General features: G+C 42.2%; 3 protein-coding genes across 3 annotated transcripts; 1 reads left to right on the top strand and 2 right to left on the bottom strand.

Moving 5' to 3' along the window:
• Nucleotides 1-310: 310 nt before the first annotated feature.
• On the bottom strand, nucleotides 311-63107 carry RPAP2 (RNA polymerase II associated protein 2). The gene is made up of 13 exons (XM_080924824.1): nucleotides 62976-63107; nucleotides 62278-62323; nucleotides 59417-59531; nucleotides 55971-56069; nucleotides 55724-55789; nucleotides 52492-52580; nucleotides 42249-42284; nucleotides 36167-37097; nucleotides 33660-33754; nucleotides 32651-32731; nucleotides 27008-27076; nucleotides 3055-3204; nucleotides 311-560 (listed from the first exon to the last, which is right to left on the bottom strand). The coding sequence occupies exons 1-12, from the start codon at nucleotides 63046-63048 to the stop codon at nucleotides 3063-3065; spliced, it is 1842 nt and encodes a 613-aa protein (XP_080780950.1). The 5' UTR covers nucleotides 63049-63107; the 3' UTR covers nucleotides 311-560; nucleotides 3055-3062.
• A 156-nt stretch (nucleotides 63108-63263) lies between these two features.
• On the top strand, nucleotides 63264-99454 carry GLMN (glomulin, FKBP associated protein; the record flags this gene model as incomplete). Its single annotated transcript, XM_080925513.1, has 19 exons — nucleotides 63264-63333; nucleotides 64036-64107; nucleotides 65157-65282; nucleotides 74741-74857; nucleotides 75666-75774; nucleotides 76850-77087; nucleotides 78555-78657; nucleotides 80455-80642; nucleotides 86329-86382; nucleotides 86833-86863; nucleotides 87136-87225; nucleotides 88014-88055; nucleotides 88153-88226; nucleotides 90185-90269; nucleotides 90718-90824; nucleotides 91350-91413; nucleotides 97701-97824; nucleotides 98980-99062; nucleotides 99293-99454. The coding sequence occupies exons 2-19, from the start codon at nucleotides 64069-64071 to the stop codon at nucleotides 99452-99454; spliced, it is 1836 nt and encodes a 611-aa protein (XP_080781639.1). The 5' UTR covers nucleotides 63264-63333; nucleotides 64036-64068.
• A 1110-nt stretch (nucleotides 99455-100564) lies between these two features.
• On the bottom strand, nucleotides 100565-109360 carry LOC308427366 (protein SPO16 homolog; the record flags this gene model as incomplete). The annotated part of the gene is made up of 5 exons (XM_080925514.1): nucleotides 100565-100738; nucleotides 102713-102791; nucleotides 103145-103313; nucleotides 105087-105180; nucleotides 109292-109360. 5 exons carry the CDS (start codon nucleotides 109358-109360, stop codon nucleotides 100565-100567), a joined length of 585 nt encoding a protein of 194 aa, XP_080781640.1.
• Nucleotides 109361-133952: the final 24592 nt, after the last annotated feature.

Genomic DNA, 133952 nt, shown 5'->3' on the forward strand with positions numbered 1-133952 from the left:
CAGTTAGGCAAGATGTGGGATACTGTGGAAACCAAGAGATTCCCTGCTGTGTAGATGGGGATTCTTGGAGGTAGTCAGACTAGGCTGGGCACTGACTGTGAGACCCTGGCTAGTTTTGGCAGCTCCGGAAAAAGGTGTGAATAGTGAGCTCAGGGGCAGTCACCAGGCTGACCATGGAGGAGATCAGGGATGTCTTGGTATCAGGTGGGGTAGTAGATGCATCACAGGAGGGTTCTGGTGAGAGCTTAGAGCGGGGCAGTTAGCACTGTCAGCTTTGAAAAAGCGACTTCACACATTTATTGACCCACTTTGCTGTTATTTTGTATGATAGCGTTTACAATAGGCACAACTATCATTCTCTTAATCAACCAAAAAGAATTTCAATTTAAGACTTCATTTCCCTCCCAAATCCTGTGTTTTGAGGTTCTGGATGTTAAGAGCTTCTTCTTGCTGGGGTAATGGCTTTTCTGTGTCTGAGGAAGTCATCAGTCACCATGAGCCCTCACTGGCTAAAACTCCAGGTAGTCATTCATCTTTTGTTCTGTCTTCCAAAGTTATATCTAGGAAACAAAAGAGTTTGGATAAAACAACTAAAATATTTTAACATCTACCACAGCCATTATACGTGTTCCATCTCTCCCCCATCAGTATCATGGTCCATGGTTGTTTGCTTGGAAGAGACCCAATTCATATTCCTTCCCAGAGTGAGTCTTAGGTGATCTTCTAGTGCTAAGATCAGTTGTCTCTCTCCTTAGGCCTTCCCGTTAAAATTTTTACACTCAGTATCCTATGGTTAACAGAAATCAACCATGTAAACAGAAAAAGAATGTATATAAGACAAGTAGTATTTTTTGTTCATTTATAATTTGACAAATGAGAAATGTACATACAGTCTATGTGAAACATATATACTTGAAAGTCCATAAGCCATTTGAATACCACCTGTTTACATACATTTAATTAAATGACTTTTAATTAGGCATTTTCAAGTATGTCTGACGAGCCTTCCCACCAATCGACACGGCTGTAATGAACTGACAACTGGATTTATTTCTTCATTTTATTTCTTCACTTTACATTCTGCTCACCACCATTCCTCCCAGTCACCCCCTCCAACCATGGCACATCCTCTCCCACTAAGGCCAGAGCTAGAAGAGCATATTTGCCACAGACTTGTCACAGCTTTTGGGACAGTCCCCGCTCCAGTTGTTCAGGATCCACATCTGTGCAGGGGATGTCTAGGTATCTTGGCAGGAAAGCAAGAACAGGGTCTATAAGTGAAGCCCTGGGCTCTACACCATGGGGAAAAGAGGGAGTGATTTTAGGCAACTCATTATCTAATTTGTTAGACAGTTATTCCCTCCATCTCCTCCAGAGCCCACAGTGTTAGGGATTTGGTGGTTGCCCATGGGATGGGTCTCAAGTTGGGCCAGTTATTGGTTGTCCATTCCCTTAGTCTCTGCTCCATCCCTAATCCCTGCTTTTCTTGTAGACAAGATAAATTTTGGGTCAGCCCTGAAAGCATATACATGCAAGCAACCCAGAATGGATTCAGCAGGTTGTATGTATATGATTAAACAACAATAAAAGAGGTCATGAATTTGAGAGGAGAAAATCATGTAATTACTTTTGAGATGGCTACTCAGGCAAATTATTATCAAGCATGGTAACTTGAGTTCAATTCCTGAAAATCACATGGTAGAAGGAGAAAATCTACTCCAAAAAGTTGTCCTCTGACCTCCACACAGTAATATAATATAATCAAATATAAAAACATAAGAATGCCAAAGGAAGACAAACAATTTCATTACCTGGACCCTTGGGGGCTCTCACAGACTAAACTACCAACCAAAGAGCATGCACAGGCTGGACCTAGGCCTCCATAGGGCATGTGTGTAGCAAGAGAATATCCCTAATTCAGTTTCCTGCCTGTGGATCCTCTTCCCCTAACTAGGCTGCCTTTTCTGGCCTCAGTGCAAGAGGATGCACCTAGCCTTGCAGAGAAAGGTATACCCAGGGCGGGCCTCCACTCTCTCAGAGGACACGGGTAGGGAGGAGGGACTATTTGAGGTGGGTGATTAGGAGGTGGCTCAGTGATTGGGATGTAAAGTGAATGAATGAATAAATAAAACCAAGAACAACACCTTAGTTCATCCATGGTATTTTTGTAATCTGGTCAGTTAATAAACATTAATTATTTTTTTCAATTTGCCAAACTGACTGAGGGGAAAAACTGATTAGTGCAAGCATGCTTTGGGGACTGGAAGCAGAGGTAAGGAAAACTTTCTCCTACATATGCGTATTTCTGTGTTGTTTGGTTTTTACAATAAAGTTTTGAGTTAATTAAATTAGGCGGGCTGGAGAGATGGCTCAGTGCTTAAGAGCACTGACTGACATTCCAGAGGTCCTGAGTTCAAATCCCAACACCCACATGATGGCTCACAACCATCTGTAATGAGATCTGATGCCTTCTTCTGGTGTGTCTGAAGACAGCTACAGTGTACTTTTATATAATAAATAAATCTTTTAAAAATGAGGATAAATTTATCTCTCTGAACACAAGAAAGGGCATGTGAAATGAGAAAAGATGTTCAGGGAGTTCTGATAGTCAGCTTGAAAGAGCCCAAAGACTGGAGTGTCTCTGGAAGAGGGATAAAATCCTACAAGACCAGTATGCAGATTTGTCACTTGTCTGTACTGAGGTTAACTGAGATGTTGCTAGGGAGAGGTTAATGTCGCTCTTGGTGGCCACTGCAGTGAGCTGCTATTTCCTGGGGAAACACTTCCCAGGTCGGACAAGGGGATGTCCTGGAATGCAAGAACCAGAACCAGACTGCAGAGTGTACAAGGTGCAAAGTCAGTGGACAGGAAGCAGCAGAGGCGGCTGAAGACTAGGGTAGCTGAGTTGCTAGCAAGCTAAAGTCAGCTTGAGGTTTGTTCTTGGTTTTCAAAATTTTAAACCTGTGGCTGGGGACACAGTTCAGAGGGAGAATACTTGAGCAAGAATCAGAAGCTCACACAGGTAACAAAACAGAAAGATACATCCCAACTTACCATTCTTGTTAGCAGGTATTTCTAAATATAACGGTTAGATTTTCGAGATCTTCACATTTTAAATGCAGTTCTGTCAGCAGGGTGGCTATAAACTGTGTAAATACCACATTTTTTGGAGAATGCTTCTGAATGCCAAGAATCGGTGTCAATCTGAAACCAATAATAGTAATGTGTTTGAAGAAACAAGATGGACCATGGGACACACATCTTCAACTTGCTGTGGTGAATCTCCTGAGGAGGAAGGTATATCTTTGAAATAACAAAATTCCCATGAGAAATGCTTTACTAAGACGTCTCGGACAGAGGACCAATAAACACTGACGAGGAAAGATGTCTGCATGCCTTTTTCTAAAAACTCTTAGAAAAAGTAAAATGAACAAACCCTTCATTGTACAATGGAAATGTGTGTGTGGGGCTTTGGAAATACAATCTATATAGAATGTTTGGGTTATATCTCCTGAGGGGAGTAAAAGACAAAAAGCAAGCTTTAATTTAAAAAATATTAAATAAATTATATATCATAAAGCATTCAACACAAATTGCATGTTTTCCTCAAAACACTTCCATTAAATTTCTCTAAAGACTGACTAAATATAATCAGTAAACAAGATTCTTATTTTATTAGAAAACTTATGTAGACTGAACTCAAACTCAGTAGGAGGAAAAGCAGGCAACAGAGAGACAGTCTCCACTTCACTGTTAGGTGTCTCACAAGAAGACAGAGCTTTGAAAGATTCCTGTCAAGCTGTGTATCCATCCATGCCTGTGATCCCAGCACTTAGGACACAGAAATGCAGGGAGACCTACAAGGCTGATGCTAATCTTTGCATAATGAGTTCTGGGCACTAGGACTACAGCTACAAGGCAAGGGCACATCTTGAAGGACCACAAACCACCAAGCAAACAACATTTCAGAAGAAGGAAACACTGAAGGAATCCAGGACTAACCAGACTAACTTACAAGAGGCGATTGAGTCCTGCATCCATGAGGAAAAGCAGAAATATAGCTTCAAACAGACGCACACAAAAGACATCTACTAGGTGAAGGGTGCAAGGAGAAAGAAGTATGAACACTGTATAGGAAAAAAAAAAAACAAAACAAAGGATATACAAAACAAGTAAAGGATAACAAAAGCCAAATTGATTAAATTACTATTAAAAGATAATAGACTGAGTATTATAGTAATGCATATCTGTAATCCTTAGCACTCAGGAGGCTGAGACAGGAGGACTGCTGAATGACCAAAGTTAGTTTGGGATACATAGTGAAATCTTAAACAAAATAAGATACACCTTGTCTAAATGGACTAAAAAACCAAGACCTATGGGGTACGGCAATATATACTTGTAAATTAGCACTCAAAAGCCTGAAAAAGTGGATTTTGAGTGTAAGACCCTGTCTCAAAACCAAAACAGACAAACAAGGACCAATAGCATGCTGCCTAGGAGAAACTCCCTTCACCAGTAAGGATACACTGAATGGGACAGAAAATGGAAATGAAGCAAGCAGGAGCAGCCACTTTAGCTCACAAAACAGACTTTCAACACACATTAATGAGGAGTAGGAGATCAAAGAAGTTTTGAATTATTGAACTTCACACACTATCAGAAGGGACTGGTTCTAGGACAACAGTCAGGCATTTTAATACCCTATTTTTATTAATGGATTCAACACCATCCCTCCAAAAATATCAAGAGCCATCAGAGTTAATACGTATTATACATTAAACAAACTTAACAGAACAATAGCTTAAGCATACAAATTCTATTCATTGGCACATGAACTTTCTGCAGAATTGATCCCATGTTAGGCCATAAATCATAATGAGGCCTTAAAAAAAAGGCTTTTCTGATCACAATGGAATAAAACTATAACTCAACACTTCATAAATTACAAATACATGAAACTGAATGGCACACTTCTGAATGAATACATGAAGACTAAATGGTATACTTATCAATGAGCAAATCAAATGGGAATACATTGTTCTGTTTTTTTTCCTTCTTCTTTTGAGACAAGGTTTCTACAAAGTCCTATCCATCCTGGAACTTACTCTGTAGACCAAGCTGGCCTCAAATCCATAGAGAACCACCTGTTTCTGTCTCTCAAGTGCTGGGATTAAAGGTATATGCCACCACATATGAAAATGGAAACTACATGCTCAAATCTGTAGGATTCAGCAAAGGTAATACCAAGAAGGGTGTTTATATAGCAACTAGTAGCCACATGACACTGGTATCTTCAACACCAGAAAACCCCAGTATTTGAAAAAGAAAAAGACATATCAGAGCAGATAAAAATGGGGAGGGGAGCTGAAAAAATATAGCAGATCATGACACATAATTGGTTCTTTGAAAAGATATAAACTTTTACTTAGACTTGGCAAAGAAAAATATAAGCTCCAAATAAAATAAAAAAAAATACAAAGTAACAAGTGGCTGGATATAAAATTAACTCAAAAGATACCCTTCACAATAGTCAAAAAAAAAAAAAAAAAAAAAGAAATACCTTGGTGTGACTCTAAGCAAGTGAAGGACCATATGACAAGAACTTCAAACCTCTAAAGAAGGAAATCGAGGAAGATCTCAGAAAATGGAAAGATCTCCCATGCTCATGGATTGGAAGGATCAACATTTTAAAAATGGCCATCTTACCAAAAGCAATCTACAGATTCAATGCAATCCCTATCAAAATTCCAACCCAATTCTTCATTGAGTTGGAAAGAGCAATGTGCAATTTCATATGGAATAACAAAAGACCTAGAATAGCAAAATCCATCCTCAACAACAAGAAAACATCTGCGGGAATCACTATCCCTGACCTCAAGCTATATTACAAGGCAATTGTGCTGAAAACTGCATGGTACTGGTACAGAAATAGGCACGTGGATCAATGGAATAGAATAGAAGATCCAGAAATGAGCCCTCACATATATGGTGACCTGATTTTTGACAAAGGAGCTGTAAACATTCAATGGAAAAAGGACAGCCTCTTCACCAAATGGTGTTGGTCCAACTGGCACTCAGTATGCAGAAGAATGAAAATAGACCCTTTATTTCCTTGTACAAAGCTCAAGTGTAAGTGGATCAAAGATCTCCACATTAAACTAGGTACACTGAAACTATTAGATGAGAAAGTAAGGAAAACCTTAGAACACATAGGCACAGGAGAAAATTTCCTGAACAGAACACCAGTAGCTCGTGCTCTAAGGCCAAAGATTGACAAATGGAACTTAATGAGATTGCAAAGTTTCTGTAAGGCGAAGGACACTGTCAAGAAAACAAAACGGCAGCTAACAGAGTAGGAGAAGATCTTTACCAACCCCACATCAGATAGAGGCCTAATATCCAAGAACTCAAGAAGCTAGACACCAGAGAATCAAAACTGGGGTACAGAGCTAAACAAAAAGTTCTCAATTGAGGAATATCGAATGGCTGAGATGCATCTAAGGAAGTGCTGGACATCATTAGCCATCAGGGAAATGCAAATCAAAACAACCCTTAGATTCCACCTTGCACCAGTCAGATTGGCCAAGATCAAAAATTCTGATGACAGCAGATGCTAGTGAGGATGTGGAGAAAGAGGAACACTTCTCCATTGTTGGTGGGGTTGTAAACTGGTACAACCACTCTGGAAATCAGTCTGGCGATTCCTCAGAAAATTGGACATAGTACTACCTGAAGACCCAGTTATTCCACTTCTGGGCATATACCCCAGAGACACTCCAACATACAACAAAGATACATGCACCACAATGTTCATAGCAGCTCTATTTATAATAGCCAGAAGCTGGAAAGAACCCAAATGTCCTTCAGTAGATGAATGGATACAAAAATTCTGGTACATTTTACACAATGGATTACTACTCAGCTATCAGAAACAGTGACTTTATGAAATTCTTAAGAAAATGGATGCATCTAGAGAATATCATCCTGAGTGAGATAACCCAGTCACAAAAGAATAGACATAATATGCAGTCACTGATAATTGGATACTAATCCCAGAAAAAAAAAAAAGCTCTGAACACCCCAGAAACGACTCACAGACTGTGAAGTTCAAGGAAAAAAAAAACAAAAACATTATGCTTAATCTTCACACACCAAGAAAACTTTGACTAATTCCAGGTTACATCTTGTTTTACATGTACTTTATGCTCATTGTAACTAGTAAGATCTTAATACACACTATCAAACCTTAAAAAAAAAAGCCAAGCACTGACAAAAATGTATTCATATACTTTTATGTAAAGATGCTTGAAATTTGTACATTTAACTTTGTTTTTTGTTTTTTAAAAAAGTTGTTCAATGGAAAAAAATACAAAGTGACGTATTACCACTACTGCCACAGAAATACAAAATTTCCTTAGAGACACTATGAAAAATGATCTGTTAAACTGGATAGAAATGATCTATGACATAATGATCTATGATCTATCAACACTCAAACTGTGAGGACAAATAAACCAATAGCAAGTCCCATAATAGATGTGAATTACTAATAAGCTTCCTAACAGAAAAGCCTAGACATAGATGGCTTCAGCTTCACAGTCAAATTTTATGTATCTTAAGAAATGAGAACACACAACTGCACGAAATTGAAAGTGAAGGGATCCAAGTTTATTCTGAGACCATCATCTTTAAAGCAAATGCACAGGGTAGGGGGTAGAGTATCATAAACATGTAAGACTTCTTAAAGAGTTTTAACAAGAATATCAAAATCACTCATCACGATTTAGTTTCATCTTATGGATACAAAGATGCTCTAAAATTAGTAAATAATACATCATATCAGCAGAATGAAGGATAAAAACTATCACTTTCAATATAAGCAGAAATAGCATTGGATGAAATGACATTCCTTCATAATAAAAATACTAAATAGCTATAAAAGAGCTACTTTAACATGCTAAAAGCTAAAATCTTTCCTCTAAGAACAAAGGGACAAGGGTGCCTCTTCTTACTGATTTTATATTCAATGTACTTCCCCAAGTTTAGTGAGAGCAACTAGACAAGAAAAATAAAAGGCATACGAATGGAAGAAATCAAATTACACCTGTGTGTAGACAATATGACACAGAAAGCACAGACTACTAAAACTGATCAAGCTGAAGTAGGAGCACACAGGCATATGCAAGTCAGCAGTTACGGAGGGTGTGGTGGTACAGACCTTCAGGAAACTATGAAGTTGTAAGTGGTTGCTAGGCCGAAGGAAGTGTTGATGGAGGAACATAGTTTGTTAGTGACAGGAGTGTCCTGTGGAGATCCCTGTGACAAGCCGTGGTGCAGACGGACAGCATCCCTCAGGCGCCTGACCCCAGGATTCCAGCCTATTCTTCAGCTTTAAGTGTACTGCATAATTATACTCCTGGAAACCTAGCCAAAGACAATTCCTTTAATCTTAGTTATCTCCTTATATTTTCCTCAGAAAACATTTCTTCCCCACCCTAGTGTCTAAGAGAAATGTAACTGACTACAGCACTATAATGTGGACCTTTGTCATTAGCTTGCTGAAATCATTTCTGGAACAAAGATGAGGGGTAAATGGTACACACACCCTCAGCAGTTTGTGTGGTCAGTGGGTCACTTTAGTCAGGTCTCATCCAGGTCTTTTCTCTTTCCGTGACACCACATTCCACAGCTCTCCTGGGAGTTTTCTCTCCAAGGCTGCCTCAGCAGTACACAAATGCATCATGTTCAAACTAAACCTGATTTCTCCCACCACGACATTCTGGTACCAGAAAACTCAGTCCTCTTTGAAGGGATGGAGGCTGCAGGGCACTGACCCCAGGGCTCTGCACACACCAACTACAGGTGTCTTTGCTGTTACACTTGCAGTGCTGGGACTGAACCCGAGGCCTCACGTGTGCGACAGGTACTCTACACTCCATCCCTCAGCCATCCTAGCTCTCACCTGAATGTTTTAGGTCCAAGTAGTCCATCCTGCCATCACACCCGTCCCTCACGACCAGGTCACAATACTTCCTTCCTCACTTCTCACTTCTGTGGTCCTCCTTCATGGTGTTTATCACACGAATGTGTCTATCAGAATTATCTTCTCCATCTTCCTACCACATGCTTGCTGTTCCCCACGTCAGCATTCTCAACATACTACGATAGATCCATGGGCAAACTGGGACCCATGATCTGAATTTAACTTCCAACTTATTTCTGTAATGAAGTTTTACTGACCTATAGATCCATATAGCCAATGGCTACTTTTTGCTACTACAACAGGCCGAATGGCTGTGACTTTAGAGCAGACACAAATATTTACAGTCTAGCCTTGTACAAATGTTGCTCCTTTTTAATTTTTTGGTCTCATGTAGCCCAGGCTGGTCTGCAACTCACTATGTATATAAGGCTGTCCTTGAACTCCTGAGCTTTCTGCCTTCACTTCTGGCATGCTGGGATACTAGCATGAACCATCAGAGCCAGCTACTGTGTTAAAGACAAATGGCTTTTTTAAATTAATATACTGCTTACAGTTGTTGAACCAGCAACAAGAGAGAAATCCAAACAGGCCTTTAGGCTCAGGGTTTTCGATGTCTGGAAAGATGTCTTACCAATCAAAACATTTCCCATAAAACCTTCCATCTGGGAGAGAATTCCCCGCTCACTTCTTAGTTGCACTGACCAATCCTGCCTCTGCACCAGCTTTAGTTCGTCTCACCTCTGAGGTTTCTTCTCTGTGCACTGGGCTTGTTCCTGTGACTCCTTCCCATTGCAGCCAACCATCACCGCCATCTGCCTCTTTACCCTGCCTTACTCTGCACTGGCTTCACTGTCTCTTCACTCACTTGTTTACTTGTCCACTTCCCACCCAAACACTACTGGGCTCCTCTATCTTGACTGCAGCTGTGATGTCTGTCACACTGGAGCTAACCAGTAACTACATGAAGGCAGCTTAAGGAGTCACTTTGTTGAATAGTCCAGAGCACCCATGAGGAGTTTGAAAGGAGCTTTAAATTCACCACGTGGACTGAGCACTACGCAGGAGCCTCCACCTCAGCATGCATCCCTCACTGCCTGGCTTGTCAGGGAAGTGGACAGAAGTGGATCCACTCCCATCCCCACAAGCCAACTGAACAGCAAGGAGAGGAGACATACTCAATGTGGTCACTTTGGGAAGAGGAATACGGAAATCTAGTTACACCTCTGGCTCCCTAAGTCCTGACATGAGGTTTAAGTCTGAACGGAAGGCAAGAAATAAGCATAACTAGGCAATCCTGGTCTAGGTGTAATCTGCCATTGCTGACCCATGTCCTGACTCCTGTATTTCCTGCAAGGTGGTCTAGGAAAAGTCAGAATGGTGTGAAGTCTCTTCCCAGGATATAAGCCCCTCCTTTACCTGGTGCTATGCTTACGCCTTTTCCTTTTGCCTGCATGCAGTTCCTGGGGAAGTCCCAGTTTCTTGGGGGAGTGTTGTTTCAGGAGTATAGCAAGCAAAGGGAGGGGACAAGTGTCTCTAGAACACTTTCGTTCCTGCCATGACTGACACATGGGAAGTGCTGACTCTGCCAAGAGGAAACAGTGTCCCTGGGAAAACTGTCCGTAGTTTTTAACTTACTTCCTGTTCTAAAACCAGCCAACAGAGCAACCAACTGGCTCCAAAAATAATAATAACCACGAAACAACTGTTACTCAGGCTAGACCCACACTCCCAGGCTCAAGTGATTCTCTTGTGTCTGTGTCTGGGATTACAGACTGTACTATGCTCAGCTCTCAGACTGTGACTCCTGGGATGGACACATGGCACATCCCTGTGTGGCGTACTGTACAGGTGAACAATCTACACTTTATAAAAGGAGTTTTTTCCTTTTCTTCTTTCTTTCATCCTTCTTTTCCTCTCCCTTACCCTACCTCTTTCTTTTTTGATTTTCAAGTCACGGTTTCTCTGTGTCATTCAGTCTGTCCCACAACTTACTCTGTAGACCAAGCTGGCCTTGAACTCACAGAGCTCGGCCTGCCTTTGCAATGATTAAAGTTGTCTGCTACCATGGCCTGGCTTTACCTTTCTTTCACCATCATCCTTCTGATGCCACGGAACTGCTCCTCATTTCAACCCCTGCTTTGAGTTTGCTCCCATCAGGCTCCTCGCCACAGTGAAACCGAGTGAGTGCAGATATTGTTAAACTTACCACTACAAAAGTGTAACAACCCAAAGATGGAGCTCGGAAATGAAAGGCAGGGAAGCACTTCTACGTTATCTTTGAAGTACACCTGCAGAATCTTACCCCAATTTGTTAAACTGACTTTCTATACTTTTTCTCTCCTTTTTGAGATAGGCTATGGTACCCAGGCTGATCCTGAATTCCAGGACTTAAGTGATCTTTCTGCCTCAGCCTCCCAAGATTACAGGTATGTGATCTACCTCCAGTTTAACTTGTCCAGTTTAATCTTTTTCATTAAGTAACCCATCATGTATCGAAAGGGACTGAAGTATCTATTTCAACCTTCACACTTCTAATAGTGGATACCAAAGAAAACAATGGACTGAAAAGCTTCTGCTTAATTAAGAGATAGCAACACATTAGAGTTGATTTTTGACAGTGTGTTTTCTGTAGGAAGTACCTTTCAAGTCATTGGTAGAGAATGTGACTAGCAGTGAATGCTTTAAAAGTTAGTCTGTAAAAATCTGCCCACATGTGAATGAGGGCACAGGGGACAGTTGCAGATGACACCGCAACAACCAGGTGATGTAAACTCGTAACAAAATCAGAAACAGGAGAAGAGACTTCTCATGGAAACTTGAGGGGAAACACAGGGACTTCTACAGCTGCTTTACTTTGTGGCAAACAGCATAACAAAGTAGAGCCAAGTGTCAGACAGCATCCCGCTGACACGCCCTTTAGCCCCCTGCTCCACATATGTTACACATCAAAAGGAGAGAGCACGTCAGGTTGGGACAGGCACTGCACTTGTTCTAACACCTGCTCAACAGGAACTAGGAAGAGCTTCAAAGTCTGGGCACAACAACTGAGGGACCTTTAATAAAACATTAGAGCCAAGGACTCAGAGCTGTTGAAATGGTTCATTGAGACGCAGAAGACCCAGAGGTCTTGGGTATCCTGTCACCAGACAAAGCCACATAAAGAGTTCAAGTTTTGGTTTATCAAACAAGTGGAATTAACTAACAGATTCAGTGCTGTGCTTTTCATCCGTAGGGCGATGAAGATCAGTAAGAGATTGGGTTTTCAGTGGCTGCTCCTTTCCTACCCTGCTGCATCGGTCAAGGCACCATGGTAAAGCATCTGGGCCTCCACTTGGGAACTCCTAGAGCCTCGTGTATCAGTGTCTGAATGATCTCTTTTGCATCAGAGATACCCCAGGACTCTGCCCTCAGCTGATCTGAAGCAGGAGCACTGTCTGAGTTTTCTGAGAGCAGGTGAGCTGTTCTAAATGGTCCTGGACAACCATCTCCCTCATGGACAAATAATCTAAGTGAAGAAAGAGCCATGGCAAGGTCTGCCAGAGTAAATGTCACCAGAAAGCACAGTATGGTTATGGGTGGAGGAAGGGACAGGAAGCAAAAAGCCACACTTCTTTAACCTATCAGATTTGAGAAATTACTGGGTTCTTACAGAGTTCTGCTGCAGGGAGGGAACCTACTCTGTTGCTCACCATGCAAAGGCCGTGAAGATACACTGACTGTTAAAAGATAACATTGGCCTCACAAGGAAAACAAAACAAAACAACAACAGCCCCCCTGCCAGCAACATAAGGACATGAAGCCTGGGGTGAGGCTCACACCTGCAATCCCAGCACTTCTGAGGGGGGGTATAAAGACATGTTTTCAGCTAGCTGGGTTGAGGATGAGATTCTACTTTAAAGTCTTAAATAACAAACGTAATGCCTGACCATCTATGATGATAGACTCAAATGAAAGCAAAGGCTCCTGGGACAGACAAGACAGTTTTGTTTCAGGGCTTTGCCTCAGCCTCTTGAGTGCTGGTTCTAGGCATCAGGCTTGATCGAAGTGCTCCTTTAACAATGATGCAGGTGGAAATATAACACAAGTTTAACTGTGGTATTTTTAACGAATCTATACCACCTAGTTTTCTCAAATATGATTCAGCGCCAGTCTATCTTGTTCTAAAAACCGAGCTAGGATTTGCCCTTCTCAGAAGAACTCAATGGCAGAGGATTAAACTAGAACAGCTGTGTTCGTCACCCTTCACTCACACTCAGAGAAACGAAACACTGGGGCCTGTGACCCTAGCTCAGAATCTCAAGACAGCATCTGTCTTCAGAAAGCTGAGGGCTCACAGAAACCCCAGATGGCTTCCTCAGAAGTGAAAAAGAAATTGGGTATATATTTTCAAAAGGAATCCGGCCTGTATATTTGGGGCTCTTCAGAATACAAATAATTGGAATTTCAAATTTCAGGTTTTATATTTAACATGAACTTACTTTTCCCCCTTCTTTTTCCTTCTTGAGACAGTGTCGGCCTCTCTGTAGGCCAGGCTAGTCTGGAACTCAGAGATCCGCCTGCCTCTGCCCTGCACTTAGACTTTCTTTATTGTATTGTTTCTTGAACAGAAGGCAGAAAGTCTAATGCTAGCAGGGAGCCCACAAACATGTCTAGCCTGTGGATCAGACTTCCTCACCACAATAAAACGACAATCAGCTGGGCTAAAAGTCCAGAGAGTCACATTGGACAGAGCCTTGTCCTTTTTGTAAGGTGACACAGGTGAGGCCATGTGCTGTGGTCACTACTGAAATGCTACTTTTCTGTCTTGTTGACCTTGACAAGGAAACAGACACAGAGAGGTTAGAGCTAAGTTTCACATTCAGACACTTCACAAAGATGGTAGAAATGCAGTTTCTCTTGCAGACCCCAGCCCTCGATCCTAGCTGGTCCCCTGTGTGAGAATCACAAACACAAGTCAGTGATTTACAACTTTCTAAAGATTTTTTTTTTTTTTTGTAAATGAGACTAACTTGTTGGTCTTTCTGTGAAGTTGCAGCAGGTGTCAACTCCAAAATGAGGCCCAAGTGACTCTCTTAAGGTCATGTAAGTCAGTAACAGAAGAGCAAATGACCCCAGAAGCATCCCACAGTCTGCACTTCTAACCGCGAGACCACAGTAGCTCACACATCTGATTCATTTTAAGAACTGAGCAGGTCTCATGATTCACAAAGGCCATTTGCGTTATGCTCTTCAAATAAAGCACGGGGTCTGCCATTACAAAGTAAACATGCTAATGAAAGTGGGCTGTTCTACTGCTAACACACCCTTCTACCGTGTGCCACAGCCTAGGCCTGTCACACGCAGCTCAGTCAACCTTACTGAGAGACCAAATCTCTGATAACCTGACCTGAGGTTGAACTCAAAATAACTAACAGGCCAGTACCTAGCACCAGTTCCCAGGTTGGGGTACCCCAACAAGATCTGCCTCTAGCACCAGTTCCAGATTACCCCCCAATAATACCCGCCTCTAGCACCAGTTTTTCCCCAACAAATCTGCACAGCCAGGTTATGAGCCTGCCCCTGACACTTCACTTCCTAACTACCACCAATCAGGAAGAAAACTGAAGTTTATGGTTTGACTCCCAGCACCAGCCAGTTATGTTAAAGGCCATAATGGCCCCCCAGGCTGGATACCTACTTCCTGTCTCTATAAATGCTTTCCTTAAACTAAACTTAGGGATGTCCCCTCCTGTTCTCCTGTGTCAGAGACAGTGGTGTGACCCAAGCTCGAGCTTGAATAGGGACCCTAATGTGATTGTATCGGAATTGGCTCCTTGGTGGACTTTTGGGGTTCACGAACACTCCCTTGCAGAACATTTCTACTCAGCACCCCAATAAACCAAAAAATAAATCAGTTAAGACAATGACTCTTGATTCTTTGTGTTCAATTATCCCCTTAGAAAATGAAAAACAAAATTTCTGTTCATGCAAAGATCGGCAAATCAAAATGTGTGTAGCAATCATAAGTAAATATATTTTTTAAGGTTCCTGATGTGATTCTAATGGGCAGCAAGGATAAAGAAACAATAATTCAATAATAATAATAAAAAAAAATAATAAAAAAAATAATAATTTTTTAACTGGATCTGTGGTGCCTGGGTGGCTTTGAACTGAGGTCTCAGGCTCATGTAGTTCTCTGATCTTAACCTAAGTAGCCCGGAACTCTAGGCAAATACACTCATCCTGCATTTTGAGTTGGATTAGTGGTTAAGTGTAACCATGTTGAAGAGGTGGTTAAGTGCTACCGCATTCGTGCTGTTCACTAGCTGCTGAGAGAAACTGAAATGTAAAGGGAATCTTTTTACAGCTCGTGCTCACTGGCGACTAAACACGGGAGGTGAGGGTTATGACCCGGAACAAGAGCTTTCAGTACATGTCAGACATGTACAGTAAAGCGTCAGCCACAGCTACCAGATGCTTGATAAAGAGAAACACTAGACAGACAATGAGGCCGCAACAGAGGTTATCTGGCTGGGACGTCACTAGATACTTAAAAAAAATTAATCTGTTCTTAGAAAATTTTGTGCGTGTACAGTGTTTGCTGACCACTCTTACCCACCTCCATCCTTCCCATAAGCCCTCTCATGCTTGTGACTATTCATTTTGTGTTGTGGTTCTCTGAGTTTGATTAACCTGGGCCATCTGTGTGACAGGGGGTGTGGAGCCTCCTGGGCTCAGTACAAGGTACACAACTTAAAGACAGATCTCCCCGTCTCCAGGAGCTTGTGAGCACTCAGTGCACAAGTAGATGAGCCCTGTGAACTGCTTCTACTTCCACGTCTGGTTCTTGTGTGAGCCCATACTGCTGGTAACTACAGTGGTTGTAACCAAAAAGGCTGTACCCAGAGAACGGCATTCTGCAGGCTTTACCCTACCTTACAGCTCTCCATCATTCAGTACCTCCTCTGCCCTATTCCCCAGCGGGAGTGGGAAGGGCACAAGTGTCTTGTTCTCGGCATGGCGGGGTGGTTGTTTTCTGTTTTAAGTGGTTGTTTCTATGTTAAGAGCATGTATGGCTTGTTCTTCCAGTAGCCCTGAGTTCTGTTCCCAGCACCCACATTGGGCACCTTACATCTGCCTGTAATTTCAGCTCCAGGGGCTTTAATGCTCTCTTCTGGCCTCAGTGGACACTCAAACACATGTGTCCATGCACACAGACATACATACACATGTGGATAAACAAAAGAAAAAATAATAAAGAATAAAAAGCACTCTCTAACCCAATCAGGGTTAAACTTCAGTGAGGAGATAAAATCGCTGGGGATTGATGAGACACATGACAAGCAGCTCTGTTCAGGAAGGCAGGCTGGGCTGATGCACTTTAGACACAGTGGGACTCTCACTAAACAGATTATAGCAGTGCACACCCTTAGTCCCAACCCTAGGGAGGCAGAGGTAGAGAGTGGATCTGAGTTTGAGCCCAGCTTGGTCTGTTCAGCAAGTTTAGCTACATAGTGAGATGCTGACTTAAAACAAAACAAAGTGAAACTGAAAGTAAAAATAGTCAGATATGGGAAGTAAAGGGGAAGTCTAGCCAAGGCTCTTCAGAGGAACAGAACTTAAAGATGAATCCATCTATTTGTCTGTCTGTCCCTCCGTCTGTCCATCCATCCATAAATAAATAAACAAAGGGAATTTATTAGGATGGCTTATAGTCTTTGGTACAACAACAGCTCCCTCTCCATGGAAGGTCCAGGAATCTACTAATTACTCGGTTCACAAGGCTGAATTTCTCACCCAGTCTCTAGTAGACTCGAATCTAGAATATGTGGTGGAATGAACTTCCCAGTGAGTAAGGCAGGCAGAGCTTCCTTCTCCCAAGTCCTTCACAGAGGCTGCCACCTGAACGTGTAGCCCAGAATAAAAGGGACTCTTTCCATCACAAAAGACCCAGATTTACGGGATGGAATTTATTACTTCAAATAATTTAATTAAGAAAAGTCCTGTGTCTGCCTTCTAAGTGCTGTGATTGTAGGCACGTGCCACCATCACTGAGCTGGACTATTGTTGGAATGTTCCCACTATTAGCATCTGCTACTGAATTTAAAAAATTTATCCAAGTCCAGGTGTGGGGTGCACACTGTAATTGGGAGAGCAAGTCAGTAGATTCCAAGATGGAGGACAGTTTGGGCCGTATAAGAACAAATAGTCCTCTAGAAGTATGTTCACTTATTTTGTAATCATAGACCTTAAAAAATAGGGCTGGAGAGACGGCTTGGTGTTATAAAAGTGCTTGCTGCTAAACCTGTGAACCCGAGTTCAGTCCCTGGAACCTCACAGTGGATGGAGAGACCTGACTCCTTCACAAGTATGCCTCAGCAAAGACAGGCCCCACTGCTCAGTTATTTATGGCACAGGTAATAAAAGTTTAAAAACCTTAGATGGATGAGGATGTATGTATTTTTAGTTTCTAAATTATAATTTATTGATGCATTTGTTGTTAGGGGTAGGGCATATCTGTGCCAGGCTATGCTGTGCAAGTCCTACAACTGTTCATACAGTGATTCATTCAAGGAATAGTTCATGAATTACAGTCAGGGGGCTGGGGATGGCATCAGGATATGAGACAGTAGCAACCTATAGAGCAGCTCCACTGGGCAGAGGTTCTATTTTTGTAAGAATCCTGTTTCAAACCACTCCACAGACTGTAGACATGTTTTTCCTGATTTAGTACTATTTACATATTGTTCAAACATAATATGTGGATAGTTTCTTATTTTTACACTTTTTGCCAGGATGAACTACATGTTTATGTCTTACAGATGGACTAGGAGGCCATGGGAAACAGAAGGGCATGGGAGGTAAAGATCAGAAATAACTGTTTCAGTTTGTGCCTTAGTTTTCCCAGGGCAAATCACTGACCTGGGGCAGGAGGAGAATGAGGCAGAACCACTAAAGAAGTAAGAAATACAGTTTATCTTATGTTTAATTCAGTGTGTGTGTGTGTGTGTGTGTGTGTGTGTGTGTGTGTGTGTGTGTGTGTATGAAACCCAAACCCAGTTTTGTACACCCAAGACCCATGACCCACATTCAACTCTACAAGCCCTACTTCTTCATTTTTGAATTAAGATCCTGAGTAAACCTTTGCCAAGTAACACTGCCTTCAAGTCAAAGAGAGAAGTGTGGGCAGAGAGAGGGAAAGCACTAGGCTAAGGGATGAAGGGAAGAGAGAAATATGCCTCTGGTGACATTCCAGTCTCTTGGACATGGCAGCCATCTTTTCAGAGTATGGCATTACTCTAGAGGATGCCTCCAGCGACCCACAGAGCTCTCACCATCTCCTTCCGCACCCCTCACTCTCCTGCCTCAGCTGGACGTCAGGGCTGGCACCTGCAGCTGCTGAGACTCTCACTGGGAACAAGCGCTGCCTCAACCAAACCTGAGTTAGTCTAAATCCTCACACTTCCAATGAGGGGAGTAACACTCAAGGAGGTGGAATAGTTTGTGCACCTGAGTTTAGGGCGTCAAGACTCTTGTACAGTGTTGTCCCTAGGGCAATGGAATTACATTTAATGAAATCTGGCTTGTTAAAAGGTAATCGCACAAATGAAAGTTCTGTCTCAGGTAAGCTGAGTGTAGTGGTGCGCTCTTGCAATCCTAGACTTGGAAGACTTGAGGCGGCAGGACTGCTGTGAGCTGTGAGCAGCATGGCAGCTTGGGCCACAGAGTGAGAGGACCCAAAAACACAAAACAGAAGTTTATCTTAGGTAAAAGACAAAGTCACCAAAATATGAAACTAATAGGTGGTGTTTGAAGAGATCAGAGAGGTCAGGTAAGTAAGCATGCTGGGGCCATACCGTCACGGGCCTTCACTTCAGAACTCTATCAGGAAAACGGAGATAAAAACTTTGATTACAGAAGACCATAGCAGCCAAATAAAATAAAATGTTTTTCTTCTAACAGATGGCTCATGCCCTGATGATGTTTGCATTTAAAGGTTTAGGATTACCTATTAATAAGGAAGCCGGGATGCTTCCCACTGATACTTCTAATGCAAAAGAAACAAGTCCTTTGTAAATCACTGTGGAGTGATATATTACATGTGTGTTGGTTTAAGGGGCTGGGGTGGAGTAACTGTAAAACTTTATATCTAAATCCTGTTTGTAGCAGGCTATATAGCAGCTGTAGATGAGCTGCTCCTGGGCAATGCTCTCAGAGCGGAAGCTCCAGCTTTCTCCTTCCCAGCATGTGACTAAAGTGCGATCAAGCCCCACACAATAACCTCTATACTGTTAATGCTGATCCCCAAGGCTGGGGTAACACTAGCAGTAAACTCAAAGAGCTTATTCAGATACACAGATGGCATCAGCAAAACTAGGGACTGGCTACTAAAATTGAGGCTGTGATTGGAAGGGCCAAGTGTTATTATCAACTCCCATTATCCTCGAAGCTGCTGGAGTCTGGGGATCTGGAGACTCCCCTCTTGAAGAATCTCTCTCTGTTTCTGTGTCTGTCTGTCTGTCTCTGTCTCTCTCTCTCTCTCTCTGTGTGTGTGTTTTGTCAGGGAGGAAATACAAGGCCTCACAGGTTATTTTTAACACGGATTAAGGTAGCAGGTTTGGGGACCCTTTGCAATTTACAGATAAATAAAAGCCTAAACTATAAATTTTCTGGAGACGTAGGAAATTCTAAGGAAAAAAATCTTTGTAGAAAGTAGGCTTTGATTAGAAAGTTTAAGTACAATTCCTTTAGAAATTATCTGGTCTTGAGTTAAGAAATGGCTGAGCAGCCTAAAAGTGGTGTCTCTGAAAGTCTGATGACCTGAGCCAGATCCTGGAGCCACGGGAAAAGCTGTGCCAGATTGTACATCTCTGACATCAGTACTGTACTCAAGATGGCTAGCAGAGACAGGACAATGTCATGTACCTCCAACATCCAACGGCACAGGGCTGACTTCTCATTCCACAAGAGAAACTGGATACACAAAGGAAGAACTGGGTCAAAGCAAGACTAAAGTCCAACAGGACAGACATGAAGTCCTGTAGCTCCGCGTCCAGTCCACCCTGATGCTGGGTGTCACCCACAGCAGTGGTCCAAAATTTCCCTGGCCAGATGCTGTCTTATGGGACAGAAATATCAGAAGTCACTGAGGACGGACCTTTCCCTCACAATGTTTTAAGTCCCACCTCCTGTGTCTCAGGAACACACTAATTTTGTGGAAAGGGAACAGTAGGTGAGCGCAGGAAGGGAATGTATCACAGTTTCTTAAAATTGAAGACACCAACAGGTTCTGAAAGAGGCAGGGTGAAGGGAGACACCAGAGAAAGGCTGTTTTCTCCTGGTAAAATAAAACTAATTTATAAATTTGTTATTTTTTACCTTCTTTTAAATCTGGTCTGATACCAGTTTTTGCTCAAAATAATAGCATCTGAGTTGTATCTCTGGCCCTAGGCACTCCCAAGAGCTTAAGATTATTACTTAAGGGAGATTTCTGGTAAAGAACAAAGACACAAGTTAATTTAAGCAAATTTGCCAATTACTTACACTGGAAAAGGTCTCTTAGAAAGCTGCCTCTCCAGAGCTGGCAGGAAATAGTAAGAAGTGTACTCAAACACACATACAATGGGTCCAGTGTACAATCGTATACAATCTGGTACACTGCAGCTTTCTGGTCACTGTCCACTCTGACCCTTGACTGTATCTCAGATCATTGTCTAATAAATGTTGCCATCTGATGGTGATCCTGGGGTCTCCACTGTTCCTGGGGTCTCAGCCCCACAGTTTCAAGTACTGCCCACCTAGGGCTACTTGTAGAGAATCTGGGAAGGCTATACTGCTTGGTATTCTTTGCCTTCCTTTGAAAACTTAATGGGATTGTCCAAAACCTCAAAATGATGCCTGTGACAGCAGCAGGAAGGTCTCTCATGAGCTCAGGCAGTAGACAAGTCCCTTGGAATCAAGGATGCTCTGTAGTCTCAGTGGCTGCATGGGTCAATTTGGAAAAACACTTTCCTTAGGCTGCACAATTATGGCACTGGGTGGCTTTCTTCCTAAAAGAAATTTATACTCTGGAGCCTGCCAATGGGTAGGGTTTGGTTAGGGTTAGGATATCTAAGGGCATCTTTTCTCTGTCCTGAGAGTGCCTGACCACTTTTTCATGGTGTAAATCTCATGAAAACCTTCCACCTCACTCCTTTACTGGCTAGACTGCACTTTTTAAAAATCCTTGTTTCCAAGCTCCTTGCTCCTGATCCTTACTGTTAAGCTTGGCTAGAAACAACCACCAGTAACTATGGGACATTATCAAACTGTCTTAAAAATTTCCCCACTACATTAGTCCATCATTTTTTCAAGTCAATGTAGGACACAGACACAATGACAAATGTAGACAAATTCTTTGCCAGGACACAATAAACATGGCCTTTAGTTCGGTTTCCTTCTGGAACCTCTTGAGTCTGGCCTCTACTGTGCACACTCTGGTTGGTGATCTGGTTTCTGAATGACATCATAATGGTTTATTAAGCTTTGCTTGCATCATTGTAGCAGCTCCTGTAACCTGCTTCTCCAGTCTTTTCCAAACTGTGTCTGCAAACCAGTTAAATACTATAAGTACCCCATCACCTGGCTTAGCACAGCAACAACCCCATTTCTTGGTATCAATATTTTATGTTATTTACTTATGCCCAGTGGTTACAATAACCTCCCCAATGCTGTTTTCAGGGGACAGGCATGTCATAGACCAGACACTGCACATATGAGCACATCGATGACAACTGCATGTGAGGATGAGAGAAGTTTAGTCTCTGGAGTGCCTACACGCTACCAGGACCATGTGAAAAGGCACAGCTGCTGCCCAAAAAAGCTTGGCAGTTTCTCAAAAGGTTAATCATAACCCAGCAATTCAACATCAGTGTATACAACTAAACTGAAAACGTCACACAAAAGCATGTCTCAGAGCAGAAATAACTGAAATAACTCTCACCTGACAACTATATGTATATTCACATCATGGAATATTATATGGTCATTAAAAATTACTGTTATATTATGCTGTGACATGGACAAAATCTCTAAAAACATGTTAAATGAAAGAAGCCAAAGATAAACAGATATGTCTTACATGATTTCACTGATTTAAACATTTAGAACAGGTAAACAGATAAATGGTTATCCCACAGGGTTGTAAGTGGTTGTCAAGAGGAGAAATCAAGGCTGATTTCTCATGAGAAATCACATGAGGTTTCTTTTTAGGATGACAAAATTGTTCTGTTAATAGACAGTATGGACCACTATATAATATAGCAAATATACTAAAATCCAGAACTGTCTATACATTAAAATGGGAATTTTATCTAAAAAATCAGTTATAAATATTCCATAATTATAAAATACAAAATATACTTCCAAAAGTCTTCTAATATAGGCTCAAAAACCAAACTTGATTTGGAATGGTAAGAGAGATGTGGGATTCAGGAACACTTCTAGGAGCTGTCTGTTCTTTAAGGTGTGCTCACAGATCTGCATGAGGAAATGAGGTGATAGGTAGGCTTTACAGCACAGTTGGGAGAGGTAAAAGCTTTAGTCCCTGCTTTCCCTTCGTGCCCAGGAGCCCCAGGGAAGGGACTCTCCAGAGTACCTGTCTTTGATGACTCCTTAAAGTGACTGTCTGCATCCTGATGGCTTTTGCTGAGACGCCGCCGTGGTCAAGTAGAGCTTGTTTAAAATACCATTTCCCAGGACTTACATGCTAATCCCTGAACAATGGGAATACTCAAAGCTTTTAGAGGGAATAAACTATTGAATGGTCCCTGACTACAAACAGGCCACAGTTCACTGGCAACAGCCAGTTCAGATAAGGAAAATGAAAGCCGACACTTTGGAGACGGTCTTGAAAGCTTTCCATTAGAGAGCACCAAGGGCAGGCGTCCCAGTAGGAGCAGCCTGTGTCTGTCACGACTAGCAGAGGCCACCCTCTCTTTCATGTTCTCTGAGTGACACACTGAATAGGCATCTCCTCCACTGGACAGCCAACATTCCAGGAACATGGCACGTTTTTAGCTGAGGAAACTGGATCCTGTTTTTTGGCACATGGGCTGCACACATGAGGCTCAGCCTATTAGACTGCTGTGTGTGCCTTTTCCTTGGCTGCCAGTTTTGGTCAGGACCTTTCCCTAGATTTCTCACCAGCGTGGCACACACCTATTTTGTGTTATAAACTAGAATGACAGTCATAGATAAAGTCTAGTCTATAGCTACAGATTAGAATGACTTTATGACAATGGTCCAATCCAAGAAAACAAAAGGCAAAGGAAGCGGGAAGGAGTGGGGGTCAGCTGAGAGACACCTTCTTAGATTCTGCACTGCAAGCATGCAGACGAGGTCTGTCATGCCTCTGTCCTTGGTAAGGTGGGAATTACCAAGAGGAAAAGCAGTGTAAGGGAGCTACGTGCCAGAAGATGCCTTTTGATGCACACAGTGTTTCATTTTCCAATTTGATGTATAAGCAAAACTATATATATATATATATATATATATATATATATATATATATATATATATATATATATATATATATTTATAGGTTTTACCTAATATAACATATAGGTTCTAAAATGCAGAAAACCTAATTTATACACATTTTTGTTAAGAGTAATATATCAAAAACTGTAATAAGAGCCCAGTATTTTATTCGGACATATTTATTTGGGAAAATCCAATTCAAGCTGTATTATTCCAATGTCTAGCTCTATCCAGAGAATAAAGTATGGCCAATTTCAACTAGAAAAAAATATTACTCAGGGCAAGAGAGCACAGAAGAGCAGAGTTCTGAAACCAGCTGGAGAGTGAGTGTTCTTCTGACACGCACACTCATCCACAGCAACAGAAAATGCCAGGCCTTAAGTTTTCACACCAGTATTGAAGAGTGTAAGACACTTCTATAGAGAATTATCTTTCCTCGTGACTCCCTTGTATTCAATGAACATTAGCAATAAAACTTTAGTAATCAAAGAACTGTAGTAAACTGCTATACCATCCATTACTCAAAATCATAAATATCTTACTATATAAGGTAACTGGAGTAACATCTCTAAAAATATTTCTGTATTTATTGTGTGTGTGAGCACTGGTGTACACATGCCACAGCATGTGTGTGGAGAGCGGAGGACAACTCTCAGGTATCTGTCCTGACAACGTCAGGCCTGAGTGCTAAACCATCTGCAGTCTATATGTCCTTTCTCAGTAACAACAGTTGTTTTACAGAATTATGTTTGGTTTTGAATATGCATTTTCGAAACATCTACAGGTTCTTAGTAACCCTCCTTGAAAATTTGCGAACAGATCTTTGTGAAGGTCTCTGAAGAGTGCCCAGGAGAGACTCAGTGGCAGTAACCTAAGTGTGAAAGGAAAGGTCGTTTACATGAATCTGTGCCTGGTTCCCCTTGGCTCTAGCTGAGCACATCTGTGGGAATCTGTGTTCTCTACACTTTCTATGGGAGGCTCTCTAACACTGACCCTTATATCAAGGGCAGTGGAATCCTCATCTTGCTCAAACTGTATATAAGAAGGTGGGATGGTATATGAAATATAATTACACCGTGTAGAAATGAGTGGGATTCACTTTAAATATTTAAAATTCTAAATGTAAAATGTTAAGTTCTATTCCTAACATGCTTAGTAATAGCTATTTTAGAAGGACGGGGTTGTGGATGAAAGGGACCAACAATTAAGTGACAAGTTCCTTACGGTAACATGAAAGGTCAAAGGGGGCTTTCTGAAAAAAAGAAATAAATGAAACAATTCATATGGAGATAAAGGTCGTAGGAGCTAGTGATAAAGGGTAGAGAGGGACACCTGAAACTTGAAGCCACGCAGTGTGCAGACAGGCTGACGAGGAACTGGTAAGGAGACCCGTGGCAAAGACACAGATTCCAAGAACAAAAGCCTAACGAGTACTTTGGAACATGGGATCTAAGTGACCAAAGATTTTCAGAGTCCAGGACTTACTCCAGGACTGAGCTGTCCACGAATCGAAAGGCTCAGTGGCAGGGAAAGTTGCATCTACCTGTAGGGTCAGGGCCTAAGAGTGACAGAGGACACAAAGTGTGTTCATGGCTGCGATTTAAGATTGTACGTGGGAAACTAATACAGATAAAAAACTTACAACTAAACCCTGCGACTTACTTTTCCAAAGAGTTGTTACACCTAAACCAGAAGTCAGTACCTTTTGTTACATGCTATCTATATTAAAATCAAACAAGCAGGTTTTTCTTAAAAACTTTTGTTATAAAATATTTTTGTGTGTACATTTATAGTATATATACTTGCCTGGATATATGTGTATATGTACACCGGTCAGAGGTTGGCTTTGGGTGCCTTCCTCAAATGCTCTCCACTTTATTTTTTGAGATAAGTTCTCTCACTGAACCTGGGGCTCACCCACTCAGGTCAGCTGGCTCGCCAATGAGCTTTTGGGGTTCCCTGTGTCCTGCTCACATGCTGGAGTGAAATGCACACACACACCTGGCTTTTATGTGGGTCAGGGTCACAGCCTTAGGTCCTTATGCTTGTTTAGCACACACTCTGCTGACTGATGCATATTCCAGCCCAGAGTCTTATTTTCACAGGAAATAATTAAATACATTTCGTTATTATGTTTCTCAACACCCCCTCCCCCCAAAAACAGGGTTTCTCTGTGTGGCCCTGGCTTTCTTGGGATTCATTCTGTGGACCAGCTGGCCTTGAACTGCCGCCCGAGCACCGGGATTAAAGGTGTGCGACACCACAGCTCGGCTCAGCCCTCTAATTGCTAGACATTCTGGAGTCCTGGCAGTTTAGTATAAAGGGCCTACTATGTCTTCAGTTGCAGAAGCAAGATTCTGAGATCATTGCTCATGCCTCTAACATGCCAACATAAACACTGCTCCCCTCTTACTGTAATGAATTACAAAAGTACACTTAGATAGTTGTCTATGAGCATTTACTACCAGGCATATGATACTGTGGGTAAGCACAGTTACTGATTTTCTCTGTCAATGACCAAAATATTTACACATTTCATAAAATAGAAAACCTTTTAAAAATTAATAATATATTTTTCATGAACTGCCAATTCAACTGGAACACTGAATAGTAGAAATAACAAAAGATTTGTTCTTAGGGTTGATTAAAAATTTATATCAGAGCATTCAAGTAAAGTTATTTTCTGTGTTCTGATTTAATGAATCATGTGAGTTGTATCTGTTCGGGCGACACAGATTCCGGCTCATTGAAGCCTAAGGTAATCCTTCTCACACAGCTTTCCTTGGGACGGGGAAGGCACATGTCAGTCTAAAGTAATATCAAAGGAAGAGAGAACAGTGCTGGAGATGTCAGGAGCGTGACTGACCCGTGAGCATCTGTAAGTTTCCAGGCGCCTGTGGGCTTCTAACCAACACCCACCAGCAACAACTGAGCCTCAAAAGATTTTCCCAATTCAAGCTGAAAAATACTACACCTGATAAATGGCTTTAACCCTTTTGAAAACAGCCATAGAAACCACCAGTGGTTTCTTAAGAGTGCGTGAGTTTTAAATGTTTTATGTATACTCGTATAGAATCTTAGCTCCTTTAAACCCGTTAATTTTATAATGTACATTTAGAAAATAAGATTTATCCACTATTACTAAACACAAACTATGTCCAAAGATGAAATATATACGGATATAAGACAATAAAGCTCATTCAGTCTTAATAGAACAAATATTAACAAGAAAATGTGAAAGACTATTGCATAAATCTTGCATAGGAGAGTGTTCTTCAACAAGAGAGAAAGAATGTTTGTGAGAACTAGATTCTCTTAAGACGGTAGAGACATAAGGTACAATCGCAGCTACTGAAAATATGGCGTACCCCTGTACATGGATGCTACCTTATGGCATAAAACTATGAAAATAAGGCACAAAATATGAAAAACAGCATTCTCCAAGGCCGTGTGCAAAACCAGTGACTAAAGTTTCCCTAAGCAAACTGCTCATTTAGAAACAGAATCTGAAAGAGTACTTACACCAACAGCAAGACCACAGCGATTAACGTCCACTCCACAGGTTTGTGTATAATGTTTCTATTTGATAGTCTGAAAGACACCAAGATTTACCTTTCAGTTTTAGTTTGTGATAAGAATTATATTTTAATGGTCAAAGAAGCAGCGTTCTTCACCTGCTTATTCCAAGTGTCCAGAGCAACTAAGCATTTAAATCAGTGTTTTTGAATTTATTACTCATAGTTGTCTTTACTTAATATCGGAATAAAATTTTAGCAAATGTAACATCTACTAATTTATCAATCTGGATTTTCTCTGTAGTTTAGGAAGAATGTTTTTTTCCAAATCATAGAAGTCTAGCTACAAAATGGCAGCACAGTATAACAGCTAACGTGGACACAAGCACAGCTCTGTCACTATTGTTACAGACTCATATGCACTAATATTAAAACCTCACATCAGAAGTGGCAGCACACAACTTTAATCCCAACCCTGGAGAGGCAGAGGCAGGGGAATATCTGTGAGTCTGAGCCTATAGAGAGATTCTAAAAGTCCAGTGAGGCTACATATAAAGCCCTGTGTCAGAGACAAAAGGAACCAATCTTTGAAGAGCTGGTATAGAAGGGTCTGTAGCCCCACTGTTCCTCACAGGTTCTGTAAAGATCAAGTGTACAGAAGGTACACATTACCAGATCAGCTTTCCTCCACAACCAAACAGTTGTGACACAGCTGAGCAGAGTGGTCCCTCCATGGGCGTGTCCACCTGGTTCCCCCCTCTCTCAAGTATCACTTGCTGACCTCTTAACCCTGAGCAACCTGGGCTTCTGCCCCATCTCCCCTCTGCAAAGAGTCTTACAGCACCAAGACCACGTAGGGCTGACACTCTCAAACCTTCCAGCTCTGGAGTCTACACCTCTTTCCTGAATTCCAGTTTCTGTACCAGATGTACTGAACACATTCAGCATGAGCACACACTTCTGTCTGGCAGGGGCAGGCTGCTCTGTGCCTCACACAGTTCCATGGCTGACTGTGGATCTCTCCTCCTGGCTTTCATGACTTCCCTCGGTTTATAAACACCCTAAACATCAAATGACTATGTCAGGCTCACTCCCGTCCTCAGGTTTTGTTTTTAACTTTATTGTATAGGTATGTCTGTATCCATTTATACCCAGTGCACACAGAGGCCAGAAGAAGGTGTCATATCTAGTGAGCCACCATGTGAGTATTAAGAATTAAATTCAGGGGTGGTTGAGCACATCTTTAATCCCAACTCTTGGGTGATGGTGGCAGGTGGATTGCCGTGAGTTTGAGGCTAACCTGGTCTACAGAGTGAGTTCCAGGACAGCGAGGGCTACACACAGAGAAACCCTGTCTTGAAACAATGACAACACAACATCATTAAAGACTGCTGCAATCGGATAAGTCATTCCAATAAATTCCAAATATAAAATGTTCATATCTACATAAGACATGTAAATCACTCACTCACACACACACACACACACACACACACACACACACACACACACACACACACACTTGAACTAAGGCCCCCTGGAGGACCTCTTTACCATTGAGCCGTATGTCCAGCCCTATATTCAAATATCTTAAGTTTTTTGTTTTTAGCATGTGCTTATCATGTGTTGAGTCTATGTGCTATGGCTCATGTATGGAGTTCAGCGTACAATTCTTGGAACTAGTTCTTTCTTCCATCTGTATGTGAGCTTAGAGATCAGACTCCTATCAACAGCAAGCGTCTTTTTAACTGCTGAGCCATCTTGTCCCTATGTTCAGGCTGTTCTGTCAGATGGTCTCAGACAGTACCAGCTTGCTCCTGTTCTCCCATTAGCCCTTTCTTTAAATGTACCTCTTCCTGCTGTCCTTCCCTACCAGATTACCTAACATCACAGCTTCTCATTCTGCTTCTTGGCTTCTGGGAAGACATGGAGACTGTACTGGACAAGAGAAAAGTCACACAACAGTAACACTAAAACATGCACAGATCTTTGGTCGGATGAGGCAAGGGCTGTTCTATTTACTGTCTTTTAGCAAACAAAATGGAATCCAGTACATAACCACCAAGACCTTGAATAGTAGGATAAGGGTGAACCTAACAATGATAAAGCAGTACAATACAGCCTCTTGGGTGTGTGTGTGTGTGTGTGTGTGTGTGTGTGTGTGTGTGTAAGAGATTCTCATTATGTAGCCTTGGGCTGGCCCCCCTACTCCTCCGAGTACTGGGACAAAAAGTGCATGCCATCATGCTAGAATTCTATTTTAGGTTTTTGTTGTTGTTTGTAAAGCTCTCAGGTAACATATATTTAATATCTCAAGAGTTCATTTTGTCCTCTAGGGAAAACAATGTAGCACATGTGTAATTTCTACCACTGTTGCAGGAACTGGGGAACACAGGAAGGGCTGTGTTAGTCAGTTAGCCTTCTAGGGTCCTGACAGTACAACCCCGGCAGCTTACAGAAAAGTCTATCGGGGCTTACAGCTTCAGAGGGAGAGGCCATGACCACCATGCTGGGGGCGTGGCAGCAGCAGGCAGGTATGGCCCTAGAGCAGTAGCTTAGAGCTTACATCTGATCTCCAGCAGGAGACAGACGGCTTACTGCTAATGACCTGGGCTTTTGCAACCTCAAAGCTCCCACTCCAGTGACACATGTTCTCCATTAAGGCCACACCTTCTAATTCTTCCTAAAAAGTTCTAACATTTGGAGAGCAAGTATTCAACATAAGCACGCATGGGGCTTCTCATTCAAACCACAGAGACTGTACTTTTACCTCATAGTATTTCTGTTAATTGGTTAGATAGCAGAGTTCCAACTGTTTTCATATTGATGATCCATAGAATTTCTACTATATATGCTAAATGAATATATTGTATAACTGATAATTAAAAAACAAAAGGGACTAGAGGGATGGCTCAGGGATAAAAAACACTGGCTGCTCTTCCAGAGGACCTGGGTTCAATTCCCAATTCCCATGTAATGTGGCTCATGACCATCTGTAACTCCAGTTTCAGGGGATCCAATCCCATCTTCTGACTTCAATGGGTATTAGAAACAAGATTTAAATTTTTATACATGTTTAGAACAATAGACTTCATTCATCATACATGCAATTTAAAGAGGATTTTACTTCACATCTGCTCAGATAAGAGTCTGAACCTGCTGGCAGGGCCTGCCCTGTGCTAGCCAGGTGAGCAGAACACAGCCCAGCTCTCGGTGGGTGGACAGGAGCAGGCATTCTCTACTCAGGCATGAACAGTTCTTCAGAGAGCCCTAAATAGCCTCCCAGCTCTGCAGGCTGCAATCACCTAGAGGGCTTTTAAGCTATCCTGCTGTCTGAGCACAACCCTAACTGACCAAAAGAAACCTGGTCTCCAGGGGCCACGGCACACATTTGTAGTTGTTAAATGGCTCGAGAATGGCTGTTCTACAAGCTCTTAGTATTGATGACCATTTCAAAAAGAAAAATACTGTTATTTATATCAACGTTCCCCATTGATTGGAAGGCGTTCTCCACGGCAGCCATCACTAGCTACAGGGCATCTTTTCAGAGAAAACAGGTTACAGATCACATTGTTCTGTCAGAAGCAGAGGACTTCTTATCCCCGGGAGCACCTGACATCTCTCTGACAGTAGTTAGAGGGATTAATCTTTATTAGAGCTAAAGACCCCAACACACAGGTTTTAGAACAAAATTAGAGCATAATTCTATAATAGCCCCTACCAAGATAATGCTTACCTGCTTGTTTCTCACAGATGTCCTTATTAAATTTCAAGCTTATAGCAGAAGAGATGACAAAATATAAGATCTGTATACTCTATTATTCAGACAACAATCATCTTCTGACCAACCATGTTTTATCCTCAATAATCCCATACTTAACTACCATCCCTACTAACTTGGATAATTTTGAAACCAATAGCATCATTTAATCTTAATTATTGTGACTAATGAAAAAAGTAATTGGAAGGAGTCAGGTTACAAAATAGGGATGACAGAAAAAGTGATAAAATAAGTTTATACATTAAAGGAAACATTTGAGGGGCTAGAAAGATGGCTCAGTGGTTAAGAGCACTGACTGCTCTTCCAGAGGTCCTGAGTTCAAATCCCAGCAACCACATGGTAGCTCACAGCCATGTGGGATCCAATGCAATGGGATCCGATGCCCTCTTCTGGTGTGTCTGAAGACAGTTACAGTGTGCTCATATACTAATATATAAATTAAATAAATAAATTTAGTGTGCCAGCATTTGAAAATGAGTCTCTGCCTATCTGCAGTCTGTTGGGACTGAGGAACCATTGAAGCGCCTCTTGTTCTTGCTAGCTTCTATGTCAGAGGAAGCTTGATCAATAACATAAGTTGCAGAGTAGCTTCCTTACACAAGCTTTTACAAGAATCCCATTAGGACTGTACTTTTAGGGGTCATTTCTATAGTTTATTATAAGAATCCCACTAGGTTCTTTGGGTTTTCAAATTTGGCCTGGTGAAATTACTGGTTTTCAACTAAATAGACTTGGAAGTACTCAAGTATAGTCCAGAATGCTCCCAGATGTCCCTTTGATATGCATATGAGAAAACCAGACAGATGCTGCTTAGACTAGCCACCAGCAACACAGCCAGTTTAGGGAATGGAAGCTGTAATGCAATGCTAATGACTTAGAGGGGTTCTGGAGTCTGTTCTAACTTGGGCCTTATGCATGCTAACCACATGTTCTACCACAGAACCACACTCCAGACCACATGGCAGACTTACTACTCTTCCTAATTCAGCTCATGAGCACTCTCTCTCCCCTCCCCCCATCCCTCTCTCTTCCTCCTTCCCTCTCTCCGAGACAGGGTTTTTCTGTGTATCCCCAGCTATCCTGGAAGTCAGACCAGGCTGGCCTCAAACTCACAGATGTCCACCTGCCTCTGCTTTCCAAGTGCTGAGATAAACATACACACCAACACCGCCTGGCTTCTATTTCAGTTCTCTGTGATAGTACTCCTGAAGTAGCATCCTCCTAACCTGACGGCAACTTCCTATCACAAGCTTCAGAACCACCACCATGGTCTTCCCCTGAAGTCTACTATACCAATCATGATTTTCCATCTTTACTGAGGGATAATGGGTAAAATTATATGTGACCTCCATATATATATCTCACACAAAGTCAATAAATATTTGCCATTGTAGCTGGTAAGATGCTTAAAGAAGAGACTATCTGAATGTGTGTTCAGATCCTAAACACAGGAGGTAGATAAATACTGTCTAGTGAAATACTTGCGTGTGGTAAACTCATGTTAAAGGAAGAGGTAAATAAAGAAGGAAGGCAAGACAAGTGAAGTGAGGGAACGCCGGCCTGAGAGCACACTTAAGCTCACAGTGGAGCTCCATCTGGTCAATCAAGTCCCATGCAGTGTCTCCACCCTACGCTTCCCTCCTAAATGAAGTTACTTTACAAGCAAGCTATCCAAAGTAAAATGTGTCAGAACTCCAGCCAGTAAAGAGATGTGTTCAGCAGAAACAAGAAGAGGGCACAGCACTGAGTCTAAGATGAGTCCACAAGGGTAAGTCACGTCCTCTCTTCATGTTCCCACCACCTGTTCCTGCGCAAGAGAATCAACCCCGTCAGTAACAGAGAAGGACACATTACAACAGTAACACTCACCTGAAAGTCTGAACAAGGTTTTTAAGTTCAGTGTAAATATCTCCCATTGTAATCTGAAGAGGACCCAAAAGTCCAGGCAATCTGAGGAGAAAAGAACAAAAAAGTCACATGGGTTTCCATGGCCAACAATGGCACTGAGGAAGTCTCAAAGGCTAAGCTGCCTAGTGACTAGTGAGAAGTCAAAGCGCCATTTGCAGGAAGCCCCGGCTGCTTTAGCCTGAGCTACAGAGTGTACGTAAGTAAGGCAAACCCACTCTGGCTGCTGTCCATTTCTTTCTGTCAGTCTGTCGGCACCTTTCATTCCATAGCTTCACTATGAAAGCACTGTCCTTTATTAGTCTTACCAACATGATTTTAACTCTTCAAACAGTGATTAGCACACTTCACCTTTCCTTGCTAAAAAAAGGAACTACAGGTTGGAAAGGTCAAGGTAGATCTTATACCTCTGGAAAAAAAGATATGCAAACTTTTTTGTTTTGTTTTAAACAGAAACAAGCAGTTTTTAACTGTTAGTTGTGACTGGGCTGATTTTAAGAACAATCCTTCCCATTACAGGACACTTGAAGCTGAAGCTCAAGTTGAACAGAATGAAACTCCTGTTCGTGAGTATGAAACGGCCTATGATCACGCAGACGTGCTAAGCAAGCCAACCAACTGTGGCAATGCCCAGTGGCGTGACCGTCCACAGGGGCGGGGCTCCTTGACTTGTTTTAATAGCATTTTCTTTGCTGGCTTAGGAAGGTGTGCGGTAGTTTGTTTTTCTATTCTACAGTCTCACTTTTCCCCTTTATGAGATTCCTATCTCATCTACAAAAATAATTACTAAAAAATATCTAGAAAAATAAATCTTAAAATGGAAAATTTTCAAGTGAGGAAATTCATGTAAGCTTTTCAAATCATTAAAAAAATGTTCAAAAATCAAGGATAGTATTTTATAACTTGCAAATTCATGAAAATGCTGAGTTAATTTAAACCTCTTAAAATGCCAGAATGACACATCCATACTTACATTTTGCTCAATTTTTCAAGAACAATCCGTCTTCTAATCTGGTTCTGGGAACTTGAATCAATCAGTGGAAAGCTGGGATCACGCTGAGACACACTCTTAAAGCAAACAGAGAAATAAACTTATAAGCAGAGCAATAACATTAAATAGGAATGTTTTTCTAGTATAGAAAGAGACTTGAGAAGTAAAGCATTCAACCCTGAACATCAGCTTCAGTCATTATCAAGCTGCTGTGCCTGCTGGCCCATCCACCCTCTTTGGAGGGCAGTGGTCTCCTCTACAAACTACTAAACTCACTATAAATGCACACTGAAGGCTTAACATCAGCAATTAGTACTTGTGGGAAAGTGTTTTCAGAAAAGGGTAAGGTCATTCCAATAAACTAGAAGTGAGAGAGTTGAAAAGAAAACCAACAACCAAACAAAACCCATCTCACTTGTTGGAAAGCGGCACAAAGCTAGCAAGGTGGTAAGGAATCTGGGCTGAGACCCTGGAGAGGGCGACTCAGGAGCGTGCTGGGCTAAACCTGCAAGGGGCAAGTTAGATACTAAGAACCTCAGCAGAGATTTTCTAAGGGAATCAATCGTAGGTCAGGGTATGCCAAAGCAGGTGCATTATGGGTAATACTCCCAAGTTGGAAGACAGACTTGGAAAGAGCTATCTCAGGTTAGGGTCTCCAATGTGCAACAGACTGGCTTCAAACTCACGATCCTGCCTTAGCCTTCCAAACACTGGGATTATACGCACACAGCACCAAGTGCAGCTTACATGTTAACATACAATGTTGGATATCTAATAAGACAATACCAAAATTATACTACTGTTAAGTGTTATACTGTATAATGCCATATAAAGGCATTTAACATCTTCAAAGAAAAATGACAGTTGTAACTTTTAGCACACAATTGGAGCTATATGAAAGAGCTACCAGATGTGGGACTGAGCAACAGAGCATTTCAGAGACCTCACTGGGCAGTGGTGCAGCAAGGGCCACACTCTCCCTGCTGACACTGTGACCAGTGTCCATCATGAAGCACAACACCTATGTCCAGCAGTCACGGCAGCTGGGTTTCTGACCATGGTGAGACAGCAGTGAACATTTCCTCAAGGAAGGCCTATACCAGATGCTAACCACCACTTCCCTCTTGCTGCCTGTGGCTTCAGTGCTGGAGTATGTGAGAGATGGAAGGCTGGCTGATGTTGGGAGCAGCCTTAGTGCTGGGGGACTCTGCAGTGACGGCTGTGGCTGTGTGTCATCCTAGCACACTCAGTTTACAAGGCGGACCTAGGTAGAAGCTTTCCTTGGATTGCTTGGTGCTTATTCAAGGTAAAAAGACATTTCCTCTCCATTGGGAAAGTCACACAAAAGGCAGGTGTAGGGCTCATGGGACATAGGCTGGGGACTCGGGATTAATGCACTTATACAGTGTGTAGCACAAACTACAGGAATACATGGATGTCTGGAGCCAAACCGAACAAAACCACTTGGTATCATGAAACCAACTGGACAACAAAGAATACAGCTGTTCAAAAGCTGGCAAAGGAGTGCCCACTACCATGTATGATGCTAAACCACAAAGAGGTAATGGTCAGGGACAGACACCGATGCCCACGTTTCCTTAGAAGGAAGCTCCTCCTGGTTTGGGGAGTGATGTCATGGGTGCTCAGTGTGAGTATTCAACAATCCATACACGGTATTAAATGTGGATGAAAAAGCTGTAAAATGTTCTACAACAAAGTCATAGGCTTCAGACACCATTTTTTTTTATGGCTTTGTGCAAAGAACAGTGAGTGATGGTGGTCTGCATGGCTTGCTGGAAGAGACTAGTGTTTCTTCTAGCTTACTGTAGGTTTGGATGCCATCTAATATTAATACCAAGATTTCAAACATGGTCTGAAGCTAGGTAAAAATTCCATAAAGACGCAAGAAATTTCTGTATTTTCTTTTTCCTAGCTCCACTTTCCCTCTCCAAATATCTAAGTGCATTTTAAATCTTAGGGCAACATCGTGTCTCGCAACATTTCATCTTGTAAGTTTGTGAGGTGTTTCTACACGTGCATGCATGCATTTGCGGGCATGTGGAGGCTAGGTATCAATGCTGCATGTCTTCCTTACCCCTGTTCTCCACCTTAGTTTTTAGATAGTCTCTTACTGAATTTGGAGATGTCCCCTTAGATGGCTCATCAGGGAGCTCCTGGAATCCATCCTCTCTAGTCGCCCTGCCTGGCAGTGCCTAACAGATACACACAGTGGGTAAGCCATGCCTAGAATTTATGAGTGCTAGGAATCTGAACCCAGCTCCTTAGACTTAGGTAGCACATGCCTAATTCAATAATCCAGCCCCCAGCCGTATCTGTAACATTTCAAATGCACACCTTACTAAATGTCACCTGGAGAAACATCTAAGCAATCAATCTACTCCACTGCAGAGCACGGGGCATGCTCCCAGGTTTGCTCTGCAGAGTTCTCGAAACACGAGCAGCCTAAAACACTCATCGTGAAGACATACCTCTTTTGAGTCCTGAGTCTTAGTGTCTTCATTTGAAATGCAGCGCCCTTGGTAGAACTCCCTGACCCTCAGGTTCAGCATCTCTGTTTCCTTTTTCAAGCTCTCGTAACTCGGCAGTGGCTTACTGGCTGTGTCTGAGCCTCTAAAGGGCAGTGTCTCATCCAGGGTGCTCTGAGCTTGACTCAGGGAAGGACCACAACTACCGGGTTCACAATTTATGTCATCTTCATCGAGTTCTTCATCAGGCTCCGAGGCTGAAGAGGGTTTCAGGCACACAGGATCATGGTCCTGGCCATATAAAAACTTCAGTGTCTCTTCTGTCTTCCATTCAGTCAGAGTGTCCTTCAGAACTTGGAGTAAGTTTGTCTTTGTCACCTCAGGACGCACCTGCACCAAACCAGAGGCTGACCCAGAAGCCGTCTTAGATTTGGCAAATTTGCTCCTGAAATGCTCAGCACTCTTCTTGCTTATGCCTACAAGAGTAACTTGTGATGCACTGTGTTTATTTTCAGAAACCGTTAAAGTGTTTAATCTGTCACACAAAGGGCCAGGTGAAGAAATCTGAGTATTTTCTCTCTTTAAAGGAAGTTCACACGTGGCCACTTTCTCCTGACTGTCTAATCTGCACTGGGCCAACTGCTCAGTGACCTCTGATACAGTCTGTTCCCCTTGATTGGAGTTCACGTTCTGAGCAGCCTTCTTTTTCACTGTACTGCTTTGTCTGTGTGGCTGTGGTTCTGTACTGACTGCCTTTGGTCTGTTTCCTGGTAGAAGAGAAGAAACAAAGCCTTGTTCCTCCTCATCACTGGTGCGCTCGCTCCAAGTGCTGGAAGAAGCCGGGTCACACTGTGTGTCAAAGGCACCAGAACCATCAACATCTGCTGCGGTAACAGCATCTCTGAAGAACTGTACTACTTCTCCAGAACAGCCACTATACAAGGAGAGACCATCAAAACCATGTCAATGAAAGATGAAGCATTCCATGGGTATACTCTAGAATTCCCAAGAATTTCTGTCCCTTAAACATAGCACTTAATACTCACACTTAAATGTCAGTTTCATTTCTCCACATCTAACACACATTTGACAGAGTTCTTTGTCAGCTTTCCTTTGTTTGTTCCTAACATCTTACAATTCTTAAAGCAGTAAACATCATAACCCTTTAAAGACTGCATCCTACTCAACAATTTTGATTTTGCTTGAAAAGAAGGTTAATGTTTTCTTGTTCTGGCTGACCATTATACAGAAAATTTCATGTATTAAAAAATACAAAAGTCCTAACAGAAAATGAAGCTGGCATATCAACACAGTCCAATGAAAGATATTTACATCTGAGAGCTCACAAATGCAAACAATAAGATAATATCTGTCCTCTGATTGCACCTTTTGATTTTCAGATTCAGTTTAAACCAGATTAAGAATTATAAGGAGCAAAGGCAAAGCAGGAGCTCCTCCAGTTCACGCTGAGACAAATAAGCAGGCATAAGCAGCTGTTCTCAGACACACTTGTCAGAGCTTTGATGCCTGGTCAGAAGCACATGGTGGGAAGCAGTGAAGGCCAACCTAGACAGCAAAGAGCTGAAAGCAAGTCCTAGTGGGAATACAGAAATTGATCAAAACGTACAAAAATTCCAGGATCACATAGTTTTCAACTAGAATCTAACTTACATCACCAGGCAAGTGACTTTTGGTTAAGAAGAAAGGAAATTTAACTTTAAGAAATTAGGAGAGGACCTAGGTTGGTCACAACTACTCAACTCCAGTTCCAAGGATCCAATGGTATCTCCTGACCTCCCTGCGCCTGCCAGGCATATAGTGCATCAACATGCATGCAAGCAACAACACATATGAGAGGTGAAATAAATAAAGTTTCCTTCCAGTCTCAAGTCCTGGAGTTAACCCTGTGACACAGATCTCCCAGTAGTGCTGTCACTCCTAAGTTCACAGGTAAGACCAACACTTTTGTTCCAATAACTGGCCAAAGAAGGACCTGACAGAAAATCATGGGGCATAGGAACCCTGGAACACCCAGGGACAGAATTCTTTGGGTTTCCTTCAGTGCCCCAGAGCTGACCCTGTGACACGGCTCTCCAGACCAAAATCCTGCCAAGAGAGAGCTGGTCTGCTTGTAGTGCTGACACACCTAAAATAACAATCTCACAACCTCAAAGGAGGGACAGGCTCCACTCAGAGACAGCAAGAACAACCAACACCAGAGCAAACCAGATGATGAGAGGCAAGTGCAAGAACTAAGTAACAGAAACCTAAACCCAGTTCTCCCACTATGGCAAGTCCTAGATATCCCATCACACCAGAAAAGTAAGATTTGGACTTAAAATTACATCTCATGATGATGATAGAAAACTTTGAAAAGGACATAAACAACTCCCTTAAAGAAATACAAGAGAACATAGGTAAACAGGTAGAAGTCCTTAAAGAGAAAGCACAAAAATCCCTTAATGAATTACAAAAAAACACAACCAAACAGGTGAAAGAATTTATCAAAATCATCCAGGATCTAAAAATGGAAATAGAAACAATAAAGAAATCACAATGGGAGCCAACCCTGGAGATAGACAACCTAGGAAAGCGAACAGGAGTCAAAGATGCAAGCATCACCAACAGAATAGAAGAGATAGGAGAATTTCAGGGGCAGAAGATAATGTAGAAAACATTGACACAATAGTCAAAGAAAGTGCAAACTACAAAAAGCTCCTAACCTGAAACATCCAGGAAATCCAGGACACAATGAGAAGACCAAACCTAAGGATAATAGGTATAGAAGCAAGCAAAGATTTCCAACTTAAAGGGCCAGTAAATATTTAAAAAAAAAAAATTCTAGAAGAAAACCTCCCTAACTTAAAGAAAAGACCATGAACATACAGAAACTCTACAGAACTCCAAATAGACTGGACCAGAAAAGAACCCCCTTCCATCACATAATAATCAAAATACCAAATGCATAAAACAAAGAAAGAATATTAAAACCAGTAAGGAAAAAATGTCAAGCAACATATAAAGGTAGACCCATCAGAATTACACCAGACTTCTCAAAAGAGACTCTAAAAGCCAGAAGATTCTGGGCAGATGTTATACAGATCCTAAGAGAATACAAATGCCAGCCCTGGCAACTATACCAGCAAAACTCTCAATTATCATAGATGGAGAAATCAAGATATTCCATGACAAAAACAGATTTATACAATATCTTTCCATAAATCCAGCCCTACAAAGGATAGTAGATGAAAAACTCCAACACAAGGAGGGAAACTACACCCTAGGGAAAAAAAAAGTGATCTTCTTTCAACAAACCCAAAAGAAGAGAGTCACACAAACATAATCCTACCTCTAACAACAAAAATAACAGGAAACAACAATCAATGGTCCCTAATAGCTCTGAACATCAATAGGCTCATCTCCCAGTAAAAAGACATAGACTAACAGACTGGATATGTAAATAGGACCCAGCATTTTGCTGTATACAGGAAACCCATCTCAGTGACAAAGATAGATACTATCTTAGAGTAAAAGGCTGGAAAAAAAATTCCAAGCAAATGGTATCAAAAAACAAGCTAGAGTAACATTTTAATATCGAGTAAAATTGACTTTCAACCAAAGTTATCAAAAAAGATAAGGAAGGACACTTCATACTCGTCAAAGAAAAAAAATGTACCAAGATGAACTCTCAGTTCTGAACATCTATGCTCTAAATGCAAGGTCACCAACATTCATTAAAAAAAAAACAAAACAAAAAACAAAAAACAAACAAACAAAAAAACCAAAATGAAACAAACAAAAAAAAAAACTTGACTGAAGCTCAAAGCAAAATTTGCACCTCACACAATAGTGGGAGACTACTTCAACAACCCACTCTCATCAATGGACAGATCATAGAAACAGAAAGTAAACAGAGACACCATGAAACCAAATATCTATAGAACATTTCATCCTAAAATGAAAGAATATACCTTCTTCTCAGCACCACATGCATGGTATCTTCACCAAAACTGACCATATAATCAGATCATAAAACAGACCTCAATAGATACAAGAAGATTAAAATAATACCATGCATCCTATCAGATCAAATTGCAACTCAATTCTTCATAGAGTTAGAAAGAACAATTTGCAAGTTCATTTGAAACAACCAATACCCAGGATAGGAAAACTATTCTCAGCAATAAAAGAACTTTGGGGAAATCACCATCTCTGACTTCAAACTGTATTACAGAGCAATAGTGATAAAAACTGCATGATACTGGATATAGAAAATGTAGTACATTTACACAATGGTGTACTACTTGGCTATTAAAAAACAATGACTTCATGAAATTATTAGAAAATAAATGGAACTAGAATCCCGAGTGAGGTAACTGAGTCACAAAACAACACACACGGTATATACTCACTGATAAGTGGATATTAGCCCAAAAGCTTGGAATACCAAAGATACAATCCACAGACCATATGAAGCTCAAGAAGAAGGAAGACCAAAGGGTGGCTGCTCCAGTCCTTTTTAGAAGGGGAAACAAAATACTCACAGGAGATAGAGGGTGAGAGGAACTTGGGAGGAAAAGAGGAGTGGGAAGAGGATAAAGGGGGCAGGATCAGGTATGGGAGGAGACGGGAATGATATATAGAGGGTCAGGAATTTGAACAGAGGTGTGTAGCAATGGGGAATGGGAATCTGGGGGTAGCCACCAGCAAGTCCCAAATGCCAGGAAAGCAAGAGGCTCCCAGGACCCAACTGGGATAGATTAGCTGAAATGCCCAAGAAAGGGGAGGGAGAACCTGTAGAAACCATATCTAGAGGTTAGGCAAGACTCCTAGTTAGGGGATGGGGCCACCAACTCATCTCCAAATTTTTAATCCAGAATTGCTCCTGTCTAAAGGAAATACAAAGACAAAATATGGAGCAGATAATAAAGGAAAGGCTATCTAGAGACTGCCCCATCTAGAGATCCATCCCATATACAGCCACCAAACACAGACACTATTGTGGATGCCAAGAAGTGCATGCTCGGGAGTCTGATAAGGATGAGGCTCTGCCAGAGTCTGACAAATAAAAAGGCACATGCTTGCAGCCAACCATTGGACTGAGCTTGGGGACACCAATGGGGAAGTTAGAGAAAGGACTGAAGGAGCTGGAAGAGTTTTGCAACAGCACTGGAAGAACAACAATATAAACCAACCAGAGCCCCTAGAGTTCCCAGGGAATAAACCACCAACCAAAGAGTACTCATGGCTCCAGCTGCATATGTAGCAGAGGATGGCCTTCTTGGTCATCACTGGGAGGAGAGGCCCTTGGTCCTGTGAAGGCTCCATGCCCCAGGGAAGAGCGGGGAGGTGAGAATGGGTGGGTGTCGATCACCCTCAAAGAAGCAAGGGGAAAACAAAAAAGGGGACAACATTTGAAATGTAAATAAATAAAATATCCAATAAAAATAGTTGAAAAAACTTTCATAGTTTTTATATCCCATTCTGTCTCTTGAGGTTTTAAGGCAATTACATTTTATACTAGGCTAAAGCCATAAAGGTGTCCATCAATAAACAAGGATCTCTTATTTGTGCTCAATACCCTGTGATTAAGGCAGTGATTAGCAACCAGAAATTTAATCTGAGAGTGAAAGGACCTGTCCTGAGCGAAGGCTGTGGCTGAGCAAACAACCCCATGAAGAGCTGTGAGGTGGGATTATCAAAACCCAAAGCCCAAACCCAAAATTCTACAGCCTACCCTTCATATCGATACTTACATATTCTTTTAAATGATCAACACTGATATCTTAAAATCTAATAAAACAAGACCATAAAACACTTTCTCCAAATATAATGGGCATGACCTCACCAACAAAGGAGTGATGTGTAAGATACAGGCTGTGTTTGTGTCTATTTCAACAGGTTCAATTAGACTTCCTCAGTGGGACAGCTGTACTATAAATCAGACAGAGCAAACAAACCATCTTTCCCTCACAAAGGAAAATGTTGAACGTGTCACACGTTTCTTTGTAGCACACCAGCACAGGAAGTCCAGGCGTTCATGCCACCTGGCCCACTCAGGTCAGTGAAACTGACTGGAACAAACCTTTCTCCTTTCTTCAGCAGCTGAAAATCAGGAGGCCTGGAACAAAAACACAGAGAGAAAAAACTGTAGGGAACTGACCCAGCAAATACGGGCAAGAGTTTACTACAGCTGTACTGTATAAATATAATTAAAGGAGTAATTCAGAGGACAATCTTTTCCTTCCTTAATTAAAAAAAAAAAAAAGGACAAAGTACTATAAAATACATGCACAAAAATCTGGATTTGGTGATTTTCCAGATAGAGACTACACTGTAATTCCCATCTGGTCAACCTAACTTCTGAGACAGCCATGATGTTATACTGTGTGTGTGTGTGTGTGTGTGTGTGTGTGTGTGTGTGTGTGTGTGTGTGTTTTGAAGGCCTTGAACTCATAAAGGCCCAATGCTGGGATTAAAGGTGCCACCATACCTGACTTTTTAAAAAGGTGTTTTGGTTACATGAATATCCGTGTACTAAGTATGTCTAGTGCCTGGAGAAGTCAGAAGAGGAGGTCAGACAGTTACAGACAGTTGGGGGTTATATATAGTCGTTAGGAAGTAAATCAGGATCCTCTCTGCAAGGGCAACAATGTGCTCTTCACTACTGAGCCACCTCTTCAGCCCCTGTACAGATTGATTAAATTAAGCTTAACTCTATGAACATTTTGGGTATACATTGTCAGATAACACTTTTGACTATCATGTATACTGAAAAGGCAAATGCAGGGCTGGAGATGTAACTCCATTGGCACCGCTTGCCTAGCATACTCCAGGGCCAGCACCACATACAATTCCAAAACTCAGAAGATGGAGGCAGAAGGATCAGAAGTAGTAATGTATCAGTTTCCTCTGAGAGAGAAACATTCCATCCTCTAGATGATCATCTCACACTAGATGGTCAACAGTTCAAAACAGGAAGTCACTGAAACTGACCAGATTCACTAGGTTTCTCCCCTCAAAGGTACATAGTGAAGCCTGCTTAGAGTCATTACCAGACAGGCCAAGCTGAAATGAATGCTATGGAAGACCAGAACAGCTGCCTGAATGAAGCAGAAACCAGCCCAGCTGCCTGGGAGAGTTTTAGAATGAATGAGTCACCTGGAAAGACACTCCAACCTGTTGAGCCTCCTACAGGATGTACAGTGTGCTCAGAGTTCCCAGTTTCTGTGAGCTGTCACCCATGCTGAGTGGGGTCAGCTTTGGTAATGCAGCTGACTTTGATCATTTCTGCTCCTGTTAGTAACCCCTCACCCATATCCCTATAATAATCCCAATAAAACACATTGTGTCAACCTGTGACTTTGGTCTGTTCTGGGCTCCCTAACTGGGATGGGTAGGAAGTGTGTTGTCTCCCCAGAATGTCTTGTCACAGAGCAACAGAAGTTCAAGGTCAGCTGGGGCTGCTTCAAGGAAAAGAAAAGGGGAGGGGGGCAAACACAGAGGGACAAACATCAAAGTACCTCTAAAGTGACTAAAAAGAGACCTTTTACAAGAAACTTTTGTGTCGGGGCTGGAGAGGTGGCTCAGTGGCTCAGAGCACTGACTGCTCTCCTAATGGTTTAATTTCCAGCAACCACATGTCATCTTACAACTGTCTATAATGCCAAAATCTCACACAAACACACATGCAGGCCAAGCACTAATGTACCAATGGGCATAAAATTAAAAAAGGAAAAAGAAAAGAAGAGCAGGAAAAAAAGGTAATTTTTGTGGTGATTTTGAACCCAGGACTTCATGCACACTCTGCAAATGTTCTACTACTGAGTTCCTTCCCTAATTTAGGAAGAACAAGTGTCTTTAAACACCAAATAAACAGATGAAGCAAAAAGAAATATAAAGGCCCAGGGGCAAAATACAGAGACATTAAAGCCACCAAATATAAATCTTATTTAAAGGCCTAAACAAGGTGAACTAGGGGGCTGTAAAACTGCAAAACAATTTAAGGCCAAAACCAAAACTCCCAACCTAGCCCTTTTAATTAAAGTCAAGCTAATGTACAGATGAAGCTAGAACTTGTTTAAATTTTGACATCTCAAGACTGCCAATCTAAAATGTCAGGCCCAAGTGTCTCCCTTTACAGTGATCATGGCCCCGGCCAGCTAACTCTCACCCAGCAAAGCCTGCACACTTGGTACAGTGCAGACATAGGGGTCTCTGTGGGGACAGCTCTCAGCACTGCTGTTGTTGGTGACAGGAATCACGGTGTGGACGGTTTCCACATTCCTTTCACTCTTCTGCCCATACCTTTATTCAGTCCACATATCCTGACTAGTTTTATGCCAGTCTGGCACAAGCTAGCATCTTCTGAAAGGAGGGAATCTCAATTGAGAAACTGTCTCCATAAGATGAGGCTGTAAGCAAGCCTGTGTGCATTTTCTTAATTAGTGGTTGATAGGAGAGGCCCAGTCCGTTGTGGGTGGGATCATCCCCAGGCAGGCGATCCAGGGTTCTATATGAACAGGCTACCAAGCCATGAGTGGCAGGCCAGTAAACAGCACCCTCTAGGACCTCTGCCTCCACTCACTTAAGGACCTCATCCACAGTCAAGAGAAGAGGGAGAATGAGCGCATGACCTCTGCTTGCTCACACCTCCTCAGTGCTCAGTGAGTCCTCTCTACTCTTACACAGCCCAGGGTCCCAACCAGAGAGTGACGCTGCCCACAATGGGCTAAGTACCCATGTGGCACTCCATGCTAAAGTTGTCCTACTGGGGGCTGCAGACATGACTCAGTGGGTAATAGAGCTTATACCAGCATGAAGAACAATGTATGAGCCCCAGAATCCATGTAAAAACAGGGTATAGCTATATACGTGGATATAATCCCCACTGTGAGGCAGAGACAGGAGGGATGCTGTGCTGCAACTTGCTGTCTGTCAGCCTGGCTCCATGTTCAAACCCTGTTCTAAGGGAATAGGTGGAGAATAATAGAGCAGAATACTAACACACATATGCATATATCACATACATGCATACATCACATACAAATCACACACATGCATGTATCATACACACACAACACAAGCATATATTGCAGACATGCAGACTGTACACATATACATGTATCACACACACAGATATATCACATACAAGCATGTAACACCACATGTGCATACATCACACACATACATATCACATACATATTTCATAGTAAATCTTGTATTAAACAAATTTTGTATTAAAAAATCAGACTGATCATATAAGTCAAAAGAAAGTGTTAAATGCATGAGAGATATTTAAAGAGGATATCAACAGATGATGCTGAGCCAATCCAGAAAAAACGAGAATGATTTCAGCTGGTCAGTTTATAGCTACAGACAGTTCGCATACATGCATACATACGTACAGTTTATATCTAAAGATGTTTGAAGTAATCCTTTGACACCCCCTCTATATGCCTTTCTTTTTAAAGAGGGAGATCATGCTTAAATCTCCTAACAGGCAAACACATCCCTGTCTGTCAATGCCAACATTCCATCGGCCCCTTTGTTGTTAGCTTTCTTTAAAGCAAGTCTGCCTGAGCGGGAGAGACGGTGTGGATGTTAAGAACACTGGCTGCCCTTGCAGAGAGAGGACCTGGGCCCTGGACGGCTCCCAGGCATCTGTAACTCTAGTCTCCGGGCATCTCTGAGCACTTCCTGACCTGAAGGGTACTATGTGCACACAATACACTCGCACGTGAGCACACAGAACACCCATGCACATAGAATCTGGGGTCCTTGTTTTCAGGTCCACAGCTGTCACCCACCCAGTCATCAACCCGTCTCCTGGAACCTACTCCCACCGCCTGTTTAAAACAGCTCTTGTTGAGCTCACCAATAACTATTGTGGTGGTAACTTCAAGTTTTTCTTACTGTTGTTTGCCCCCATTTTAAAGTAGAGGGAAAAGAATTTAATCGAAAAGTACGAGGAATGGATTAAATCATAAAGGCAGGCCTAGGAGAAAGAGCAGAGCTATTTGCAATGAAGAGAAAAATGAGTTTCCAGAAAGGATCAATACTGACAGATGCCAATGTCCTTATGTTCAACCCCAACCTCTGTAACCAGGACAATGGTTCATCACTGCACCTCAGTTCCACTGTCCCTACTCTACCTAAAGTGGTCTTGAACACTTCCTCAATAGTGTTCACCAATCCAAGTACAGAAAAAATGAATGAATGAATGAGTGAATCAATGGGAGGACCTTGGGAGGAATCACCATGGAGGGCAAGGCTGTTAAGTGCTGACTGGAGCCTGAGAGAGAGCATGTATGATAAGGGTCTGTCAACCCAGGAGAACAGAGCCGAGGAGACAGGAGGTCACAGGACAGGCCAGCAGCTATAGATAAAGCTGTGGTCAGAGAAGATGGACTAGTTTAAGACCCTGACAGCAGAGTTCCAACTGAGAACGAGGCTCAAACGTGGCTGAGTCAAGGGACAGCCAAATGGAGTGACCTTCCATCATTAGCACAGTTTAAGCTAGCCAACTTTCACTGAGTGGATTTTTTTTGAAAGGGGATCACGTTATGTTGATCAGGCTGGTCTTTAACTTCAGGTCTCAACTGGTCTTCTTGCCTCAGCCTTTAGCATTGGGGACACTGTTGTGTCTGACTGTTTCTGATGGCAGGAGGGACTTTAGCTTACGGCAAGTAGCAACTGCTTGCTAGACAGGCGCTAGTTTCGTGCATGTCATACGTACTGTGACAAATGCGCACCTTAGGGGACAAAGGGTTTGCTCTGGCTTTGGTTCCGGCATCGCTATAGATCAGCCCTGCCATGGCATGGCATCTGGTGAGGAAGTTTTACTGGGAGACTGACCTGAGACTGCATAGCTAACAATAAGTCAAGATTAGATTTACGCTCATTTCAAATTCTGGGCTTTTCCCACCTGATGCTGCCTCTGGTGTGAGAAAAACAAATACAACAACAACAACCACAACCCCCTCAAAAACAAAACAAAAAAATCAGAAACAAAACCCTGAGGACATCAATTGTGGTATGTTCTGCTTGCAGGCTCTGAGCAGGCTCTGCAAATCTTACTATCCTTTGCAACCTGGGTGCTAGCTGATACTCTGAGTGACCTACCCTTTGCTGGTCCCTTCCATGTGAATGAGCAATGGTCACTACACTACACCAGACACGGCTATGTGCGGTCTTACAGTGAACCAGACATTGTCATTCAATTCCTTCTTGGAGAGAATTAAAACTATTTTTGTGTGTTAAAATGGCTACTTCTCTTTATGCTAAGTATCTTCTTCAAGATTCATGTTGCTCTCGTGTAGTTCTGGAGGCACAATTATAAAACACAAACCAGCAACTTAAAGAATGCCTTCAAATGGTTGTTCGTGAAGACCTTCTCTTACTCTCACTAAAGTGTAAGTTAGATGGTTAATGTAATTATTTTTATATTTTGGAATTAAAGACACAATTTAGCTTTGAACTCACAATGTAATGAAATAATCTCGGTCCCAAACCTCATGTAGATATGCTTGTGTATTTGTGTATCACCTGAATCAACACAACTGTGCTCCCTGCGTTAAGACTCAAGTGTATTTGGACACACTGAAATTCTTTTCCTCTGTTCAGAGAGGAGGAGGCTATAAAGACTGTTCTGCAGACGCTTTGGCTTCCGCCCTGAGAGTGTGCATGTCTAGTGCTTACAACTGATACAGAAACATCTCCAACTCCAGGCCACATAACGATTTTAGCTCTGTCAGCATTGATTTTGAAAAACAAATTTTTCTTTTCAACATTTGTCCTTCCTTTTTAGATTTAGCACATAATTCTAGAAACTCTTGTCTCCCAAGATCTCTCAGACTCTAATTTACAAAACCATACAGGATTTATAAATGCAACCACAGAGTATCTACAAAGCAAGGTATTTTGGCATCAGAACTGTATGTGGTCTGTTTGTGGCCACCAGCCCTGCGAGCAATTTCTAAGTCACAATGTGAGAAATATCATACATTATGAACCACACAGCTTTAACTCAGGGTTTTGTCTCTGGCAGAGTATCAGCTGTTTTTTGTAACCACTGCTCCCCAGTATTTAAGGATGTGTTTTAATTTTAAATATTTTTTCACTATAATTATTGACTCTTCCTAACCCTAATATATCAGTAAGAGAAATGACAAACTTAATTAAGGCACAGAGTTATAAATCTGATACAAGGCTAGGGAATTTTAAAATCTAATAAATGTATCTGTGTATTTGCAATCATCTGTTTGAGATCAAGTTGGGTCACATTTGATATTCTGTTTCTTATTTGTATATAAGGCCATGATGTGTCAGGGTTAAAACACATATAAATACCTGGCTTTTCTTCTTCTTTAAAGCTTTGACCCAGTCCTCCATCATCTTTATAAACAAAGTCACTCCAGTTAGCCTAAATTCTTAAATCAGAGCTGATAAGAGGGCAGCTCACGTCTACCCAGTCTCACACTGATCGTGAACAGAATGTGACTAAAACAAATGCAAACCTCCACTTTTACAAGGAAGGAACCATGGCCTGGGGCTGAGAAACGGTTTTCTAATACTAAAACATTGCTGAAACCCTGAGCTGGTGTGAACAAAACTGCTCTTCAAACAGCGTGTGACAAGACCCATGATCAGTATGACATAAAAATGGCAGAAAATAGACATTTAACGACCACCTTTAAAGTTATATGCATATGACAGACTATAAGATGTATTAATTTAAAAGTTTATAATTCGTTTTAATACGGTGAATTTTTTTACTTGAAATGGATTTAAAATTTTTATTTTAAATTGACTATGAGATCACTGTTATGCATTTGTGATTTAAAATAAAAATCTCTACATTAAACAAGGACTGCTCTTTATCCTAAAATGCAGCAGCATATAAAAACCCCGCTCAGTGACACCAGTGCCCTCTGGTGGATTTACTGGGTAACAGCACAGTCACACTAGAGATTAAGCCAGCACTGTCTCATCCAGAGAAGGTGTGATAAAGTCCTAAAGCTGGCAAGAGTAGAGGCTCTGGTTAGTCAGTATCAATGGGACATGTACGGGTAGACTGACCCTTCACTAATTTCCACTAATCATGCTGACTACAATGGCAAGAGTCCTGACCTCTTTCAGAAGCCATCATTAGCTTAAAAAATACACTCAGTTTGGAAAGGTTGCTTAACAAAGGGACTAGGCTGACTCTGGATTCTTTAAGCTTTTGTGATTCTCTTTCATGCAGAGCAAGCCAGATCTCAGGTTCAGCTCACAAGAGTTGTGTGTCCTGAGTGCATCTGCTGGGCCCTTGATTAGCATGTAAAGGCCCCAAGTTCAACCCTCAGCACAAGACAAACCTGAGAGTGCCTTCCTACACCACTCAGCCTGGCTTTTCTTGCCTATGATCTTGTTTTCCCTTGACATACAGTAGTGCCCTCTAATGCATGAGACACACCCAAGACTCCAAGGTTGACACCTAAACTCATGAATGGTACCAAACCTTACTACCCCACGTTTTTCCCTGGGTATCGAGTGACTGACAGTGAACATGTGCACAGTGGGATTACTTTGGAAAAAGGAATGATTCATACCCTGGATTAGCAAGGAAGAGCAACACGGTGCGAGATTTTTGTTGTGCTATTCAGAATGGTTTACAACTCAAAACTTACAAATCATTTCCGGAATCTTCTATCTGATAGCTTCAGATTATAGTCAATGTTGGTAACTGAATGTCTAGAAAGTGAGCTCTAAACCCAACCGACTCCCATCTGCTTTTCCTTTGCATACAGTTTGTTATTAAGTAATGTCACAAAATGTAATTTACACACTCAGGTTATTAAACATTGCTTCACTCATGTGTTTATTCTGTTATCTCAATTACAATTAAATTCATAGGTTGAGATTTACATGTGCACATGTGTATGCATGTGTCTTGCCAGGCACTTATATGGTGACATGAATATACATGTATATGCATGTGTCTTGGCAGATACACAGTGACATGAATACACATGTGGATATATATATCTTGCCAGGTACATGTATTGTGACATGAATACGTATGTGCATGCATGTGTCTTGCCAGGTACTAAGTGAATATTGCATACTCTGTAAATTAATGGCATTTGTCAAGATTAGAGAAATAAAGGGCTATTTTCATCTTTTCTCCTCCACTAAAAACGTAAGAAAGGTTAATAACCACAAACATAAAGTGACATAGATCAAGGCTTCAAGTTTTTAGGAAAAGTAGATATTCTGAATGCAGAGGAGTGAGACTTTAGGAAAAGGTCAGTTAAGTAGCTATGTCTGAGGAAAAGAGCGGGCAGGATAGCTTGTTTGGTAAAGCCTTCTCCTCTCTCTTTTGTTAACCGTGTCTCCTGTCCACCGGGCTGGCCTGGAGATTACTATACAGATAAGGATTGCCTTGAGCTCTGCCTCCTGGAATCCTGCTTCTGCACATGAGTTTGGGGATTGCAGCCATGTACAATCATGTGTGGTTATGTAAATGGTTTTGAAGTAGACAGAAGAATGCTAGAGGGTTGAATGAATAAGTGGAGAAGATGTGTTTGTAAATAAAAACAATTAGTGAAGTGGAACGTGTGGCTTCTGGGATGATCTCAGGGATGGAAGTTCTGGTGAAACAGGAACACTCAAGGCAGAGTGACAAGATCAGCGTGTGAGCTCCCATCAACCCGCCCACAAATCTTAAACCCAGAATGTCCAGCCTAGAGATGCAAAAGGATAAAGATGGAACAGAGACTGAGGGAAGGGCCAACCAATGACAGTCCTGACTTGAGCCCCATCCTGTGGAAGAGCTAACACTGTTAATGATACTGCTATGCTTCCAGACACGAGCCCAGCTTAACTGTCTCCAGAGAGGCTTCATCCAGCAGCAGAGACAGAGCAGAGACCACAGATCAGGAGGAGCTCAGGGAGTCTTGTGGAAGGGTAGGGAATACGACTGAGCGAGCCAGAGGGGTCAAGGACACAGGACCTACCTAGTAAACCAACCTGGGCCTATAGGGGCTCAGAGAGACTGAACCACCAACCAAAGAGTATGGTGGAGCTGGGCCTAGGCCCCTACACATTTGAAGCAGATGTGCAGTGTGGTCTTCATGTGGGTCCCCTAACAAGTGCAGTGGGGCTGTCTCGGACTGTTGCCTGCCACTGGATCCCCTCCCCTACCTGGACTGCCCTGTTGGGCCTCAGCGGTGCCTCACCCTGCTTCAATTTGACATCTTAGGGCAGACGGGTACCCAAGGGGGGCTTCCCCTTTTCTGAGAGGAAGGAGAAGGGATAAAAGGAGCAGGGATTTTTGATGATGGGAGTTGGAGGAGAGCTGGGGGGGGGGGGGCTGTGATCACAATGTAAAATGTATAAACAAATTAATGAAAAAAAGTGTGAGCCCCCATTTACCTTGGACAATGCTGTTTAATCTTTTTAAAAAGAGAGATCTTACAGACAGTAGTGAAATGATCCACTTAGTCTTTCTTATGTTCACTTTAAGGCTCAGGACTGGTGGGAAGGTTTTGCATAGGCAGGATAACAAATATACCATCAAAAGCACTGTCATCAGTTAATGAGCTGGTAGAATTTAGAGCGGTGACCTCCTTAAAGTACAGCCTGCATGCTTGCCTGTTTGTTTTGAGCCAACTGCATCTCTTCACACTAAGATCAATGACTTAGTCCCCATCTTCATCATCTGACCACAAGTAACGGGGCTTGTGCCGTCTCTTCACATCCTTCAGGAAGACACCAACCTCATTAAGGCTTTGGTGTTTCTATACCATTTACTTTAATAATGGCAACTGTTGCTTTTGTTACTACACTTTCTCACTCACGATTATTAACATATTTCTTCAAATTCTGCATCAGTACAATACTGCAAGTGTTTTCCCGAGGCAAAAGCCCTATGATGACCACAAACATTTTAGCAAAAAGGTACTTTTGTAACCTCAGGATACTGCAGTTATTGTAATAAAATGTGTTATCATAGCAGCAAAGGGAGTTCGGCCAGATTCCCCAAAGCTAGTATTCTGAAGAAAGTTAATATTTTCACTCAGCACTGTACCATTAGCAGGATTCACAGACAATCTTGGCAAAGCAAGAGCCAGAATGATTTTGTGATTAAAAATATATTAGAGAAAAAAATACCTGCAGGTAAGACTTTCCATTTAAAAATCCTTAACAACTATGCTTATAATCTATTTCCCCGGAGCTAAGGTGCATAAGATTTTAACAGTCTACAGAAAACCACTCTGTCCAGCCTATGTCAAAAGCAGAAAGGTTACTTACCACAGGAATAAACAAGATAAAGACTTAATTACCTCTCTTCCTCTCGAACCCATACTGGAGTTTTGGGAATCTGTGTTTCAAAAAACTTAGATGCTCTGTAGCAAAAATTGCTGCAGAAAGACTGAGAAACAAAATCTGAGATTAGTCCATTGTCTTTGCATTTGAAACGTAACCTACACACACAGAACATGAATGTGCACATCAAAGTATAAGAGAAACCCTGAATAAGGGGCTGCTCCCACACAGGCTCAGAGTAAAGGACTGCGCCTTTGATGGCGCCCATGTGCCCGACAACTACATACCTTCCATGTTCCCCAGAGGTAAACACTCAGAGGTTCCTCCTCACCAGTCCTTTTGGTCATTACCTACCTGGTTATATACATATACATATACATACATACATACATACATACATACATATATATATATATATATATATATATATATATATATATACACACATATATATATATATATATAATCTCAATAACCTAACCATTTATCCTCTATAACAACTACCTGCATATCCGCATGCAGAGCACCTATGTGCTTATCCCTATAGCCTATCTGCCAATCCCTGTAAAACATGCAGTGCTGCCATTTGTGAGCTTTATCTAAGTAGGGTATGGTTATTTGTTCATGTGTCATTTCTTTTTGTTCAAAAGCCACATTTTAAAGATTCGCCCAGGTTCTCGTGTATTTCCTTTCATTGTGCAGCATTCTGGAGCTGGGACACAAGAGGGAGACCACCTGCATGGCACTTGTAAGGCCATGAGCTCCACCCCACTGTACAGAAAGCAAACGTGTCCCACCTTATTAGTATATGGTATTCTTTATTTATGTATAATTGAACAGTTTGACGTTTTTGCTACCACCTAAATGTTATAAGATTTTTTTTTTTTCTTTTTGAGATGGGATCTCACTTTGTATTCTGGGATGGCCCAAAACTCACTTTGTAACTCAGGTTGGCTTTGAATTTGTGGCATTCCTACTGCCTCAGCCAAACAAGTGCTGGAATTTCAGTGTGAGCCACAACAACAACCTTAATAAAAAAGGTTTTTAAAGACTAAATTTAATACTTTCACTTTTTAATTGTTTAAGTTAATTTGTATATGTATGTATATGCACACACACCACTGCATGCATATGGAAGTCAGTAAAACTTGGGGAAGTCAGTTTTCTCTTTTCCAGTGGTCGTGAGCACCTTACTCACTGAGTCACCCAACTGGCCTGTTTGGTTTTTTTTTATGACAGGCCTTCTTCATACAGTGCAAGCCAAGTTCAAATTTTCTATGTAGCTGAGGATGCTTTTTAACTTCTGAGCCAAGCTCCTCCTACCTCTACCTTTTGAGCCCTAGAATTTCAGGCATATACCTGTGTCTTATTTATTGCTGTGAACAGACACCATGACCAAGGCAAGTCTTATAAATAAAAACGTTTAACTGAGGCTGGCTTACAGGTTCAGAGATTCAGTCCAGTATCAAAGCAGAAGCATGGCAGCACCCAGGCAAGCATGGTGCAGGAGGAGCTGAGAGTTCTACATCTTCATCCAAAGGAAGCCAGGAACAGCTGAGCATCCTCAGGCAGCTAGGAGGAGTGTCTCCAAGCCCATCCCCAGAGTGACACACTTCCTCCAACAAGGCCACACCTTCTAATAGTGCCACTACCTGGGCCAAACATATGCAACCCATCACATTATACTCCCTGGTCCCCATAGGCTTGTTCAAACACATAAGTCTATGGGGGCCATACCTAAACATAGCATAATAGAAAGTACATTTGTCCAACTTCCAAAGTCCCCATAGTCTGTAGAAGTATCAACAATGTTAAAAGTCTAAAGTTCAAAGTCTCTTCTGAGATTCATCCAATCACTTAACTGTAATTTTTTAATTAAGTCAGGCAACCAGCTGGGCAAACTCCAAATTCTGCCATCTCCATGCCTGATGTCAAAGTGGTCTTCAGACTTTCAACTCCTTTTTCATCTCTGTTGACTGCAACAAACTTCTTTATCCTGGGCTGGTTCCACTCCCTGTTAGCAGCTTTCCTTGGTACATATCCTGCCTCTCCGGCATCTTTAACATCTTTGGGTCTCCAAGGCAATTTCAATGCTACAGCTTCTCGTTTCAATGTCTGGGATCCACACATGATCTTCTGGGCTCCTCCAAGGGCTGGCTTCACTTCTCCAGCTCTGCCCTCTGTAGCACTTCAAGTTCAGGTTGATCCACTACATCTTTGCTGCTGTTCTTGGTGATCATCCCATGGTACTGGCATCTCTAATATACTGGGGTCTTTCGTTGCAACTAGGCTTCACCAATAGCCTCTCATAGGCTCCCTTCATGGTGTCAATCCTCAAATCCTTTGCATGACCCCTTCAATCCTGGATTGTCAACTACAACTGAGGCTGCACTTTCACCAATGGCCTTCCATGGCCTCTCACAGTCTCAAGACTCAGCTGTTCTTTATGACAACTTCATGCCTTCAAAACCAGTACCACCTGGGTGATTCTTACACATTACCAATACAGCTGCAGCATGAGGTACAACCTTGGTGATCTCTGGGACACAGTTTTTGTCCTCTCAGAAAACACTTCCCAGAAGATTTCACCTCAGTGATGCTGGTCTCTTCTTAGTCATCACTAATTTCTTAGCTCCAGCTAACCAGCATCAATTGTCCCAGTGGTCTCCTTCTCCTCTTAAATATAAGGCCAGAGTCACAAGGCTGAAGCTGCCAAGTTCTGCTGCTTGCAGGAGTTGGAACATGGCCCCCTTGTTCTCTTACATTATCACTAGATTCCTCTTTTCTAACTCCTTTACTACCTAAGCTTGGCTGTCCTGGATCTTTCTCCGTAGATTGACCTTGAATTTAGAGATTTGTAAGCCAGTCTCCTGGAATTAAAGGTGTGTACCACCCCACCTGGATTTCTTTGACTTCTGGGATTAAAGGTTTGTACTAAATTACCTGGAGCTAATTTAGCTGGGTGGGATCTTGCCCCAAGGTCACCTGCCTGTGTTTATAAGCTAAAGAGGTAGCCCAGAGAAGCCTCGAATGTGTGGCAGGGCCAAGAATAAGTCTTGACTCTCCTGTCTCTGCCATCATTGGCTTCAAGTCTTATTAAAGCTCAAGCTAGAGTACCTAAGCTTCTAATAGAAATAATATGCAAATATGGCTATTTTCTAACAGGTCATATTTTAAAGTTAAAAATAATAAAGTTCTATACAATGTCATTTAAAAATTAACTGCCACATTAAGCAGCACTGAACTTACCTTTCTTTCAGTAATATCATAGACTTTATTGGTTTTAGTAGAAATCCGATATTTCTGTTTCGGTATCTAAAAAAAAATAAAGCATAGTTTACAAAATAATTTAAGAAACACACACTTTATTCACTTAAGACATCCGCAATGAATACTTTTGGCCAATCCAAGTTATTATTAGCTCATGACCACAGGCTTCACTATTTGACAACATTTCGTAAAAATTAATAAATACACTTTAAAGAAAAGTACTTACAACCCCCAGCTTCTTCTGACATAAAGGATAGCCACAGAGTTTGATGATGGACCGCTCATCCACAACGTCACTGTAGTGAGCCGGTGTGATGAACATCCCCTGGGGAGAAATGAGAGGGTATTTTCCAACAGACTGTGAGAGTTCTAGAAGCACTGGAAGGAAAAGCACATCAACAAGTGTCTGACATACAGTAACATTATTATTTTAAACACTTCTGACAAGATGGCTCTGAGGGTTATGGTGCCTGCTGCCATCTCTGCCACGCACAATGGCAGGACAGAACTGAGTCCACAAAGTCATTTTCTGACTTCCACATGCATGCTGTGGCAAACGGGGGCCATGGCATGTATGTTGCCTTCAGTAATCAGATACAAATAAACTTAAATATGCATTATATATAACTATAGCCATCTCACTGTTTATATACATATATTAAATTCTCAAGCATCATGTTACCTGTATCTAAAAACTAAAAATATACAAAGATTTCAATAGTACAAAGAAGTTTTATTTTGCATAGACGTAAAACGCATTAGATCTAGGGGCTGGAGAGATGGTTCAGTGTTTAAGAATGCTTACTGCTCTGCGAGAGACCCCGAGTTTGGTTCCCAACCACCCATGTCATGCTGCTCACAGCTGCTGGTAACTCCAGCTCCTGAAGAAACGATGCCCTCCTTTGGACTCCACAGGTATGCATTCACACATATATACGAACACATTTTTAAAAAAAAGGTTGAAGCTGGAGAAACAGCTCAATAGTTAAGAGCATGCATTGCCCCTGCAGAGGTCCTGAGTTTTGTTCCTGCCACTCATGTTGGGCAGATCACAACCAGCTATGATGTCAGTTCCAAGGGATCTAACACCCACTTCTGGACTCTGGGCACTGAACACTTCTAATGCATATACATACAAGACACTTGTTTTAGTTAGGGTTTCTATTGCTGTGAAATACCATGACCAAATAGAAAAAGGTTTATTCTGCTTGCACTTCCATATTTGTGGGTTTTGAAGGGCCAAAGTGGAAATGTGAGAGTTTGAGTTTGGTCAAAACCCCAAGGCAGGTGCTTTCTGAACTTCCGATTGCAAATTCACTTTGCCTGGATGCAAATGTACAAGGCTCTAGGCAAGCCCCAAACCCCACCTCCATGGGAGAGAGTGATGTAGACTCTAGCCAAACCAGCCACTCCCTAAGTCCCTCCCCTGCACACACATATAGCATTAGAAAACCAATTATGGCCAATCTTAGAGGCAAACGTATGGGAATCTGGTGGTTGGATCTCGGGCTGTTTAAAAAGAAGAGAACAATGGAGAGCGGCGCACAAAAATAAAGACACACTTTGAAACCTTCTCCTCAGTTCTGGCTTTTTTGTGGTCCTGACTCCTTCGTCCTCCATGAATGCTTTATCCCAGAGTCTTATCACAGGCTCTGCTCTCTTCTAACAGAGCACCGGGCTGTCTTGGCCCACCAGAGTTCACAGGCCTGGTGGCACCCCTCTGGGATCTGTTCTCAAGCTGCCCAGCCTGAACTCCTGTGGGCCAGGCAGAGCTCTTACCAGAAGCAGCCTTCCCTGGGACCTGCAGTGTGAGGAGCTACCTTCCCCCGGAGGAGCAGAGCAGGGAACACCCCCCCTCCACACAGTACAGGGGTGGCACCCCTATTGATCACTAATTGAGAAAATGCCTTACAGCTGGATCTTATAAAATTTTCTCAACCGAGGCTCCTTCCTCTCTGATGAGGCTAGCTTGTGTCAAGTTGACACACAAAACCAGCCGGTACAACTGACCCCTTGTCAACTTGACACACAGACAAATCACTGTTAAGCCATAATCCTTCCTTTCTTACCCATTCCCAAGATCTTACATTAAAAACATAAATAACTTTTAAAGTCCCACAATCTTTACAAATTCAAACACATTAAAATTTCAGTCCTTTTAAAATGTCCAATCTCTCTAAAAATCCAAAGTCTTTTAAAATTCAAAGTCTCCAGTGAAATACTGGGGGCTCCATCCAATAAAATAACTTTCTTATTCCAAGAAGGAAAATCAGGGCACAGTTACAAATTCAAACAAAAATCAAACTCCAACTGTCCAATGTCTAGGATCCATTCACAATCTTCTGTATTGCTCCAAAGGGCTTGGGTCATTTCCCCAGCTCTGTTCTCTACAGCACACATAGCTTGCCTTCTGAGTTCAGACTGGCTGCACTCCACTGCTGCTGCTGTCCCATGGTGGTCTTCCCATGGTACTGGCACCTCCAAAACACTGGGGTCTTCTGCTGCAACTGGGTGGCACTTTCGCCAATAGCCTCTCATAGGCTCTCTGCCTGGTGTCAATCCTCAACTTCTTTGCATGATTCCTTCAGTCTTGAGTGCACTTTCACCAATGGCCTTTCCTGGCTTCTCACAGTGCCAAGGCTCAGCTGCTGTCCATGAACCCTTCATGCCTTCAAAACCAGTACCACCTGGGTGACTCTTACACATTACCAAGTCTGGCTGCCAGCACGAGGAACAACCACGGTCACCTATGGAACATAGCTTCTCTGTGCTCTCAGGAAACACTTCCCACAAAATGTACCTCACTCAATAATGCTGGTCTTTCTTAATCACTGCTAATTTCTCAGCTCCAGCTGACCAGCATCAATAGTCCCAGCAAAACAAAGGTTTCGATTTAGTAGTTCTGGTCTCTTGTTAATCACAGTTGATTCTTTAGCCCCAGCTGACCAAAACCACAGAATCTTAATCCAAAATAGCAAATGGCCCAAGTCTTAAAATTTCACAAGTCAGGCCTCCATCTTTTGCACTGTTCTCAATATTCTTATCTTCCAGGCTCCCACAGAACATCCCATTGAGCTCTCAATACTCAATGACTTTTCAAGCCCAAAGTCCCAAAGTCCTTCCACAATCCTCCCCAAAACATGGTCAGGTCTGTTACGGCAATACTCCACCATGACATCAACTTGTTTTAGTCAGGGTTACCATTGCTGCCATGAAACACCATGACCAAAAAGCAAACTGGGAAGAAAATGGTTTATTCTGTTTGCCCTTATACATTGCTGCTCTTCACCAAAGGAAGTCAGGACAGGAACTCAAGCAGGTCAGGAAGCAGGAGCTGATGCAGAGGCCATGGAAGATGCTGCTTACTGGTTTGCTGCCTCATGGCTTGCTCAACCTGCTTCTTTGTAGAACCCAGGACCACAGCCCAGGGATGGAACCACCCACCATGAGATGGGTCCTCCCGCATTGATCACTTATTGAGAAAATGCCCTACAGTTGGATCTTATGAGGCATTCCCTCAGCAGAGGCTTTTTCCTGTTTGACTTACGTGCTGTTTCCTTTGTGCCTTTGTTTGTCAAGTTGTCAAGCAAGTACAATAGTCATAAACGCAAAGACATCTTTAAATACAGACATCATGTTTTAAATCTGGTAATCTGACAATTCGATACGTACACACTCCTTCAGGAACTCTTCTGTGATGTTCTCCTCCAAGAGCTGCTCCACGATGCGGACAGCTTTCCTTTCAAACTCCACCTTCCTTCGCACAGCAGCTTCCAGTTCCGCTTGCCTGACATTTAACGAGACAGTTAACCCAATCAAAGGCTTCTCCTGCCTCCAACACTGGGCTTTAAAAGCCACCACAACCTAACTTACTATCATTGCCAATAAACAAGGTTTTAACTCTGCTACTTCTGATCCAATACTTTCCAAAAAGTAAGCAAACTAGTCATCCCAGCGTGTACATGGAAGCTGTCCACAAGGACTACTTCTAGGATCAGTGCACGGGGAAGCACTCAGACTCCAGTGGAGGAGGCTGGGAAGGACATGGCGGTACATGTTACTGTCACCCACTTGGGAGGAGCAAGTGTGAACTACACAGTAAGAACTTATATTTTAAAAAAGTGTGTACACACACACACATATTTCCTTTTATAGTTTTGCTATACACAATAAAAGGGGGGGCTTTTTCCTCTGCCACTGAAGTGAACAGACTGAAGGGTGAAGAGATGACTTCTATTTTTCTTTCGCTCAAAAATCTGTCAAGGGTCTAGTTGTGGCAGCTCAGCTCAATAGAACAGCTATGTCTAAAAAGAAAAGAGCATGTACTCACCTTTATTACAAAGTCCTACTAAATAATTATACTGATATGTGATATGCGGTTGGGGAAGCCCTGCCGCAGCAACCATGGGGTCCTGTCAGTGCTTGTGGCCCACCCACGTGACATGCAACAGCAAGGCTACTGATTAAACAGCCGCACCCAGCTGCACTTCAGCGACAGATACCATGCCTGGGTCCCACTAGAGGCCACGTCAACCAGAACAGGACAGAAGCACAGAGGGGAGAATCATTGTCATGTTCAAGACAGAGCGCTGAGGTGACCTACCTGCTCTCCTGTGTTGCTCACTACCACAACTACCTCTGTGGGTCACCTGGTCTTACCCTTCTCCCTCACATCTGGAACCTAGAAACATTCTCATGTGTTCATGTGAAGGTAGGGACCTTCATTAACTCTTGAGACTTTAGACTCTGGTTCTTTACCTAGAGCAATATGTCCCCTCCACAACCCCCCCCCCCCCATAACTTGGAACTCTGGGACAGTTTCGCCAACAATTCTTTCTGCAGAACACAAAAACTTGAGTTTTGCAACCAAGCACTTACTTTTATCCCATCCTTTCATCATTAGGATACCGAGGGTAGAACTCAGGGCCTCGTACATGCTAAGTGAGCACTCTCCACTCCTGAGCTATAACCACTAAACTCCATAAAGACCACTTCCGTATCAAAGGAATTCAAAACACAGATCACATTGCAGGTCTTTATGTTAAATATAAAACCCTTCATGAAAAAAGTATTTTTCTCGTTTTGTGCCCATCAGTAAAGGTGATGTCATGTGCTAAGATTAATATACAATTTGGTGGCTCAGATTATCAAGCACACTGACTGAACCATTCTCTCCTGACTGACAGACATCTACAGCTCCTTACTATGTTCCGTCTCAGTGTTGTGCCTTCTGTTGCAAATGATGGCGGTCAATGATGTCGCTCTGGCAGTTTGACATCAACTGACACTCGCTGAAGTCACTGGAAAGTAGGGGACTTTAGGAATGTCTCCCTAAGATCCAGCAGCAAGCAAGCCTACGAGGCATTTTCTTAATTAATAACGACGGGAAGGGCCCAGCCCACCGTGGGGAATGTTATCCTAGAGCTTATGCTATTTGAAAGCAGGCTGAGCAAGTCATGGAGAACAAGCCAGTGAGCAGCATCCCTCCATGGCCTCTGCATCAGCTCAGGGTTCCTGCCCTGCTTGAGTTCCAGACCTGACTTTCTTCAGTGATGTGGAAGTTAAGCTGAATAAACCCTTTCCTCCCCAAATTGTTTTGGTCACGGTGTCTTATCAGAGTAGTAACAACCCTAAGACAATGGTGTATGCTGCCCACTTCCAGTGCTGGGACTAAAGGCATATACCACCACACCCGACTAGCTTAAGGGTCACTGCCTCCCTGCCAACCCCTATCTAAATTATTCGTTCCTCCTCATAAAATCAGCCATTTTCTTTACATCCCTTACTGTGCTTCCTAATTATGTATTCACCTGTGCTAGTTTAACTGATATGTCAGTTCTGGTGAGCAAAAACGCCTTGTTCAACAACACAACCTAAGGGCCTAACTCAAGTATAGACTGTCTTGTATTTGGAAAAAAATCTTTAAAAAAGAACTGGTGAGTCTTTAAGTCATGAATTACAGATACTTTCAGTCTCTTCAGACAAGTCTTGTTCTAGATATCATCTTGTGACATGAGAGACCATGACTTGGTGGAAGCTCTAAACAGTGGAGGATGCTTTTGGTTGGTTGTTTTTAGCTCCCTACTTAATGTTACAAAGAAGACAAATGGTCCCTTGAAGTGATAAAGAAAGCTGTTTCAGTGAGTCCGGCACATACAACAGTAAGACAGTACCTAAAGAGTGGGAAAGGCATGGTTAGTTCAGGAATGAAGTCCCCACAGCTTCCTATAGGTGTTCACAACAGTTCCCAACAGCCTGAGCCTCCACGTCAGTTTTCCTAAAACTGGAGGACACAGCAGTCTTACATGAGACTAGACAGTGCTTCCCGAGTCTTACGTATTTTCTCAAGAAAGGTATGCATTGTTTGGGCTGGACTATATAGCTCAGTAAATTAGACAGAGTGTTCGTGAGCATGTACAAAGTCCCAAGTTCAAATCCCAGATCCTAAGACCAGAAAACAACATCAAAACCAAAAACCCAGATTGAATTAAAATGAGATACAAGGAAAGTGAAATGCACTTATGTGGTTATACCTTTTAGACACGTCTCCTCGTTTCAGGGCACTGGTCTGTTTAGAACCTACAATGGAAGAGAGAACAGTCAAATGCAAATGCATTTGATGTAGCAGAGTCTTCCCCAAACATCACACTATAGACATCGTTTCCTTTTCTCTCCCACATCTCATTTCCAACTCCGATGTGTAAAAAAACAAAAACAAGCAAAAACAAAGGGGGAGGGTTGAAACAAAATTCCATTGTTTCTGTAAATTAATTTCAAATTTTCATGCCTTCAGTCTCTTCGAGGACTGCCCTTGTTCATATACCGTATGCGCTTTAATCAAGTGCTTCTTAAAAACCCTCTAAACTGGTTTCTTTAGAATAAGCTTTGCTTGGTCTCCGGAATGTTTGCTTGCCTAAAAAGAGGAGTCTTAGACTTCAGAGACCGGGTACCAAAGCAGTCTAAAGTTCAAGGGAATTGAACACCATCTGCCTTGGCCACTTGTTCCCTGGGGTCTCCAGCACAGCCCATGTAGGGGGCGATCCTAAAACCCCTGTAAGAGTGTGGGGTTCTGACACCGAAGGCACTGGGCAGCCTGCGGTGGGAAGCTCTGGGCCTCCTCCACCCTGAGCTCTCTCTTCCCCCTGGCGCAGCCTCGGAAAGAGGCCCGCGCGTGCGTAAAACTCAGACCGAGTTCTCCGGGTCCCAACCTGGGAAGAGGCTCTTTTCGTACCGGTAGCATTTCGTCGGGTGCTGGAAGCCCGGGCACTTGGGCCCAGAGAGTAAGGGACAGCAGAGTCGGCCATGGGAAATGCCGTCAGAAGCTAGGGGCCGGACAGCTCAGCAGCCCCGAGGTTCCACCTCCTCACGCTTCGTCCTGACTTAGCTGGGGGCGGGCCCAGGGAGGGCGGGGCGAGCGGCGGAGGGGGCGGGTCCAGCGTGGGGCGGGGCGAGCGGCGGAGGGGGCGGGCCCAGCGTGGGGCGGGGCGAGCGCCGGAGGGGCGGGTCCAGCCGGGGGGCGAGGCCAGGAGTGCGGCCTGCGTTTCCCCAAGTGGAGGAGGAGAGCAAGAGGCAGGCGCGTGGTTCGGCGGGTAGGTGGACGTGCTGGGCCGGGGAGAATCGGGCTTGCAGAACACGACCTGTCCCGCACGCGGCTCGCCTGCTAGGCCCTTAGAGGTTCTGGAGCCTGGACGCCCTACCCTGCAAGAGCAGGAAGAGGGAGAAATGGCCTCTCTTAAGCTCAGCCCACAGGCGCGGTAGGGTGCGATTTTCCTGTTTGTGCCTGCGGGACAAGGACCATCTCTGCTGGCCTCATTTTCGTGATCCTCTGTAATCGCACTGACGAAGTGAGGTGGGAGGTCCTGTGGAGAACAGGGTGGGCGGCATCGCAATCTTCAACTCCTCTGGGTGACTTAGGTGTGTTGAATTCCAGTTTTTGTCAATGGGACATTTAAGAAATTACCTAATGATTAGAATTTTTATTCCAGGTCCACAGTTTGGGTTTTTGTTTTCCATGAAGGATTACTTTCTCCTTAAAAAAAAAAAGAAAGAAAAAAAAAAGGCTCTTCTAGTAGTTCTTTCTAGGGCTCTTTTTTTTTACTCATTCTTTCAAAATTATTCTCTTTAGGCATACAGTAGGGGCTTTAAAAATACTTAAGCTAACACACTAATGTTAAGTAATAGCAGTTAATCTATAAAACTTTACATTGTGTTGTTGTCTAATAATTCAGAATAAAACAGTTTATGAAACATGATTTACAGGGTATCACACAATTAACTGTGTTTTGTATTAGTTCGTTTCAGCAACAAAACTAGGAAAATTAGGAATGGCTGTGGAGGAACTTCAGTGCATAATAAAAAGATGTGTAAGTAAATCTCCGAAAACACCTTTAAATATACGGGAAGAGCATAGAGTATCTTTACTTTGTGGTCACTCATTTAATCTTAATGTCTACTTTTTTGATTTGTAAATATCAAATAATCAGGAAAGCAGACTGGATGATGGTGATGGTGGCCTTTAATCCACTACTTGGGAGGCAAAGGTGGGGGTGGGGGGGTTCTCTGATTTTGAGGCTGGCCTGGTTTACATGGCAATTTCCAGGACAGCCAGGGCTATGGAAAGAAACCCTCTCTCATAAAAGGGACATAAGAGGCTAGAGAGATGACTCTGGTTAAGAACACTTGTTCTTGCAGAGAACCTGGGTTTACTTTCCAACACCCAGTCCCTGTTCTGGCCTCCATGGGCACGCACCAGGCACATGCATACATGTAGGCAAATGCTCATCCATATAAAAGTAAATCTTAATTCTGTATTTAAAAGCGTTTTAAGTCATGCATATGTCTGTGTGTGTGTTGGACATACATGAGTATAGATGCCGTGTTTTATGTGTGTGTTGGACATACATGAGTATAAATACCATGTATGGAAGGCAGAGGTTTCAGACCACCTGGAACTGGAGTTCAAGGTGGTTGTGAGCCACCTGGGGAAAGTGGGGTGGGGCTTGGAATTGAACTCATGTCCTCTGCTAGGACACTGCTCTTATCTAACAAGCCATTTCTCTAGCCCCAATAGCCTTTAGTTTTAAATCTTACTGTTTTCATAAGTTTCCCTGGCGCAGTAGGCTCAAGATCATTCATTGAGCTATACTGATTCATGATTATAACCGGCAGTCAGAACTGGGGAAAGAGGATCTGAAATTTCCAGGTCAGCCCAAGCTTATGAGAGCCTGTCTCAAAAGCCAAAATGAATAAAGGCGATTATTAAAATATTTATTAAGATAATTCTAACTTTTATCTGTGTATCAAGTGCATTTTTATCTACAATTTAAGATTTCATTTTTTCCTAGAGAGATAAAATCAGGAAGTCATTTATATTAAACTTATGTTTGCATTTGTATGAATTTGATTGTTACAGCAAATTCTAGAAGAGCATGATTTTAAAGAAGAAGATTTTGGCCTCTTTCAGCTAGCAGGCCAAAGATGCATTGAAGATGGGCATATAAACCAGCTGCTAGAGATTATTCAAGATGAAAAAAACAAGGTAAGCCAAGGCTTTGAGTCTACTCTTCAGCCTTTGTTTTCCATTTAAGAAGGGAATACACTGTTACTCATTTAAGAAGGGAATAATACATTGTTGTTATTACCCATTTAGGAAGGGAATAATACATTGTTGTTATTACCCATTTAGGAAGGGAATAATACATTGTTGTTATTACCCATTTATGCAGTCCCCTTAGTTACTTTTCTACTGCTGTGATGAGGGAGCATGACCATGTCTCAGCCTTCCTTAGAGAAGGAACAGTTTATTGGGGCTTACAGGTTCAGAGAATGAGTTTATGGAGATCACACCTGAGAATTATCTACCTTAGGCTGGGTGCCTCAGCAGTCAGTGCACTCCTACAATGACTGTCCCCACTGGGGCAGGGTTGGACGTCTAACCGGTCCTGTGTGAACCCAGAAACCTAAAACAGCTGGTCCTAGGTCACAATGAAAGCTTAGAAATGAGTTCTGAGAGCAGGGAAGGAGGTAGCAGCAGTAGCACCACCACTGCTCTTAACCACACACTGCAGGAGGGAAGGCCAAGGAACAAAGGTGCCATCTTCTTCTGCCCTTCCTACCCCTGCTGCTACCACACCAATCAAAGCAGTTAGGATGTGTCTTAGTCAGGGTTTCTATTCCTTCACAAACATCATGACCAAGAAGCAAGTTGGGGAGGAAAGGATTTATTCAGCTTACACTTCCACATTGCTGTTCATCACCAAAGGAAGTCAGGACTGGAACTCAAGCAGGTCAGGAAGCAGGAGCTGATGCAGAGGCCATGGAGGGATGTCACTTATTGGCTTGCTTCCCCTGGCTTGCTCAGCTTGCTTTCTTATAGAACCCAGGTCTACCAGCCCAGGCATTGCTCCACCCACAATGGGCTGGGCCCTCCTCCCTTGATCACTATTACAGCTGGATTTCATGGAGGCATTTCTCCAACTGAGGCTTCTTTCTCTGGTAACTCCAGCTTGTGTCAAGTTGACACAAAACCAGCCAGTAAAATTGACCCCTTGTCAACTTGACACACAAATCAATATTAAGCTTCAACCCTTACTTTCTTGTTCATCCCCAAGATCTAGATAACCTGAAGAGTCCCACAGTCTCTACCAATTCTTACATTTTAAAATTGCAATACCTTTAAAATATTCAGTCTCTTTAAAAACATCAAAGTCTTTTACAATTTAAGTGGGCTCCTCTTCAAGAGGGAAAGACATCAGGGCACAGTCACAGTCAAAGCAAAACGAATCTCTAACCATCCAGTGTCTGGGAATCTACTTACAAACTTCCGGGCCTCTCCAAGGGCTTGAGTCACTTCTCCAGCTCTGCCCTTTGCAGCACACATCTTGTCTTCTAGGCTCCAGCTGCCTGTTCTCCACTGCCGCTGCTGTTCTTGGTGGTCATCTCATGGTACTGGCATCTCCAAAACACTACTGTCAGTCCTGGGGCACTAATTGCCACTGAGGATGCACCTTCACCAATGGCCTTCCATGGCCTCTCACAGGGCCGAGCCTCAGCTGTTCTTCATGACCCCTTCATTCATTCAAAACCAGTACCACCTGGGTGACTCTTACACATCACCAATACAGCTGCAGCATGAGGTACAATCTTGGCTATCTCTGGGACACAGACGTTTGTGCTCTCAGAAAACAGTTCCCAGAAGATTTCACCTCAATAATGTTAGTCTCTTCTTAATCACCACTAATTTCTTAGCTCCAGCTGACCAGCATCAATAGTTCTAGTAATACAAAGGTTTTGCTTTAGTAGTTCTGGTATCTTGTTAATCACAGCTGATTCTTCAGCCTCAGCTAACCAAAACCACAGAATCTTCACAACAGAAACAGCAATAGTCCTGATCAAAGAGTCTTTAATCTTCCCTCTGAAATTTCCCAAGCCAGGCCTCCATCTTCTGCACTGTTCTCAACATCTTCCAAGCTCCTACAGAACATCCTAATATGCCAATAACTCTTCTAGCTCAAAAGTTCCAAAGTCCTTCCACAGTCCTACCCAAAACATGGTCAGGTTGTCACAGGAATATCCCACTATGCTGGTACCAATTTGTCTTAGTCAGGGTTTCTATTCCTGCACAAACATCTTGACCAAGAAGCAAGTTGGAGAGGAAAGAGTTTACTTAGCTTACACTTCCACATTGCTGTTCATCACCAAAGGAAGTCAGGACTGGAACTCAAGAAGGTCAGGAAGCAGGAGCTGATGCAGAGGCCATGGAGGGATATTACTTACTGGCTTGCTTCCCCTGGCTTGCTCAGCCTGCTTTCTTATAGAACCCAAGCCTACCACCCCAGGGATGGCACCACCCACAATGGGCTGGACCCTCCCCCCTTGATCACTAGTTGAGAAAATGCCATACAGCTGGATTTCATGGAGGCATTTCTCCAACTGAGGCTTCTTTCTCTGGTAACTCCAGCTTGTGTCAAGTTGACACAAAAGCAGCCGGTACAGGATGCTGCTGCCTCAATATGAGGATCCCAGCTGATGTTAAGATCAACTGTACTATACTTTCCTATCCTCCAGTGGTCAGTTTTGTGGGGTTTTGTTTTTGAGGCAGAGTCTTCAGCCATGCTGTCCTGGAGTTCTTGAACTCACTATGTGTTTTCCGTTTGTTGGGGCTGGGGGAGAGAGAGGCATGCTGTGGGAGGATATATGCAGGTGCATGTTCAGTCATCTGCTGGGTGGAGCCTCTCAGAGGACAGCCATGCTAGACTCCTGTCCGCAAGCATAACAGAGGATCATTAATAGTGCCAGGGATTGGTGCCCAAGGAATAGATGTCAAGTTGGTCCAGTTATTGGTTGGCCATTCCCTCAGTCTCTGCTCCATTGTCTGTGCCTACATATCGTGTAGACAGGATAAATTTGGGGTAAAAAGTTTTGTGGGTAGGTTGGTGTCCCTGTCACTCCACTGGGGTCCTGCCTGGCAACAGGAGGTGTCTCCTCAGGTTCCATGTCCCCAGTGCTCTGAGTCTCAGCTAAGTTCATTCCCATTGATTCTTGAGCACTACCCCTGTCCTGCATCTCTGTCACATCCTGTAGATGCCCCCAACTTAGTTACAGATTTCTATTCATTTTCATGGCTATCTGGCCCTCTCCCCTCTCCCTCCCCACCCCTGATCCAGAATCCCCCCATTCTCCTCCTCATCCTTCTTCCACCCAGTTCTCTCCCTCCCTCCACCTCCTATGGTTATTTTATTCCCCTTCTGAGTGAGATTCGAGCATCCTCGCTTGGGCCTGCCTTCTTGTTTCTTTGGGTCTGTGGAGTGTAGCATGGGAATCCTGTATCTTATGGCTGATATCCACTTAGAAGGAGTACATACCATGCATGAGCTTTGGGACTCTTATGGAAGAGTTGGGGAAGGATTTGGGGCCTGGAAGGGGATAGGAACTCCAGAGGAAGACCAACAGAGTCAGCTCCAACTAACCCAGACTCTTGGGAGCTCCCAGAGACTGAACCACCAACCAAAGAGTATACATGGGCTGGACCTAGGCCTCCCCACACAGATGTAGCAGTTTTGCAGTTTGGCCTTCATGTGGGTTTGTGATCCCTGAACAGCTGGAGCTGGGAGCAGGGGTGTTGGTGGGGGAGCTGTCTCCTGTCTGTGATGTGTTCTTCTAGCTAGGCTGCCTTGTCTGGCCTTAGTGGGAGAGGATGCACCTAGTCCTGAAGAGACTTGATGTGCCAGGATGGGGGTAGTGGTACTTAGGGGATCTTCACCCTCTCAGAGGACAAGGGGAAAGGGGGAGGGGAGGAAGAATTATTGGAGTGAACAAGAGAAAGGGCAGTGAGCAGGATGTAAAGTGAATAAATAAAGATAAAATGAAAAAAAAATTTTGACCGACCCAAGGAGAATACCTCTACTATTAAATTCGGTGTAAACACACACACACACACACACACATATATATAAATAGGAGACTCAAATGTAGATTTGCATGTGCTCTTCAAAGTTAGATAATTAAAGCATAAGGGTTGGGAAGATTTTCAGTTCTCAAGACGAGGCAGAGAAGAGGCCCAGGATCTCATCTTTTAAAGTTTTGTATGATGTGTGTGTGTGTTTGTCCTTGTTTGTACATGTGAGTGTGGGCATAGGCAAGCCGTGGCGCATGTGCAGAGGTCAGAGATGACAGGATCTTTTTGTTATTTGCTGTGTATATGCTTGACAAGTTGGTCCTTGAGCTTCCCCAGATCCTCCGTCTTGCAGTGGGAAACACCAGGATTGCACATATGCCCTGCCATTCCCAGTGTCTGTGTGGGTTCTGGGGATTGGAATTCAGATCCGGGTTCTGTGAGCACTGCCCACTGTGCCATGTCCACAGCTCTCAGTGGCCCATCCTGAGGGACTAAGGAGCAGGAGGCTGGAACACAACTGCCCAGGTGTGCCTCAGCACTGCATCCGCAAGGCCGAGGAGAGAGCGTAACACTTAGGTGTTTCGTGGTTTATTTTTAGTATGTTTCTCAGTGGCTAACAGGATCAATTTAAAGATAGTAAGGCTTAGTCTGAATACCTGGAAATCCCCTTTGTAGTATGTAATCTGATAACCGCAAGATTCAGATTTCCACACATTTAACACCAATTTTCCTTCCAGGTGATGTTTTCAGGACTGGTCCTGATTTACTGTTAATCTGTCCATGTTTATATTTGTAAAGGCCATATGAAGACTAGCTTGTTTTAAGATCTTGTAATGTAGACTTTTGCACTTGAACACTGTTTATATTCTGGGGAGGATCAGTGTCCTGGGCATTGTCGGACAGACAGAATCAGTGGTGACCTCTCCTGTTACACCAACCAAGTCTCTAGGCTTTGCCAAGTGTCTCCTGTGAACTTGAAAGCAAGACTTCTTCAGTGGAGTGTGGGAAGCATAGGAATGAAGCTGGAGAGATGTGAACTCTAGCTTTGCCACCATCTTATGTAAGGTTGTGTGTGAGTGGGGGGGTTTAACAGTATTTCCCTGTATGCTGCTGCTGGTGGGGGGGTTAACAGCGTTACCCTGTGTGCTGCTGTAGGGATAACATTATTACCCTGTGTGCTGCTGTGGAGGTAACAGCATTGCCCTGTGTGCTGCTGTGGGGGTCACAGCATTGCCCTGTGTGCTGCTGTGGGGGTCACAGCATTGCCCTGTGTGCTGCTGTGGGGGTCACAGCATTGCCCTGTGTGCTGCTGTGGGGGTCACAGCATTGCCCTGTGTGCTGCTGTGGGGGTCACAGCATTGCCCTGTGTGCTGCTGTGGGGGTCACAGCATTGCCCTGTGTGCTGCTGTGGGGGTCACAGCATTGCCCTGTGAGCAGCTTAATTTCAAAACACTACAGAAGGTACATCAGATGTCTCAGGAGGCAGGTGCAGGCTGATCTCTGGCTGATCTCTGAGTTTCACACTAGCCTGGTATTTTAAGTCTGTGTCTAATTCCTTTCTGTATACTGACATATTATTCTCTCCTCCCTGTACTGGGGCCAGGACCTGCCTATCTAAGAGCCAAATTTTAAAAAGTGAATTTAGTCTTCTTTACCAAGTTATGGTGAGATAATAATTTAGTAAATTTTCTAAAATTTAGTTGATAATTCATAACATGCATTCTTGAATATATTTTTAAAATACTTTTTGAAAAGAATTATTTATTTATGTATGAGTACACTGTTGTTGTCTTCAGACAGACACACCAGAAGAGGGCACCAAATACTATTACAGATGGTTGTGAGCCACCATGTGGTTGCTGGAAATTGAACTCAGGACCTCTGGAAGAGCAGTCAGTGCCCTTATCACCTCAGCCATCGCTCCAGCCCCTTAAAGTACTTTTAATGATTTGTTTATTTTCATTTTATGTGCATTGGTGTTTTGCCTGAATGTATATTTTGGTGAGATTGTCAGATCTGGAACTGGAGTTACAGACAATTGTAAGCTGCCATGTAGGTGCTGGGAACTTAATCCAGGTCCTCTGGATTAACTGCAGAGCCATCTCTTCAGCCCCGAATTTATAAATATTAAAATTCAGACTACACTAAAAATAGAGGAAAATGGAATATCAGATTCTTGGGAGCAGGATAATTTGCTATACTTAAAAGTTAATAGATGTCATTATCCTGTATATACCTCTTTGTTCCCTCCCTTGGTTACTGTGCCTGCTTTGTTACTTTGTAACAGGTCCTATGTCTGCTGCTGGCACTAGATAAAGTAACGAATAAATTTCATTAACTATGGAAGAACTCTTGTAGTGACATTAGTCAGTTTGAGACAGGGTCTCTCTGTGTAGTCTTAGCTGTCCTGGAGCTCTCATATAGACTAAGCTGGTCTCAAACTCAAAGAAATCCTCCTGCCTTTGCCCCTTAAGTGCTGGGATTAAATGTGTGTGCCATCATGCCTGGCTTACAACATGACACTCTGGTAAAAATATATACCCGAAGAGAGGCATAAAAAATGGAAGTAATAATGTGGAGAGAGGACAATAAAGTCATGGTGACGGAGATGGACTATGTATAGAGTTTGAACAAAGAGGGGATGTTGACTGAGGAAGTCTGAGAGAGTAGTGCTGGGCAGAAGACACCACAGCACTGAGAGATGTTCAAGGAGAGCACTGGGGAAAATACTTGCTTAGCACTTGTGATGACCATGACCTGCATTCAGTTCCTGGAACCCATGTAATGGTGGAAGGAAAACAGATGTCACAGGATTGTCCTCTGGCCTGTACTCATCATACATACACACACACACACACACACACTCACACACACACTCACATGTACACACATATACATACACTCACACATGTGCATACACACAAGGTAATAATAATGAGTAAATATTTTTAGAAATAATTGAATTAGATAAGAGCATAATTTTGTTCATTAAAATTTATATTTCATTCTCTAACATTCTGAGTATCAGTTTTATTGAATAAAAAGAGAAAGGTAAATTTTTAAAAATAGGAATGACTATAAATCTCTAAAATGACCTTTAATTCATTTACCCTTCCCTCAAATTAGTATATCTGGGCATATCTATTAAAATGAGAGCCTAGGCAGGCATGACGGCCGGTCCCGTTAGTCACCGCTACTGTGGTAGCTGAGGGCAGGACACTTGGGCCTAGGTAGTAAGTAAGACTTACCTGAGCAGCATCTTAATACCTTGTCTCAAAGCAGTGGGAGCAATCAAAGCAGACCAATGCTTGTCAGAGTGCAGCTGACAGATATTTGTACTTTTATGCTAAAGTTTATGCTACAAATTGATAAAACCCCCAGAGTATCCAGTTGACATGTCAGCAAAGCAGAGGATATTTCCTCTTTTGTGATCAGACCTCACACCTTAGTAAAGCTCCTTGAATTTCCCTAAGGATTGCTGAGCCTCATGTACCTTAAAGATCTTTTTAAACCCATCTATTCCTGACTGATTTGTTTCTTCAAAAAGCTTGAACTTAGCTCCTGGAAATCCCTAGCTACAGATGACTTTTCTTTTATTGGCTTCATATTCTGACTTTTTTGTGAGAGTTTTACACCATGCACTTCAGTTACAATATACCCTTCCCAATCCTTCCATATTTGCCCTAACCCTGACCCCGCTTGTAACCTCCCCTAAAAGAAGTAAAAAATAAATAAAAATAAGAAAGAAGGAAAGGGGGGAAAGTCTACTTGTGTTAGCTATATACTCACTGGAACATGGCTTCTGTCTCAGTGGCCTGCCCCGTAACTAGAATTGAGTCCTTCCCTTCCACATCTCTGCCAGAAGCCATCAACTGTGGGAGCTATACTTTAGCATCCCCATTACATGTTTTAAGAATTCTCCTTGTTAACACCTTTTTTAAGAGCTCTCTTTGGTGGCTTCCTGGCCTGGCTGTTATTTTTTTGTAGTGGTATAGAGGGTGGGAGTCAGGGTTATCAGAAAATCCTTCCATGTCCTTCCCTTTCAACTGTGTCTATAGTTTTCCATACCTAGCAAAAAGAGCCTCCTTGCTCCTCTTTCTAGTCAGTGGGAGTGTAGATCATGGGCCTTCACAGATCACAAACATGGCCCCCTGCTGCAGTAGGATTCTGAACCCCGGCAAGGCCCTTGGAGGCAGCATGGCCCATGGACAGCAGTGCGGCCTCAAGTGGCAGCACCAACCATGGACTTCCACATGGCCTTTGGGGTAACTTGAACTGTGGACACCAACACAGACCCAAGTGTGGCCCTCAGCAGCAACAAGGACCCACAGATCACCATGGACGCAGGTGGTAGCTCAGGGTACTCACATCATTTTGGACCCCCATTAGCAGCACAGACTCTAGACACGAATATGGCTGCAGCCTACAACACAGGCCATGTACCTCCATATGGCCTTCGGTGGTAAATCAGATCACAGACATCAACACATACCCTTGTTGCAGTAGGGCCTGGGGCCAGATGTGGCCCTTGGTGGCAGGAAGGGTCTGAATTCACCATGACTTCAGGTGCAGCCCAGGCCACTCAAATCATTATGGCTCCTGGTGGCAGCATGGCCTAGGGACATCAGTGTGGCCCCAGGTGACTGCACCAACCATGGACCTCTGCATGGATTTTTGTGGTAACTCAGACCATGGATAACAACACACCCTGGCTGCTGTAGGGCCATGGACCCAGGCATGGCCCTTAGTAACAAGGACCCAAACATCACCATGGCCTCAGGTGGCAGCTCAGGTCACTCAGATCAATACTCTGCACCCAGTCCACCCCTATGCCCCACCCCCAGCCTGGCATGCTTGCCCACCTGCTGGCTCTTCCACTGAGTACCTGCCTAAGAATTTCACAGAATGAATTGTTTTCTCTGATGTGTTAGCACCTAGAGTGTTAGTACCTGTATGGTATTAGTAATGACTTGAAACAGGCCAGGGAGTTAGGGTAGATTGTTAATAATTCTGAAAATCTGGTTTTCAATGAGTGTAAGTCATTAATTTTGAAGGTAACTTTTGTATGGAAAGCATTTGAAATATGTTTGAAAAGAGAAGAAAATAGGTGGATGGTAGTGACCACATGTTTAAACCTGACACCTGATGAGGCAGAGGCAGGCACATCTCTGCTTTTTAAGGCAGCCTGGTCTATGGAGTGGTTGCAGGACAGTAATCCCTGTCTAGGAAGGAAGGAAGGAAGGAAGGAAGGAAGGAAGGAAGGAAGGAAGGAAGGAAGGAAAGAAAGAGAATGAAATTGCATGTAGGAGAGAATGAAAAAGAAGCCACATTCCTCGTTTTATATCTTGTCAGAAATAACAACTGCTGGGTCCTAGATCTAGCTGCTGAGTAGAAAGAAAATAAAGGCCTTTTTGCCTCCTTCAGTGAAAACACCAACAGCATTTGAACATGGTGACGGCTGCTGGCTGTGAGCACGTCAGTGGTGAAGTGTGAGTCTCCTCCTTCCTGTCAGAGAGAGCACAGTGCTCCTTCAGGTCAGGAAAGCATCCAGCGCGCCATCTCTAGATGACAGTGTTTGCTTTGCTCTCTCCTGACCGCAGACCATCATTAAGTCGATGGGGTGGAATCTTGTCGGTCCTGTGGTTCGATGCCTCCTGAGGGACAAGGAAGAGGATAAAAGAGAAGAGTGCTTTCTGATATTTGATTTGCTGGTGAAGGTGAGTCAGGAAAGCTTGCTCTGCCTGTCACACACACAGCAGCACTGCAGTTCCACATTTAATTCTTGGTTTTCGGTAAGGAAATTTTAGTCCAGGAATTTAATTCTTAGCTAATGCCCAGTTGGCAGCTCCATGTGAGCATCACCAACATTTCTCCACACAAGAATTATCCAGTCTGAAACCCCTGATTCAGTTTCCAGTAGGAAAGCTATGATGTAATTTAACCAGTGTTCTTGTTATCTAGGTGAAGTCACTTTCAGAAAACTGTTTTAATGTCAAGCTGACCCTTCTGTAGCACTAGATTCAGAATCAAATATCAAATATGAAAGTTGAAGAGACTGTAAAGGGGTTGGGGGTTAGTGGGAAGTATGGGAGGATCAACAGTGACAGCTTTTGTTTGAAAATGCTATAATCAAGCCTAATACAGGAAACTGTTCAGAGATTGCTGGGATAGGTAGTAGGTGTTGGTTATGAGGACTTAAGAGGGAGGCAGTGGCTGGGGATGCAGCTCCGGTAGAGCTGCTGACAAAGTTAGGCAGATTGAGCCCTAAAGATATGGCAGTCAGGATGCACCATAGAGTATCTGCTAAGAAGGCACAGAGACCAGTGCTGTGGGGTCAGGGCCCTGTACGAGTGTCTACAGTCTACAGTGAAGAATGCTGAGCTCTGAAGAGCCTTTCACAACTGATTGGGGCACTTTACAGTTAGCAAATATAACTGTATGTTCTCGGTATGTCTTTAAGATAGTAATCATGTGGCTTTAAATACAACTTGTATTAAACAGGTTCAATTGTGAATATTTTTATAGTTGTGTAATCCAAAGGAATTGTTGTTGGGTTTGCTTGAACTCATTGAAGAGTCCTCCGGAAAACAGATATCCCAAATTATTCTTCTTTTACTGCAGCCATTACAGACAGGTAATGACCATTTTGATATCCATGCTTTTCTTATTTTATTTGCATAAGTGCTTTGATGTTTACCCCGAAGTATGAACAGTCACCAAGTACAGCTTGTGGTAATTAGTGTGTGCTCAGCATTTAGGCCGTCACAGCAGTGCCAGGATGGATGCTGCAGGCCGCCTGGAAGAATGGCTGCTCAGTAGACACCTTGCGTGTCATACTATACTGTCTGCGTGTATGCAGCTTTCCTTCTGTCCATGTATGCGTGTTTTGTCTGCACACCACTTGCATGCCCAGTGCCCACTGAGCCGTCTCTCTAGCTCCCTAGTAAGCTTCTTATCTACAGCTGTCTATGCATATTGAGTGGCTCAGCTGTGGTACCTGCAGCATGCAGTCTGACAACAGTGTGGTAGCCCTGTAGTTTTGTTAAGAAGGATATGAGACAGGCTGTTGCTCAGCCTTTGAATTGGGAGGTTGGAGTTCAAAGGTTCAACCAGAGCAAAATGAAGCATGTAGAGAAAGCTTCACGATTCAGTATTGGCAAATAATGGCTCTCAATGGCCAAGATCAGCACTTTCCATGAAAGAAGCTACTTAACTGTTTTCAGGTCTGTAGCACATGTATGTGCTTCAAAATATGATAGAGGGATCTAGACACACTTCTTAAACATTCAAAGTCTTCTAAGGATACAGCAAGCTCTTTAATACTCTTGTATACTTACACAGTGCTTGCAATTTTCCATTTATACTTTGCTTATAATGAAAAATGAGAAAAAGATGTAAGCAACTATAAAAATACTGTATTGATTTTCTTATTGCTGGGCCTAAGTGCCTGACAACTGGCAATTTAAAGAACTGTTGATCTGGTTAGGGTCCATCGTGGTGGAGGAGGCATGGTGTAAGTAGTGTGATGAAGTCCCTGGTCACATAGCAATGGTTTTCACTTCCTTCAGCAAGGCTCTACCTGCTAAAGATCCAGGACCTTGTGCCATGTGGAGTGTGCTCATGGGGTGAGCACAGGTAATCGCTCATGGGGTGAGCACATGTAATCAGTTAAGGGGTAAGCACAGGTAACTGCTTGGTCTCTGTTGCAGTTGTTCAGAAACTTCCTAGCAACAAGGCATACTCGGTTGGATTAGCATTGTCCACACTTTGGAGTCAGCTGTCTCTTCTTCCTGTTCCACACTCAGAAGAACAAATACAGGCAGATGACTATGGCCTTTGTCAGTGTTGCAAGGCCTTGATAGAGTTCACGAAACCTTTTGTGGAAGAAGTAACTAATGATAAAGAAAACAAAGAGAATACAAAGCTAAAAGATGAATTACTGAAATTGTAAGTATATTTTGAAGAACATCTCATAGTGAGTAATTGGTAGCTCAGTTACCTTATGTTTCTAATTTGTACATACAAATCTAGTTTCATATTTTGAATTTTAGACAGATAGACCGTGGGTTGATATAGCATGGTTGTTTAATGAGACACTGACAGTATAAAACCAAATCCTTCACTTAATTTTTCATTCATCACTTTCATTCATCACAGCAAATATTGAAAGTGGGAGCAGGAAATATATTTAACTCAGGGAATTTATTCTGTCTGTGGGAAACTGCTTTTGAAAACAGTGGACAGACCAGTAGACAGTTGAACGTCCACCCTGACTGCAAATTCAGCCAAGTGCTCGCCCACTCTCTTTCACACTGTGGGCTCTAACTAAACGCACACTGTTCAGTATGGCTGCCAACCCCTTAGCAAATGGATGTCCAAATGTGCAATCAGTATGAAGCAGCCTCCAGATGAGCTGGACATGGTGGTGCCCACCTGTCATTTCACCCCTTAGGAGGTGAGGCAGGAGGATTATAAGATCAAAGCTAGAGCCTGGATTACAGAATAAGTTGTCTCAAAAAACTAAGCCAACACAAAACCTTCAAAAAGCACACTCACCATAAGACGAAAAATAAGTTCCTAAATAATCTTTGGATAATTGTGACCTATCAAAATATTTCGGCTATATTGGGATAACTGAGGTAAATTATTAATTTCTCCTATTTCTCACAACTTTTCTTATGTGACTACTAAGGAATCTTAAATTCTAAATTACATATGGAATTTGTGTTAAATTTCTCTTGGACAGTGCTGGTTTTTTTTTTTTCTTAATTTGGGAGACTAATGCTATTTTTACTTTTCTATTTTGCTGGGTTGAGGCAAAAAAGTTGTTTTTAAAACAAAAAAGTTGTTTTTAAAAAGCTATTTTAAACAATTAGAAAAGACTTAGTTACAGAATAAAGTTAGATTTTAAAACAATGCAACATTATGAAAGAAACTGCTATATTGTCATGAATTTTCCTTGGACTAGTGATGGCGACCTCTTGGACTAGCACTAGTCCTCAGGCAGACATTCAGCGTCAATTCTAGCAGTCTAGGGATTGGATTGAATCTGAGCTATGCAGTCTAGCAAGGCATTCTCATGTTTTCCCATTACTGTCATGAGTGAGAAAGGATTCACGTGTGTTACAGACACTGAAGGGTCAGTGCTTGCTTTAAGCCACTTGTGTGACTATAGCAAAATACCAGGTAATTTGTTATAAAAGTAGATTGGCTTGCAGTTGTAGGCTAGGAGTTCTAAGGCTGGACTGAGGCTCAGGTAAACTGAGCTCATGTTTTCAAAATAGCATCCTCCTTCCCAAGAGAGTGGAACACGCCCTTCAGAGGTTAGTGGCAAAGTTCTGAGTTGAGGGACAGCCTAGGTGTGCTGTGCCTTGGGAGTATTGACTGCATAGTTACCTATTTCTTATGCCGTAGTTGTTTGAAAAGCTTGAAATGCCCTTTGCTGACCGCGCAGTTCCTCGAACAGTCTGAAGAAGTTGGAAATGACCCTTTTTGGTGTTTTGCATCTGAAATAATAGTAAGTACAGCCAATCTAATGTACTATAATACTTGCAATTTTAAATTTATCCTGCTATACTGTAATATATGAGCAGTTAAACTGATGATTTATAGAACACAGATAATAAACAGAATGGAAATTAAATAGCAAAAATACTATTGGAAGCCTTACAAATGTCTCTATTTATAAGCTAATGAGAAAATGTATACATATATATATAAGGTCGTAAAAGATGTGTATTTTTCCTCTTAATACTCTAAAACAAATCATTGGTATTGATTTAATATTATTTTTAGAGAATGTGAGTGTTGTGTGTACGTGTATGTATTTGGCCTGTATGTATGTGTACATGCATGCAGTACCTGTGGAAGACAGAAGAGAGCAGCAGATCTTAGCTGTTAGCCAACTGTGGGTGTGAAGAGCAGCCAGCCCCGTCCTAAGCATTAAGCGTATCTCCACTGTGCAGTCAGCAGTGCTGCCACCTCCAGAACATGTCTTTCCACCTGATTCTGAACTTGTTAAGCACCCCCAGCCCCCTCCTGCCACTGCCTGGCTAAGCACCCCCTTCTCCCATCTGTCACTGCCTGGCACCTGCCATGATAAGTTGGAAAGCACTTACATTGTTTTCATGCTGAAATGGTCGTTTTTACTTTTAGTATTTTGGAGACAGGGTCTCTCTACATAGTTCTGGCTGTCCTGGAACTCTTTGCAGTCCAGGCTGGCCTTGAACTTACAGAGATCCATCTGCGCTGCCTCCCAAGTGGGGGAATTAAAGGTGTGCACTGTGGTTCCCTCTTCATTTGTGTTTTAAAATTACTAATTTTATTTTATCACAGAGGGTTTGTATGTGCACCACATGTGTGCAGGAGCTAAGGAGGCCAGACGAGGGTATTGACCTTGGAACTGGAGTTAGAAATGGTTGTGAGCTGCCATATGGGTGCTAGGAACCAAACCTGGGTCTTCTGCAAGAGCAGCAAGTGCTCTTAACTGCTACTTCATCTCTCCAGTCCCTGAAAAGATCTGCTTAGTTTACTCCAAAGCCCTCCCCAAGCAATCAGGTTGTTTGGCTATCAATAAAATTCCCGTATATATGTACCTTTAATTATAATTTTGAGTGAGATCATGTCTTAAAAAAAGGAAGGACGGAAAGAGAGCAAAGCCCTGCCTGAGTAGATAAGGCTCATCCAGGGTACTCTTTTTGAATAACTCAAAATCAGTTGATTCAAGACCTGCATCACACCAGCAGACCTCCTCACTGTCCTGGTCAGTGGGTCAGTGCTCTACTGCTGAGAAGACACTGTGACCATGGTGATGCTTAGGAAAGAAAGCACGGGATCAGGGCTGGCTCACAGTTTCAGAGGTTTGGTGGGGAGCATGGCAGCACGCAGGCAGACGTGGTGCTGGAGAAGCAGCTGAAGAGTTTTCCATCCAGACCCACAGGCAGCAGGAAGAGAGAGTCGGGCCTGGCTTGGGCGTTTGAAACCTCAGAGCCCACCTCCACTGACATACTTCCTCCAATAAGACCACACCTGCTTTAACAAGGTCACACCTCCTGTTCCTTCTCAAGTAGTGCCACTCCTTGATGACCAAGCATTCACGTGTGTGATCCCATGGGGGCCATTCTTATTCAGACCATTGCACTAACCCCTGGCATTTAAGAGGATCTAACAGTGGGAGTGACAGTCAAAGCAAGTATCACAAATTGTAAATCCCTTCAAAGAGAAGGGATTTGGACAGGGTGTGGATAGGGAATAATTGGGTTATATATTATAGTTTAGATGTCAATGGCTTCTTTTTTAAAAACCCATTTCACAGGGATTTTTATCACAAATTGGACACCCTGTCCCCCAAATTATTCTTAATCATGGAAGGAAAAAAAGGACTTGGGATTACCTTGAATTTGAAGAAGAAGAAGACAAACAACTGGCAGACTCTCTGGCTTCTCTAACATATCTAGTATTTGTTCAGGGCATCGGTATTGATCAGCTTCCCATGGTCTTAAGGTAAGAATCAATCTCAAACTCTTGATTTACTTAATATCCAGCACATGTATATTAATATACTAGTGCACCGAAAGATGGCAGATTAGAGATGCCTAACATTTTCTGGTATCTCCACCAGTGTAAGAAAAGACATCAAGTAAGTGCGTGGCTTCGGGAGAAGTGGTCTGGAAAGGCACAGGAGCACAGCAGCATCAGCAGACAGAGCCAGTGCACTGAATATTAGGCTTATAAAGGAAGCAGCATACGCTGACGTGAGGTGTTAGGGACAGTGGTTGGGATGGGGAGAATTTGCCTCTGGAGCTGTAAAAGAAAGAAAACTTTGATGAGCCCCAAAGGCACAGAGTGTGGCATATTATGTAACACAGCAAGCTTAGAGGTCAATGATTTACACAGTCAACAGAGCTGGAGTTGGGGCCTCAGACTTCCTGGCTTGTTCACTGATGCAATGGGGGGGGGGGGGGTAAGACCTTAAGAGATCTGAGATAAGTAGAAGCCCAGAATTAACCTCTAAGGTGTAAAGGCTTACCCTCTTGCTAACTAAGGAAACAACCACCCTGAGAATCACTGCAGCACACCAAGACAAAATGATTCTGACTTGAACCAGATCAGGAGACACAGGTTTTGTTTTGTTTTTTGTATTTTAAGATTTTTTTTTCTATAGAAGTACACTGTAGCTGTTTTCAGACACACCAGAAGAGGACATCAGATCTCATTACAGATGGTTGTGAACCACCATGTGGTTGCTGGGATTTGAACTCAGGACTTCTGGAAGAGCAGTCAGTGCTCTTAACCACTGAGCCCCGAGACACAAGGCTTACTTAATAGGAAGTGCAGGCTCCATTGCAGAGGGAAGCAGAGACTTAGAGCTGGGAACTGCATCTTTACCTCTAAGGAGTAAACTGCCTCTGAGTGAATAACGCCTTAGCTACTGCCTGGACCTTTCCCAGGCTTCATGCACACCTGTGGTATGAAAGCGCATCTAAAAAGTGATCATAGTGTCAGCTGCAGGAGAAAATGGAAGGATGGTAAACTCACCACGTTGCTGGGCCAGCCCGTGAGAACACGGACAGGCATTTAGGCAGCAGCCAAGGCAGCATGCAGGTCTGGCAGGACTCGGTGCAGTGGACTCAGCACGCTGAGCAGACACTGCAAGGAGCCAGGTCTGAGGAAAACCATGTTAGTGGGATGGGAAGGTCTGTGAAAAAGCCTGAGGGTGGGACATTCTGTCCTCAGCCATCCTGTGGGTGCTTCTGCTCTTCCTGCCTTTCTCTTCCTGTTCTCTTCACCACGTCATCTCACCTCTGACTTTACTAGCTCTGTAACTCCGATCTATCCTATGCACATTCTAGCTTGTTTCCTATCCTTACAGTGAGTATAGTTGTTGTTTTCATTTTTTCTTTAGTAATTAAATGTTTGTGGGTCTTTGTTGTTGTTACTGTGGCCTGTCCCCCATTGACACGGCTCTAGAGGCACCAATAAACAAGGTAGACTAAAGTCTCACACAATGGCCAACTTCAGAGCCCCAGACAGTTTATACTGTGAAGTCACATGGGTCAAGTATGAGTGAGTTTAAGCTGTACACAGTCACAGGGACAAGTCACACGTAGCATATAAAGGACAGTTTAATAATACCAGTAAGCAGTAACTCAGTGAAGTAACTCACTCCAGTCCCCTACACCTGGGAATAGCATGGGATGATTCCAAGAACAATCCCACGTTTGGAGAGACTGGGGTCACTGGACTCTTTGTCTTGCTTCCTTTGAGTATTCACACGGCTGCTCAGAGGTCTTACACCACTCCATTCTTGGACCATGCTCAACACTCCATGCATTAGTGGGACCTGAGACTTGGGAGAAAGTTGGCTTATTATGAAGACCCACAGAACCTATCTCTCTCTCTTTTGTAGCCAGTTCCAAATGATGAAGTGATTGAAGTGCCACAGAATTTAAACAGTTTTTAGTGAGGATTTCTAAAATCTGTAGAAGAAAGGTACATCCAAGTAAAGAGGCACTTAGAATGGGCATTCAAGGAACTCTCCACATGAAAATTTAACTAAAATGTCAAACATACAGAAAAATTAATTGGAAAGTTATAAGGATGGAGTGCCAAGGTACTTCCAAAGGTAGACTCATCAGAAATTCATCACACCTCCAGCAAAAGGGAACAGACAAGATCATGGGATGATATACTTCAAGCTGAAAATAAATGACTTCCCAAAATATTATTATATTCAGAAAGATTTAGGTAGAAATAAGGGTCTTTAAAATAAGCACAAGACTGTTGAGCCCACACTAAAAGTACATCAGACAATCCTGTACACAGAGAACAAGGTGAACCACAGCAGCATTGGAAAGAATAGGTCACAGGAAATACATGACCAATAAGAGTTACTAAACCTCCAAAACAGGTGATTAAGTTAAAAAGTTAATCAGGAAAACAACAGGAATTAACCATTTACCTCTCACTGATAACCCTCAATGTGAACTCTTAACTGTCTCATGGAATTATGCAGGTCAGCTGATGGGGTTAAAATGATACCCAACTAGCTTCTGTCATTTTAAGACATTGTAAATTGATATATGTGTACATATGTATATGTGAGTGCAGATGCCCAAGGAGGCTAGAGTCATTAGATACCCCTGGAGCTGGAGTTACAGGTGGCTGTGTGCCATCCAGTTTGGGTACCAGGAACCCAACTCAGGTCCTCTACAAGAGCAGAATGTGCTCTTAACTACGTCTCTTCAGTCCCAAACTATTCTTTATCTTTAAGAAACACACTCAACACTTGGGAAGCCTTGAACAGCCACAGTGAGTTCTAGCCTATTGAGGGCTACACAGTGATACCTTGTCTCAAAGAAATACAGACAGACAGACAGACAGGGAGGGGCATGGGGAGAAGAATCCCACATAGACCTAAAGTATGGAAAATAATATTCTAAAAAGAGTGGAATCTGAAGTAAGCTGGACTAGCTTCTGTCTGACAACATAGACCCCAAGCAAAGTAGCTGGACATGCCATCAAGAAGACATAGTATGTTTACACATAATTTCACCAAACATAAGTCAAAATTCTACGTGGGCTAGGTTTTAGCAGCCAGTCTCATCAGTGGATTGGTCACTCAGAGGAAAGAACTAACAGATAAATGTTAGTTAGCTACATCATAGATCAAAGCTTCTTAACATGAATACAGAGTATTTTCAGAATATACATTCTTAACAGCTGTGAGACCTTCTTTAAAAAGAAATCACACACCAAGCCATTAAACATGGCTAAACAAAAGCATCTGTTTTATCAGGTCATAATGTGATAAAACTAGAAATCAGTAGCAGAAGAAACTATAGAAAATATGCAAATATCCAGAGATTGGTAACAGTACATTTGACCAATGTGTCAGTAGCAGAAGAAACTATAGAAAATAGGCAAACACCCAGTGATTGATAATACAACACTCTTGACCAATCAATGTGTCATTGAGGAAATAGGGGTAATTTAAAATTTCTTTAGAATCAACTGAAAAAAAAAATCACCTACCATAACCTTGAGGCTATGACACGCAGTTCTGAGAAGGGGTGTGCACTATGAGTGCCTATATTAAAAACTGTACGACGCTAGGAAGCCAGCTTAGGGTCAAGAGTGCTTGCAGCTCTTTCAGAGAACCAATAGTACTGATCCCGGCACCCACGTGAAGCTACTCCCAACTGCTTTTAATTCCAGCTACAGGGGATGTATATCCTCTTCTGATCCCAGTGGGCACCCACACACATGTGCATATACACACACATACACATAAATCTTTGTGTGTGTTGGGGGGAGAAATATCAGATAAATAACTTGATGTATTTGAAGGTCTTAAGAAAACAGAACTAGCTCAAAACAGATTTAATAGAAGAAAGTAAAAATCAGTGTGGAGGACTGGAGAAATGGCTTGGAGGTTAAGAGCACTATGTACTCTTCCAGAGATCTGAATTCAGTTCCCAGCCATCTGTAATGAGATCTGGTGCCCTCTTCTGGCCTTCAGGTGTACATGCAGGCAGAAAGCTATATGCTGTATACATGATTTTTGGTTTTTTTTTTTTTTTTTTTTTTTAAAGATCAGTGTGGAAAGAAATGACACAGTATCTAAAAGAGCAATACAAAAGATCAAAGAAACAGAGCCAGTTCTTTTATAAGGCAAATAAGTTGACAGACATTTAACCAAACTAACAATGAGAAGATGATGAAATTTTGTTAGATTCAAAGTGTTGATGTAACCACTAAAATCCAGAGAATCACTAAGTTTTTTTGAAAACTTAAATTCTAGTAAATTGAAAAATCTAGAAGTCAGTAAATTTCTAGACATCTATGACCTATCACAAGTGAACTGGGATGATACTAAGAACTTAAACAAGTCAAAAACAAAACATCTCCCAACAAAGAAAAAGCCTAGGACTATGCAGACCCACTCCTGAATTCTACCGGATGCTTAAACAACTAACCCTTATGACCCTTAAGCTACCCCCTGAGCACAAAGGGAAGGAGTGCTTCTAAATTCATCCTTCCAAGATAATATGATACCCACCCAAGCCAGGAAAGAACACAGTAGAAATAACTGGCTGGGTGTGGTGCTGCATGCTTTAATCTCAGAATTTGGGAGGCCAAGGCACAAGGAGGATGATTTCTAGGCCAGCCTCAGCTGTACAGTGATTTCTAGGAAGTCTGAGCTAAATATCAAAACCATGATTAAAACAACCCAAACAAAAACCCCCAGACAAGCAAAAGATGAGCACATAAAGATGGCTGGGTTGATAAAAGCACTTGCCAGGAAGGCCTGACTAACCTGAAATGGCTCCCAGGACCCGAAGGGGAAGAGAAGTGACTCCCAGAAGGCCTCTGTTGTCTGTATCTGTGTCGTCATATCCAGCACCCGTGTGTAGGCATGTGTAGGCATGCATACAAGTGATGCACTATTAGAACAACAAAAGAAAACAACCCAGTGTCCTTGCTTAGCTCAGTTGTAGAAAACTCAACAGAATGCTTCTAAAGCAAATTCATTAGTATCATAATAAGATCATATATCACAATCTGTTTGGTCTCAGTTCAGATATAAAAAGTGGCTCAGCATACATCCAACCTAACACAGGGCATACATATATTAACTCAAGGACAAATATCATGTGTTTGTCTCATGTGACTGTTAGATGCAGGAAATCCTGTGACAAAATTCAGTATCCCTTCATGATAAGGCCCCAAAGAAACTTAAATAGAAGGATCATGCATTAGATACGTTTATTTGTGTGCCTGCAGAAATCTGCAGTGGCCACTTGATCCCATGGCGCAGGATGACAGACACATAATTGTGAGCCGACGAGATTTGTGCTGGGACCACTGGGCCATCTCTCCAGCCCCGTGTTTCCTGTTTAGTCAGTATGAGGTACTACAGGAGAGCTCACCTCAAAGACCTCACTGCATTTCAACTCCATAAAATTCTGAAGTCCAATATTCTGAGTTCAGGAGGCTATAACTCCAACATGTTTTTTTAAGTAGAACACAATTCAAATAGTATGTGTATGTGTGAGATGTTTGGGGGCTATAATTGGAAACCAGTGTTAAGAGTGCTTATCTAGCATGTGTGCGGCCCTGGATTTGCCCAGTGGTGGAGGAAATTGCTGTTTCTAAACATTTTTTTAAAAATTATTTCCTATTTTAGCTCATCATACCTTTTCCAGTTGAACATGGAGCACATTGAAGTGTTTCTGCAAAGGTAAGATCATTTAGATGAAATCTCAGGACTAAATGATGAATGGTAACATCCAACAGTCTTTGGGAGGAGGTTCGGGATAGAGGAGGATCAGGGTTCAAGCTCATCCTTAACATCAAGCGTTGAGGTCAAGGGTGTACTACATGAGACCCTCTGGCAAACAGCAACAACAAAAAAGAATGACTGATTCTTCAACCGAATTTCTCCTCAACATACGTATTGTTGAATTACTTAATTTTGAAACAGTCTTGGAATGAGCCTGGTTAGTGTCTAATGCTAGACCCTCTTATGTCAGCCTCCTGAGTGCTGGTGTTGCAGGTGCACCAGTCATTCCAGATAATGCAGTAGCTTTAAAAGGCCTTATAGTTCAAGTTTTATTTGTTCATCCTAATGTAAGGAATCACTCTAAATAAATTATGAAATGATAGTGGTAACTTTAATCTTTTCTTTCAGAACAGAACAGTCTGTTTACTCCAAAGGATTGGTAAGGTTTGTTACTATCATTGTGCATGTACATGCATGTACATGTGTGTGTATGGTGGGGAGGTGCATGCGTACACGTGTGTACACTTGTAGAAGCCAGAGGACAACCTACAGGAGCCAATTCTCTCCGTTGTGTGGGTTCTGGGGGTCTCAGGTCACCAGGCTTGGGGTAAGCCCCTTTCTCTATGGAGCCATCTTACCAGCCTGTTTGCTAGCATTATAAATTGTAAAAATATCAAATATAACTGTATGTACATGTATGTTCATCTGTAGGAACTGCTGGAGACTAGCTTATTGAGATTAGAAGACAGCAGCCTATGTTATCAGTACTTAGAAATCAAGAGTTTTCTTGCTGTGCCTCAGGTAAGCAGGATATGTATTTAAATACTGCAGCAGCTTCTTGTCTGTTCTGAACTCTACTAAGGTAATGTGTGCCGCAACTCCTCTCTTTCTCTTCTCCACCTCTGTGTGTGCTACTGTGACTTCCAACTGAACCTGCACCTCAGTTTTTGTGCAAATGCAAATGGTCTACTTTCTGTGCTACCATGGCAAAAGCCAGACTTCTCACAATGTGGCTAGGAAGACAACGGAACTGAATTTTAAATTCTGTTTTTATTAATTTAGACTCCTAAGATTGACATATACTTAAGTAGCTGTTTGCGACCATCCTGGTTGATGGTACATGGGGCCCTGGGAAGCAAAGCCCCGTGACCTTCTGACCTATGCTGTCAGTTGTGTCTGCTCTCACGCTCTTAAAGGCCTGAAGCTCGGTGTTTGATATGTAGGTCCTTAGCTGTGAAGGTTAATATTTAAGGAGAAAGCTGTGGCTTTTGCTACTACATTAAGCTTGATTATATTTAATTAATGCATTATATTTCTGCATATTTTATTTTCTTGCTTTTCCACAAATAATTAAATAATACCAATCACTTTAAAATCATACATATTTACATCTCATTTTATGCTGTGTATAAAGCTAACTAGTTACTATGCCATGTAACAGTGAAAGGCCAGAGGAGCAGGTCTCCATAGCTCACACACATCCTTTCTATACGCTCCTGCTCTCAACTTAATTAGCACCTCATGATAAGTAACTTTGCAGACACAATCTATTTACATCTGGATTTAATTTTTTTTTTTTTAATTTCTAGGGCTTAGTCAAAGTTATGACATTTTGTCCCATTGAGACATTGGTATGTATGATTTGGGGGCTAATTAATGAGTTACAGCAAGATATTTTAATAACTAATTTAAGTGTTTTCTATAATGACATTATTTGTTTCATTCCAGAGGAAGAAAGGTTTGGCTATGCTTCAGCTGTATATTGACAAGTTGGATTCACAAGGCAAATACACATTATTCAGGTATGTATCAAACTGATGAGCTAGCCACTTGTCATTGCCCTGACAACATAGTTAAGGAAACAACTTATGGAAAAAATTTATTGGGGCTTGATGTTTCCAGAGGTGCAGTCTGTGGCCTGCCAGCTCCCGTGCCGTGAGCATGTGGCAACACAGAGCTCATGTGGAGAAGATGATGGAACAGAGCTGTTCACCTCACGGGAAGGGCCGTTGAGGCATGCCCCTAGACATCTACATGCTGCACTAAACTCTACTGCCTAGTTGCTATCTCTCAAGGATGCCAATATAATATGACTCAATCAAGGGGTGATCTATTGATCAGTTTGAACCCTCAGGACTTAAATCACTTCAAGTCTGTCAGCTGCACCCAGTCTTTAACACATGAGCTTTTAGGAGACATTTCCAAACAGCCCATGGCTAATTACTAGTTCTGTGGCTGATCAAAACCTGTTAATTCCAGGTAATCATTTAAAGGTACAGCATTTGTATAGTACTGTTCAGTGTCTGTAAACCAAAGAATCAGTTTTTCATATATTATGGAATTGTATATTATGTGAGTAGCAGTATGTTTAGTTTGATTGATAATGCTCCTGCTAGAGCTGCTAGAGCCATACAGAACTCAGTAATCTCCATTATCTATAACTGACACTGAGGTGCCACAGAGGACACTGTAACCTTGACAGGCTTGTCACTTCACATTACTCCTCGATCTTTCTAGTAGAGTTTCTAGGCAACAAGTTAAAGACTAGAGAACTTAGGCTAAATAATAAATACAGGCTTTATAAAGCTGTATATGGTTTGTGTGGAAACTACTGTCCTAATATCGGGAGGTAGGCTTGTTCTAATAACACCGACATAACTCCATGCTAAGTTGAGCCTACAGAGCTTAGCCTGGTTTACTCTGTTCTAGGTACTAAGAATGAGTTTGAACTGATTTGAGCAACAGTGAAATGCTGAAAGGTCTTCCTTTGGTGGGCCCAGTACTACCATCCTTTTCTTCAGCTCTGATAACAGTAAGACCTAGCGTACACAGTCTGAGCCCTTAGATCTTTTACCAAGTTTCTTAGTTTGTTCTACTTGTACTCTACCAAGAGATCCCTTTTTCTTAGTCTTTCTTGGTAGCTTTGGCTCATGGCTTCAGTCTGTGCAGCTGGCTCTGTTGCTTCAGGCAGAATGTCATGGTAGTGTATAGGTAGCAGAAAGGCTGCCTGAGTTTATGCGGGCCAGGAACACAAGCATGGGTCAGCAGAAAGCGTTAGTGTCCCAATACCCCCCTTGAGCACATATCCAAAGTGACCTAGCTCAGGGTTAGGGCTAGGGAGGCCATGATGGCCCATTTCCTAAAGTACTTCCTCCAGTTGGGAACCAGGATTTCAGCACATGAGCCTTTGGGGACACTGAAGAGCTAAGCCACTAACATTCATCAGGTTAGTAGCAGTTCATAAGCCAGCGTTACTCTTTAACAGTGAACAGTTCTGAAAGGTTTTAGGTTGTACTGGTGCTTATTCTTACCATGTTGTTATTATAACTATATGCATAAAAGATATTTGAATTTAGTTTCATAGAAACTTCTTGTGGGAGGGCTAAGGAGACAGCTCAGTAAGTAGCATGGGGCATGTGTTCAGATCTCCAGAATCAACATGGAAAGCTAGGAATGAACACATACACCTGTAGCCCTGGCTAGAGGGACAGGAAACGATTCCTGGGGCTCCGTGTGCCGGCCTAGCTCGGGTTCAGTGAGGTCATCTCTAAACAAAAGAAGACCCACTGCTCTCTGGCCTCTGCACACACACGCACACACTAAAAAAAGAATTTTTATCAGTTAGTAAAAGCAAAAACCGTTGGCATGACCTTATAGTTGGTTGGCCACATTGATGATAGTCTTCACTGTGAGTTTTATATTTTTAAAAGTTACATAAAGCCCAATTGAATTGTGTAATCTTGTGTGTTTTATATTCAAGGTGTTTACTAAATACAAGTAATCACTCGGGTGTGGAAGCCTTTGTAATTCAAAATATCAAAAACCAGATTGATTTATCATTTAAGGTAAGAGCACAGACCTGGTGAGGGGTCCTTTACCAAGTGATTTGTTCTGTGTGGCATATGTCAGTATGGTTTACTGACAGTATTTTTATGTCAATAATATTAAAGTATAATTCTATATTTAAAAAATGAACACGACTCCCTACCCCATAATTTTGTAAACTTGTTAACTATAAACTTAAACTGCACTATTTCTCTTCTATTGTGCTATATACTTGAGAAACAAAAGTTTGAGTCGCATATGTATTTGAATATGCATAACCCTCTTGGCTAAAAGAGACCACTGGTGTTGTCTAACTGGCAGGACTTTCACACGAGCCTAGAAGGGGAAGAGGTACATGGAAATGAAAGTTACAGTGTTTGTTCAAAGCATATAATGGTTTTCTACTGTTGGGTAATTGTAGTCTATGCGATCTGTCATACTATCACATACGTTTCCTCTGCTTTTCAGAAAACATATAACAAATGGTTTGCAGGAGCACAGCTGATCTCTCTGTTAGACCTGGTCCTGTGTCTCCCTGAGGGTGCTGAGACAGATTTACTGCAGAACTCAGACAGGTGAGGTGACCACCACAAGGGTTCTGGTAAAGTTTTCTATTTAAGTTATTCAGTGACATACAGAAACAAAACCTCTTTTTTTCAAGAACAGCGAGGTACTCAGCATTACGAAGAGATTTAAAACCACACATTTGTGACTAAGAATCTCACAAAGGCAGTTCATAAAGGACTTATGTATTTGGGCCTTTTTCTTCAGGTCCATTTTTTCCCATATAGAACATATACTTTTACTTTTAACGTATTGGAATAGATGTGGAGAAGGGCTTGCATTTATAAACAAGGAGAACCATGAACTTGGGAAGAAGTGTTGGTCTTGAGGATAAGGGAAAGTGCTCACCCTGAATTTGTGAACTTACATTACAACAGTGATAAGCTGTTGCCAGTCCACAGATGGGTGTGAACAGTTTCTAATGGCAAATGTGGAAACAGTGGTATTTCCAAGGTCTGAACTTGCTTTATAAAATACTGCAGTTGTTGATTACATAAATTAATACTGCAAATAATGAATCATTTTTTATTTAACAGGATTATGGCTTCATTAAATTTATTGAGGTATTTGGTTATCAAAGACAATGAAAATGAAAATCAAGTAAGTGAATGATTTGGAAAAGAACCTGTGAGTATATTCAGAGTGGGAAGGAGTGTCTGAGTTTTTCTTAGGATTATCCTAAGCCAGCATTTGTTGTCTTCAGTGAGCATCTGGTCCACATGTGCCAGCTCCCAGGCAGCCCTCGCTTTTCATGTTTCACCCATTGTCCTGTGCACCACTGCTCTTTTGTACCAGGTCTTGCTAAGCCCTGTTGGTGGGTAAGCCTTGTTTAGCCCTGTTGGTGGGTAAGCCTTATTTAGCCCTGTTGGTGGGTAAGCCTTGTTTAGCCCTGTTGGTGGTGGGTAAGCCTTGTTTAGCCCTGTTGGTGGGTAAGCCTTGTTTAGCCCTGTTGGTGGGTAAGCCTTGTTTAGCCCTGTTGGTGGGTAAGTTGCAGGTTTTGTGCTGATTGACCTCCTGGAGCTCCACAAACTCACAAACATTTTACTCATCTTTCTCTGTTTGTGCACCGTTCTAGATTTTTAATCCTAGCCATATGAAATAAAATTATCTCATATCACCTCATCAGACATGACAAACTGACGCATATTTAGCTCTAAAAGTGAGTTTGTTGATAGCACGTTTTGAATGGAATGTAGGAAGTTGGATATTATTAATAGCACTTCATTAGGAGTATTCAATAAATAGAAAGCTATCTGATGGAGATTCGTCATACAGTAAAATCACATTTACTTTTGAGCTCCTTTCCACCTACTCCATCCTAATAATTGCTCTCCTATTACCTATAACCACATGAATCATGTTAAAATGGCCTTTTAAAAAAAGCAATAGGAAGAATGAAGATAAGTTTCACATAAAGTACAAAAGAGATCTTTTATACTGAGGTAAGTGACAGCTTTGGCAGATCTAGTGGACTCAGGAATTTGACCCTCTCGTGTCTCCTCACCCAGAAGTACTTCATTGCTAATCCATTCAGGCTAAGTGTGTACGAGATGATTTTTTCAGTATTTATTGTGGAAATATGAAGATGTCCCGCAGAGGTAGGAGAACTCTGTGGCAGCCCTCCATTAGCCAGACCCAGTTCACCTGCTCCGGTTGTCCTCTCCCCTATCCATTCTGTTGTATTTTTGGTGCATTTGAATGTTAACTGCAGACATCAGCAGATTTTCTCCCAAACATTTCTGCATATATTTCATTGGGCAGAGTTAAATCTTTGTCAGCAGTTTTTCTGTAAAGTAAATTTACATAAATGATGTGCACAGATTTTCAATGTATAGTCACGAGTTTTGGTTGGGCTTGGTTTGGCTCTTCAAACACAGATGTGTAGATCTTTTTATTGTGTCCCAACATCACTGAAGTCCTTCTCACTGGCCCAGCCATCCCTGATAGAGGTGGCTGCTGTCCTGCCAGGTGCCGCAGGTCATTCTTCACAGTGCTGAGAGGAAAGTACTCTGTTCCCTTCTTATAACTCTTCTCTTACAGGAAGGATCAATAATTCATTTAAGGACAGGGGTCTAGGAAGTAATAGAACTTTTGAAATTAAACTGATTCGTAATGGATAAAACAGAAAAGATACAATGTCTAGTGGGCAGTACTGGGCCTTGGGCCTCTGGCAGGCGTCCTTAGGGAAGGTAGGAGCATAACTTTGCAGTAATCAGGAAGGCTGTACACAGGAGTTGATGTGATTTGCTTGACACAAAGCAGTCTTACTGATTAAGAATGACTTGTGTACTTGCTGTAGCGTACATCTAATACAGGGTAGAGGGTCTGGAGAAGGAAGGCAGTGCCTGTTTTGACTACATAGGTACTTCACCGAGGACATTCTATAATGAGGAAATGCTTACTGGTCATTTATAAGGCTGCCATATTTCATGGTTTACTCCCCATAGGAACCAAATCATAGTTTGTGTTTGTTGTTCTATGCCTCCATAAGAACTACCATCCTGGGGAGATAGATGATTGACAGACATCCTCGTCCTGTTATGCAGCTTAACAGCCTGTCTGTAATGGGAACATTCCTCCTAAGAACAGTTCCAACAAGGAAAGGCAAACTTAGCCACCGAGGTTAACAAATCAGCGAGTGCTTCCCCCCCAGGAGTGGTTGCTCTGCATGGTGGCACTTATAGAGCTGAGGAAAGGTCACAAGTTCCTAGCCAGCATGTGAAGCAGGACCCCAAACACAAACAAACATGTGGCTTCTGGCTTGTTTTACAAATCGCTAAGTGACACTGTGGTGTTCGGGCATTGCCCTTGGAGGAGCCCCTCCCAGGTTCTGTTTGTGCGCATTTAGGTGCTAAGATGAAAGCTCTACTTCAGAAAGGTACCCAGGGAGAGTAAGAGTTCCAATGTGAGTTCCAGACGACAGCCATCCCTGATCTTTAGAAGTCATGCTCTCTGTTGCTGGGATTCCAAGTTTATCTAAAATAGAGCCCAGTTGTACCATTTACCTTCGTCCTCTTCACTCAAAACGTCCTAATGCCTGTTTATTTAAAATTAAAATGTGCAAGGACCAGTAGCTCAATGGCAGAATAATTGTTTGTCGTGAGGCCATGGATTCAATCATCAGCACCACAACACAAAAGTGAAATGAAAGGAGGTGCACGAGCACACGTGCGCGTGCACAAATGCGCGCATGCGCAGAGTCTGCAGAGTCTTAATAATGAGGCACGTGTTAGGAGAGAGCCAAGAAGGGAACAATGGCTCTGCCCGTTTCCATTTCTTACGGTTGACTATGCTTTTACAAGATCCCTACCTGTCCCAGAAGCTATTTCCCCATGGTGAAGGAATGTGGAGTGGGGTTGAGTAGGCTGTAGTAGATTTTTAGTGCGTAGTTGAGACGTCAGAATTGGGTGGGGAGGTGGGAGGGGGTGGGTGAGTGGGGGGAACACTCTCATAGAAGCAGGAGGAGGGGGCACGGGATAGGGGGGTTATGGAGGGGAAACCCGGGAAGGGGATAACATTTGAAATGTGAATAAAATACATCCAATAAAATTTAAAGAAAAGACGTCATTGTTAAGGCAGTGATGGGTATGAGAAGAGGCACAAGGGCGAGGAGTTCAACAGTCCAGTCCTCATAAACTCTAAAAACCCTTTTACTTTTTAACATTAGAAAGGGAAAAACTTAGTTCTTTTGTGCTTTAGAAAGATCTTTCGTGTAAGACAAAGAATATATTTTTTCCTCCATAGCATCTTTACTCCTACGTACTTCTAAAAACAGTGCAGTTCATTATAGAAAAGCTGGAATCCTGCTGAACAGTGTGAATTTTTTCTTTAGCCTAATTTTGAAGGATGTTTTTATTACTCAATGTTTTAGTGTTATGGGACTACAAATTAAAACAAATCCTTGCCCTTAGCTGGGTGCCATGCCATAATTACAGCCTTTGGGAGGTGAGGTTAGCAAAGAAAAAGAAACCGAAGTGTATATACAGTTAGACCTTTGTTGTTTTAAGTTCATGCACTATTATTACTATTATCATTACTCTCTCTCTCTCTCTCTCTCTCTCTCTCTGTGTGTGTGTGTGTGTGTGTGTGTGTGTGTGTTTCCATGTATGTCCACCAGTAGAGGTCAGAGTACAACTTTCAGGAATTGGTTCTCTTCTATCCTGTGTTTCCTAATCAAACTCAGATTGTTAGAGTTGGCAGTGAAGGCCTTAACCCACAACAGGGCCTTTTTGCTGTCCTCTTGTCCATGCTGGCCTGGAACTTGCTATGTAGCCAACAATAACACAAATTCTGGGATTATAAACCCTGTACTCTTTGAATAGGCACAATAATAAACAGGCCAGTTCGTGAGCTCCATCCAGATTTGTCTTCTCCTGACTGTAAGGATTTTCCATCTGTGGGAAGGTGTGTGCCCTTGAAGGCTTTGCTCAGTTCTGGAGGGTGCCTGAGAATAGAGGGGGCACTGGCATCCAGACTCCCACCCCTGCCGCAGTAAATATTAGCTTAACCTTTTACCGGCCCCCAAGGTCTCTCTCTGCGGGCACCAGTCTAGTGTGGAGCCGGACATGCAGACTCTGTCACATGGTCTGCAAGCCACACTCTCCACACGATTCCCTTCCCAGGGGTTCAGTCCACCTGCCCTGCTACTTCTGTCTTGGGTAAATAAAACCGCCCCTACGTTTTCTTTCCTCCACCCTCTGGCTCAAACATGACTCCAAAGCCCAGTAGCTTTTCATACAGGTTTATATATTCTCAATCCACAAACCCCTCTACACAATAAACTTACATCCATTGGACAATGATACAAACTATAGTGTGTGCCCTTCTATATGAGATAAAATGACCTACATAAACCCTTAAAATATTCATATCTACCTATCGCCAGTTATAACCACCTGGATCGAGATCTTCCTTCTCTAGCTCAATCTTGATTCTTTCTCCTCCTCTCTCCGCCTCCTGTCTCTCTTCCACTTCTCAACCTTTCTTCGCCTATCTTTCTCCTGTCCAGTCATGTATCACCTTAACATAAATCTACACACCCCCACCTCCATTCCTCTTTTAGGGCAGCCCAGTGAGATCCAGCAGTTACAACTCAGTGCTTATTCTGATTTATGTTTTTAAGAGTGGGTCTCACTATGTGCCTCTGGCTGGCCTAGAACTTGCTAACATAAGTATATGTATACATTTTTATATTAAATGACATAGATATAAAGTGTTAGTCACCTGGTTATGAGTTAATGGCTACCTCTTAAATATAGGGGACTTTAACCATAACTAATACTTTCTTTTGAATAAATATGGGAAGGTATTTCCTTCTGATTAAGCTAAGTGTAGGTTAAAAAAGGGTTTCCTATGGGAACTTGAGAGAGGGTGCAGTGGTTAAGAACACTGGCTATGGGCTTAGCTGGATTAGGTTGTTGGGTCCCACACCTTTAATCCCAGTACTTGGGAGGCAGAGGCAAATAGATCTCTGTGAATTCAAGGATAGCCTGGTCTACAGAGTAAATTCTGGGATATCTAGGGCTACCTTATGTACAATGAAACTGTCCTAACAAAAATAACGTACACATGAGCACATGTGCGTGCAAACACACACACACAGTGCTACTCTTGTGGAAGACCTAGGTTTGATTCTCAGCACCCACTCTAGTCTCAGGAGATTGAGTGCCCTCTTCTGGTCCCTCAGTGCGTACATTTGGTACACAGACATATATGCAGGCAAAACACTCATACACATTCAAAAAAGAATCGTTAAGAGTCTTCATTTGGCTGTCAACAATAACCTAATCAGCCTTGGAAGCAGCACTTTTAGAGCTCATAAGCTACAGGTAACGGAAAGGGGAAGTTAGGGGCCCAGATGTGGAGGCAGGAGTTAGCCCGAGAGGACTAGTTGGAGAGGTATGAACAGGCATGGGAACAGTGCTGACATGAGCGCCACGCTGGCTCTCAGGCTTGTACCAGTGAGAACCCGAGATGCACAGAGAACCACGTCCTACTTCACCAGGAGGAAATGACTAGAGCTGGCAAGGTGGCTTTGCAGGCCAGTGCCTCAGCCTGATGAGTGACGTGAAGGAAGAGAAGCACCATGGCAGACTGATCTTCACACAGGGATTGACCAGCACACGTCACCCTCACACTAAACACTTGAGCAGGAAACATGGCTCAGCAGGTAGAGCGGTCTGCACACAGGCCTAATGACCTGAGCTCAGTCTCTGCATCCCACAAGGAATTAGGAAAAAGAACCAACTCCAGATTGTCCTTTTGACCTCCACATCTCATACACACACACATAAATAAAAATTATAGCAGGAGTCACACACCCATCACCCTTGGCTGATATTATATACTTCTAGGCACTTTGAGCATTTTTCTCTTTTAAATAAAGTTATACTATATAAAATAGTTCCTTCCATTCAACAATATTTATTCAAGAAAAAAAAAGAGTAATGGCTATGTAGTTTTCCATTATGTGAATATGTCAATACTTAACACTTTCCTGCTATGAGACATATTCTTGCATTCTCTTTCATTAGACATTGTTTTTAAAGACCTCTCTACAATGCAAGCATTACAGATTAATCTTTATTGTCCCAGGATAAATCAATAGGTATATGGACTAGATAGGTATATTTTTGAAGTTTGAATTTGTATCTAGTTTCTTGTTAGACCTCTGCATTTCCCAACAGTGTAAGAGAAATTGCTTAAAGTGTATGTGTGTGTGTGTGTGTGTGTGTGTGTGTTTAGGAAATGTGGTGGACGCTGCTGACTGACACATCACAACTCAGTTTGGCGCAGCATGGTGGCACAGCCCGTTTCTCATGGTGGATGTTTATTAAAAGTATCTGCTGAACCAAGTAACTGATTTGTTTATTAAATCTTTTGAACAGACTGGATTATGGACAGAACTTGGAAAAATTGAAAATAACTTTCTAAAGCCACTCCATATAGGACTTAATATGTCAAAAGCACATTATGAAGCAGAAATTAAAAACAGCCAACAAAATAGCCAAGGTTAGTAATACGCAATTTTATTTGCCATTAGGTCTAATCATTCAAATTCTGGAGTAGTCATATTTTTTTAAATATTTATTTTGTGTGTGTGTCCCTGAGTATATTTGTGTGTACTATACATGTGCATGAACCTGAGGAGATCAGAAGAGGTTGCTTAATCACTTGGAACAGGAGTTACAAGTGCTTTTAACCTCTATGTGGGTGCTGGGAACCCCCAGGCTCTCCGTTAGAACAGTAAGTGCTCTTAGCCATTGAGGCATCTCTCTAGCCCCAAACTATCACACTTCAGTACATGTTCACTTTATGTAAAAATGAGGGGCCGTAAAAGCAGTATTTTTGTAGTTAAAATGATTCTTAGCCAGTACTGAAATAAACTGTAACACTTTGTGTTTTAAAGCCTCAGTTCTGAGTGTGAATGGGTATATTACAAACGTCCTCCTCAGGTCCCACTGTGCTCTTTTTATATCAAAGGGTCCACCCCTCACTGACCCAGAGTAAATTTGCACAAATTATAAAAAAATATATATATATATACAGAATTCTTTAAAGTTAGCAATTCTGCTATAGTAATTTTACAAGCCTTATATAGGCAATAATGAGTATACTAAAGAAAAAAGATTTACATGTCCTATACATGCCAAAATAAAGTGATTTCTGTAAAGATTTAGTTCACATATTGCATAATTCCGGAGCTTAGTTTTGGTTGTTTATAACAAGGTGTCACCTCATTGACACATTTCACAACTGCTAACAGTTAAAGTAGCTGATCAGTGTACTGTTAAGATCTGAGGGCTGACAAGATGGCTCAGTGGGTAAAGGTGCTTGCCGTCAATCATGCCCAAAACCTGAATTCAATCCCTGGGACACAAGTGGTGGGAAAAGAAAACCAGCTCCTCCAAGTCGTCCTACACATGCACCATGTTACACCTGTGCACACAATAAATGCATGTAATAAAATCTGAGAGTGGGGCTGGGGATCAGCTCAGCAGTAAAGCATTGGCCTGGTGTGTTCAAGACCCCCTGGGTTTGGTTCCCAGTACTACAAACATACACACACACACACACACACACACACACACACACACACACACACACTGCTGAACCCTCAAACTGTTACAGTGGCTAAGTGTGAAATGCTTTTGTCCTTCCCTACAGTAGCCTCGACGTGTAAAAGTGTTTGCTCTGTGACTGTAGGAGGAGAAGAGATTCCTAGTATGCCTCCCGAAATGCAGCTTAAGGTAACTTCCACATTTTAAGCTATTTCCAGCCTAAAGTCTCTTATATTCTTTGTTTTAGAGGCAGCGTTGATAACACATATCTGCTGGGTGTGGGGACATGGGCCTGGAACCCCAGCAGTGGGGAGTCTGATGCAGGAGGATTGGGAGCTGGAGGCCAGTCTGGGTTATTTAAAAAGACCCTCTCAAGAAAGACTAGTGACAACAGTGACGCTCTTGGCTCGGCTTTTCAGGTCTTACATTCTGCTCTCTTCACATTTGACTTGATTGGAAGTGTTCTGGCTCGAGTAGAAGAACTCATTGAAATCAAGTCAAAGTCGTCTACCTCTGAGGAAAACGCTGGGACAAAGATCAAATCAAAGTCTACCTCTGAGGAAAACGCTAGGACAAAGTGAAAGTCCATTTCATAAATAAAAAACTACAACATGCTGTTTTTCATTACACTTTATACTGCCATAAAAATATTTGCAGAAATTTCACTACTAAAATAATTGCATAATTGTTTTTAATAATACAGCTCTTTTTGGCTTGTCAGTTTCTAGTACTTACCAGTAGTAAACAGTCTTTGCTTCAGAAATCCTGCAAAGACCACTCAGTCCTTAGGAGCATTTCCTGCTCCTCCAGAGGGCCTGGATCCAGTTCTCAGCACCCATATGGAGGTTACAACTGTCACTCAGATGCAAAGGAGGTGACACCCACTTCTGGCCTCCATGACACCAGGTACTTATGTGGCACATGTATATAATATAAACAGGCATGGTGGTGTACACCTTTAATTCCAGCAGAGGCAGGCAGAGCGTTCAAGGTCAGCCTGATCTATAAAGTGAGCTTAAAGGCAGTCAGGCTTGTCATACATTAAAAAAAAACAAAAAAAAAAAACCCTGTCTAACAAAACAAAAACAACAAAAACTCATACACATAATTTTTTAAATAGTACTACTTTAGAAGATTCAGATGCTTTATTTGTCTAGATACTTGTGTGTGTCTATATATATTGATAGATATACTGTATGCTTGTTGGATGCTTTTTAACTCTGTAAAGCACCTCCTGTCAAGCTGAATAGCATAGCACTATGGAAATGTAATTTTACTTCAAAATGGTTGTTTTTTTTTAAACTGTCCCCATTCTCCTGACTTGGAGCAGTTTTGGGGACTACCCAGTATTGGGAGGTAGAGGCAGAAGGATCAGAGTGACAGGTCTTCCACGTGACATAAGAAAACCCCAAAATGTACATGGCTTTTTCTTTAGTCCAACTAATTCATTTCCTATTATATTTGTACATCCAACTTGGTATCATTAAGAAGCTATGAGTTTTATTTACGTGTAAGTTATTTTCTTTTCCCCCTGTCGCATTTAGAAGGTCCTGTACATGCTAGGGGAGCACTGTGTCATTCAGCCACACTCCTAAATCACTCAGCCACACTCCCCAAATAAAATATATAATTGTATACATAGTAAATATAAATGCCCTTAAATCTACATTTGGACAAGTTAGTAAGTTTAATCATTTTGATATTCCTCCAAAAGAATACTCTTGATCACTATTCTGAATCTGGGCTGAGTCAGTACTCAGTTTTATCTTTTGAAGTGTTCTCCAGACAGGGCTCTGCTCTATGATGTAAGCTTTAGTTGTTATCATTCTGTAGCAGATGCTGTCTATGTGTGGTTTGGAGGCAGTCTGAAAAAGATGTAAACATACAGCATTATAGAAAGTATTTTTGTAGGATTATATATTACAAAATTCATTCTGCTGGAGAGATGGCACACACCTTTGATCCAACCGCTTGGGTGTCAGAGGCAGGTGGATGTCTATGAGTTTGACTGAAGCCAGTATTGTGTACATGCAGAGTTTTAGGCCACCCAGAGCTACAGAATGAAATCCTGTCTCAAATGATAATTCAGGAACCATCTCTTGACATGGATGTGCCAAAGCACTGTGTGTGAGTTAGAGTACTAGAGCACCTGATAACCACCAAGGAGTTTGAGACAGGAACTCCCTAAAACGCAGTATTAGAATGCTTCAGGATTCCAGGTACAGAAATCAGGAAGGGAAGTTGACATGTTTATGAACACTTCCAAGGAGAAGCCACCCGAGGAGAAACTGAACTGGGGATCAGTTCATAAGGTTACCAGAAATAAAGTGAGAGAATGTCAGGCTTGGGAAAGAAGGCAGACATCTTGACAATCCTCAAGAGGGTATACAACTTGGAGATACATTTAAAAACAAAAACCCTTAATAAGGATGTCTTAATAAGCCATAAGAAGTCTACCTTAAAATATGTATACTACACATAACTTGGTATACATGTATCAAGTTATATATATCAAGTTTTATATATATATATATATGTATATATATATATATATAGTGTGTGTATATATATATCATGTGTATATATATAGTTAAATATTATAATTTGAAGTTAAATATATAATTTGAAGTTCTTCCCATCAGGGCTGACAATCACTAAAGAGCTATAGACCATCCCCAACACTAGCCATGAGAATCCCTCCTTTGAATTGTTGGTCAGAGTTGTTCAAGAGACTCCCAAAACATTAGAAGCAATTGCTATTGCTCCTGATTACCCACAAGTGGAAGGTAAGTCCCTTCTGCTGAAGACACTACACTTCAGACACAGGCCCCAGGCTGACCTGAAAGCATTTCTGAAGACTACCTTTATGACCCCAGAAGGGCTCTGCAAGCCTCCAAATGAGGAAAGCAACCAACAATCCTCCCCAGAATGATGTCTGACCCACAACAGTGACCAGCATGGCATGCATCTTTTATCAGGAACCAATAGCTCTCTCTAACTGAACTTAAGACCTGCTTAACAAGAGGGAAATCATACTGGCAACCTTGACAACTACCCAAGACTAGTAAAGTCATGGATCTTGGAGGAAAACCTATAACTACTACTTTATAAACCAGCATAATCCTTAACTACACTTAAATATTTGTCATATCCACAGATAAGTGTAGTTCTCATCCCTCATCAAGGAAACTTATCTCTGCAAAAGAGAAAAGATCATTACAGAAAACCACAACCAATCAAAGTGCAGGGTTGTGGGTCCTAGTTCTAACTGATAACAACACAACTCTTACACCTAAGGCTCAGGGATCATTGCTAAAGGGGTCAAAAAGATTTGAAGAGCCAGAAGAACAAGACATTTGCTGTGAGATTGTGTCTCCTAAAACTGTCAGAAGCTACACACAGGAAGTCTTATCAACATGGATGGCTAAACATGACCCAAAGCAATTGGAATGATAACGTGGAAGGGAAAAGCTAATGATGTCCCAGGCATGACAAAGAACGACAGGCAACCCAGGAATGCTCAGATTGGGGGAAAGTCTTCCCCTGGGAAAATTCCCAAATTGGTAATCCAATACTAAGTGATCAGCCTGGAAATCATATACAGAGATCATTAAAGGGACTGAACAGGATGTATTTATATATTTAAGAACACACATACACATAACCAAAAAGAGGCCATAAATCTAAGAGTGTGATGGGGGTTGGGGGGAGCTTTAAGAAGCAAATGGGGGGTAGAAATGTTCTACTGTCTCAAAATTTTATTTAAAATCAAAACCTTAAAATCTCTGGCCAAGATATATATATTTGTGTATGAGCATCTTTTCTCCCAGGTGACTTACCTTGGCTATAGTGCACATAAGCTCAATGGCATTTACTGTGTTGTGTACAGGAAGTATTCGGAAATTACTGCCCAAGAATCTGAAAAGAAAATGGTTAAGTGACTGGTATTTGCTGTCAGAGGCAGCACAAGGAGGGCCAGAGCTCTATTCTACACGTGTTCATTCAGTCCTGTCCTGCTTTGCACCTTAGGAGATTTGAGGTGGCTGAGTAACCAGGACTTAGTGCTCACTTTGGTTGGCTTTTGTAGAATAGGCCCCCTACCAACATCAACTCTGGTTACCCTGACTTAAGGAGTAGCTGTCTGCCCTGTTAGATTGCATATGGCAGGTTATAAAGTTTACCTTCTAGCAAAACTCAGCTGCCTAAAAACATTAAGAGCTGAAGTCAAACCAGTGTAAGAAGAACTGGCTTGGCTGTCTTTGCTTCCATACCTCTGATGAATCCTGAACATGAGATTCCATTCTTCAGGCCCATGGAGTGGGGCAAATAGGACCAAAAAACTATTTTGGTGAATGTTAATAAACTTCTCGATTTTGGTTAGAAATATTTCCTCAGCTGATGTCGTGCACTCCTTAGCATCCATCAACAAAAATGCAACTCCTAGGAAGGGTGAATATGATGAAGTTACACAGAGCCATACGTTCAATACAATCAGGGACCTCAAACTCATAAGGAAAACAATTTATTACAATTCTTATATAACAAAATGGTTTGGATATTCCTTTGATATGCCCTCAAAAACAGAATGGCTTGTTCTAAATATTTAAAGAAAAAACACTAGCCGGTAATTTTTTTTTTTCTGCCAAGGAATTGGGCACATGAGGTGATGCCTAATTTTAATTAAAAGATTAAGTCTATTTTAAAAGTTAAGTCTTCAAGCCAGGTGTGGTAGTACACATCTATAATCTCAGCATATAGAAGACTGAGATAGGAGAATTTGGTGAGTCCAAGGCTATAGTCCAGGCTATAGAAACAACCATCCAGGACCATATAATGAAAACTTAACTCAAAAATGTTTTTCATACTAAAACTTTGAAAATATTTTCTGGTTTATTACAAAAGCTATTCCAAAGGATATGAGTAAACAGCCAAAAGCACTGGGACAGGTGTCCAGAGGCACTGGGACAGGTGTCCAGGAGGCACTGGGACAGGTGTCCAGGAGGCACTGGGACAGGTGTCCAGGAGGTACTGTGTCCTACAACCACTACCTTACAAGCATGTGTTTGGAGACTCGGAAGATCCTATGACTGTCAAAGGTTAGAATCAATGAAAGGGAAATAAATCAAATCTTCAACTATTTCTTACTGAAGAAACCTTCCTCCCTCAGGAGGAACCATGTATATCAACATATTCAAATAAGCAGATGCCTGGTGTCTGAAATGGGACCAACTCATCTGAAGGGTTTTAAGGGAAACTTGAGCTCAAGTTGTAGCTGTTCAGAAAATATATAGGTAAGACACAAATCTATAGAAAGCTGTGTGTGATTACATACTGACTGTATGCATTTGTACATTTTCTATAACCTCTCTGAATGTCATTGTCATGAACATGTAAATACCTCTTTGTAAGCATACAAATGATAACCAAAACATACAAGTCACCCAAAATACTCCCTTTTCTCTAGATTGTTTTCTATTCAACCAGGAGAATGCTTTGGGATCTGGATAATTTTCAGCACCCGCCTTCCAAAACCTCTGCTAGAATGGTAAACCTCCTAACAGAACTGTTTCTTCCCTTTTGGTTCTGCAATGGTCTCACTGTGTGGCACAGGCTCACCTTGGATGCCCTGCACTGGGGCCGCTAGCCTGTGTGTGACAGTCTGCCTCCCTCTATCACTTCTGTCATGCCTGTTACTTCCCAAGCATGGATGGAGGCTGTCCCTCCACATCACTAGCACCTCTTCAGCCTAATTTAACTCCTGAACTTTGTCCAAGTCTCACACACAATTTTATAATGTATAATTTCAGGAACATTTATTTGTCCTATAAAGTTCTTCAATGTTTAGTTTTTCAGTAAATCAGTATAATGGGAATATATCATATACTGGCTTGGCAATGTAAATTCTGGCCAGAGTTACACTGTTGGCCTCTGTTAACAACTTACATTTATTACTAGGCAAGTGGAGTTTTCTATTTTCACCTTGGTTCCAAAGCAAGTACTTTTCCCCATCTTCCACCAGATTCAACTGAAGGGACAGAGCTATCCCACAGTTGGCCATATGCACTGCTTCTACAGCAAGCGCCAAGTGCAACATTTATTCTTCTAAAAGATAACACACTAAGAGACTGTCACTCGTGAACTGCAAAGATTAGCATGTATATCCACATACTTTACAAAAAATTTGAGTAAAGGCAATTAATAAATATACTGTACCAGAAAGAGAAAATATAATGGATCCACTTTCCAGTGTATCAGAATACCGAACCTTGTGGCTTCGATTTTCTAGGGCAGTAGCAATTTCATAACTCTTAAAAAAGAATTTTCAGAAACACGAACATAAGACAAGCTTGAAATGATTTTTATCACAGCTGGTAAATAATTAAAAGTGTTTAGTGGTTTGTTTTATCACTGTTCCACTTGAAGATTGGTCACCACAGAAACAAATCTACTCTCTAGAGCAAACGACTGAAAAGGAAAGAGAAACTATTCCTACTGAAGTTCTGAATGTGGATCTGGAAATCAGTGTTCCTGAGGGACAAAAATTGAGCAGTGTCAAAGAACTAAACACAGAACTATGGACAGTCTTTTTCTGAGACGACCTGGCAATATTCTTACGTGCATCAGTGTATAACTGTAGGACAAGCTGGGAGTTGTTTCATAGACAGCTGAAAGGTCCACAGTAAAGTAGACTACCATATAGGTGGCAACCAATTTGTTAACTCATATCTTTGTGTTATATTTGCTGTAGATGAGCTTGAAAACATATAAAGGCAGCCATACTATATTCTGATTTAAATATTATCATTAAAAATAATTACCTTACTTACTGTTCTATCCAAACAGCTGGATTATATCAGTCAAAGGGCTTAAATCTAAGTGGTTAACATTTCCTAACTGGTTAGAACTCCATATTTTTTTTTTTAAAAAATCCATTTACTAGGTCAGGAAGATAACTCAGTGGATAAGAACGCTTCTTAGGTAAGCATTAGGAACTGAGTTCAAATTCCTAGATGCCATATGAAAAGTGAGGCATGGCCACACATGTCTATAACCCCAGTACTGGGCTTGCTGGCTACCAGCCTAGTTGCAGATTTAGTGAGACTCTGTTTTATGAAAATAAGGAAGAAAAAAGCAGAGGACACATAATATCCCCTTCTGGCTTATGGAAATTTGTGTATTTGCACCCACATACATGTACAAATACAACATACACATGTATGCATGCGTGCACACACACACACACACACACACACACACACACACACACACTCCTTACCTAAACTTATACTTCCCTTCATAACAATGTAATTTAAGCTTGCTTTCCTACTCAAGGAGAGTATTTCATGTCACTGAACCCTGGTCCTAGAGTTCAGCCATGCCCCTTTCTTGCATGTTTTTAAATTGTACACTGCTTCCAGAAATGACAGATTCAGTAATTTAGGCCAACTCTCTGCTGAAAGAACTTGAAAAATGACAGTTTAAAAAAATCTGCACAAATGCATCAAAGAACTAGCAGGATAGTAAGAAACTATAAGGCCAAGATCTATACAAAAACTCAAAGATATGACCCCAACATGTAGGCCATTTCTTCCCCACGGGCACCTGCCAATTCAAGGAGGATGAGGGAAAGCTGAGCGGAGCTTTTGACAAAAGTGGAGCAGCTCTCATAGGAATGCAGCCAGCCTCAACCACCTCAGTCCCTGCAAGTGCATTAATGGGATGCGGAACTGCCAGAGCTCACAGCACCTGGGAGAAGCCTTTCTCAGTTAGGGCTTCTCACAGCAGGTTACAGAAGCAGCCACAGAAGAAGCAGGGTGCCTTCTTTCCCCATTCTCCCATAACTAGTGCTGTTCTAGATGCACAGAACACTAGTTAACTAGTGACACACGGCTCGGTCTGCCATATTTCACAAATACAAATAAGCAAGACTCAGTTAAGCTTGAATTATAAGTGTAAAATGTGATCCCAGTGCTGGGAACCAAATCAGGAGCTGTGCCCGTGCCCTCTACCATCGACCGGCCGTGTGATGTAATTTAAAAATGTATCTTACGTAATATTCAGAACTTATATTAAACACATTATTCATCTAAAATTGAAAAAGTCTGTTTGCCTGGCAAATAGCATCGATTTAATTCTAATACAGAATTAAGGCCTTTGTGAAAGAAGAGCATTTTCTTCTAAATGTATTGTAGACCTCAAATTACATGTACAATTTTAACATATGAATTACAGCACACACACACACACACACACACACACACACACACACACCAGCCAGACATAGAGGTAAGTTTGCATGAAAGAGAACCACGATAAATAGTCACAATCAGTCTGCTTTCTATGTTCAAGAAGATGAACTATCTTGAAAATTTTAGCAAAGAACTAAAATATGTAAAAGGATGTACCATGTACCAGATATGCCAGAGCCAGCAAAGTTGCCTAAAATGTTAATCGTATCTTTAAAATTAAAAAGAAAGAATATTTTGAGCAGAAAAAGATAAAATAAGACAAAAAGCCAGAGGTGAGAGGAGCAGAGAGAGGCTTCAGATGTAGGAGCTGGTCTGCTGAGGGTCAGGTAGACACAAGTCGGACAACTTAACAGCATGGCTGGAATGACTGGTGCAAATCGCGAGGACCCACGCGCACTATGCTGGTGGCTTATGATCATAAAATAATAAACTGACAAAGAGAAAGTGAGGAAAAATAGGGCATTTGAGGGTTTTCTAGAAACAATCCAGAAATGAAGACTTCATTTTCCAAACTGTTTATATCCACAAGATAGGAAGATGCTACTTGTTCAGGGAAGAGCAGAGGCTGGGGACCTCAGCACCACCTAAACAAACAGCTAGGGCTAGAAAACACTGGGCTCTGTTCTGCCTCTTTGGTGTTTTATAACACATTGGAATCCATCACGCGTGCTGAAGAGCACTGTAGCTTATTAAAAACTTGCTTCATTTTGTTTATACATTACAAATAAAAATATAATAACCTTCCTGGATATATAATACCTAATAATATTCTTTAAAACTAGTATCTAGAAAATCACACATGAAAGAAAAATACAGATTTAAATAGAAAATAGCACTTAAATTTAATAGCACTCTAAATAGAAAATAGCACTTAACTGATCAAAAGTTTATTAGACAATAAAAAAGAATTCCAATATGAAAATCTTCCCCATGGAAATGGCAATTTTCGGAATTCAACTTAACAAATTTAACCTCTATGATACTGGCAAATATTTGCAAATACATAACTTATAAAATATGCTCCAAATACAGTATAAAACTTAATAGAGAAACCATTTCTTTTCTACATTCCTTAAGAGGTTAGACGCACAATGGCTGAATCTTGAACACACCCCACCCCACCCCCAGTTTGGGGCTTATACCTAGGGCTGTGCAAACACTGGACAAGTCCCTACAACTAGAAGACTCCCCCAGTCCAGGGCAATCTCTACAAGCCTTCATTTCTAAACTACACACACACACACACACACACACACACACACACACACACACACACACATATGGACTCTGGAACGAGGAGAGACTGCAGAGGTAAACTAGTCAACTGTGCAAAAATACAAAACAGAAAACCACAGACCAATCCTCAGTAAATACTGATTCAAACATAAAATGTTAGCAAATGAAATAAGAGAATAGCAAGAAAAATCTACAGCAGCAGCTCTTTTAACAAAGAACCACAAAGATTTGTTACTTAGGATCTTTTTTGGCAAATAACACCAAAAATGCATTCAAACACTGACCACCTCTGGATGTGAGATCACGGGGGCTCTGGTGTAATAGGCATTTAGTTTACTAAAAGATTCAGAACACCAACAAGACAGGAAAGGCAGCATGGGTCTATATCCCCAGCTCTTGGGATGCCAGGGGCAGGAGAACCAGAAAGAAGATCAGGGGCTAAACGTCGTCCTCAGCTATACCAAGTTTGAGGCTAGGCTCTGCTACATGAGACCCTGTCTCAGAAAAATAAATAAAATGGATACTAACAAAAAATAAGCAGCTATTGTTTTAAAAATAGGCCATAAAGGAAATATGAAATACCATGGGCCAGATGTAGCAGCACACACCTGTAATCACTGTGCTTGGGTTCACTGAGGAGGCGAAATCCTCTAGGGCTTCACTTCTGCAGCAAGTTGGAAGCCTGAGCCAACGAGACACTCACTACCTATGGGAATGGCACTGGAGCATTTCCAACTTTCAAAGATTTAGGGAGTGGGGGGTTTTAAAACTGAAGGCAAAACCTTTATAACTAACTTAGAAATACATGTAGCATGTTTACTTCCTGTTCCCATAACTGAGGATACTTTAAGCCAAGGATCTTTTCAAAATACTGTGTTATGTGAGGTGCTTTAAGTTTTGTAAATGAAGATCAGTGGTCTAATGCTCTCTTACCTTAAGAGATGAGCTGATAATAACTGTGGTTGTCCATTTTATTCTTTCTTTTCCACCATGTTCAGCCATTGCTATGCTGCTGGATAAGCGCAGTTTCTAAGGGTGCCACAATCTGAGAGGATGAAGAATGGAGGAAACTGGATAGTTAATTTATAGTTTAGACTATAATACAATTCTGTTTTTGTTTGTTTGTTCTAACTGTTCTACTCACTGTTGGCCATTTTGTTGGCCACCCCGTCCTTATACCTGTCAATGTCGTTTGTTTTCTGTATTTGTTTTTTAATCATGTCCTTACTTCTGGTGATACAAAATTCTGGCTCTCCTTACATATTTCCTGCCTAACTCATACAATCAGGTATGTCTCCAAGGAACCTAGTTTTTTTTTTTTTTTGTTTGTTTGTTTTTTTGTTTTTTTATAGAATTTTTTTTTAATTCTATAAAAATTTAGTTTGCTAGATGTTTGGTTGCTAAATGTACATGTTTCATAGGGAATGGGAATTGCCTATAGAATTCAGAATTGTTTGTAAATGGCTAAAGATTCCTGTTCACAGCCTATATGAGCTCATATGTCCCCTGACCTTTGCCCCCTGACTACTAAGAGTATGGACTTAAGAACTGCTGCCAGAAAAGCTAACGCTGAAGCTGTACTATAACCACGGGTAAAAACAGTCCTTTTTCTGAGTTTTTGTCTTCTTTTTGTATCCTAATACTGGTAGGGCAATAATTCTGTGGCTTACTAACAGATAAAACGTTAGGGTTTTCACAGTTGTTGACACACCCTCGTTTCTTTAGGTTAGTGTTCTATGAGCAATTGCTTCTAAATGCTAAAAGAAAGAGCCAGGCCTGGAGGTTCACACATATAATCTTAGCATTTGGAGGTGGGGAAGGAAGAGGAAGAGTTGGAGGCTGACGAAGGCTGCTCAAGACACCGCCTGTCTTACTTTTTTATCCCTGAATCTAGAGCAGTGACTAGAAACCACAGCTCCAAGAGGATTCGATGCCTCAAGCCTTCTTGGGCACCAGTGTTCCGATGAAGACACAGAGTCACATTATATGCAAAATTGAAAATAATAAATTAAAAAATTGTTTTCATTTTATGTGTATGGTTATTCTTGCCTGTATGTATGCCACAGAGGCCAGAACATGTGACACCTCTTAGACCTAGAGTTACAGGCAGTTGTGAGCTGCAATGTAAGTGCTAGAAATTGAACCTCGGTCTTCTGGAAAGATAGCCAGTGCTCTTAATTTCTGAGCCGTATCTCCAGCCTCCAAATAATAAATCTTTAAGATAATAAATAACATTAAAAGTCCATTACAAAATACTTTTCCTTAAAAACTTATTAAAAATCTTCTCTATTCCAAGAAACTAACCCTTCAATGAAGTGAGAATTATTCAGAATTTGCCTTACTCTATTGAACACTTCACACATTTTCTCAACAAGACTGGAGGTGTATTTCATTTCACCAACTAAATCATAAACTTTTTAATGTTACCTAATACAGAAGTAGTTCAAAGCTAAATTTAGAAAGCAACCAAGGCAAACGAGAGTCATTCTGGGTGATGGACACTCCGTGTCTCCCAAGACAGTTCCACTCCACTTATGAACAGCTCTAAGAATTAGCAAGTTCTTCCTGAGTTGAAACTTGACGCTCCGTAAGAATGACTGAATGACAAATTCTAAGAGCAAAGACATTTTCTGGCGTTCGTACTCCAGCCCCTGACATATGGTGAATAAAGTAAATTCATCTTCCCTCCCTAGTAGCAGTCACTTGTTGACGCACCCACAAAGGAATACCCGGATACAGACTGGTGTATGTATTTGTAAGACATACAGTTGTTTAACTCTTCACACCCGTATACTTAGGCTTGAAAACCAACTGTCTGAGAAGTGATTTTTGAGCACTGACAGGTGGGAAAAGAATTGGGGTCAGTAATTTCCCAAAGGTGTACTGTTGAGGGTTAGAAATCAGAAAACTAGGACTAGGAAAGCAATGTAACCTCAGCGTTTCCATGGGAAAAAGTAGGCTAGCAGCCAGGAACTCATTTTCTACTGAGCAACTTAACTTTGGCCAAATCACCTAGCCTCGAGATGAAGGGCCGTAGACCCACAGGACAAGAAGGTTAAGAGCATGACGGGGCTTCAATTCCCAGCGCTACAGTCTCCTTGGTCACTGAACATGCACGTGTACACAGACACACACGAAGGCAGAAGACCCACAAACAAAAATTAAAAAGCCAAGAAAACTTAGGACTGTTTGAGATGCCCTCAAGTTCTGGGCTTTTGCTGTTCCTGTTTTTTTTTTTTTTTTTTTTTTTTTTTTTTTTCCCAAAGACTGAGAATGTTCCTACATTTATCTAGTGTTGCAGAGTGATTTCCGGAAATCACCTTCACCTTCCCTGCTCGTGTGACCCATGTGATCTTCACGGTGTCCTATTCCTTGTTCGTTAAATACTGAACGGCGGATAAAGTAGTCAAAGCATCCATTCGCAGGGCTCACCGCAGGCCCGAGAAGCACGTTGCTCTACAACCCTACAGAGCACACTGAAGCACCTTCCCTGCCGGGGCCCCACAAGGGCAGGACCCTGAGAAAGATGGCGGGCGTCTCAAGTCAGAGGAAACACCACCACCTCGAGAAACAAACAGGGGAGAGAGGTCTGTGGCGCCATCCGCAGGCCGCAAACACACCTGACGGCCAGGTCCCCGCTGCACTCCGCTCCTCCCGAGCGCCCCCTTGGACTGAGCTTCGCGAGGGCCGCCCTCGCCGCGGTGCATGCTGGGCTTTGGCTTTTGCGCAGCCGCAGACCCAGCTCTGACCAAAGGCTACTGCTGTCAACCTTGAAGGTTGGTGCAGGGGGTTCATTGGCTAAGGAAAGGAAAGCAGGGTGTGACTGTTGCCTTCAGTCACTGCAGAGCCAGGCAGATCTCTGTGAATTTGTACCCTTTGAATAATAGGCTACGGGGTGGGGAGAGGGGTGGAAAAAGTTTTAGATTAGATTAATATTCTAATGGCTGGAGAGAGAGATCAGTGGTTAGGAGCTTCTCTTCCAGGCGACCTGACTTCAATTCCCAGTGCCTGGGTCTGGCAGCTGAGCCACCTGTAACTACAGCTCCAGGGATCCAACACCTTTAACCCAAGTGGGTTAAAGCAAACAAACAGAGCATAAACTCACACACACAATTAAAAAAATAATATTCTAATGGCAGAATAGTCTACGCATGGGTCTTACTTTATCAAATATATTCCTGAACAAAAGCACATTGGGAAAAAAAAAAACCTTCTGACACAAACGTAAAGATTATATATTTTTTTACAAAGAGTAACCATTTCAGAAGTTTGGCATTTCATATAACGAACATTAAATTTAACTACAGTCTTTTGTGCTCCTGTTGAACAATGTGTTAGAGGAAGATAGGATGGATGTGAAAAGTGAGAGACTGTTACAGTCACACCTTGATTCCTCACCATGTGGGCAGGGGAAGCTTGGCATTACCAAAAGAACTTAGAAGACTTCCAATGCAAGATAAGGCTCCTGGTGTGTGTGTGGGGGGGGGCATCCAATATTAAGCAAACAGTTTGATAGGTTCCCTCTCCAGTAATGATATGATTCTTAATCCAGGGACTTAGTGGGATTGAGAGTAGAGTCTCCAGTTCTGAGGATGCAAAGCAGGGTATTTAGTAAGAAGGGTGCTTGCCCTAATGAGGAAGAGAAACAATGATTTTATTGTGAACTTTGTGCTAAGAACAATGCCAGAGACATCATACACACTATTTCATAATTATTCTCCATAAATTCTGTAAAGTGTATGTTTTTCTAATTTTAAAATAAGAAAACTGAGAATTAGATTCAGTTGTCTGGGTAAAATAAAAGAGCTTGTAAACAGAGTTGAGATTCAAATCTAAGTCCTAATTCTACAAGCTCCTTCTCCACATACAAATCTCTGATAAAATCTGGAACACACCATTTAGATCATAAATAGAAAACATGGTAACAGAACCCAGTGACCACTTAACAGGTTTTCCTGCTAGTACCGTGTCCAAGTGCACTCTTAATGTTACCTGGAAAGAGTACAGTATCTGACAGGTCCTCTTACCACCGTATCTTAGACAACTGTTTCTTGTTATCTGAATATCTGTATGTCTACTTCCCTTCCAGATCGTAGACTGAAACCAAATGTGATAGCATTAGGAGGAAGGGTCTTTGGTTGTTTTTGGTCTTTGATTAGGTTTTGAGGCCTCCTCTCTCACAAAATGGAATTAATGTTCTCAAAAAAGTCCAGAGAAGTATGTTCTCTGATTTTTCCATGTGAAGTCAGAACTAAAAGGTGTCATCTGGGGGGTTGGAGAGATGTCTCATGGTTAAGAGCCTTTACTGCTCTTACAGAGGACCTGGGTTCAGTTCCCAGCACCCATGTGGCAGTTCTCAACCTGTCCTAATATAACTGAAGTTCCAGGAGATCTGATGTCCTTTGTGAATTCTAAGGGCACTGCATACATTTAGTACACATATATTCATGCAGGCAAAGCACATTCATTCACATAGAGATAAGTTAGTTAAGAAAAAATAAATTAAAGGTGACATTTCTGAGGAATGGAGCCTTCCCTGCCTCCAAAAAGTGTTGGGAATAAATTGCTATTGTAAATCATTTCTTTGTTTAAGGCATTTTGAGGTAGCAGCTATATAGGCTATCTCTTCAATGAACAACATTGGACTGGGGATGTAGTTCAGGGACACACAGCATATATGGGATTATAGTTTTAATCTCCAGGAATGATTCTAAAGGGAAGAACCCAACTGTAAGATGATGTCTTTATGCAGGAAGGCAGGCACTAGATAAAACGAGGCCTGTTATTGGATGAGAAGGAAGGATGGGCAGGAACAATGTTTTAGAAAGGGAGGAGCCAGAGTAGGAGAAAGGAGCTTCTCACCTACTACAGAAAATTGCTCCAACAGCTGTCCTGTTTCTTTTGCATACCAAGTGTCTCTTCTACACCAATTACTGGGAACAGAAAATGGTCTGTTATCTCTCCCATCTTCATCTCTTCTTAATCTCACTTCCCACTCCAACTAATCACCCTATTTACTTGTTTTCCTTTCTATCAAAATGTAGGACAGTTTGTAAGTTGTTTCTAATGCCACTTCTCACATTCCTTAAGTTACTCAGGGTCTTCATGCACACCAGAAACTGCTTATCAAGGTCATTCCTAAATCAAGGGGACAATTGCTAGTACTAACTTAACTTAACTTGGCCAGTGTCTTAGACAAGGTTCTTATTCCTGCACAAAACATTATGACCAAGAAGCAAGTTGGGGAGGAAAGGGTTTATTCAACTTACACTTCCACACTGCTGTTCATCACCAAAGGAAGTCAGGACTGGAACTCAAGCAGGTCAGGAAGCAGGAGCTGATGCAGAGGCCATGGAGGGATGTTACTTACTGGCTTGCTTCCCCTGGCTTGCTCAGCCTGCTTTCTTATAGAACCCAGGTCTCCCATCCCAGGAATGGCACCACCTACAATGTGCTGGACCATTCCCCCTTGATCACTAGTTGAGAGAAAGCCTTACAGCTGGATCTCATGGAAACCTTTCCTCAACTGAGGCTCCTTTCTCTGTGATAACTCCAGTTTGTGTCAAGTACAGCCAGTCAGCAACATTTGTTACAACTGACTATTTCACACCACAAAAAATGTTTCCTGTCTCCCTGCAACCTCACTGGTTTTTGTATCTCAAGCTTCAGCCTCCCAAGTAGCTGCAATCAGGTGCCACCAGGTATGGCTTAATCTTTATTTTTAATTGTTTTTGAGACAGGGTCTTACTTATATAGCCCAAAGTTAGCCTCAAACTTTAAGGCCCAAGTGATTCTACAGCTTCAGGTTCCTGAGTGCTGGATCAAAGGTACACTCCACCACATCTTGAACCAACCTCTTACCTAATCTTGAAATACTCCAAGGTCAGCCCCCAGCCCTCTTTTCTTCTCTGGTTTATTTACATCTGCAGTAATTGCTTAAGTGTAGCAGCCTCGATGTCACCATCCAGCCATAAATTCTGGATTTCTGTTCCAGGTCCCCTGTCCTCCTTATACCTGCCAGGCACAATCTTGCTGAGGGGTTTCTGCATTAGCTTCTCTGTCCAAGGCACTCTGTCCACACAACATCGAAGTCTATGATCTGATTCCTTCTTCAAATCCTGGTTCAAGTATTACATTTTCAATAAAACCTACCACAACACCATTTTAAAAGAAACCAACTTCTAATCCCTCTTGGCATAGTCTTGTTTTTCTTAGCACTTGGCACTTTCTTACCAACTACAATAAGTTAAATGTGTGTTATTTATTGTCTATAGTTGTGTGCTTCTCAGTCAAAGGTAAAAGCCCACCCAAAACTGGGATTTTTATCAGCTCGTGCTGCTGATGTTTCCCAGAATGGTGTTTGGCATTATGATGTACTATAGAGGGACACATGGTCCTTGTGCTCATAGATAAGGGCTTGGAAAGTCAGGGAAGTTAAATGCACAGGCTTGTCTCCTCCCTGGAGGAGATGTATACCTGTTTTCCAACCAAGGGCTGGGTACATATGTAATTAATAGCCTGGTGACCTGTGCTATCTGTAGGGCCAGGACACACTGAATTCCCCAGACTGTTATATTTATCCTAGACTGTTCCTCCTTAGACCTTGATCTTGAGCACTATCTCTCACTCAATAGAACCCATCCTTAGGGGAGATGTTGCATGTACTTTGTAGGTTGGGTACTTCTACAATGATCTAGAACATACCAGATCTTCCCCTAGCTGTAGGAAAGAGGTCAGATGTATTTTGTAAAAGAGTTTTGATACCCTCATGCCTTAAACCTTATTGCACACATGAGTTTGGGATAGCTGTTACCAGGAAACTTTTTTTTTAATTGTACCTACTGTATTGTACTTAAATGCCTAACAAGCAAACTGCCCTGTGTCAGACTCCAGAAGTTTGAACCAACACCAACTACTGAGTTGTGTTGAAACAGATTTCCTTTTTACCTCATGGAGATTGTACTCTGCCAGCCCTGGTGTTTTCAGAGACCCCACAATATACTAACTAATTAATAAAAGTAATGTTGATGCATCACCCAGTGTTAGTATCTGGAGGGTGCATAGCACCGGTGGGACTTCATTTTATTACAATTCTTCACCCCATTACTTTAAAGGCTTGAGACTTTATTTCAAGCTTTGGTCTTCTAGGCCCAAGCTATTTAGTCCTCCTGAAAGCATTTTCCAGAAAAATATGTTTTATAGCTAATTTCACTAAACAGGCTTTTATCCAGGATGCCTGAGTATTACTGAAATTCATTTGTTGCAAGAACATGGTTGTTGCGTTGTGCTTTTAAAGGTGCCTATATATTTAGCCTCAAGTAGGTTGAAATGAAAAACAACAATGTAATTGGCCTGAGTGTCTGAGTCACAATTTCCTAGAATTTCTAGATAGACATCTGTTTGGTTTACATTTCTTCTCAGAGTTAGGACGTTCTTAATTTAGAGGCTGTAAGAAAATCATAATGAAAAATTTCATAAATTAGATTCTCAGATTGAAAGCATAGAATCAGTAGAATAGTCTGATGCTGAGTAGTCTACTTTAGGCATATTTAAGCATATTTTGGTAAAAACTTTTCTGGTGACAATTAGCTCAATCCCATGTGCACAATAACGCTTACATGAATCTCCTGGAGGAAGAAAGTAAACTAAATAAAAGATGGGACATGACTACATGAAAACTCTATAAAAGTACACCTGACACCTTCCAACAAGATAGGTTCCTTAGACTGACAGAGAAAAACAAACTTTGATCAATGTTGGCAGTTGGGGGTGGGGTGGGTGTCCAGTGTGGTCTCCAGCCACTGGTAGCCCACAGATAGTCCAAAAATCACCAAGCTATTAAACATGCCTGCTCCTGGCCTTCTGGGACAATAACAAGTTATATATTCATTCCCTTTAAGGAAGAACCCTGTGTGTTTAACATTCTAGGCTCCCTTAGTGATTATCTGTGGGCACAAAGACCTCCATACCTCCTACAATCTTTATGTGTGTTCCAGGAATTGAACTCTTCAGGCTAGTCTTGTTAAGTTAGCGCCTTTACCTTTGTACCATCTTACCACCCCAAGCAAGAACCTTCCAGAAAGAACTTCAGTTACTCAAGGAATTCTCAAAAAAATTAATTCAAAAAATATTATATTTAAGGACAACAATAAAAAAGGAAGCAACACAACCCATGGATTAATGAAGTGGGTAGTACACAAAGAATGAAGTAGAAACACCAATAAACATATGAGTACTAAACATTTTTATTACCAGCCATGATAGGAACTCAGAGTAACACAATGAGATCCCTCCCCCTCCTCCCCACCCTCCTCCAGCTCCTGTACTGCTCACCTCAGTCAGTGTGAGGTCATAAAGAAAACAACAACACATGCTGGTGAGGATGTTGACAGACGGGAGCCATTGTACACTGCTGGTAAGAATGTGAACTATTCCAGCCATTACAGCAGTCGATATGGACATTCCTCAGAACACTAAAATGGATCTACCGTGTGAGCCAGTTATGCCATTCCTGGATATTTACTGAAAGTATTGCAAGTCAACATATCATGGAGATATTTATGCATCACTGTTTCCTTTTAAGTTATAGAACTAACCTAAGTATGTGGCCACAGAAGAGCAGATACAGAAAATATGACAAATATGCACGTCTTAGGGTTTTATTCCTGTGAAGAAACATGATGACTAAGGCCCTCTTATAAAGGAAAACCTTTAATGGCTTACAGTTTCATTGGTAGTATGGCAGGAATCATGGTGGATTTCAGGCAGACATGGTGCTGGAGAAGGACTAAGAGTTCTAAAGCTCTTAAAGCATTTTCTAATCTAAGACCCAAAATCCACATTCCTCCAGACAAGAACAGGGTCAGGCCTATCACAGCAATACCCTACTCCTGATAGCAACTTCTGTCTTAGGGTTTTATTGCTGTGAAGAGACACCATGACCAAGGCAACTCTTATAAAATAAATCATTTAATTGTAGCTGGCTTACAGTTTCAAAGATTTAGTCCATTATCATCAGAGAGAGAACCATGGCGTGGAGAGGCAGACATGGTGCTGGAGAAGGAGCTGAGAGTTCTACATCTTGATCCATAGCTAGCAGAAGGGGACTGTGTTATTAGACATAGCTTAAGCATAGGAGACTTCAAAGCCTATGGTCCACAGTGACACACTTCCTCCAACAAAGTCACACCTACTCCAACAAGGGGTCATACCTGCTCCCTATGGGCCAAGCATTCAAACATTCTTATTCAAACCACCACACATGCATAATGAAAATTATTTTCAGCCATAAGAAGTAAGTTATGTGATTTTCAGGAAGAGGGATGCAGCTGAAGATGGTCATAAGAAGCGGAGTCCTCTCTGAAAGACATATGTCGAGTGCTCACTTATGGTTCCTAGACTTTAAGCAGATACATGAGTCCATGTGTGTAGACATGAAAGAAGCAAAACTGCTCATCAGTTCGAGGAAACTAACAAAATGGGAAGGGGAAAAAAAGACAGAGGGAGTGTTTATAGAAGGGAAATGTGCTCAAAGTACATTATATGCTTCCAAATAAGAGCTGTACATTGCAGTATTGTGTACAACGAATACACACTGTTTTTTTAGAAATGCTAGAGGGTGGAAAGATGGTACATAGAGAGACTCTCTTGTGTACTCTGTGAAAACATTGCCCGTCAATAAAAAAGCCTATGGCCAATGAGCAGAGGCAGGAAATAGGAGGTGGGAGTTCCAGTGGGGGAGAGGTGTGTGTTTCTGGTAAAGATTCCCCCAGGACACAGAGAGGAAGAAGGTTGCATGAAACTGAGGACCAGGTAACCAGCCACATGGCAGGACTTAGGATAAACAGATTAATTAAGTTGTGAGCAAGTCCGAGATCAGGCTTGTGGCCTAAGCATTTATTCATGTGTAAAATGTCTCCTGGCTGTTTTACACATGAAACAAGGAAGATGGGTGGTAAAGCCCACAGTTACACAAGTAAGAGCAACTTGCCTCCAAACCCGACAACCTGAGCTGCATTTCTGGGACCCAGATGGTGGAAGGAAATAATTGACTCTCAGGGTTAGGTTAGGGTTATACGTGTCATAGCAACACACGTGCACATGCATACACATGTGCACACACACATACACACAAACACACACACATACACACTCACATATGCACACACATATGCTCACACACACACTCGTTCTAAATGAAATTTAAAAGAAAAGAGACCCTAAAATAGAAATATGTTACAAATAAAAGACTTGAATGATACAAAAATGCAACCAGAGAATTCAATCCACACTGACAATTTAAAAAGACTTGGTTCTAGTAGATGAACTCCGTAATGAGGATTTACAGAAGAGACTCCGCAGCAGAGAGAGAAGAGGCAATAGGGATAAAGAAGACAGAAAAGATAACTAACTGGTGCTCACAAATCAGAGAGCCCAACAAAGGGCTAAGAGCAGATACAAAATGTAAAGAACACTTTCGTGAAGGAAAACACCCGCAGACACACAAGGAAAGGGACAACCCTACAGAAACGTTACCCCGGACATGGCCTGGCAGTGCTTTGAAATTACAGGGTTCCATGAGGTGACCTACAAAACGTCTACACAAGAGATAAATGGTGTTATCCAAAAAGAGCAAAAATATCACGCTAGCCCCAGGCTTCTTTTGTTGCCCCACTAAATTACAGGAAACGATTCTTTAAGGTCATTTTTCGGCCATCTGAGGTGCAGGGAGAACTGGTAATCCACACGAAGGTTAAATAAAGACACCACCTCCTTGTGCACTAGGCAACAGCTCTACTACCTTTACTACATCCCCAGCCCAACACTGTAAAGGAACTTTGTTTGTGTGAGTATATTTTTAATTGTTCACTAGATTTTTAAGAGTGAGATTACCACTTGTTTAGGTGCCTTATTCATTGCCAAAGGGCAGCCAGAACCAGCATAGCTGCTTACATTTGCACTGAGTGAATTTGATGGCAATTTTGCTAAACTCTAACCAACTTCAGATTTTATCATTATTAATATGCCTTGCATATAAACTATTTTACTGCTCACAGTATTTTTGACCATTTCTGTTTCTTATTTTGATAACCTTGGGGTTTTTTTTTGTCTAGTATTTTTTTAACTTAGCTGTTAGCATTCTTCTGATTGACATAGGAGGTATTTATATATTTAGAATATGTATACATGTCATAGCTCTTAAAATATTACTCATTTTTTCTGTTATACATTTTATATAAAATTTTTATATAAAACCTTCTGCATGAAATTTTTCATATAAAATTTTAGTATTGATACATCAAAGAATGTATATATACTTTGACATTTTCTTGGATTATGCAATCTAAATGAATAAACATGTAATTGTGGTGCCAATTAAAAATGTTAAAAAAATGGAATCTAAACAATGAGATATTTTCAGACAAGTGATACATCACCCTCTTGTAAGCCAAGAACATGTTAAGGACTCTAAAACCTCAGCCTCTTGGGAATGACAGAGCCTCCCCACTCCTGCCCAACCCAGGGTGAGGTTCAGAGGATGGTAAAGCCTTCCGAGGGGATCTGAGCACAAATATAGACATGTGTGTAGCTTTCTCCCTGTGGACATTTATGACCTGAAGACAGCCCTCCCTACAAAGACTACTGAGATTAGCTAACCCCGCCTCCTTGCTTGTCTGTATATAATACCTCAGTGGATGCAGTAACCCTGCCTCTCTGCCCAACTGTACATAACAAACACACTCAGCTTCTCGAGTATGTTTTCTCCATCACAAAGCCCAGTCCCCCTGAGCCCAGCGTGTGTGTGTGTGTGTGTGTGTGTGTGTGTGTGTGTGTGTGTCCCAATCAGATCCATTGCTGGAGCAGAGCAAAGGTACAATAACAAGTCACACGTTCTAAAAGCTCTTGGGAAATGCTGTCATTTCTCCTCCCTTCATAAGGAAGTATTACTAGGTTTGAAGCGCCCATTCATCTACTTATGTCTAAGAAGATGTCAAGACCACATTGCCTTCAGGTACAACTTAAGACGGCCAGTAACTTTTTAAAACAGGCCCCCTTGAGCGGCGATGGTGTCGAGTCCTGGTGGCAGTAAGCCACACGATGCCGGTGTGCCTCGCGGAGGCTGGTATGGAAACGCATGTTGACTCAGGCGTGTGGACCGCACGGCCAACCTATTATGTTCTCATTTCCTGCTTAGCAATTTTTAGAATGACTTAGCTCACTGGCTATGAAAAGAACAATTATCCCACACACTGTGCTTGGGTTGGGTTTTAATGTAATAGGCTCACAATTTTTAGGTTGATTTTAAATTACAAGTGGAATCTCTTTCCAAGTAAGGGTTATCTGACTTGACTAATGATAAGCTTGTAGAGTATAATCCTAATGCTAGAAATTAGTTTTCTAATGTAACTTAATTGGTTAAGTGTGTGATTATAGCATGTGCATGTGGCCTGCAAGCTTCAGTGTTTTGCCTCTGCTCTGGGGTTACAGATGTATGTCACCACATCTAGCTCTACAAAAATTGCATCTCAAACTCTGCTTAACCCAGCTTACCCTGTCTTTTAGCTCTTTTTTTTTTTTTTTGATCTCTTGAACATGTCTATATTCTACATTTAAAATAGCCAAGTTATCAGTGTACACTTTGTCACCGTGATGTCCCTGTGAATCTTCGCTGTACAACCCAGCTGGGTCTGTAATCACCTAGGAGACACATCTGGGGATGTGTCTGTAAGGGTGTTTCCAAGGAGATTTAACTAAGGAGGAGAGACTCAGCTTCCGTATGGGCAGTACAGTCCCACTGGCTGTGGGCATCAACCAGATACAAAGGAAACGATCAACCCAAGAGGCATCAGCATTCCTGTTACCTAACTGGTTCATTCATTCCCGTTTCCTGAACACAGATGCCATGTGATCAGCTTCCTCAACTCCTGCTGCCGTGGCTTTCTGCCCTGATGGAGCATGCCCCCTTATTAGAGAAGCACCAAGTACTTCTGAGCTGCTTCAGTCACAGTTGTGAAAAGGGAAGGGATGGACTTGCACTTTTACGTTTCCTACTGAGCATCCTGTTGCACGATTTCTAATGGTTCTCCTTGGATGTCACTGGTTTAAATTAAATAGCCGCATCCCTAGAGATGATTGTTCTTGTCTGACCTACCACTGTACTGAATGAAGGCTTCTCCATCCAGCCACCTTGCATTCCTTAAGTTGTCATATGTTGTTCTAATACATGACTGGATCATTTTGGAGCTTTGCCACGATTACGGAAGTGGTATTGTGGTGGCTTTTGAATGCTTTGTCACCAGAGAGTGGCACTATTTGAGGATTAAGGATTAGGAGGTGTGGCCTTGCTAGATGAAGTGTGTTACTGGGGGGGTAGGCTTCAAGGTTTCAAAGGCCATAGCAGGCCTAATTTCTGTCTGTCTGTCTGTCTGTCTATGGGTCAGGATGTAGCTCTACTGCTCTAAAACTATAAACAAGCTCCCAATTGAATGCTCTTCTTGTAAGTTGCCCTGGGGTATGGTGTCCCTTCTCAGCAACAGAACAGTGACTGAGGCAGGCATTATTCCGGAATTTCCTTGCTGTCTTCAGTCAGATTTTAATGGTCATATCATGTTAGCTTCTTCAAGTCTGTGTCATGGCATTTCTTCTTTATTAATATTCTAAAATGATTTAGTGGCCTCAATCAGCACTAATTTGGGTCAAGGCCTGTCTATGTTGTCCAGGCTGACAAACCCCAAGGCCAAGTAACCTCCTGCCTCAGCATCTGAGTAGTTGAGACCTGGACTGCTGCCGGATTGGAGGGTGTACCTAAAACACTTCCATCAGCTTCTTCCAAGCATGTCTATGTAGATACGAGTTGTTCGTGCACATTTTCTGAATCCACTTGCTAAAATGTATTTCCTTAAGTCCTTCATTCCATCCGGGTTTCAGCTGTATTTGTATGAGCTTGTGTGTTTGTGATTTTCCCAGCACTGAGGCCACAGGGTGGATAGGTTGTCTGGATTGCTTAGGAATCAGCTTTTTCAGATATTTTTTAGTTCTGCTCTTTTTTAAAAATTGATTTAAAGTTTGTTTTAATCTACACATTCCTAAGGTGGATGTGCACGCCACAGCAGGCTTTGGAGGTTAGAGGACATTTGGGGGAGGTGCTTCTCTCCTCTCACTGTGTGGGTCCTCAGAATGGAACTCAGTTAACCAGCTTGGTGGCAAGTGCCTCTGTCTACTGAGCCATCTTGCCAGTCCTTACAGACCATGCACCACTGCTGTCTGCATTAGTGCTCTCCAATTCACTTCGGTTTGACGATGTCTTCTTGAATATGTGCCTTATATAACTTACTCAAGAATAAGATGCTGCAAGAAGGTACTCTATTCCAACTTAGGGTTTGTTGAAGGGGACATTTTTGCTATTTTAAACTTATCAGGGAAATTTGAGTTAAGAACGAATCATGAGCTGAAAAGAACTTAGAACCAGAAAAGGTCCGGATAGCTCGGTTCCGGAACAGCAGACATTATTTATAGAAGGTGGGGGAAGTACAGAAATAGGCTGATTGGCTCCAGCTCCACCCTGTGCCTTGTTGGGACATGATCCGATCGGCTGGAAACCTGAGATTGGCTGGAGCCTGGCTGCTTATGGTTGGCCGAGGCTGGGCTGTGGTTACACTTCCGAGTTAGGTTTGAGTTGTTAGGCTGCAGTTCTTTACTGGGAGCTCAAAGCCCCGCTCCAGCTCCCCGGCTTCTGCTGTTTATTTCACAAGGTGGATGATTTGTAGTCTAAGGGTCTTCGCCACTCCACAAGTCTCTTTAAAAGGAAGCATGCGATGTTTCAATGAAGGTGTGCTTCGATTGCAATTGTTTTCTATTGAGCTCTCTTGCCAGGAATAAAAAAAGAGCTTGAGATAGAAAGACAACAGGCAAACCTCATTACACCTTATGTAAAGGAAAGCTGACTTGTGAACACTGAAGGTAGTTTGTGCAGTGACAGACATTCCAGTCTCGTGGGGCTAAGTCAGATTCAAAGGGGTCTTGTTATCAGAATCCGAGATATAAAAGCAATACAAGTATCAGTAGGCCACTCAGTGAGAGCTCCTTCAGGACAAACTGTGTCAAGTCCTCATCTAAACCCTGCAGCCCAAAACTAGTATAGAACGGGCACATGGGGAGACCAGGCTTTGTCAGAATTAGTTATTTGTTTTGGGAACAGGGTCTTCCTCTGTGGCCCAAATTGATCTTGAACTCATAGTAATCCTGCCTCAGGCTTCTAAGGGCAAAGATTACAGATGTGAGTCACTGCTTTGCAAGGCAGGTTCAACCGCATCTCAAACAAAAGACCAGCAATAGCCAGCTTCCTATTGTCCTGCTACAAGCTGAAGCATCTCAATAAACAGTGTTACATGGGATGTGTTGGCCTGTTTGAGAACCCTTTACGTGTTTCTCAGACGGCTTGTGGGAGTCCTCACGTGGGGCCTCATACAGTCCTTATCCTGTGCCCGTCTGCACTTTCCAGTGTTACTACCCCTGCTGGTCCACAGTTTGTTGATGTTTCACTTTTATAAAAATGGAGGTTTCATGGAGGCTAAGGAAACAGCTCAGTGTCCGGAGCTGGCCATGTATATACAAGTGGATTCCCAAACCCAGCAAATGCTGGATGGCTGTATTAGTCCGCCTCAGAAAGCACAGGTGGAATCCGGAGAACAGGCTGGCCGGCCGGCCGCTAGATCTTACATTCTGGGTCTGACTGAGAGACCCTGCCTCAGTGACTGAGGTGGAAAGGGATCGTAGATGATGCCCAGCATCAACCTGGGGGTTCCAGATGCACACACACACACACACACACACACACACACACACACACATCACACATCCTTACACGTGAACTGGAGAAAGAAGACAACCTTCAGGGTTCTGGAAGTACCTCATCAGCACTGTTTGCTCTCTCCTCCTCCTGTTTATTTTGAGACAATATTTTACCATGTTACCCGGGAGGAAGAAGCAGGAGGAACGTGAGTCCAAGGCCTGCCTGTGCTACAGAGCAAACAGGCCAGATGAGGCGAGTTGTGAGGCCCAGACTCAAAAGGAAAAAGAGGGGGAAAAAAAAATCAAAATTAGAAATCAGACTTAATGACATAGACCTATAATTCCAATTACTAAAGATGCTGAGATAAGAGGACCAGACGTTCAGAGCTTGCCTGAGCTGTGTGAAGAGTGAGTTCAAGGCTAGCCTGGACTACTTAGTGAGGTCCTGCCCCAAAACAGAAAGAAGTCTGGGAATATTGCACAGTGGTAAAAATGTTGCCTGCATGGATAAGACTCTAAATTCAACCCCAGTGATGAAAAAATAAAAATTATAACTAACATCGGACCCAGCAATCCCACAGAATCTGTGTATCTGAAGGTGATGAACTCTGTATCTCAGGGTCACCTATGTCCCCATGTCTGCTCCATTATCATTCACAACAGCCAAGCTACAGAGTCAGCCCAGGTATCTATTCCTCTGGAGAAATATTCTCTTCTGGAAGAAGCTCAGGAAGTTACAGGACTTGCAAGGTCCCTCCCTCCCCCCATCCCACCTTAGGTGAGCAGGAACAACTGCTGTGGGCGAGACTGTAGGAAGGCAAGGCTGCTTGCCCCAAGATGTGGAGGGAGCTCAGGACACAGCTTCTGTGAGTCACCACTGGTGTGTGTGTGTGTGTGGGAAGAGAGAAATTGTTGGTAATTCAGCTGGACTGAGATGGAATACCACCTTTGGTTTTCCACTGTCTGGATGAAGAGGTATTTGTTCGGGTCTCCTCAGGAAAAATCAAACAATACAACTGGTACCCGGACAGGGCCTGACAGAACCAAAGAGGGGCTGGGGTGCTCGGCTCCTATGATTGGTGGTGAGCAATGAACTTGAAGCTGACCGGAGGGCAGAGTGTCTGTGGAATAATCCTGGTACAGTTCTTCCCCCTGTGGTACAGGGTGCTGTGCCTCCTTGCTCTAGAAATAATCGCATGCTTCCTACAATTGTGATAGGACGCACCACCAAAGTTGTGCTGTCTGAGGGTGAATCTTCTTTGGGAGTAATTTTGAGGTGGCCATCTTCCTTACATAGCATGCACTGGAATGCCTCCTATTGAATGGGGTCCCAAACAGCTGGTGGGGATCCCATAAGGGACAGTGTTCTGCATGGGCTGTGGCTGATAAGACATGCAGCTGAAGCAGAGCCATTTGCCAGAAAGAAGTTGCGCACGTAAGGAGGAATCACAAGGGGAAAACCACGCGGATGCTCTCCTTTCTGCACTTCCCCTGATTTGTCAGGGAGGTGGATAAAGGGAGTGTGAGAAGGAAGTGCTAGCTTGCCATTTCATATGGCTGGTGGGATGCAGGTAAAACAGCATAAGCCACATCTAAAGAGCACGTCCTGATCCAGAAACTTAGAACCCAGGGGAAGAATTAGACAATGAAGGTAGAAGATACCCTCGAATCCAGCTTTAATAGGGAGGGAAATCCATGATTCAAGCATGCAGATTGGGACCCCTAAGAATGGTTCAGGGTAGGAAATACGCTGCACTTAAACCTTAACTGGGGAAGACTTCCAAATAGTTAAAACCCTTGCAAAAGATTGCATATGGGAACAGATGGGGTCAGTCTGTAATGTAACTACTCACCCCACCTAGGGGAAAAAAAAAAAAACACTACACAGCTTGAAACCATGAGAGAAAAAGCTCAACTGAGCTGCTAGGGACCCGGAGTTGTCCCTGGCTGAGGTCTCTATAATGATCAGGGGGTGCGAGTGAATATAGAGGGTGGACAGCAGTAAGGCTACTGGGCGCCAGAGAGATGTTTGTATGTCACAGGTGTTCACAGGAGAGCTAAGAAAGAGGAGGTTGAGTCAGTAGAGAGCTCAAGACTCTGCGCCCTGTGGTGGGATACAGTCTTTATGAGGGAGGAGGCCTGGGTGTATCTAAATGATTCAGACTGGCACAGAAGTTGTGTCTGTATGGCACTAAGCTCTTGGGACCTGAGAGATGATAGTGTCCAGGTCACTGAAAGGCAAATGTGACGTGTTTAGTGTTGAGCTGGAGTTCCTACTACAAATGAACGGAACACCAAATGCAGGCCTAGTGAGCTTCTGAAGGCTTTAAAACCTAAGTAATATACACACGGTGCATAAATGATAAAATAGTGAGTGTTAAAAAAGCTAAACTTACCATAGGGATGGGCAGTCGTGCTCCAGAGAAGGCTGTAATGAGTCTCCTGCGCAAGGAAAGTACAGAAAGTGAGGACTATTCCCCCAGCTTGGGGCCCCTTCAGCAACAAAAGGCAACGGTCCTGTAGCTGGTGTAGCTGGTGTAGCTGGTGAAAAGGTAAAGACCATGTGTTGGCCCACAGCCTACAAGAACGAGGGAGCCAGCTCCAGTGGCAGTCACTGCAGGCTAAGGGACAGTTTTGCTTTCCCTTGTCCCTGAGCTGGGTCAAAGAGCACAGAGCCACCAGCTGGGGTAGGAGATGCACAGTGGCTCCCCGGTGACAGCGGTACCTTAGGCTGGCGGTTCACAGCAAGCCATACAGACAGGCTCGATGGATAAAGTCCCCATCCATGTGCCCAACATGGCTCTTTTGACAGAACAACTGACCCAAATGATGGGATTGTTTCATACACCAGTAGACCTGTTCACACCGACTTTTAAATAATCCCTTAGCATGTAAGCCCAACTTGCACCGGATGTTGGTGGCCTTCAGATGAAGATCCTGGCCACTTTTAGTAAGGAGGTTTCATTCCATATTGTTAACCTGAGTCTTTAAAATATTTAAAAAAGAGCAGCTGTAAGGATGGTAAGGAGCAGCTGAGGGGTTGATAAAGGCATCTGAGTGAAAAGGGGGTTCCCTGGGGCCACAGGGAGTAAAGGGGAGCCTCGGGACAAGGGGTAGTCTGATCTCCCTTTGAGTTGTGAGCTGGGGAGGCGTCACAAACCATAAAGGACATCACCATGGTTGTTGATTGTATACTGAAGACAGAACATCGTTTGGTTGCCAGATGGGGAGCTTCCAGTTCAGTCTGTGATGCCTGCAGAGAATAAGTGTCTGTTGCTATGGTACCGTGGCCCACTTAACTATAACTGGAGAGAGAAGTAACCACACATCTATAGCATTCCCTCCTAGGCTCAGGCAACTTCGTGAGGCAGGGTGAAGAATTTGAGACTAGAGAAATGAACAGACGGCTTTATGTGCATTTTCTCCCCCACTGACGTCTTCTCTGCAGCAAGGAGAGAGGTGCTTGCCACTTCCAAGGCTCATGAAGCTCCCCACCTGAGCAGTTCATGTTTTTCGGGGACAGGACACTTTCTAGCAGGGTGATCTGCCTGTAGCTTCCGTGAGTCCTCACCCAGGCAATGAAGGGTTTTCTGTGATGTGGTTGTATAGCCATGAGCCTGTAAGTAGCCCCAGTAAACTCAGTGACCCACTAAGCTACGCTTGGGTAGAACCATTTCTTTCCTATGTGCCCTTAGGTAGCATACGTTTATGCCTACCCAGAAAAGGCCATGCAACACGTGCAAATGGATAAGGAAAACAAAGGATTAAGAGGACTTTGAAAAGAAGGAAGCTCTGTGATTTGTGGTATTAATGCATTGTCTTTGAAAGTGAAGTCAGTCAGGTACAGGAAGACAAACGCTCCACGGTCCCATTAACGAGGAATCTGAAAGTATAAAAGTCACGGGAGTGGAGTGGGATGGTGATTACCAACGGTCATGGGAAATAGGGAAATACTGGCAGAGGGCATATCCTCCAGCTATTCAGTGTTAGCATCGCACGGCTACAGTAGTCAGTACTATGCCGTATACTTGAAATGTTATAAGGGAATTGATCTTAAATATGTTTATACATAAGCTCACAAAGAAAAGGGGGACATATGTGGATTTAAACATAGACACATTTTTCCTTCATAACCGTCGTTCCTTGTTATTGAAGAGATTTATAAGCAACTTTGATTACTGCATGAGTTATACAAATACATTATTTAGTGACTTTTCTTAAAAACAGTTATTTATATTTCTGGGTATGCCATGCCAAGGTGTGCATGTGAAAACATGGGATAACTTGCAGGACTTCTCGCCTTTGACCATCCAGGTCCTAGGGATTGAACTCTAGGACATCAGGATTGGCAGAAAGTTCCTTATCTTATGAGCTATTATCAGCCCCATTTAGCTATTAAAAAAAAAATCAGTGCCTCGCTCTACTGTAAACATTTTTAGACAGGTTTTGAGATTATTATTTTATTTATTTAGAGACAGTGTCTTCCTACATAGATCAGATTGGCTCTTAATTGTGTATTGGAATTACAGGCACACTACCATGAAGGCTTTCAAATTTTTACTCTCAGTGGCGGATCCCAACTGGGGGCAGGGGGAGCTAGGTTAGATATAAAGCTATGAACACTTTGGCGTAGACCTGCTGGAAAGGTAAGCCTTACTCATAAAATGGCAGGGGGACCTCAGCAGCTGTTCTCTTGCCAACACTGCTTTTACAAGAGAAAAAGGCCACCAACAATCCTCATGGGTTGTGGGTTTGAGCAGTTGAAGTAGGACCACGTATTCTGACACACCCTCCTCTAAACAGCATCAAGATTCTACATCTTCACTTTTCTTCAGGATGGCTATTTTTGAGCATCCTTTTTTTTAGGCTCTCCAGGATTCTCTTTTCTTTAATGTTCAACAGTATTTTTGTCCCCAGTTCTTTGAATGTCCCTTAGGAATCTCAAACTCACTATGTCCTCAATTAAACTCATCTTTTCTCCTATGCTCATTTTAAATTTTGGTTGATGACATCATCAACCACCCAGGCCAATCTAGTCAGAAATCTAAATCTTCTAAGTTGACGTCTCATTTCTGTATCTAGTTACTAGTTTGTTCAGTTCTGTCTCTTAGCTAACTCAAGTATCTCTTGTTTCTCTTTATGGGTCTCCTTTTCCTCAGAGGTCTTTGGTCTAAAAGAGTGAAGGGAGTATAGGCATGGGACGGTAGGGTTCAGACAGCTGTGAGTACGAGAGACAGTGACTTCCAGGATCAGCTTCAACTTTATTCAAGGTGAACAGGGCTATACAGATTTTTGGGGAGTGGGTAGGGATTGCCACGGTGGGTGTACATTATAGGCTAGGGCTGAGGTGCTGGGCAGGCCTCATTTCATGAAGAGGAATTCCAAGAACCACATGGGCAGGTTCTTATCAGGAGAGAAGTTGGATCTGTAATCTGTCCATGAGCTATGTGACTTTCCTCAGAGGTTTTGGGGGTTACAGGTGAGAAGGGCTGACTGGTCGTAACACGGTACCTAATTATCACATAGCAGAAAAGGCTGAGCAGGACTTATGTGCTGGATCACGCAGGGCTTGCAGGAAGCTCTGTGCAGAGTCATCCTCTAGGTAGGTTAAGGTGTCTGTGCTTAGAGACACTCTTCAGACAAGATCAGGCAGAGAAGGGAAGCCCTGCTGAGAGAGTCCTCCATTTTGTACTGAGTTCAGAGAGCCATCTAGACATGGTGGGCTATGGCCTTAATCGCAGGGTCTTCCAACATCTCCTCAGCTACCCCATCCAAGCTTCTATCATTGCAGACTACGTTCACCAGTGTCACTGCTCTTGTCATTCAGCTCCTAATCTTACCTACTGATACCAAAGGTTTGTTGTTGTTGAGATTCTACATAGCACACACTGGCTATGAACATGTGAACACATGCACACACATAAACACAGGTGAAGAACGGAGGGGACTGGTTGGCAAGAAGGGGGCACAGTGAATAGGATCACAGCACATTATGCATTTGCATGAACTTGTTAGACTGCTCTAAACTTGAAAGTGATGATGGCTTTGGAATATGCTGCACTAAAAAGCGTTGAGTTTTGTAAATGGACAAGTTGTATGCTATGCAAATTGTTTACCAATACTTTATTAAAACATAACTTTGATAGAATAGACACTGCAAGTTGTAGATAGTTAATTCCACTAAACATAACCCTTCATTGCCTACTGAGAGGTAAACCCAAATAACTGAATGTCTAATGGAAGCTTAGACATTATAAGTTTGCAGACTGTGTTCATTGATAGTTCATGATCCAACTCCAGCTTAGATAGTGTTCTACTATCTCTCCTAAATACCCACCCTGAACGCCAGTCCTCAGAGTGCTGCTGAGTCTCAACTCGTCCTTAAAAGTAGCATCAGATGTTATCTGGATGCTCTAAGAAAGGGGATCAAAGGGCTAATATATCTACTCCAGACATCTCTTCATTGATTCAAACAACCCAACTCAAAATAAAAATCTTGGAAGTTCAAAAGAAATAATGGTATTTTCTTGATTAGAAGTGTACAATCTCATGTAAACTAGATATAAAAACATATTTTAAAAGTTTATATCCCTTTTGGTTTGCAACAAACTAAGTAAAAGTGATATACTTGTTACATATGGCACCAGGTCACCAGTTTAAGGTACACTGACTTCAGCCTCAGCTCAGCTGGGTACAGCACTGACAAGTTCTGGCCCCTCTAACCTCTTCCTGATGAGCCGCTTGTGCTTCTAACTCAGAACATGTACAGCTGTGATGTTACCACATGATAATGTTGTTTTTCTTTGGTTTCTTCCATTATGTCAGATGATCCAGAATAAAGAAAGAACATACATATATAGTTGCATGTATGTATGTATGTATGTATGTATGTATGTATGTATGTATGTACATGTATATAAAATTAAAAAGTGTCTGGGACCAATGAGATGACTCAACAGATGAAAATACTTGTCGCCAACTCTGACAACCTAAACTCAGTCTGAAGAACACATACGGTAGAAGAGACCTGACTCCTGCAAGTTCTCCTCTGCTGCACAGCGGTGAGGATGCTTTCACTCACAATTGGGTGTAAAAAAATGTAAAAGAACGTTTCCTTCAAGAGATGCAGTGAAAGACTGTAGGAGCCAGAGGGAGGGGATGACTATAGCTGGGTGTGGTCACGATACAACAGGACACTTGCACATGGCTAGGACTGCAGACCGGAACTTTGAGCCAAGAGGAAGTTAAGAGGTTCAACCCCAAGATGAATACCTATTGGCAACTGAGTTCTCTTGTCAGAGGGAGTGAGTCATCCTCAGGTCTTGGGTCCTTAAGAGGCTACCCATGCTCTGTGGAATGGCCCTGTACCCGTGTACACCCAGGCACACATCAGTGGACACTGAGCATGCTCATGGATAACAAGTACTTGCTTGCTTTCTCTGTTCTTAACGTTTATTTCAAGCATTTCTTATCAACTTAATGGTCTTTCGGGTTGGTAAAAAGCAGGGTATGGACCGATCTTTGTATGAAATGCTATGCACATACAAACTACATTTTCATAGCTGTATTTGGCTTATACATTTGCACTGAGTAACTATGAGTGTGGGGAAATCCTCTTTCGACCACACAGTGTGCGTTCTGTGGGTCCCCATCTGAATCTTCCCTGTGGAGCACTGCCACAGCCATATGCACTGGAAAAGGCAGGAGTCTTGAAGCCAGCATGGCTGTTTGGCACAGTTCCAGCAAATAAAACTGGGCCCGATGCTGCAATGGCTGTCGTTCTGTCTCTCACATTTGGGTTTTGGTCTTTGTGTGTTGCATATGGGGAGACTTTTGGCATTATGATTCATTTTATGTTTTTTTTTTTTTTTTTCCTGAGCAAAGTCCTAAAATAAACATTACCTGGCCCTAAAGAAGAAGAAGAAAAAAAAAAACCCTACATTCCCTACGTGTAAAGACACATTTCGAAGACCTGTTGCAGCATTTCAGTGTGTTGATGCACATTTAAATCATGGAATGCAGTCTCTAACATATTTAGTGGGAGCTAACCGTTAGCAGTTACACGCATCTCTGTATCTGGTTATGCTCAGTCCACGAGAAGTCCTCCTACAGAGTCCTGTGGCAAACAGTGGTAAATGCATGTCCACAAAGGACCTATGAAAATGCAGGAAGTGCTCAAATTCCCTAAGACACTTAGGTAAGATGTCTCTCCAGGGATCTGTAGGCAGAAGCAATATGTAACCGAGTATGTTTTAAGGTTAATAATTTAAGGTGAAAGTCTTAAGACCCAAGGATGAGAAAGAAATGTAATTTCAATTATAAACTTCTAAACCTTTGGGGAAGTTTATTAAAAGAAACATGTAAAACAACTTCACATTCAGAAAACAAAAGCCCACAAATGTCTTGGGAATGAAGGTGCACTTTAATTGTTATTATGTAAACGTTTTCATACTACAAACTACTTGTCAATGTTTGTTCACAGCTTCAGGGGAAAATAAAGTGTTTTCTGTGGAAGAAATAACAGCAAGATGGAATTTAAAAATTGTGTATTCTACCCGGCAAGTTAGCGGTAGGATCTTTTCATTCTTATGGTTACAAAAGCCTTCCTTTCCCATTTAAAGAGACTAGTCTAATCTTTAAATTTCTACCCAGCTTTAAAATAGTAAGTGTGGTCATATTTCAATGTTTTTCTGGCATTCTCCTGCCCTGCACTAGAAACTGAGCTTTTTACTTATTCTAGTTCCCTTCACATTTGGATGCTTCCATCCAATGCCTGTTTATTTCCCCACTGAGCTGAGCACAG

This window comes from Micromys minutus (genome assembly GCF_963924665.1).
Source record: "Micromys minutus genome assembly, chromosome: 11".
NCBI classification, from domain to species: Eukaryota; Metazoa; Chordata; class Mammalia; order Rodentia; family Muridae; genus Micromys; species Micromys minutus.

Bases quoted from the DNA above. Each gene is read 5' to 3' on its own strand.
- RPAP2 (XM_080924824.1), bottom strand. From the start codon at position 63,048: ATGGCCGACTCTGCTGTCCCTTACTCTCTGGGCCCAAGTGCCCGGGCT. The intron at 55,790-55,970 runs GTAAGTACTTTT...ATTTTTTTTTAG, and splicing joins GTCAGAAGAAGCTGGGGGTT to ATACCGAAACAGAAATATCG. The intron at 27,077-32,650 runs GTGAGTGTTACT...GGTGTCTTTCAG, and splicing joins AACCTTGTTCAGACTTTCAG to ACTATCAAATAGAAACATTA.